This window comes from Nicotiana sylvestris, chromosome 12, assembly GCF_000393655.2.
Source record: "Nicotiana sylvestris chromosome 12, ASM39365v2, whole genome shotgun sequence".
NCBI classification, from domain to species: Eukaryota; Viridiplantae; Streptophyta; class Magnoliopsida; order Solanales; family Solanaceae; genus Nicotiana; species Nicotiana sylvestris.
Window position 1 is genome coordinate 54,689,644 of NC_091068.1, and position 129,653 is coordinate 54,819,296.

The 129,653-nt window shown below is 39.3% G+C and overlaps 3 protein-coding genes across 5 annotated transcripts; 1 reads left to right on the plus strand and 2 right to left on the minus strand.

The window, feature by feature from the left end:
• Positions 1–5,537: 5,537 nt before the first annotated feature.
• On the minus strand, positions 5,538–8,891 carry LOC104248445 (putative pentatricopeptide repeat-containing protein At5g13230, mitochondrial). Its single transcript, XM_009804694.2, has 2 exons — positions 6,185–8,891; positions 5,538–5,959 (listed from the first exon to the last, which is right to left on the minus strand). The coding sequence occupies exon 1, from the start codon at positions 8,810–8,812 to the stop codon at positions 6,329–6,331; it is 2,484 nt and encodes an 827-aa protein (XP_009802996.1). The 5' UTR covers positions 8,813–8,891; the 3' UTR covers positions 5,538–5,959; positions 6,185–6,328.
• A 17,863-nt stretch (positions 8,892–26,754) lies between these two features.
• LOC104248446 (uncharacterized) lies at positions 26,755–30,789 on the plus strand. Its single transcript, XM_009804695.2, has 2 exons — positions 26,755–27,193; positions 29,615–30,789. The coding sequence occupies exons 1-2, from the start codon at positions 26,867–26,869 to the stop codon at positions 30,512–30,514; spliced, it is 1,227 nt and encodes a 408-aa protein (XP_009802997.1). The 5' UTR covers positions 26,755–26,866; the 3' UTR covers positions 30,515–30,789.
• Positions 30,790–52,711: 21,922 nt separating this feature from the next.
• LOC104248447 (dnaJ homolog subfamily C GRV2) lies at positions 52,712–119,200 on the minus strand. 3 transcript variants are annotated; one of them, XM_009804697.2, is made up of 23 exons: positions 119,053–119,200; positions 118,070–118,773; positions 105,280–105,513; positions 104,993–105,080; positions 104,674–104,882; positions 102,618–102,719; positions 102,462–102,524; positions 100,052–102,292; positions 96,696–97,058; positions 95,587–95,727; positions 93,878–94,270; positions 93,306–93,788; positions 82,993–83,216; positions 82,559–82,903; positions 78,143–78,437; positions 76,183–76,620; positions 75,764–76,109; positions 75,345–75,685; positions 74,790–75,257; positions 74,532–74,656; positions 70,385–70,508; positions 54,280–54,348; positions 52,712–53,301 (listed from the first exon to the last, which is right to left on the minus strand). In XM_009804697.2, exons 2-23 carry the CDS (start codon positions 118,550–118,552, stop codon positions 53,095–53,097), a joined length of 7,782 nt encoding a protein of 2,593 aa, XP_009802999.1. In that variant the 5' UTR covers positions 118,553–118,773; positions 119,053–119,200; the 3' UTR covers positions 52,712–53,094. The 3 variants fall into 3 exon arrangements, with proteins under 3 accessions (XP_009802999.1, XP_009803001.1, XP_009803002.1); XM_009804699.2 differs by having other exon boundaries at positions 118,070–118,770; positions 119,053–119,186; XM_009804700.2 differs by lacking the exon at positions 119,053–119,200 and having other exon boundaries at positions 75,345–75,682; positions 118,070–119,039.
• Positions 119,201–129,653: the final 10,453 nt, after the last annotated feature.

The window sequence follows — 129,653 nt, forward strand, 5'->3', positions numbered from 1 at the left end:
CATGTGCCTATGCTCACTATGAATACCATACTCTAAGGGGCAGATTCTTGCCCAAGCGCTAATCGAATATAAAGTCAACAATCAACAAGTAGTCCCATCATGTCTCAATTAATCACATTTCATAGTACTCAGTCCAGTAGTCTTACACATATGAGACATTAACAATATGTTAGAAATCATAGTAAGAATGCACGGAGAAAGAGATATCATACACAGATATAGCATCTTGGCTGAGAATACATCTACATTTAAGGCAAATAGCTCAAAAACAGCAATAATAGCCCCATCATGTCTCAAACAAATAAGCGCATAGCCTGAATATGATTTCTAGCATGAATCATAGTTCAAATAATTATACAAGTAGAGAAAATACGGATATAACGAGGTATGATTAAAAAACAAGTCTTATAGCAGTCTAAAGTTTACCCGCACTATGAATATCTTGGTGTACACATACATGCCTATCACCTAGCACGTGTGTCACCCTAACACATATCAAGTATCGTAGTTCACACGGATAATTACCCTCGAGCCAAGTTTAGATATGTAACTAAACTCAAAGCACGTGAATCAATACTCCAAAAATCCATTCTAGTGCGAATCAACCTCTGAAAGGCTCGAATATATTCAAACAATTTAATAATATCAAATAATGCCATAGGAAACAACCCCAAACAATAAAGTTTTGATCTTTATCAAAATCAAAAAGTCAACCCGGGCCCACCTCTCAAAATCTAGCAAACGTCATAAATTTTGAACACTCATTCAAATACGAGTCCAACCGTACAAGTTTCATCCAATTCTGATTCTAAATCGGGATTCAAATCTTCAAGTTTTATTTAGAAAAGTTCTTACTAAAATACTTAATTTCTTCACTTAGATTAGTTATTAGATTGCTAAAATAAAGATTGGAATCATGAATAATCATAAAATTCAAGTCAAAAATCGAAACAGCTTTTTTGCAGTCGGTCAGCTTTTCATACCAACAAGACAACACACAAAACGTAGTATTTAACCGCGCTATACATATTGACTTTTTATGAAACAAAACAGCTTTTTCGCAGTCGGTCAGCTTTTCAGACCAACAAGACAACACACAAAACGTAGTATTTAACCGCGCTATACATACTGACTTTTTCTGAAACAAAATAGCTTTTTCGTAGTCGGTCAGCTTTTTAGACCAACAAGACAACACACAAAACGTAGTATTTAACCGCGCTATACATATTGATTTTTCTAAAACGAAACAGCTTTTTTGCAGTCGGTCAGCTTTTCAGATCGACAAAACAACAAACAAAATGTAGTATTTAACCGCGTTATACATATTGATTTTTCTGAAACGAAACAGCTTTGTCTTGATTTATCCTTTTATTATCTTTTATTTTCATACATGTTGTTTTAGTTATGGTTGTTATGTTTTTTTTTCTCTTCAAGTATTATGTTATGAAATTTCAATCTTCATATTGGTCTTCTTTACTAACACCAATAAGTTGAATGTTGGAACTATCATATCATCATCCCAATTTAAAAGGTCATGTTAGATAATAAGATGTAATAAGACTGTGGAACATAATTTTATTTGATAGATATTGCAACATAAACAAGTACAGATACTTATTATAAAAAATATTACGAAAATAAAACACTAGGTGTATCCTTGATAGTTGGGTACATTAGACGAACTTGCACCGGGAGCTGGATTACCACCGCCACTCAGACCAGCTGAAGGACATTTACAATGGTTGTGTCCTATTTGTGAGCGTATGCACATTTACACGCATAAACGGTATCACCAACATCCATTTGTTTCCGTATACGTGTTCTTTTTTGCACTTGCAGCTTGCGCAAATAGTCCTTGTGACACAACATTTTAAATGGTTCCGACAGCCAATAATGCTCAGCACCTAATAGCTGCAACTGCCCACTATATGTGTTTACGTATGCAGCAACACTGTATTGCCTATCAATATAGTTGGTTGCCCCTAAACTAACTTGTTGAAAGCACGTCATGGCATGTGCGCACAGCATGTGGTAGATGGTCCATTTCCCACATGAACACAACCTGCTGGATTCATTCACGGTTTGTAGATTATTCCCCATGTGTCCGTGGATAACAGCGCGAACTTCAAAAACACCCCGGGCATGATCATACTGTAAAAATGAATGCCAATGTGCTCGCTTCCTGTATTTCTCAAATCTTCTCATCGGTATTGGCATAAATTGAAGACCATTGTCCATTAATTTCGATGCAGCTCTATGCCTTTCAACAAACCTCTCCGCAATCTGTTTGAATATCATCCGGACCATGGCAGTGACAGGCAATCCACGTGCAGACTTCAACAAGCCGTTGAATGACTCTGACACATTTGTAGTCAGAGCTTCCCATCATCTGTCACCATCAGCATGCAATGTCCACTTGTAAAGCTCATGTCCCATCAGCCAATTATAGGCTCTTTCGTCAAACTACCGGATCGCTTCCATGCGCCTCGTGAATTTGCACTGCTGGTGCTCAGTTGCAACCATCCACATTAAATCATGCAAGACCTTGTCGGGATATTTCTTCTAAAAATTGGCCTTCAGGTGCCTCACACAGTAACGGTGGTATGCATAGGGTTCCTTCCATTCAAGAAAATGTCGTACAGAATTTAAAATACCACCATGCCGATCAGATATTAGACAAATACCTGAACGTTGTTTGACAACGTGCTGCTTCAAGTGGTTCAAAAAAAAAGCGTCTGCATCTCTTCGCTTTCATTGGCACAAATGGAAAAAGCTAGTGGAAATATTTGGTCGTTGGCATCTACTGCAACTACGATCAAAAGCTTAATATCATACTTTCCATATACATGAGTACCGTCTATGGAAATTACCGGACGGCAATGCACAAAACCATCAATTGTTGGTTTAAATGACCAGAATACATAGTTGAAAATATATTCCGGTATTCCCGAACTCCGCCCATGCCTCCATTCAACAACAGTCCCGGGGTTAAAGTGTTTCAGTGCGGCCATGTACCTGGGTAGAGATGAAAATGACTTATCCCAGTCACCATAAATAATTTCAAATGCACGTTTACGCCTGAGATATGCCTTTCTTTTGGTTATAGTACACCCATATTCCTGGTGGACGGATGTAATATACTCTTTGATCTTGTACCTAATGGACACTTCCAAGTGTGGAATCAAGACAAGAGAAATCAAGTCTATATCCAAGTTGAAGTGATTCTGATTGAATGTGTCCATTTCACATCTGTGGGTGCTAATATATTTATCCACTTTCCACAACACTGTTTCCTTCTTGATCGCACGCAATATCCAGTTACAACCCATAAAGTATCTACGACATATGACCTTGTATACCTCCGGAGTTGACTCCCTTACTGTCATCTTACGGCACTCTCTTACGCTGTACATTTTACAAGCCCTGGATAGGCGAGCTTTATCGGAAAAATACATGTCATTTGTCAGCACCGTTGGTCTAGACTCATCCCACATTGCTGACCGAAATTCGTCAGCATCCCTTGTGAGGGCATCCACATCCAGCATACTTGGAAAATTATCAAGGTAGGGAATATTCCGCTTATGAAACGGCACGTGGGACTCGTACACTCTTGGTCTAACGGGAGGTGGAGGAGCATGCTCTCTCGTCAGCTCAGGTTCGACATTCACTTCCTCCTCATCATCACCCTCGTTAGGGAAGAGCGTGTCATCTCCAGACTCATCGGCATTGTTGTCATAATCACTATTATCCTCCTGACTTTGTGCATCTGCCAAATCACGAGTAAATATGTCGTCTACGGGCAATTGAGGTAGGTCATGACCATCAAGTTGCTCGTTTTCACTGCATAAAAAGAACAAAATGATAAGCTACTCAAATTGATAAATATTTTACATATAGCTATATCACTTCACTTACAAGTCGTACTGCGTTGACATTCCATGATGGACATTTTTCTGTTGGTGATGACTCCCGGATAGACCATTGTGATCCAATACGCCAAAACTACGCATATTCCAACTGGACGTGGGGTCATAACTTGTCAAATTCATATTCGGATGGTACCCCCTGTGGAAAATATGAGTGTTAATACAAATTCAATTCAACAAAAAATAAATATCGTAACAGAAAGGAAAATTAAAGTTTACTAGTCATCTTGTGGATTATGTAAAGTAGGAGAGAAATTATTTCCTCGCTCTTCGTTCGCCCGCGGAGATAAGTTAAGATCCGGCCAAACTCTTTCAGCCGGAACCTGTTAGGCTAAAATTGCTCCAGAATAACCAATCGATGACTAGGGGTTATCCCTGCTTTGCGCAATCTCATTATTGCGAACGTCTTCAGCCTTAACGTACATTTCCAACAATTTTATCACAATAAATTACCTGTATTCATCCGGAATCCGCAAAAAATCTTTAAGAGTTTCATCATATTCAACATTAAACTCAGAATAACAAGCAAACCCCTGTGGAGTCACAGAATACGGAAATCTACTGGTTACTTTAAGGTTCACCGAACGTTTCCTCACACTCATTTTTTTACGTAACAACGATATCAATTTATCGTACTCCATTGTAAGCGGCAATTTAACATGACACTGTGAAAATGAACTATACCTCACAGAGTTATTCTCCACTACAACCTCCCCCCTCCCCCATCCAATATAATGAAACCCTTATTTTTGGCTCTTCAGACATTATAATAAATGCTTGATAACAAGAAGAAAAGTTTGAACGGAAGTTAGAATATTTTTTGAATGGATTCTCATAAAATCCTAACGCCTTTAAATAAGGCAATGCCTAGCTCGAGGGGCTGAATTTTTTGATGTATAGCGTGGTATTACACCGCGCTATACCCATTTGAATTATTGTTATGTTAGTTAACCGCATGAGACTTATTGATGGGCCCACAAAGAGGTATATCGCGGTGTAATACCATGCTATATATATTTGAATTACAGTTATATCAGTTAAATGCATGAGACTAATTGGTGGGCCCACAAACAGCTGCTATACCTTAACGGCAGAAACACCGTTTAAGTATAGCGCGGTATAATACCGTGTTAGATATAGAAAAGTATCTTTTTTTAGGCAGTAGAAACGTATTTTGAGTCCAAAAAGTTGGCATTTAGGTTTCGGACTATATAACTTTGCATCTGTACGAAAGGTTATTTGATTTATCCAGAGTAGATCCTTTTTTATTTATAGCCATGGTGTCCGGGCCAACTTGCATGCACCTTAACTAATTTCACGGGATACCTGCTACCTCCCACCAGCAACAGGTACTAGGTAACTCTGTCCACCAAAGCTTTGACACATGGGAAGAAATTGCCTAGTGTTTTTGTCATTTCAACCTAAAATCTCATAGTTCTTAACCCACTGCTGACCATTAGACTATACCCCAAAAAGAAATCACCCAGAGCAGGTCCTTTTAAAGCTGATGATTTAAAGAGCTCAAACCAGGACAAAGATTGTCATCTAAAAGTAACTTCATTCGAAATGCTGCTGACTTGATCTGTGTTGATAGACAATAAATATGTCAAATTCCAACACATGCACTTCTCATAGTTGTTCAAAATGGCCTTTAAAGAATAACCAACAGACCGACAATTTATTTTTATTTTTTTGTACAAGAGAAGATTTACGTGCCATTTACATTGAAATAAGCTCTTAGTTCGTTATATTTACAAATACAAAGAACAAATTAAAAAATAAAATTTGTAGCAACGTCTCCAGGAGCCATCAGTCTCAATATCTTTAGTCATCCTTGGAAATCACTGTATCCTCCTGGCTGATATGCCATTAGTAATCTTGTCATTTTTGTTCTTGTCTTACCGCAATAGCTTTTGCCTCTCTATCCTCGCAAGGTAGGGGTAAGGTCTGTGTACACACTACCCTCCCCAGACCCCACGGTGTGAGATAATACTGGGTATGTTGTTGTTGTTCTTACCGCAATCCATAGACTTCTGCCAATTCGCAACAATGTCTCTAAGAGCGTCAGATAGGCAATTTCAAGAGTAATTTATCAGAATTTTGAGTATGAAGCCTCGTCTGATAGTGTAAATTATATTTAGATTCCATGATGTAGTGTAGAAGTAGCAGAAAAGGTTTGCATAATTAATATTTATGTCAGCGGAAGCTACTGCCAAGGAACATCTCCATTATAAAGGATTGGACTACTTTCATGTTACCTGTACAGATTTCACGTCCAGTGCAAGGAAATGGGAAGCTCCAGAGGGCCAATGATGGAGCAAATTCCATATTACTCACCGAGAGGGCAAAACAGACAAATTCTATTTAGATGGATACATAGACAGCCTAGGAGCAGGGGCATATCACCAGTAATCACCACATGAACAAGCTCCATTTTGGAAGTGGTGAAACCTATTTATATCTCTTACAACAATTTCTCGCTGCACTATTGTTGATATAAACTTGATTGCTGCATGACAGTCCAAACATATTCGTAGATTTTTTATAATCCGGATTGGGCTTCCAGGTAGCGTTCTAAGTAAAGCAAAGGCTAAAGCTAATCTCTCACTATGTAACCACAGGAGGCGTGTCTTTTCATCATCGTCTACGTCAAGTAGAACAACATCACAATTAGGAACATAACCTCCCCTCTTACTTTTCAAGTTAAACAATTCCAACATTCCATGTATAAGTTTGATATCAGGATGTGAAGCATCACCAACAGAGAAATAATGAACACTGCCCTGGTGTTCAACCCAACTAAGTCCTGGTTCCTTCTTTAGTCGTTTCTTCTTCATGCTTCTCCGAACAAAAGCTACATTATTCCACCTTTTTGAAGTGGCATACATATTTGATAACAACACATAAGTCGCTTCATCTTGTGGTTCCAATTCAAGCACATGCTGAGCAGCTGTTTTCCCAAGCTCAACTTCATTATGAAGAACACAGGCACCAAGCAAAGCACGCCATACCATGACACTTGGCTCAAATGGGATGTCTTCAATCAACTTAACAGCCTTATCAAGGTGACCTAAGCGCCCCAAAAGTGATACCATGCATGTGTAATGCTCAACGCACGGTTCAATACCATAATCATCTAGCATTAAAAAGAGATAGGCATATCCTTGATTCAAAGATCCTGAATTGCTACAAGCTGAAAGAACACCAAGAAATGTTAATTGATTAGGCTTGACTTCCGTTTTGCGCATTCTCTCAAAGATATTGAGAGCCTCATTCCCAAGACCATGCATGGAATATGCTGAAACCATAGCATTCCATGAAACAACATCTCGCTCATTCATTGTTTCAAATGCTAAACGAGCATATTTAATACTCCCACATTTTGCGTACATATCCACTAAAGCATTTCCAACAGCAAGATCTTGATTGTAAGTGGTTTTTATAGTCAAAGAATGAATTTGAAGACCTGGCTCCAATGCAGCTAGGGTTGCACAAGCACGCAGCAGAGAAGAATATGTCACCGATGAAGCCCGTACTTGAGCTTCAAGCATATCCGTAAATAGATTTAGCGCCTTCTCTCCATCTCCACATTGTACATGGCCAACAATAATAGTGTTCCATGATACCTCATTTCTGTTTTCGGTCTCCAAAAACATGCTTACTGCATTTTCCACCTTTCCGCACTTAGCATACACATCCATGAGGGCATTTGTAACAAACACATCAGAATTAAGACCAGACTTTGTCACGTAGGAATGGATTTGCCTACCAAGGTTTAAAGCCTCCACTGATGCACATGCATGCAGCACACTAGCAAAAGTAAACTGGTTTGGAGCAACTAATGCTCTCCTCATTTGGGAGAAAAATTCCAGTGCCTCGTCACAGCGGTCACTTTGTGAATACCGAGCTATAATAAAACTCCAATGAACTACATCACGTTCAGGAATCTCTTGAAAGACACGTGCAGCATCATTCAGATCTCCAGATTTACAGTATAGGTCGAGCAACGAAATACCAACTGAAGGATCCATCTCATACCTAGTTTTCAATACGCATCCATGAAAACTCTTGCCCACATTTATAGCCTCTAGACCAAGGCAAGCCTTCATGACACTCGCAAATGTATAGTTGTTTGGAATCCAACCTGCCATCCTCATTTGAGAGAAGCATCCCAGTGTTTCTTCAAACTTATCATTTTCTGCATAGCAAGTAATCATCCCTGTCCAAGAAACCATGTCCTTATCAATAATGCCATCAAAAACGTCCCTTGCAAAATCAACAAGTCCAGAAACAGAGTAAGAATCGATGAGGGCAGTGCTGACAAAAGGATTAGAGTCATGTCCAAGCTTATAAATACACGCATGAATGCTCGAACCCATCTCTGCCTCATCCATACTCACAAGCACTTTCAAGATTGTTGTGAATACAAATGGGTTCAGCTCATGACCTTCTCTATGCAATCTAACAAACAATTCAACAGCTGCAATGTATTGCTCTGCCCGCAAAAAACACTGAAGTAAAGTAACAAATGAAACCACGTTTCTCATAGGCATTTCGTCGAACAGCCGAACTGCATCATGTAATAACTCAGACTTGACGTACAAGTTGAGCAAAATATTCTGCCCAAATAGGTCTAAACATTCACCTCTTTTCAAAATGTCGCAATGGAGTGCCTTTGCGGCTCTGAAATCCCTGTTCATTATGCAATTCTGAAGCACATTGGCGTATGCAGATGAATCGAATGATGGAATTTCCAAATTCTTGTTTTGTTGTTTGGTCAAATGGAGGACTTGGGATGAGATATGGCAGTGCCGAAACAGAACCCAAACGTGGGATGTTGCAAAATCGGTCCATGACTGCCTTCTGCCCAGTGCGTATCTCAGCATGCGTGTTTCGGCAAGACAACGCTGGTTTCCCTTAATGAGCAGCCAACGTAAGCCTAGATTAACGGGCTTCGCTTAGACATTTTCTCATATGTCCTGTGAAATTAAGAGGGAAGTGCACACTTAGTCAATAATAACACTTGTATTTATTTTTAAGCAACTGTTTAAAATGTCTATAGTCTTTAGCCACTACTTTAATAAACTTTTATCTGCCCGGACGAAAATACCCTTCTGCTCATAAAGTTCAGGACCTAGTGTCCTTAACTTATGGGTTTGTTACTGTAAGTTCAGGACTAGTTGTCCTTAATTTATGAGCTTGTAAGTCTAAGTTTAGTATTACATATCCTTAACTTTTGAACTTGAACTTTAAGTTCAGGGCTACATGTCCTTAACTTTTGAACATGGAACTTGAAGTCAAGACTACCGGTCCTTAATTTCTGTGCTTGTAACTCTAAGTTAAGGACTACATGTCCTTAATTTTTGAACTTCCAACTCTAAGTTCAGGACCAAGTGTCATTAACTTATGAGCTTGTTACTGTAAGTTCAGGACTAGCTGTCCTTAATTTATGAGCTTGTAAGTCTAAGTTAAAGACTATATGTCCTTAGTTTTTGAGCTTGTAACTCTAAGTTTAAGACTACATGTCCTTAACTTTTGAACTTGTAACTTTAAGTTGAGGACTATATGTCCTTATTTTTTGAACTTGAAACTCTAAGTTCAGGATTACTTGTCTTTAATTTCTGTACTTGTAACTCTAAGTTAAGGATTACCTATCGTATGCTAGGCATTGAAATATTTTGTACTAAATCACTTTCCCATATCCTCATGCTCTGCAAAGATAGAGAAGGATGTAAATGAAATTGATGAGTGAAAGAATGTTGGTTACTGTGACATGTTCAAATGTGATACACAGATTGCCCTGAACATTGTGAACATGTTAATGAAAATGTCATGATGTTGCAGTAGACAGTGTACTAACATATGTAGCGGAGTTTGTACGAACATGCTAGCAAACTCTTTTTTTAAATAAGGAGCATTCCTGCAGAACGGGAGAAAGGGTTTTGAAATATAGAGGGTTTGGGAAGGAAAAGAGATAGAAGAAAGGGTAACGCCGTCTTTTCATATTAATTTTAATAGATTAGTGACTACTTTTGCTCAGCATTAAAAATACTGGATAAAAAGTAAATACCACTTTAAAAAGTGACTACCCCACACAATTTTTACAAATTAAGAAGGGTAAGAAAGGTAGAACACTTTGGTGCCACTATTGATTTTTTAACCATGCTTGTCGTATGGACAAACTTTTAAGTTTAACAAATATTGTCTCTCACTTGTTCCATTGGGTGTAATTTTATGGGTAAGAAATTGAAAGAAATTCTATTTTTTCATACGAAAATAAAATTTGGATAAAAATATCCTTAGTTAAAATTCGAAAAGATTCCAGCATAATATCCTGAAATTCGAGTTTCTAACCTATGAAATCCTAGCATAATATGTTGCAATTCATAATGTGTTGAAATTCCAAAATAATATGTTGGAGATTTACATACAGGAGTTCCATAATCTAGCATATTTTACTTAATTTTTTTAGTGTTTTAGCTAAGAATATTTTTGTCCAAATTTTATCTATGTGTTTATAAGTATTACAAATATTGGATATTTTTCAATTACAATTTCAAAATTTGGTCAGCCATGCTATTTTGGTTAAGAAATACTCCTAATAGGCTGGACTTCTTAAATAAAAATTGGACAGAAAGACCCGACAGGTCGTTTTCAGTTCTAGCTTCTCATTTCGTGATTTAAGACCTTATATAGCTTTATTTGGTGATTTATGACTTGCTATGACGATTCAATAGGTCGTTTTAAGTAATAGCCTTTATTTACGTATTTTGAGACCTCTTATAGCTTCCTTTGATGTTTATTAATTTGCGTGCGTGGTCTATGCTATTTTTTGAAAAGCTTTTACACAAAATTTAGAAGAAAATGTGATTTTTGGCCGAAAATATGACTTGAGTTGACCGCAGTCAATATTCTTGATAAACGACCTCAGATCGATATTTTAACGATTTCTGGTATGTTCGTATGATGTTTTTGGACTTGTACGCATGTTTGGTTGGCGTCCGGGGTGGCCTGAGCGCATATTGGCGTGTTATGTGAAAAATTATGAAAATGAATTTTAAAGTTAAAATTCTTGAGTTTTGATGACTGATACATGTTATTTGATGTTATTTTGATGGTTTGAGATAGAGAGAAAGTTTGTATGATGTTATTACACTTGAGTACATATTCGGTTTGGAGCCCGAGGGGCTTGGGTGAGTTTCGGATTGGTTTCGGACCATTTTGGGACTTGTTGAACTGCTGGTTTCTCTTCTGGTGCTCAGTGCTTCACGATCGCGAAGGGGGAATTTATGGCTGGGGCGGGTGGTTTTACGCGAACGTAGGCTCGCGAACGTGAGGGACTGACATCCGCGAACGCGGCTAGTCACTCGCGAAAGCATAATGTTGGGGATAGTCCGGGAGGGTTGATGGCTCTTCATCGCAAACGCGATCCATGGCTCGCGAACGCATAGGCTTGGCTGGGAAATATCTCCGCGAATAGGGTAGGTGCTTCGCGAATGCGAAGATCATCTGACGCCCAGTTAAATGAAAGCTGAAAGTCAGGAATTGGTCATTCTTCACTATTTTTGAAACCTAAAGCTTGGAGTAGAGAGGATTTTGAAGAGATTTTCATCCCTACTTCATTGGTTAATACTTTTTAACTAGTTTTGATGTATTATCATAATCACCCATTGATTTTAACCTTAAATATATGGATTTCATGGTAGAAATTAGGGGTTTTAGGTAGAATTTAGGGATTTTATAAAATTAAAATTTATACCTCAAATTGAGGTCAGATTTCGAAATAAATTACATAACCGAGCTCGAGATGAGTGGGTAATCGAGTTTTGGTCCGAATCGCGAATTTTGACCAAGTACGCCCGGGGTTGACTTTTTTCAATTTCATTAAATATTGAATATTTTTCATTCGTGGGTAGTTTCTAAATCTTATTTTGAATTGTTTGAATGATATTTGGCTATATTTGGTTGGTTTGGAGGCCTGTCTGAAAGGAAAAATCGTGTTTGATTGTTGGTTTGGTTGCGGAAGAGGTAAATGTATGGTCTAAATTTGATTTGAGAAAATTAAGACTTGTTGGTCTATTTGTTACATAAATTATTTGTGGAAACGACGTATATGCGAGGTGACAAGTGTAAATGCGATGTCATGGGTTGAAGCATGCGGGTTGGGCTATTTACCTTCACGTCGTTATTTATTCCATGTTATATTTCGTTACATGATTTAGTTGCTACATGTCCTTACTGATTATCCATGCCTTATTTGTTATCTGTTATTTAATTATTACTCGTTTCTATTTATTCATTCCTCGCTTAATACTAGCTTACCTTCTGTATGTTCCTACCTGTATTAATTGTATATCTTCATTGCCTCATGTTTTTACACATTTTTATTGTCTTCACATTACTTGTTGTACTTCATTATGTTATTCCGATATCATACTATACTTCTGCACATCTTGTGCAGATCCCAGTGTTGGTCCCAGCAGTATGTAGAGGAGTTCGCTCGGATCCGACTTGCCCAGGAGACTTGAGGTAGAGCTGCTTGGCGTCCGCAGTCCCTGAAGTCCCCTTATATCATGTTTTTATTGTTCATCTAGTTTCAGACAATTTTATTTTATATTAGACCGTATTTGTAGTATTTAGTCGTTCATGTACTTCTAACTCCGGATTTCTAGGATATATTTAGATTGCGTTACTTTTGTATTAATCACATGTATTTCAAATTATTTCAGTTTTGAATTATTAATGATCTGGATTTAAATTATTAAAACTTGTTAATGCTTTAGCTAACGTTGGCTTGCCTACAAGTGGATGTTAGGCGCCATCATAACCCGGTTGTTGGGATTTCAGGTCGTGACAAGTTGGTATCAGGGCACTAGGTTGCCTAGGTCTCACAAGTCATAAGCAAGCTTAGTAGAGTCTGGAGGATAGGTATGGAGATGTCTATACTTATCTTCTAGAGGTTATAGGACCTTAGGAAATGTCACTTCTTTCTTTCTCTATCGTTCCACTTTATTATATCACTAAAGTTTGAATCATTATATTCTTGTTCTCTCACAGATGGTGAGGACACGTCAACATCCACAGTCGAGCAAGAGTCGGAGACTTAGGTTGCAGCCACTACCAAGGGTTGGGGCCGTGGCCGAGGTTGAGCCAGAGGCAGAGACAAAGATCACCCTAAAGCCCGTATAACATCACATATGCGAAGTCTCAAATCGAGCAGGAGGAGGAGATACCAGCTCCAACTGAGCCAGTTGGACCAACTCAGGTTCTAGAGGGGTTCATTGCCACCCACGTACTTCAGGATGCACTAGTCAGCTTAGTGGGCCTAATGGAGAGTGTGGCACAGGCTAGTGCATTTCTAATAGCACTAGCTCTCTCAAGATAGGGGAGGAGCCTATACTCCCGCCACCCACACTTCATAGCAGGTGACTCATGGATGTCAGACTCTGGCATATCCGATAGTTGGAGCAGTTCAGTATGTCATTGCTACACAGCCCATAGAGGGACCCGCTATGTCGTTCGAGGGGCTGAAGAGGTTGGATAAGTTCACCAAGCTCATTCCTATTCATTTTGGTGGTACACCTTCTGAGGACCCACAAGATTTCTTAGACCGTTGCCATGAGGTGTTGCACAACAAGGGTATTGTGGAGTCCAATGGAGTCAACTTTGCAGTGTTTCAAATGCACGGTCCCACCAAGAGGTGGTGGCAGGACTATGTTAGAGACCAGCAGGTTCACCTCTACTCACTTGGGATCAGTTGTCACAGCTATTCTTGGAGAAGTTCATCCATTTTACTCTGACAGAGGATTACGGCATCTAGTTTGAGCGTCTACAGCAGGGTAGCATAATTGTTACCTAGTACGAGACCTGAATTGTGGACCTATCTCGCTATGTTGTTGTCTTGATCCCTATTGAAAGGGAGAGGGAGAGGGTGAGGTGATTTATAGATGGCCTTACTTATGGTATCAGGTTGTAGATGTCTAGAGAGACTGAGGATGATATTTCTTTCACTCGGGTTGTAGAGATTGCTAGACAGATCGAGAGGATTTGTGGTCAGGGCAGAAAGGCAAAATCTGAGAATATGCCTCATTATTTTGGCGGTTTCAGCGGTGCCTCGTTTGGAGGCAAGGGTTCATTTGTTATAGGCCATCCTCCCAGGATGATTTAGTCAGTGCTTCAGGTAGCACACAGTGCTTCGAGCAGTCATGGTTCTTATGGGTCTCATCTTGAGAAACTATTATTCAGCACACCTTCAACTCATATTAGTGCACCACCGTTGCAGAGTTACTACGGTGATCATTAGGGATCATCTCAGACTCAGCAATTATGCCAGCCACTGGGTTATTTTGAGTGCGACGATGCTGGTCATATCAGGAGTTACTATCCTAGATTAAGGAGCAGTAGACCACAACAGGGTACTCGTGCCATGATTCCGGTACCGATTACGCCACCACCCGTTCAACCAGATAGAGGCGGGGTTCAGGATGCCAGAGGCGGTAGTCAGGCCATTAGAGGTGGCAGCCAGCCAGTTAGAGGTCGTCTGATAGGCGAAGGTTAGATTTGTGGGGCTCAGAATTGTTGTTATGCTTTCCCAGCTAGACCCAAGGTAGAGCCGTTTGATGCGGTTATCACAAGTATTGTTCTAGTTTGGCATAAAGTGCATCAATTTTATTTGATCTGGGTTCCACTTATTATATATGTCATCCTATTTTGCTTCATGTCTGGATATGTCTCGTGATTCTTTGAGTGCTCCTATCTATGTATCTACGTCTGTTAGGGATTTTATTGTGGTAGATCATGTTTATTGCTCATGTTTGGTCTCTATCAAGGGTTATAAGACTAGGGCAGACCTTCTATTACTCAGTATGATGGACTTTGACGTGATATTGGACATGGATTGGTTGTTGCCATATCATGCTATCTTAGATTGTCACGCTAAGATTGTGACATTAGCCATGCCGGGGTTGCCTCAATTGGAGTGGATAGGGGCTCCTGGTCATTCCACTAGTAAGGTTATTTCATATGTGAAGGCTCGGCGTACGGTAGAGAAGGGGTGTCTGGTGCATTTGGCCTATATGTGTGATTCTAGTGCGGATGTTCCTTCCATGGATTTGATTCCGATTATGCGTGAATTCCTAAAGGTGTTTCTTACAGACTTGCCAGGCATGCCACCCGGCAAAGATATCGACTTTTGCATAGACTTGATTCCGGGAACTCAGCCCATTTCGATTTAACAATACCTTATGGCCCCAGTTGAGTTAAAAGAATTGAAGAATCAATTGTAGGATTTTCTTGACAAGGAATTCATTATACCTAGTGTCTCGCCTTAGGGTGCACCCATGTTGTTTGTGAAGAAGAAAGACGGCTCTATAAAGATGTGTATCGACTACAGTAAGCGGAACAAAGTCATTGTCAAGAACAAGTATTTGTTGCCGAGGATTGATGACTTATTTAACCAACTTCAGGGTGCTAAGATATTTTCGAAGTTGTATTTGAGGTTTGACTACCATCAGTTGAAGATTAGGGCATCAGATATCCCAAAGATAGCTTTTCAGACTCTATATAGCTACTGCAAATTCTTAGTGATGTCATTTGGCTTGGCTAATGCCCCAGCAACCTTTATGGATTTGATGAACCGAGTGTTCAAGCCCTATCTGGATTCCTTTGTGATTGTCTTCATTGACGACATCTTTGTTTACTTTCATAGTCAAGAGGAGCATAAGCAACATCTGCGAATCGTACTTCAGACTCTAAGGGATCGTCAGTTATATGCCAAGTTTTTAAAGTGTGAGTTTTGGTTTGGACTCGATTGCCTTTTCAGGGCCATGTTGTATATTTCGAGGGCATTAAGGTGGATCCTAAGAAGATTAAGGCAGTTCAGATTTGGCCTAAACCTACTTCAGCTACAGAGATGAAGAGTTTCTTGGATTTGGAGGGTTATTATCACTGGTTCGTGGAGGGTTTTCATATATCTCAGCCCCATTAACTAAGTTAGGGGGCTCTTTTTAGATGGTTCAACGAGTGTGAGTTGAGCTTTCAGAAGTTCAAGACTGCATTGACTACAACCCTAGTGTTGGTGTTACCTATAGGTTGGGGATCATACACCATGTATTGTGATGTATTATGTATTGGGATTGGCGATGTGTTGTTATACGATAGTAGGGTGATTGCCTGCATGTATCGATAGTTGAAGGTTCATGAGAATAATTTCCTTGTGCGCGACTTAGAGTTGGCAACCATTGTTCACGCGATGAATATTTGGAGGCACTATCTATATAATGTTCTGTATGAGGTCTATACCGACTATCGGAGTCTCTAGCACATGTTCAAGCTAAAGGACCTTAATTTGCGATAGCAAAGATGGTTGGAGTTATTGAAAGACTATGATATCACAATACTATATCATACAGGGAAGTCCAATGTAGTGGCCGATGCGTTGAATAGAAAGGCAGACAGCATGGCACATTTATCGGCAGTTGAGAGGGCATTAGCCATGGATGTTAAGGCTTTGGCTAATCAATTTGTGAGATTGGATATTTAGATCCTAGCCGAATTCTTGCTTGTGTTGTGGCACAGACATCGTTGTTGGAATGTACCAAGGCTCGCAAGTTGGATGATTCTCAATTGTTGGTGTTAAAGGACACAATGCAGTGGGGTGGTGCTAAGAAGGTTGTGATTGTTTTTTGATGGTGTTATGTGGCCTCAGGGCCGGATTTGTATTCCAAATGTTGATGGGTTGAGAGAGTTAATTCTTAAGGAGGGACACAGTTTGCGATATTCCATTCACCCGGGTGTCACGAAGATGTACTATGACTTGTAACAACACTATTGGTGGCGGAGAATGAAGAAAGATATTAATGGTTATGGCTCTCGGTGTTTGAATTGTCAATAGGTGAAGTACGAGCATAAAAAATTGGGTGGATTAACTCAGAGATGGGCGATACAGAAGTGGAAGTGGGAGTGCATCACTGTGGATTTTGTAGTATGCTTACCATGGACCTTGAGGAAACTCATTAGCACTTGTTCTACATCCTATTTGATAAATTACTCTCATGCTTCAGTTGACCTTGTTTTCTCTTTTATTGTTACATGTTATTTCTTTCTTTGTTGATTATTATTTATTTGAAGTTATCATTCATGTTATCTCTTTCATTTTTTATTTCCATTATTTGAAGTTATTGCTACACCTTATCTCTTCCATTAAGAGTTATTCTTATTTAATATTGTTGTTATACATTATCTATCTCTCATTATTGAGTTATTAGTGTTGAAGTTGTGAAAGTCGTTATCACGTTGAGGCAGAATTGTTTATTATTGAGGCATCTTTCTTGTTGAGAATTCTTACATTCATTGTTATTGTTGATATTCTTGTACCCATTGTGGTGGAGCCATAGGCTATTATTGTGAAAACATTGACATTGTTGATTATTGGCAAGTTGTAACATATGAGCACTTGTGGTGCGGGTTGCTATTGTGATGTGATATTGACACGCATAAGGCGGTATAAGGCTAGGTTTTAATGTTCATGCAGCGGTATAAGGTGGTCCTTATGTGCTTGTTGCTTGTAAGGGAATTACGTGAAGTCACGCGGCGTCATAACGCAGGCTAAAGTGCGTGTAGCTATTTTGGGAAAACTATTTTAAAGATAATATAAATGTAAGGTTCACACAATGCTATAAGAAAAGATTGTGATTGAGATTGTGAATTGTAAATACAAGGCGATACCTCGGTTTTGATTCTTGATATATACGAGGCGGTACCTCGGTTGTGATTCTTTTGTACATAAGGCGCTACCTCATTGTGATTCTTGTTGTTTATCTCGTGTTGTAAAGAGTTATTTGGTGGGAACACTTCTTCTTGTTTTGTTCTTCATTGTTTTATCAGTTATTGTCCGCATATGAACATTTTGGTTCTTTTCAATTGCTTTCCTTATGTTATCGCTATGCTTACACTCCTTTCGTTAGTCTTGGTTATTAACTTGCTTCATATTACTCATTGCTCAATTTTCCATTACTTCTTGATATTATGTTTTCATTATGTTTACTATATCCTAGTAGGTGTCTTAACCTGGCCTCGTCACTACTCTATAGAGGTTAGGCTTGATACTTATTGGGTACCATTGTAGTATACTCATACTACGCTTCTGCACATCTATTGTTCAGATCTAGGTACGTCTGTACGTGGCAGACGCTAGAGTTGATTTGAGTTGCTATTTTTGGAGACTTCAATGTATACCTGCTCCACATCTGCAGGACTTGGAGTCACCTTCCTTTATCTTTACTTCCTATTATATTTTCATCTAGACAGTGATGTAGTAGATATTTTAGTTACTCTGTAGAGCTTATGACTCAGCTCCACCGGTTTTGGGAAGTGTGTTGTTGATATTCAATTTCAGAAGATTATTTCAGTTTATCTGACTCGCTTTAGTATTTTGTTAATTATTTATGCTAGGTTATTATTAAATGTTAGGCTTACCTAGTCGTAGAGACTAGGTGCCATCACGACATCCTACGGAGGAAAATTGGGGTTGTGACACTAGTCCAAGACTAGGTAAGTCTATCACGCGACAACATCAAATAATATATCACAACAACATTAAATAAGCTGAGAAAATGGTCCGAAGCATAGCCAATATGGTAATACAACAATCATAAATCCTAAAACCCGGTAATACGAAATCATAAGCTCTACAAGAAGTACATAATAAGTCTCAAAGTGTACATCAATGTTTGGAATACATAAACAATAATAAAGAACAATAGAAGGTGACTCCGAGGCCTGCGAGCAGAACAACAAGTATACCTTGAAGTCTCAACATCAAGTCAGAATCGGCTGACTAACGACCAACACGCTCAGAGATACATGGATCTGCACAAAAATGTGCAGAAGTGTAGTATGAATATACCACAATCGGTACCCCGTAAGTATTAAGACTAACCTCGGTGGAGTAGTGACGAAGTTCAAGCCGAAACACCCACCAGAAAAATAACATGTGCATGATATCAATATAAAACTAACAACGGAAAGCATGACCAAATAAATAGCAATAAAGGATAGGCATGTGATAAAACGACAAATTAACCAAAATACGTAAAACACAAAGTGAAATCATTTAGGAAAATAAAGACATGTTCAAATCATCAACCCTCCAACACAAGAATAACATCAAGTATCATGCTAAAATACCGCTGTAACATAATCATAAATCACCATTATGACGTCGCGTGAGATTCACAATGAAATCTTTCCCTTTACATAGCTACACGCACATAAGTCCCCTTATCTCGCTGCGTGTGGATCACAATAAAGTATTTTCCCGTACTTGCAATACGTGCATAAGACCCTTTATCTCGCTACATGCGCATCAGTACACACCACAATTATGTCGCTGTATTCACATCTCATTCACAACACAACAATCTACCCGCACCATGCGTGCGCATATGCCACAACATCGCCCAAACAAAATTACCAAAGCCACAACAGTACATAATCCACGGCTCAACAACAAAGTGTACAAGAATCACAATAATAGCACAAGAGTGCGGGGAGTGAATCAGCAATTAACCATGATTCATATAACAAACAACTCCAAATCAAGGTATATTAATAGCCTATGGTCTAATCTGGTCAATTAACACACATACGCTCATGTACACATTTGTCGCCTTATGTACATGCCAGTTCTCCATATTACAAATAATGTAATTAGATCAAATTCTAAGGGGTAATTTTCTCACAGAAAGTTAGGCAAGATACTTACCTCAATTAGACCAATTTAATACTCTAGAAATGTTTTTCTCTTAAAATTCGCCTCAAATCGGCTTAAATCTAACCAAAAATGACTTAATAGTATCAAACAATGCAGGAGAAACCAATTTCGATTAATAAATTTGAGATTTTTACACAATTTTCTAAAAGTCAACAAAAGTCAATTCCAGGCTTGCCGGGTCAAAGTCCGAGTCGAAGGGTAGATCTCGACCACCCACAATCCCAAGAGTCCATATATGTGTTTGGTATTCAAATTCGAGTTTATTTCAACTCTCAAATCTCAAATTTTTATTTTTCAAAATATAGTAAAAAATTCCCAAAATTTCTCTTCAAATCCCATAATTTAGATGTTAAAATTTATAAATAATAATGTTTCAAATTGAGTCAAAATCGCTTACCAAATAGCTTTGTATGAAAATCTTCTACTAAAATCGCTTCCCACTGAGTCTAGGGCTCCAAAATGTGATAAAATGAGACTAACTCCCGAAATTCCACTATTTTGATCAGCTGAGGATGTCACAAATGCGCATGGAATTCGCAAATGTGAACCCTTGCAAATACGAAAAAGGCATCGCAAAAGCGATGCCTGAGCGGCCTTCACAAATGCGAAGACAGACCCTCCGCAAAAGCGACGCCTGAGTTGCCTTCACAAATGCGAAGACAGACTCTCTGCAAAAGCGACATCCTGATTGCAATTGCGGTCACCCCTTGACCATATGTCGATCGCAAATGCAATCCTAAAGTTTGCAAAAGCGAACATTCCAGCCCTTAGACCACCTTGCAAATGCGAATAAGATCTCGTATTTGCGAGACCTGCAACATCAACCCAGCACCAACAATCTGAAACTCACTCAAAACACTTTGAAGCGCATCCAAAACTCAGCCGAGCCTCCGGGGCTCCACACCAAATATCCATACAGGTCTAAAAATATCATACAAACTCGCTCGCGAGCTCAAAATACCAAGATAACGTCTGGAACTACGAATCGAACACCAAAATGCATGAAATCTACAATGAAAATTAAGAATCACTAAAATCATAACCAAGCGTCCGGTTCTTACCAAACCAACTCAGAATGACACCAAACTTTGCGTAGAAGTTCCAAATGAGAAAACAGACCTAATTCAAGTCCTGAAACCAAAATCCGAAGCCGAACCCGATAGCCATGAAGTCAAACCATGGTCAAACTTAGGAAATTTTAAATCTTCAAATTGCCAACTTTAGGCAAAATAGAGCCAATTCAATCTAGGAACCTCCAAATCCAATTTCGAGTATACGCATAAGTGCAAAATTACCTTACAAACCTACTAAAACCATCAAAATATTATTCTGGGATCATTTTTACAAAAGTCAATCATTGGTCAATATTTCCAACCTAAGCTTCCAAGTTGAGAACGAATTATTCCAAATCAACCATAAACCTCCCCAAAACAAAACCAACCATCTCCGCAAGTCATGAATTCATAAATGCACCCGTGGGAAGCTTCAAAAGGGAAAATGGGGCACAAATACACAAAACAATCGATCGAATCGTTACAAATAGAGGCTCGCTTCTGGTGTCTTATATGATTAGAATGTGCCACCACGACTTAAAAAAGAATTCTATAGAGCGGTGGTCAAACCGACTATGTTGTATGGGGCTGAGTGTTTGCTAGTCATGAACTAGAAGATGAAGGTGACTGAGATAAGGATGTTAAGATGAATGTGCGGGCATACCAGATTAGACAGAATTAGAAATGAAGTTATCCGGGACAAGATGGGTGTTGCTTCTATGGAGGACAAGATACGGGAGGCAAGACTAAGATCGTTCGGGCATGTGAAGACATAGATGTACCAGTGAGGAGGTGTGAGAGGCTAGCCTTGGAAGGCCAACAGAGAGGTAGAGGAAGCCGAATAAGTATTGGGGAGAGGTGATTAGGTAAGATATAGTGTTGCTCCTGCTTATTGAGAACATAACCATGCATAGGAAGGTGTGTAGGCTGAGAATTAGGGTACAAGGTTAGGTAGTAGAGCTTTGTCTTTGTTTGTTACAATAGCTTTAGTACACCACTTAGTCTCTTTCGTGTATTTTCGTCTTTCTAGACGTCATTATTACTTATTATTGCTTTTGCCTCGATTTTTAATTGCACTACCTAGTGTTAGTTTTGTATGTTCGCTTGATTTTCTGATTGGTTTGCTGGTCATTGGTCCTTCCCTTATCTTTCTTGAGTCAAGGGTCTACAAGAAATAATCTCTCTACCTTTTCAAAGGTAGAGGTAAGTTATGCGTACACATTACCTCCCATACCCCACACGTGGGCATACACTGGGTTTTCTGCTGATACTAGTTTTAGTGTACGTGCGTTGCACGTGTATATCGCGTCAATTAGTATAAAATGTGTAAAAAATTTTATTGAAAAATAACAATTGATGATAAACCAAATGCGATATTTGTCAAATGATCAAAATAAATATTATTACATTAATACAATAGTTGAATACAATATCTTCAAAATATATAAAGATGATGAATTTAGTTGAATTAGTTATATAGTATTTGGAGTTTTGAGATTTTATTATCATTATTATATAAGTATATGGTAAGTTGTTATAATCTCACGCAACATCTCTTTTATTAATGTTATAATCATAATATCATAATACAAGAAAATAATAAATTAGTTACTACTTAATTAGTTGTTACTTTTGGACAAACAAGTTTTTTCAACGCAACTAAGCACACAGTCTTTCAGTTGGTACAAATGAAGCATAAAAACTTTATGTTAATCATCTTGTAAGGAATAAATTAGTTTTCTATTTTATTGGGCGATACAAAAATAAAATCTAATTTTAATTTATCAAGATTCTAAAATATATATTTTATGCAGAAAAATGAGGTTAAGCTACTTTATAACAAAAGATATTAAAAGTTTAAAAACGTGTTATACTCTTTTCTTTTTTTCTTTTTGTCTTTTTTGGGTTTAGTCTAACATTAATTTTTCTTTATTTAAATATTTATATGTCTGTTTTTAGCATGTGAAATTTATTCTTTGTAACTTAAGTACGTAGAATTCTTATTTGTTCTGGTGGCACTCATAACACCACTTCAGCCTCTTCATGTTTCCCTAATAATTCTGACTCTTTAAAATTAAAAGAAAAAAAATTAACATGCATTGGTCATGTATTTTAGGTAATCAATTATTGAAAGTATTTGTAAAAATAATACTAACAATTATATACATCAGAGGCTAAGAATACACATTAAACTCCAAAAGCATATTTAAAGTCTACAAGGATATAATGTTGGTATAAGGAAAGAATTGAAGTTAAGTAAATTTAATTGAATTTGAAATCCTAAATATTAGGATATTCTATGTAGTTTAAATAAGACAAAAAAAATTTTAAAAAAATATTTAGTTGATTTTGAACTCCTAAATATTAGAAAAATAATTAACTAACTGTTTTATCTAGTATGAAATCTATTTTTAAAAGGTAAAAAAAGAACGAACAACATTTCGCTAAGGACCTTCGTGCTTTAATATAGTATAGATAGATAGATTACGCGCATTACGCATGTTTCTCTCTGATTGAATATTTAAAATTTTAACATTAATATTATTTAAAATATGTTTGAATTGTAAAATAATTTTTTAAAATTATAAGTTTCTAAAATAATGAATGCTTGATAAAGAAACCTTATATAACAATTTTCTTTTCTTTCCTACAATCAAATAGTAGAATACAAGTCCATTTAGGCTTCAAAAATTAGAAGTGTAGAAGGGCTTATATTCTACAATCAAACGGTAGAATACAAGTCCATTTAGGCTCCTAAAATTAGAAGCCTAGAAGGACTTATATTCTACCGTTTGATTGTGGGAAAGAAGAGGAAAATGTTCAAAGTTTCCTTTCTTTTTTTTTCTTCCTTTTTCTGTTTAATAAGCAACAAAGTTTTTGAAATATTCTTACATAAAATAGACAGTTTCCTTCATACGCAGTTTTGAAAGAATTGTAGTTAAAAAATTATAACTCTAAAATATTAGTTTAGTCCTAAATATTAGAGTGTGGTTTTTTTATTTAGGTGCAAAGATCTAGAAAAGTCAAAGTAGTGTATTTATAATAAACACCTAAATTTGCGTCACATAATAAAGTTAAAAAACAAATAAAAGAGAATAATAAATTTTTTAAATATTAATTGTTATTAAGAATCCAACATAAGTGCGGTTACGAAAGGTTAAAAGTTGATTAGCTATGTTAATTTGAATACCTTCGGCTTCCAGTATTGAATATGAAATTCACGCGTCACCGAGTTTGAAAACTTACAAGTAGTTGTAGCTAATGTTTATCTTTCTTTCTAATATTTAGTATAACTACTTTTAGTTATGTAAAATAAGAGATAAAGAAAAAATCGGACTCCTAAACCTAAAAGAAAGGGAAAGTGCTCGATCAATAAGAATTGTTTATGAAAAATATGTGATTTTCGTGTACTATTAATATTGGAGTATATTTTTTTTATTATATTACATAGTTCTAAAAAAGAGAAAAATTTAATACAAGATTCAGTTGATTTCGAAATCCTAAATATTAGGAAAATAAAATGACTATTTTGTCTGATGTGAGGTTAATACTTACAGGGTAAAAAAAGACGAACAACATCTCGCTAATGACCTTCGTGCTTTTAAAAAAATAATAAGTTCCTAAAATGATGATTGTTTTTCTTATTTATCTAAGCCAAGGAAGAAACTCGGTTCGCAGAAATTTTCAATCATTTCAATCAATATGTTCGACTTAAATTTTATAATCTGATTACTTCAAGTTTACAAATTACCATACTTCTTTTTTAGTTTCAACTAGAATGCTCCTTTTGATTTTTTCCGGTAATTTAATGTTTTAAGTTTAATTGCAAAAAATACAAACAAGATGTACTAACTGACACACGGTCTATTTTTTGCTGTCAAGCAAAATACAAATTACTCTATTTATTGATCAATGACAAATATTATGGGAATTGTTTTATTGCAAAAGTAGAAATGGCTAAATTTTGATTAATTTAAGTTTTTATTTTTTATTTTTTATTTTTGAGAGGCTTTCATGCTCTATACAAGGACATAATTATGCATTCACAAGTTTTCTTTTTTATAGAAGAGTTCATGCATGTTAAAAACAGATTTAGAATTCAATCCTAGAATATGAGTGAAAATATGGGTTCATGCATGTGAATATCAGATTTAGAATTTAATTTTTATCAATTATCACAAATGTAGTGTTTTAATTTTTGTGTGTCTATAGTCAGTTCACATTTAATTTTGAATTGAAACTTTTTAAAAGCAACTTCGATTTAATTCCAAAAAATATTAAATTGTCTAACGTTAAGGTGTATACAAATTAAAAGGAAAGGTATATATTATAGCTAATTTTACATATTATCCTAAATATTAGGAGTTTGTACATAATTCAAATTTGAAAAATATTTAATAACCTAACTTTTAGTTGATTTCAAATTAGTCCTAACTATTAGTAGTAAATTAATTAAATTGCATGCTTACAACTTTGTCCAATCTAACAGCTATTTTTGAAGGGCAAAAAGATGAGCTAAAGTATAGATATAGATTACGCGCGTTGCGCATATACCCTATGTCGATGAGTAATAAGTTCTTAAAAATCATAAAGATTATTAAAAATTATCTATTGAGTTATACAATAAAAGTTTAAAAAGTAGTTTAAGTTTCTTGAAATGATGAATGTTGGTTATATTTAGCAAACTCATAACCAATATTTTTGTTTTGTTCCACAAAAGTCATCATAGCCCCAACTCAAATTATTTACTCATTTATTATATGGTGGAATAATTTATTTATTCAAGAGAACGACTTGAAATCAGAATTAGAAATATATATCAATGATTCAGCTCTGCATTGTCTTTGTTTAAGTGGGATTTATATTTAAAAAATTCTATTAGTATTAGTTAACTTCATACCCTAAATATTTTTTCCTACAAATTTTGGATTTTGAATTTGTAACTATGTCTAATATTAGTAGATTCTATCGTTCAATATGCTTGAAAACCGTGGTAGATATTTATGAAAAACTAAATCAAAACGTACAGTAGCTAATTTTGCAAAGAAATCTCTATTTGTTTTCTTATAAATATGGTTTTGGCAAAGAAATATTAACTTGAACATATGATATGTACAAACATGTAATTAAAATCTTAACAACATAAATAGAAACAATATAAATTAAAAACAAACTTCGGAAAAAACTTGCTTTAAAATCTCATCCTATCGGCACTAAGTCTCAATCACAGGCTCCACGTGAGTCTTCCTTCAACTGCCAAAGAATATTGAATAATCGACCAATAATTACTCATATAAATTTGTTAAATACATATTGTTATAAAAAGCTGAGAAATCTAATAACTTGAAAAAAACAAAACAGATACCGATAAGAAAAAAGGTAGAAAACGAACATCAATATCTATAGAACATTAGATATCTCGAAGAGTTAGCTTGTTTTACATCTTAAACTCATGTTGATAGAGAACTAAAAATCGGATGAAATATTCCAAAGCAGTCAAACCTAAAAGAAAGCCACACACGTTGGTAAAGAATTCTAATCCTAAACAAAAAATGCCTAAAGAATCCTAAACGTAAAATAAAGCAAAGTCATAGCCAATAGAAACTGTAATACACGATAGTTTTGGTGTTATACCAAAATAAGAAGAAAAAAAATAGTACTGAACAATTACAATTATATCCAACGTAAAATACACTTATGAAGGATAAAAAAGACGAACAACATTTCGATAGGGGTTTCATGCTTTTAATATAGTATAGATTATCTAAAAAAAATAGTGGTGATTGCCCTATGTTCTCTAGCAATAGTATTAATTTTTTTCCAAAAATGAAGAAAAAACAGAGGCCTAAGCATCGAATCGAAGTGAGCCACGTTTGATCTTATACTACAGTTGAAGACATTACCCCTGTATAACAAATTTAGGGATCCATTTAGCAATAAACCAAACTCCTTGGTTATTATCCGCTAACGAGTACTACGAGACGTACCGTCTAATCCAAAGCGGTGCTCCACAAATATCATCATCATCTTCTTATAAAAGTATAACCTAAAGTAAAAGCAAGACCACAACAGTTAAAAGACAACACATTTTCAGCACGACGTACAACTCAAAAGCCATGGACGATGACAGCTTCAGAGCCCGTGTACACAAAGTTTTCGGCGCTCTCTCTTCATCAGCACCGTCGTCGGCGTGGTCTCTCACCGACGATGAAGTGGAGAAGAAAGAGTGGAACCGAAGCGCACTGAAGCAAGGGAAAGAGGATGATGACCAAACCCTTTGTTCTTCGTCATATGATGGATTATTCAAACAAAATGGCAGGAGGAACTTGACCACTCAAGGGCTCCAAAATGATCCAAATGATGAGGAAAGTCGTTTTGAGGACCCTAATGATGTTTGGGAAATCAGATCCTCCATTGGCTTGGATCCCACGCTTGATAATGAGGTACTTTATATGGATTTTAATTTTTTATATATTGACATCGAAGGTACTTCTACACAAATTACTAATCTTTGTCCTAGTAGTAGTAGTGTAAGAAGTTAATTCATTTTATATTGCACTCCCATTACCATCAAAATTTGAAATGCACTCCCTTTTTTTGTGATACATTGAACTTTGTATTCCTTAATTTTGATTTGAACTAAACTATGGGCGTTTTGTATGGAGGAGAAGAATAATTTCTTCATTAAAATCTGGTGTTTGTTTCGTTAGGTATAATTTAGGTAAGATGACACCTTCAAATAAATTACACAAGTTATTTTCTCCCTTTTGGTATTGATTTTCTAGCTTCAAGAGCGCAGACATATTACCTCAATAGGGGCTAATTCAGGCATGGACGGGCCTCTATCCTATAGCTATTTGATATGCTGTAACAAAATACATTATTGCAAGTGGATCAGAGACGTCATTGTTTTATTAAACTTTTCTTGTAAAGCTACTGCTTGATACTGAAATTCTAAACAAGGATTAATTTACTGTGTCTTTTATTGGAGAAAGGTTATGTACTTGTTATTCTATGATTTTTTAATTGCAATGTTTGGCTATACTGCTATTATGTTTGTATGGTCTGTGCACTTGTGTTTGACAGTGAATATGCTTTGAGAAGTATCACTTTGGTGCATATATATTCTGTTCTACTTAATTCAATGTCCCGGAACTTCAAAGAGAACTAGACACAATCTGTATATTTTGGTGTTCGAAGACCATCCATTCTTTCCTTACTATTTAGTATGGAAGGGGGGGATTGCCATAGGAAGCTACCATTACTTCTTTAATTTCAGTTATTCATGTGCTCTAAGCTTATCTCGTTTCACTTAGCAAAAATGGTAACCATTTTTTATTTTCTTTTTCTTGAAATTTAGAACTTAGTATAAGGAAATTTCTCATAATCGATTCCTCATTATTTTGGGCAATTTTACATATCATACTTGTTCCCATTCAATAGCTAATAATACTTCCTTTCTCCTCCTCCTTATTCTTGGGAGCACAACTTGGTTCCTTGTTTCACCGATTGGATAGCTGGTATTGTTTGACCTATGTACCCACTTTCTTGGTCTGTGCGATACGAGGGAGAAATTTTATTTTGGGTGTGAGAACTTTTACTAGTTGTGTGAGGGGTATATTTAATTGAGTAAAATGTGTGACCATAACGTCCATATCATCCCATCTCCTCCTCCTCAATTCTTGCTCGCTGTTCTTCTTCTTTTCCTTTTTATTCCTCTTCTCCGACGCCATGCTCGTTACTTTTTTTTTTCCTTCTGTTTTTCATCAACTCTTAAACCATGTATTGGTGGGTGAATGGGTGGAAAATCTATGTCTGCTAATATTTGGCTACTAGAGTACTAGAGTTTACTTGTCTCTCCTGAATTTCACATCAAAATCCAACTACATCAAATAAATGAAAGAAAAGACAGTCTAGTTCCATCCAATTTAGACCAAATTTTTTCAAGATTACTTCAGTTTCACTACCTACTTCTCAACTTCTCCAAAACAATTCAAATTTCCACAATAACCACCTCAAAATTTCCTTCAAATAATTGGAATGGAGAAAGAATAAATATGCTAGGCATTGCCGGAGTCCCATTTCTGATTTCAAATTGCATACTGGTGTTGAGTTTGAATTTGGCTAGGGATTATACGGGTTAGAAAATACTTTAACCTAATTTGTCTTTGTCATCTGATATTTGAGGAATGCTCTCAGAGGAGATGGTCCGCATTGCTGCTTCGGCATCAGTTTTCTGGCACCTACTTTAAACCCTAAAATAAGCATACTACATGCAAAACAAAAAGTTCTGCAAAAAATAGTGGAATAAGCATTTGAAAATTGTTTGCTATAAAAAAGCTGAAGGAGAAGATGGGAATTTTAAAAAAAAGAGTTGTGGAGTGTGAACTAGTCAGAAAGGAAGATGCGCAGATAAAGAAGGGGCGAGTAATGAGAAAATGGGACCCATAAATTCCAAATGTTAAGCATTGAATACCCTCACACTTGAGAAGTACTAAGGGGTCATTTGGTTTAAAGATAGGTTATGCTAAGATTAGTTATGCTGGGATTCACTCTTCTGGTATTATTTCTTGTTGACCGGTTGATATGTTGTATTAATCATGGCATTGTCAATTTTACTGCTTTATTGGAATTATTATTCCATCCTCTGGCAGGTATAAGTTATCTCGGTACTATTTTTAATCCCGAGATAAATTAGTAACCAAACAAGGGATAAGGTGGTATTTAATTTTTATCTCAGGATTAGTTTTGCTTATCCATCACACTAAACGACCCCTAAGTGTCTTTGCCCCTAAAAGAGACTGTTCTTTTTTTTTTTTTTGGTTTTGTTTGAGACTTATGATCCTTCTTGATTGCTTCTCCAGGACGAGGAAGATGAATATGATAGAGTGGCGGAAGGCAGAGTGGGTGCTGCTGATCGCTTGTACATGAACGCTATTGATCAGGAAACATCTTATGATCCTTCAGGACGTAACATCTGTAGAGACGCACGTGCAAATCATATGGCTGCACAAGTTAGGCTGAAGGAAGATGCTGATGCAGCTGTGAAATGTGAAACTCATTTTGATGGTATCACTCTATGTGGTGAGCAGCAGTCTACTGAACCACTTCAGGTTCATAGTAAGGTGAAGCCAATTTTGAAAAGAACAAGGAAATCTGAGAATGGTGTGCTCAAGTCCATGAAACGAGTCAGGTTTAATCCTAGTTGTAAAGATAAATGTGAAGGGGCTTCAGAGCTAGAAGTTTCTTGGGCAGCTCCTGCAGCAGCAAATTCTAGTTCTCAAAAAAATGAATCTATTCTTGACAACAGTAGGCCGAATGTTCCTGATCATATTCTCAACCCTTCAAAGTATACTCACTATAGTTTGGATTCTCCTAGCAAGCTTGATGATGAATCAAATATTCAAGCTTGCGTATACCTTCTCGAGGAGGTTAAGAAGTTGAAGCATGATCAATTGGCACGAGAAACTAGGGACGTGTCAGCTACTAATACTAAATCAGTAGCCTTTGTGCCTAGGCAGAAGAACTCATATGCTATAGCAGCAAAGGATGCAACTCCGTCAAAGGAAATGATTAAAGAAGCTTGTAATGTATCCTTGCACCCAAAAGGCTTTCCTGTTGCCATTGCCGCTGTAGAGGCTCAAGAAAGTGGAGATCCAATGGAAGAAGATATGGAAGCACATGTAGGTGACAATAACATCGTCTCCCATAAACCAGTTCGCCATTATCGAAGCAAGGCAGAGATGAACGACTCTGTTACTTGATCTTATGTTGTTACTTGAGGCTAGTATGTATGTATGTTATATAATTCCATTAGCAGAAATGCTTGATAACTGCATCTGTTTGCAAGTTCTTGTCTTAGCTGGATCTCCACCCCTAACCCCTCCAGAAAAAAAAGGAACAGAAAAGGAAGAAACGTACAATATATAACTATAGGGGGAGTCCCCTTGCACGACATAAGCATGGAGTGTTCTGACTTTTTGCATGAACTATCTGTTTTTAAGGGCGTTGAGTGATTCTTGATGGATTATTCTTATTATGTTTTGCGTCCTTAAATTAGGTAGTTTTGCGTCCTTAAATAAGTTTCTCCTATTCAAAAGAATAAATAAATGTTTGGCAAGTGCATTATAGGTCACATGTTCTTGGGTATTGAAATTACATTCAAATTTACTAACACTTCTATTGCAAATTATGCGACCATATGCAAGATTGTTCATGTATGTGAAAGTTGAAAAATATATGTGGATGCTTCTCATGTGGGAAGACTCAACCAAGCCATTGGGATGGCTTACTCTTGCAACACCTTTATTCAGCTTACAATTGTTTGAGTTATCACTATGTCGAGGGCTATATATGGAGTGGAAAGAACAACTACACTAAGGTATAGAGGTTCAAGGCCGAGACAAAAGAGATATACGAGCCGGAGGGTTCAGGCAGTGAATCGGGCTCTGACGAAGACTAGGCGGAAATGCTTTAGTTTATTTTTTATTTTCTTTTGTACATTTTTTTTAATTTTGGGGCCGAATTACAGTGCCTCTGTAAATATTTTTGATATATATAAAAAAATTTCCTTCGGCTATACTGTGTCCTTTACTTTTCAGCATCCGCTTACAACTCTTTGTTTGAAATATGTCATTAATGCCTTAGCATAGAGATTGACATAATTTAGAGTGTTTGTTCCCCCCAGAATGAGGCCTGGTTTAAGTAACAACTCCGAGTTGCTTTGGCTTCGGATTATCTGATAAAAAATGAAGTCTTTAAAATACTTGAATGTTTCAACCAGACACAATGATATTTTGCCGAAGGTGGCCTTTTTTATAGCCAGGTAGCATTCTTTCATAGGTTTTAACCATGTGTAGGGATCTTACTTTCTACGTACAGACTCGGGCGTCTCCAAGCCACTTCAAGTTGGCTGTAGCCTTTCATGTTTGGGCCCTGCCTAGTAGAATCGGTACCCCCAAGCTTCGATAGCTAGAGTTGTCCGATCTTATTATCGGATAGCAGTCCCCGACTCTGGGAGGCCCGTGGGCTCTAGGTTTTGAACCCATTATTTATTCTAAGTAACTTAACGATAATACCGCTGGGACAAATGTGAACTGATGAAATATAGAAGGCAAATTTCTTTTATTACTTTGAATATAGAGTACAGGATCGAAGGCACAAAAGATTTCTGCCATGGCAAGAATAAGCTACACGGGCACGGTTCGTTTGACCGTTTGACTCTTACAATTAATTCTAATATTCAAGCCCTGCTTTTAATATCAAATCTGACTTATGGCGTAATGGCTCCCCGAGTATTTGAGACTGAGCTCGTGAGGGCTCGAATACTGTCGATCAAATACGAGTGATCAACAATCCCAGCCTCAGTCCCAAACTAGGGTATCACGTTTACTGGTGCCTCGTTAAAAACCTTGCCGTAAAAGCCACTTCGGGAAAGATCGGTTCAAGGAAAAAAGAGTGCAACACATGCTTTCAGACCTATTCGTCAGATTTAACCTCTACCGAATACCTGCATGGTTTAGTTCAAAGCATAACAAACTTCAAAGGAAATTGTTTGTACCTTAGCAATAGTACCGCTTTAAGTGTGCCACATTCCAGTTGTTCGGTAGCTGTACATTGTTGTTCCCTGACTCGAGCTTATATGACCCTTCCTAATTATACCGGTAACTATGTACGCACCTTCCCAGTTCGGGCCTAGTTTCCCATCGTTTGGGTTCTTGGTATACAATATAACTTTCCTTAATACCAAATCCCCAGCTTGGAAGTGTCAAACGTTAGCCCTTCAGTTGTAGTCTCTCCCCGTTCACTACTTTTGGGCCGCTAACCGGACCAGGGCGGCTTCTCGCCTTTTGTCCGATATGTCTAAGCTTGTGGCCATGGCCTCGTCATTTGACATCTCGGTAGCGTATTGGAACCTTAGGATCGGTTCTCCTACTTCGACCGAGATTAGAGCTTCTGCATCGTAGACTACAGAAAACAGGGTCGCACTGGTGCTTGACTTCGAAGTCGTTCGGTATGCCCGCAAGACCTCGGGCAAAATTTCATTCCACTTTCCCTTTGAATCGGTCAATCTCTTTTTCAAGTTTTGGAGTATAGTTTTGTTTTTTGACTCCGCTTGATCGTTCCCACTAGGGTGATAAGATGTTGACAAGATCTTTTTAATTTTGTGGTCTTCAAGAAACTTTCTTTTTAATTTTGTGGTTGTACCCGGAATAGGTATTGAGAAAACTCAGTATCTTGTGTCTGGTCGTCGCATCGATCATTCGATCGATGTTAATCAAAGGGAATCAATGAGTTTTTTCTTGAGCTCGGGAGTCAACCCCGTGCCAGGTATATCTTTTTATCCGGTAGGTGCTCGATCAACATAACCTGCTCTAATTCCTCGATTGTTGATTAGTGGCATTGGTATCATCGGATGCTATAAAGGACCTTGGGACACCGTAATCATCCCCTTCGTTTGTTGTATGCTCCTCTTGTCTTTTTGGCTCGTTCGAGGTCGGGATCGTTGATTGCTATTTGGTTTCCTTTTCTTCACCCAGTTCCCTATTTTTTTATGCCGGGATTGCAGGCACCGGGATCACTTCATCGATAGCAAACATCTCCTTTGCGGTCGGCTTTTCCCCGCAAACCATTTTGATTCCCCTCGAAGTGGGAAATTTCAATGGCTGATGTACCGCCCTCATGTTTTGAACCCATGGCCTTCCAAACAAGGTGTTGTACGTCATATCCCCCTCGATCACGTAGAATTTCATTTCTTAGGTTTCGACAGTGTTTACTGGTTGGATTATTTCTCCCTTCATCGTCTCGCACGCCATGTTGAACCCGTTCAACACTCGGATTGCCGGTACGATTTGGTCAAATAATCCCAACTATTCTACCACCCTCCATCAGATGATGTTGGCCGAGCTACCTCGATTAATTAACACACATTTAACTCGAGATTTATTGATAAGTACGGATATTACCAGCGCATTATTGTGAGGCTAGATAATGTCCTCGGCATCCTCATCACTGAACGAGATGGCCCCCTTCGGGACGTAATCCCAGGTGTGTTTTCCCCTTGTGATAGAAACTTTGGTGCATTTTATCATTGTCCCTTGGGGGATATCCACTCCCCCAATGATCATGTTGATCACATGTTGGGGCTCTTTGTTCAATTTGTTTGTTGGCATCCTTGTTCTTGAAATAATTTTTGGCCCGTTCACGTAGGAATTCCCGAAGATGTCCATTATTGAATAGTCGAGCCACCTCTTCCCTCAGGTGTCGACAATCTTCAATCCTGTGACTATGAGTACCATGGTACTTACATACCAAGTTGTGATCCCTCTGTGCGGGATCGGACTGAAGTGGCCGAGGCCACTTGGTCTCTTTGATGCGACCAATAGCTAACACTATACTCGTAGCATCTACATTAAAGTTGTACTCTGATAATCTCGGTGCTTCTCTGCCTCCCGAGCGATCTGTCAAAACCGCTCTTACTCATCAAAACCCAGTTGCTTGGTCCTTGATCACTTCTCCTATTGTTCCTGGTTGGGTGGCGACCGAATCCGTTTCCCCTTCTATTCGAGCTGTACGGCTGATACCGATCTCGGACCAGCCTTGGCTCTTAGTCCATAATCCTTTTAGATCTGTCATTCGCTCTGTTTGGGTAAATAGACCCCAAGGGAACCATCAGCTGGTCATCCTCTACTCTGATCTTTGACTGATACCTATTATGGATGTTGGTCCAAGTAACTGTTGGGTACTCCACCAAGTTTTGCTTTAATTGCCGAGAAGCAATGAAACTTTGGGGGTTGATCCCTTGAGTGAACGCCCGAGCGTCCCAATCATTCGCGACCGGGGGAAAGTTGATCGAGGCCAACCATGCAATACTATTGAGTAGTGAGAGAGGGTCGAAGCAGCTTTTACCCGATTAAGGTCGGGATCGATTTCCACAGGGAGTTAAAAGTTGGAGTTGGGTGTCTATCTAATCGAGAGTTGCGTATGTGTTCCAAATTGCACTTCTAAACATTTTTGGATTTTGATTTACTTCTAATTATATAAACTACAATGCGCAATTAAACTAGAATAAGCTAAGAGTAAACTATTGCGAGTTGTTCAAATAGTTAAAAGGCACTAGGGTAGTGATTTTCGCCTAGGTGGTCAATTGACGGGTACTTGAGTCTAAGGCATGATTGACATATTTGGGGAGTATGATATAATCGTTGCACGATTTTACCCACTCTACACCTCTCGGCGGTTTGAGCGATTTTCCCTGAATTGACTTTCTCAAGACCAATTGGGTATGCAAATTTGCACAAGCAATCAAGGTTCAAGTCGGGTATTACTATCTCTAGGTTTAACCCTTTAATTGGGGTTATCAATCTCTTGAGTATGCCCTAATTCCTTGTTGGATCAATTTCAGAGACTTAGGCTCTCTTTCTCAAGAAGAGCCAAAGTCAACTAAACACTAACTAGTGGTTGCAACCACTAATTCAGCAATTAAACATGAAATTAGTCCAAATATCAAACACCCATAGACAATCGAGCATCAAAATACAAGACTCATCAATTACCCACACTAGGGTTGAGCCACAACTCTAGCTTATAGGTCTAGGTACTCATAATTAGAGAAGAAAACAAAGAAATAGATGAAGAAAAACTCATATTAATTAATTGCTAAGATAAACTAAAAGATTCAATGTAGAAATGAAGCTAAAATTGCTCAAAAAGCTAAAACTATTGAAGTCACGAGCGCAACTCAGTACAAAATATATCTGATGACCTAAAAAATGGGAAAAGAAGCTATTTATACTAAGCTAAAAAATTTGGACAAAAATACCCCTGCAGGGCTAGTGCAGACCGCACAAAATCGCGTGCGGCCGCACTAGAGCTCTGAACTTGAAAATCCAACTCTCTGAACTCGGGCAATGCGGACCGCACAGAATTGAGTGCGGCCGCGGTGACTTCTAGTGCGGTCTGCATGAAATGGAGTGCGGACCGCATTGGCTTCAATCTCCAAACTGGCACTTCTCTGATCCTTGGTTCTGCGGACCGCACTAAATCGAGTGCGGCCGCAGTGACTCCAATGCAAACCGCATTAAATCTCATGCGGCCGCATTGCCTGTTGGCCTGGAAATCCACCTCTTTGAACCTCACTTGTGTGGACTGCACAGAATGGTGTGCGGACCACACAGAATAGTGTGCGGCCGCATTGGTCTTGCTTTGCTTGAGCTTGTCTTATCTTGGTACTTGTGCAAGTTTCACTCCTTTTTTGAGCTGATCTTTGACATCTTGTCACTTTGTTGATCAAACCTGCAATCAAGCATAACTTGTGAGCCTTTTGGGACTATTTTGTACAAATTTCTAATCAAAACATAAGCAAGAAGGAGTATAAAATGTATCAAAATCCCTAGTTATCAACTCTCCCAAATTTAAGCTTTTGCTTGTCCTCAAGCAAACAAAATAAGACCCACCCTTTAAGGAAAATTCCAAGAAAATTCAGCTGTCCTAAATTGCCCTCATCTAGCATCAATTGGGACTAACAATTGCTCTCAATACAAATGAATCATTAACAACATTTACTCTTTGAAACACCATGGATTAAGTGCGACGCACGAGTATCAAGAGTCGACTCAACACATCAAAGAACTCTTTCTATTACTTTGGTCATTGTGGAACCCAAACTCATACATCCTCAACTCTCCCTAAGCAAACCTCACCTTTAGAATAGCGGCACTCAGAACGAGGTTAATGGAAAATCACTCATCTCTCTCAAGAAATCACAAGTCCGGCTCTAAGTACCATATGCTTGTCCCTTATGTGAGTCACCACTAATGTAAGTTTCATTCAACTCAAGATCATATAGGGATTTTGTGGAGACATAGTGAAGGCTTTTGGTTTATGGTAGGTAATGTTTGGTCTAAGTAGGTTCCATCTTCCCTTAATCACTTCTTTTGTTACATTTTGGCTCAAATTCATTTGACTTTTTGAGTCTTTTCACTTCTTTCTAAGGGGTTAGAGAGACATACTGTCACTCTTTCTTATACATTTCAAATCTTTTCTCCTTTCTCAACTGTCCACACCTTTTATTCTTTCCTTTTCTTGAATCCCTTTTTATTCAATTCTACTTTGAGCATTCTTTTTGTCTTTGTGCTTTTCTTTCTTTTTCATTGCCTTTCCTTTTCTCTCTCCCCAAACTTACACTTTTGCCATGTGCTAAATGAAAGATCGGGTGCCAAGAGAGGGTAACCTTTAGAACAGGTAAAGGCTTGTATCATGGTTCTTTGAAGGAAAAAGGTTTAAGGCTCAAAAGAGTTGACTAGGGATCTTATCATTGGTAGGTTATGGAAGTGTTCAACCTATAATCATGTCTCAAGCCAAATTTCACTTAGGATTTTGCCTCAACAAACATTCAGGGCAAGTTCTATACCAATGGCTCGGGACTTGGACTTGCAATGCAATTTCTCACCACACAAGCTATGAGATTGATAAAGACACAGAGTCGGGGCCCACAATGACCTTAGATAAGATTTGAGCGCACAATGGTCCCAAAAAACCACTTGATGATTATCGGTCAACACAAGAGTCTCAAGGTCATACCTTTTACCATCCTAAACTCAACAATTTGTTTTTGACCATGAGATCAAAGGAAAATGTGCTAGGCCCAAGTAAAGCTTTGCTTGAGGCACCCTTAATCACTAACTACTAACAACGAAAAGAGAGACAAACTCAAAGGCTTTTGGAAAGAACCGTCCATCATTGGGAAAGCCACCTGGTTCACACAAACTCCACTTTTGGAAAGAACCGTGGCATTAAAAAAACCAAAGGCTTATTGCAAACATTCAAAACAAGAAGCTATGAACATAAATAAAGAGCTACGGAAAGGAAAAATGCAGAAAGTAAAATGAATATTTACAATAGGGGATTTAATCGAATATACAATAGATGGGATGAAAATGTACAATGTAACATAACTTTATATACAAACCCAAAGTAAAATAAAAGTACGAGAAATGTAACGAAATGTTAAAATTATATACAAACCAAAGATGAAAAATAAAGAAAGCATATAAACTGTCAAATATATATAATAATCCAAATCCATAAAAGTAGGGCCTACCCTCTTAAATGAAAGCTGGCATTGTCCCCAATGCCAACTAAACCAAATAAGCACCAAAAAGAAAAGGGGAAAAGGATATAGAGACTCCCTATGGCTCGTCTGTCTGCATGGGCTCTTGAGTGGTCCATCGGTCCTCAATATGCTTGGGAACCTCAGACTAGTTCCTTATGGCCTGCTGCTCTACTGCTGGGACCTGGGCCTGGACCTGGGCAAGCTCTTGAGGTGCATCCTGTGGCTGACTGGAGAAGGTCTCCGGTGGGTCTGCCAACTGGATGACTGCATTGTCTGCTCGGGGAATCATCCTCTTCCTCGCCTATGGGACTGCTCTGGCTGGGAATGAGCTACTAGCACCGGGTGCTATAGCAATAAGTCCAAAGGCAGATGATCTGCCTTCATCCTGTCAACCTCAACTCTCAGCTCCTTTACGGACTCCTTAGAAGCCCACGTCTTTCTCATTTTCTTGGCCTCCTTCGCAAGCTCCTTGAGAGCTCCCCCATGAGACTCCACAACGTCCGCAAGAACCTTTTGTGTGTCAAGGATTTTCTTCTGGTTGTCCAGAATATCCTTGAGGGCGTCCTCAATAGACTGTAGGACCTGCGGAGGCGGAGGTGCCAACTGAGCTTCCACTGTAGTAGTGAGGATAGACAACTTGGATGAAGCTGTCTGCATCTAGTTGTTGATGCTAAGAAGAGCTTGGCTCAGTCAGTGTGCAGTCACTGGGTAGGCTCGGGAAGAGGGTCTCTCGGGATTTGCTGAAGTGGATGGACCAAGAGGAATGTTTGCGGAGGTGGACGCAGGCTGAGTAGGAGCCACTATCACAATTGGCTCTTCAGACTGGCCAGTTGGAGCAGTAGCTGTTCCTTTGAAGTTCTTGCTCTTTGGGTTGTCATCACCTTGCATACTGTACCATAAGAACGGGACCTTCGCTTTTACCTTTATATCAAATATCCTCTTTTCAACTTTGAGGTCCCTGAAGTACATGGTCAAGAAGCTGGGGAAGGGGTAGTTTCTGTCACCCTCACTGACTACCTGCGTAATTACCCGAGATATTACCTTTCCGAGATTAATCGGGTACCCCGCCATGATCGATGCCACCAAAACTCTCCGATGAAGAGGGAGGGAGTTGTCATGAGTAGTGGGGTCCAATCTACTGCACACAAATGTTTCCCACCCCTTGGCTTCGAAACTCAGACTTCTTCTCAAAATTTTCACTCTCGCATTTAGCCAATCGGTAGTGGTACCTGGGATTTCCAGATACTGTGCCAACCAGGGACAGACCTCCTCGCCCAATTCCATATTTGCCATATACAGTTCCTCATCCTCCTCATCAAAGCTGAGGTAATCATTTATTATTTTTCCGTCAAAAAACACCTTCAGATTTTGCACCTTGGTCACTTTTGTGCCCTTTTTATGTGGGCAACATTGGTATAGAATTCCTTGACCAGGTGCTCGTTTGCATCCTCACAGTTGTTTAAGAAATACTCCCAGTCCACTCTCTCTCTAAACTGCCTTCTCACATTGGGGTTGTGAGGTAATAAGTCTCTATCAACAAAGCTCCTCTCCGGGATCAACTTCCTCACTGGCCACCATTCCCTAAATTTGTGATAAGCTACTTCGCTCACAAACCGGTCTTGCCACACCTCCGGGTTTCTAGTTCATTCTACCCCACCAACCTGGGGCTCACCCCTTCTCCTACTACCTCTTCTTCTCCTACTGCACCCTCTCCGGATAATGAAGCTGTGGGAAAGATGGAGTATTCATCCCCACTACCTTCAGCTGATCCCTCAGACGACCCAGAAGATACATTTACTGACGCTTGGGCAGCAGGGGAAGGTGGAGGAGTGTCTCTTAGCCTGTTCCTCTCCGGCCAATCAGGGATGTATTCTGGCACAGAGTCTGAAGATATCTCCCGGGAGGGCTCGTACTCACTCCCAGACATGTCAATAGCCATATCAGCAGCTTTAATCATCTTCCTTATGTTTTTAATGTTTTGTCGGGCTTGAGGAGTCAGTCTTATCATTTTCTGTTTCCCTCCCCCGGGAGGATTCACCTCGACCAGCTTGGTTAGAACCCTTACCTTTTGTTTCACCATTGCTGCAAACAACATCCATTAGGCTTGTTAGTATCAGTAAAAACAATTAAGATCAGAGTTGTAGAAAAGAAAAAGTTGCAGGCAGTTGCAGAGGTGACACAGTGGAACCGTACAAAATGAAGTGAGGCCGCATAGAGGTTAATGCGAACCACACAAAATGGAAATGCAGTCCGTATAGAGGTGGGGTTCAGACTACCCACTCTCTGTATCTAGGCAATACGGACCACACAAAATGTAGTGCGGCCTCACAGGGACCAATGCGGATCGCACAAAATGTAGTGCGGCCGCAATCCCCAAAGATCAAATTACAGACACTCATCAATGCGGTCCACACAAAATGCCATTGCGGACTGCACTAAGGCACCAGGGACCGCACAAAATCGACCGCAGTCCCCACTGAGTGCCAAAAGCAACACTAACTTAGGGTTCAATGTATTTTGATTTTAAGTCCAATTTTACACCTAAGAAAGGTTCCTATGTGTTTGCCCAGTGTTAATAACTATCAAATTCTACTTTAATCAAGAAATTAACTAACCTAATTTTACCAACTCAAAAGAAGTACGGGAAGAACAGAAGGGAAGCAAGAATTAAGAGAAATTTACAAAATAAAACAATTAAAAAGAAGTTAACGATACCAGATGTGAGATGAACTGAAGGTAAACGAGTCCAAGCAGTTAATTACAAGAAAAAGGAAAAATGAACAATGCTTTTATGAGTTCTAAGAGTAAAGGGTCGAAAAGTGTGAAAGGAGGAGCTCAGGTCCTATTTATAGAAAAAAGACCTGGGGCCCAGCTTACCAACCCAATGCGGACCGCACAAAATGGACTGCGGTCCGCAACACACAACATTTTTTTAAGTTTGAGAAGGCAACCCACTGCAGTTCGCACAAAATGCCGTGCGGACGCAGTGGTCCACCGCGGATTGCAAAAAATGTAGTGGGGCCGCGGTGGTAAACTTCAGAGAGCTGGACTTTTCATCCTTCATCAGTGCGGTCCGCACTAAATGTAGTGCGTCCACAGTGGAAATTTTAGAGACCTGGACACTTTTTCCACTATGTCCTGCATTGCATCAACACAATCCTGTAGCATCTCACAACCAGTTAGTCCAAAAATAAATCCTATACTACAATGAAAATCAAATAAAAACAAGAAGTAAAACACATGGGTTGCCTCCCAAGAAGCGCCTGATTTAACGTCGCGGCACGATGCAGGTTACCATCAAATCATTTGAGATAAAGAAGTGCCACCACGTGGCTGTCATCAATTTTCCCAAGTAGTGCTTGACCCTATGCCCATTCACTCTGAAAACTTTCCCATTTTTGTTCTTTAAATCAAGTGCACCAAATGGGGTCACACACACCACTTCAAAAGGTCCACTTCATTTAGACTTAAGCTTTCCTGGAAACAGACGTAACCGAGAGTTGAACAAGAGAACCAAATCACCTACTTTGAACTCCTTGCTATGAGCATATTTATCATGAAGGTACTTCATCTTGTCCTTGTACAAGGACGAACTGGAGTAGGCATAGAATATGAATTCATCAAGTTCATTGAGCTACTCCACACGAAAATTGGCTGCACCATCCCATTCAAGATTTAACTTTCTCAAAGCCCACATGGCCTTGTGCTCTAACTCGACCGGTAGATGGCAAGCTTTCCCAAACACCAATCGATACGGAGACATACTAATCGAAGTCTTGTAAGCAGTCCTATAAGCCCATAGAGCGTCATCCAACTTCTTTGACCAGTCGGTCCTATTTGTATTGACCGTCTTTGACAATATGCTTTTGATTTCCCTATTAGAAACTTTAACTTGACCACTTGCTTGAGGATGATAGGGAGTAGAAACTTTGTGATTGACACCATACTTTGCAAGCAAAGTGTCAAAAGCTCTATTGCAAAAATGAGACTCCCCCATCACTTATGATTGCATGAGGAGTACCAAACCTTGTAAAAATGCTCTTCTTGAGAAATGCAACAACACTCCGAGCCTCATTGTCGGGCAAAGCCACGACTTCAACCCACTTTGAAACATAGTCCACCGCCACAAGAATGTATGTGTACCCACATGAGCTAACAAACGGGCCCATAAAATCAATGCCCCACACATCAAAAATATCAACCTCAAGAATGGTATTGAGAGGCACCTCATCTTTCTTCGAAATTCCACCCGCTCTTTGACATTCATCACACCTCTTCACAAGTTCACTTGCATCTTTGTACAAAGTTGGCCAATAAAAACCACAACTAAGAACTTTGGAAGCTGTCCTCGCCCCGCCATGATGGACACCATAGGGAGAGGAATGACAAACCTCCAAGATACTCAATTGCTCTTCCTTTGGGACACACCTTCGGATCACACCATCCGTGAAAATCTTGAACAAGTACGGCTCATCCCAATAGAAATCCAAACTATCCCGCTTGAGCTTCTTACTTTGGTTAGAAGAGAGCTCACATGAGATTATACCAGTCACAAGGAGATTAGCAACATCGGCAAACCATGGCATATCATTCATCAACACCGAAATGAGTTATTCGTCGGGAAATGAATCATTGATCTCTAGGCCGTCACGAGGCCTCCCTTCCTCCTCCAAGTGGGACAAGTGGTCTGCCCTTGGTTCTCACTACCCTTCCGGTCCACAATCTCCAAATCAAACTCTTGAAGTAACAAGACCCATCACATCAGTCTAGCTTTGGAATCCTTCTTCGTCATCAAGTACCGGAGTGCGGCATGGTCGGTATGAATAATAACCTTAGCACCCATAAGATACGACCAAAATTTTTCCATTGCGAACACAATAACTAAAAGTTCTTTCTCGGTCACCGTGTAGTTCACTTGAGCATCATTCATTGTCTTGCTCGCATAGTACACCAGATGAAACATTTTGTTCACTCTTTGACCCAAAACCGCCCCAACTGCAACATTGTTCGCATCACACATGAGCTCAAAGGGTAAGCTCCAATTAGGTGCGGTAATGATAGGAGTAGTGGTCAACTTATACTTGAGAAGTTCAAAGGCTTGCATACATTTTTCATCAAACACAAACTTAGCATCTTTTTCCAACAACTTGTACAAGGGATTCACTACCTTCGAAAAGTCTTTGATAAACTTTTGTAGAATCCAGCATGCCCAAGAAAACTTCGAACTCCCTTGACAAATGTAGGGGGAGGGAGCCTTGAAATCACATCAATTTTTGCTTTGTCTACCTCAATACCATGCTTTGAAATTTTATGCCCAAGAATTATCCCCTCTTCCACCATAAAGTGGCATTTCTCCCAATAGAGAACAAGATTGGTTTCTTCACAACGGGCTAAGACCCTATCAAGATTTTTCAAGCACTCATCAAATGAATCCCCCACAATACTAAAGTCGTCCATGAACACCTCCAAAATGTCTTCCACCATATCAGTGAAAATGGCCATCATACACCGCTGAAATGTAGCCAGTGCATTACACAATCCAAAAGGTATCCTAGAGAAAGCAAAGGTGCCATATGGACAAGTCAATGTGGTCTACTCCTGATCTTCCAGAGCAATCAAGATTTGGTTGTACCCAGAATACCCATCCAAGAAACAGTAGAAGGCATGCCCAGTAAGTTGATCTAACATCTAATCAAGAAAAGACAAAGGAAAGTGATCCTTGCGGGTCACTTTATTCAACTTGTGGTAGTCCATGCATACCCTCCAACTAATGACAGTTCTTGTAGGAATCAACTCATTTTGGGAATTTGTAACCATGGTCATGCTACCCTTCTTCGGTACACATTGCACCGGTGAAGTCCAAGAGCTATCAGAGATGGGGTACACAACCCCGGAATCCAACCACTTGATCACCTCCTTTTTCACCACTTCTTGCATTACCTCGTTCAACCTCCGTTAATGCTCCAAGGAAGGCTTTGCATCATCTTCCAGAATAATCTTGTGCATATAGAATGCAGGGCTTATCCTTTGAATATCAGCTAAAGTCCATCCAATTACCTTTTTCCGCTTTTGAAGCACCGCCGATGTGGCATCAACCTGCATGTTAGTAAGGCATGAAGAAAGAATAACTGGCAAAGTAGAATTTGAGCCTAAGAATTCATACTTGAGGTGTGGAGGCAGTAGTTTCAACTCCAACACCGGAGGCTCCTCAATTGAAGGTTTTGTTGGTGGAGTCTTCCTATTTTCAAGGTCCAAAGATAATTTCCTAGGCTCATACGAGTAAGAGCCCATTCCATGTAAAGTGTTCACGCATTCTACTCGGCCCTCATCATCATTGACATCAAGATTCAGCAATATGGCCTTCAATAGATCCTCCACATTGTTCATTGCACTGGTGTCATCAACTATCACTGCTGTGACGAGGTCCACAAAAGAGCACACCTCAGTACTGTTGGGCTGCTTCATTGATTTGCAAACATGAAATACCACTTTTTCATCACCCACCCGGAAGGTGAGTTCCCCTACTTCCACATCAACTAAGGCCTTCCCCGTAGCAAGGAAAGGTCTCCCCAAAATGATAGGAACTTCATAATCCACCTCACAATCCAAGATCACCAAGTCAGCTGGCAAGATAAATTTTTCCACCCGGACAAGCACATCATCAATAATACCTAATGGTCTCTTCATCGTTCTATCTACCATTTGTAATCTCATGGAAGTCGGCCTCGGCTGCCCAATACCCAAAGTCTTGAAAATGGAATAGGGCATCAAATTGATACTAGCCCCCAAATCACATAGAGCTTTAGTAAAATCCGCACTCCCAATGGTGCAAGGAATGGTGAAAGCACCAGGATCTTCAAGCTTCGGGGCCATTGAATGCACTATTGTACTAACTTGGTGAGTCATATTTATAGTTTCATAATCCATAGACCGCTTCTTTGTTACCAAGTCCTTCATGAATTTAGCATAGCCCGACATTTGTTCAAGAGCCTCCACCAAAGGCACATTGACGGATAAGCTCTTCATCATGTCAATGAACTATTTAAATTGATTTTCATTTTTCTACTTCGCGAGCCTTTGAGAATAAGGCAGAGGTGGCCTTGGCAAAGGAGCCTTGGCTTTAGGCACAACCGACTCCGACATGTCTATTATGTGTTTCCTAGACGGGTTCACATCATTTTGAGTTTCCACCTCGACATCTTTAATATCAATCCTCACTTCTTCATTCACATTTTCATTAATCACATTTTCGACTACCAAAGGAACTTCATCTTCTTGCATCTCAACATCATCATCCACAATTTGCTTTTGTTTGGAGGCATGCACATCACCGCCTCTCCCACTTCTTGTTGTTACCACCATAACATGATTGTTCCTACCCTCCGGGTTCACTACCGTATCACTTGGTAGAGCACCCTTAGGGCGTGCATTCAAGGATTGAGAGATTTGGCCTAACTGAACCTCCAGATTTCTGATTGAGGTATTGTGGGAATCCAACTGTGCATCAGAATCCGCATTCTTCTTCATCATCTGTTCAAACATCATTTCAATTATACCCATATCATTTCTAGAAGAACTAGGACCTTGAGATAGAAATGGGGGTGGATTGTTCGATTGTTGGTACATTAGGGGCCTTTGAAAGCCTTGCTCCCGGTTTCCTTGGTTTCCATTGTTCCATCCACCTTAATTGTTATTACCACCCTAATTATTGTTATTACCATTCCAATTTCCTTGGTTGTTTTGATTGTTGTTCTGATTGCCCCAGTTGTTGTTTTGGTTGTTGTTCCCCCAATTATCATTGCCTTGTTGTTGATTACCCCAATTGCCTTGGGGTCACCATTGTTGTTGATTAGAAGAGTTGCCCCTTTGGCCTTGATAATTATTCATATATTGTACCTCTTCGTTTTGTTCATCATAACCATCACTTTGAAATCCACCACAATCATTATCAAATTGCTCAGAATTCCTTTGGTTTTGTTGCCCTCTTTGTCTTGTTTTGTTGACAATCATGTTAACACCCTCCATGGCATTCACTTGGCGAGGATTTTGAACTTGTTGCAATTGTTCCTTCGCTAGTTGGTTCATCGTGGTTGTCAACTCAGCTATAGCCTGCCCATGATCATGTAATTCATTGTGCAAATGAATAACCGTGGGGTCACCCTGGGGCATATTGGCTCTACTTTGCCAAGCAGAAGAAGTGTCAGCCATCTCGTCAAGAATGTCACAAGCCTCATCATAAGACAGCTTCATGAAGTTGCCCCCAACAAGTTGGTTCACTATGCATTGGTTTGTGGTGTTAATACCCCGGTAGAAAGTCTGTTGGATCATCGCCTCGGTCATATCATTGTTGGGGAATTCCTTCACCATTGTTCTATAACGCTCCCAAATCCCATGCAAAGGTTCCGTGGGCTCTTGCTTGAACGCCAAGATCTCATCTCTCAATGTAGCCATATGCCCCGGTGAGAAAATTTTTGCAATGAACTTATCCGCCAACTCATCCCAAGTAGTGGTGGAATGGTTGGGAAGTCGCTCAAGCCAATCAAGTGCTTTCCCTCTAAGTGAAAATGGGAAGAGTCTCAACCGGAGAGCATCCTCGGACATGTTAGTTTGCTTACTCCCCCAACATGTATCCACGAACCCCTTGAGATGTTTGTAAGCATTTTGATTTGCAGCGCCCGTGAAATACCCACGTCGCTCTAGTAAGGTCAACATCACATTGGTTATTTGAAAATTTCCCGCCCAGATTCGGGGTGGGACAATAGCACTTGCATAGCCTTGGTACGGAAGCACTCTAGGAGCCACTCTTGGAGGTGGCGGAAGAGGGTCTAGAATATTGTCATCTGCATTAGCATTGGCCTGGCGGCCTCTGTGTTGTCCTTGAGGTACAAGAGGCACCTCATCATCTCCGACGTCGTCTATCTCCTCTCCCGCAATCACATTTCCAAGAGGGTCATTGGCATTGTTTGCTGCTATGTGGTACCTGAAGTTGTGACACACACAAATTAGTAACAAAGAAGGAAAGAAGAACAATACACAAAACTAGTTAGATAGATAGCCAAAACCTTTAGCTCCCCGCAGCGGCGCCAAAAAGTTTATCGAGGCCAACCCTACACTACTATTGAGTAGTGAGAGAGGGTCGAAGCAGCTTTTACCCGATTAAGGTCGGGATCGATTTCCATAGGGAGCTAGTAGTTGGAGTCGGGTGTCTATCTAATCGAGAGTTGTGTATGTGTTCCAAATTTCACTTCTAACATTTTTGGGTTTTGATTTACTTCTAATTATATAAACTACAATGCGCAATTAAACTAGAATAAGCTAAGAGTAAACTATTGCGAGTTGTTCAAATGATTAAAAGGCACTAGGGCAGTGACTTTCGCCTAGGTGGTCAATTGACAGGTACTTGAGTCTAAGGCATGATTGACATATTTGTGGAGTATGATATAACCATTGTACGATTTTACCCACTCTACACCTCTCGGTGGTTCGAGTGATTTTGCCCGAATTGACTTTCCCAAGACCAGTTGGGTATGCAAATTTGCACAAGCAATCAAGGTTCAAGTCAGGTATTACTATCTCTAGGTTTAACCCTTTAATTGGGGCTATCAATCTCTTGAGTACGCCTCAATTCCTTGTTGGACTAATTTCAGAGACTTAGGCTCTCTTTCTCAAAAAGAGCCAAAGTCAACTAAACACAAACTAGTGTTTGCAACCACTAATTCAGCAATTAAACATGAAATTAGTCCAAATATCAAACACCCATAGATCAAGCATCAAAACACAAGACCCATCAATTACCCACACTAGGGTTGAGCCATAACCCTAGTTTATGGGTCTAGCTACTCATAATTAGAGAAGAAAACAAAGAAATAGATGAAGAAAAACTCATATTAATTAACTACTAAGATAAACTATAAGATTCAATGTAGAAATGAAGCTAAAATTGCTCAAAATAGCTAAAACTATCGAAGTCACGAGCGCAGCTCAGTACAAAATCTATCTGATGACCTAAAAAATGGGAAAAGAAGCAATTTATACTAAGCTAAAAAATCTGGACAAAAATACCCCTGCGGGACTAGTGCGGATCGCACAAAATCACGTGCGGCCGCACTAGGGCTCTGAACTTGAAAATCCAACTCTCTGGACTAGGGCAATGCGGACCGCACAGAATCGAGTGCGGCCGCGGTGGCTTCTAGTGCGGTCCGCATTAAATGGAGCGCGGACCGCATTGGCTTCAATTTCCAAATTGGCACTTCTCTGATCCTTGGTTCTGCGGACCGCACTAAATCAAGTACGGCCGCAGTGACTCTGATGCGAACCGCATTAAATCTCATGCGTCCGCATTGCCTGTTGGCCTGGAAATCCACCTCTTTGAACCTCACTTGTGCGGACCGCACAGAATGGTGTGCGGTCGCAATGGGCCTGCTTTTTCCTGAGCTTGTCTTGTCTTGGTACTTGTGCAAGTTTCACTCCTTTTTTGAGCTGATCTTTGACATCTTGTCACTTTGTTGATCAAACCTGCAATCAAGCACAACTTGTGAGCCTTTTGGGACTATTTTGTACAAATTTCTAATCAAAACATAAGCAAGAAGGAGTATAAAATGTATCAAAATCCCTAGTTATCACAAGTCCATTTGCTCCATTTGGAACCTTGACATGAACTCCCTAAGCATCTCGTTATCGCTTTGCTTGACTTTAAAAAGGTACGATTTCCTCGTCTCAACCTTGATGGATCCCGCATGGCCTTTTATGAAAGCATCTGCAAGCATAGCAAATGAACCAATAGAACTCGGAGGTAAGTTATGGTACCATATTATCGCTCTTTTGGACAATGTTTCCCCAAATTTCTTCAGTAACACTGATTCAATCTTGTCATCTTCTAGGTCATTGCCTTTGATTGCAAGCGTATAGGAGGTTACATGCTCGCTTAGATCTGTGGTCCCATTATATTTGGAAATGTCGGGCATTTAAAATCTCTTCGGGATTGGCTTCAATGTTGTACTCGGGGGGAAGCTCCTGATTTTTTTTGGAATCCAGCCTTTTCAACATTGGAGGAGCTCTCGGGATCTGATCGACCCTTGAATTATAAGTTTCCACCTCTTTGTAGTTTGCCTCTATCTTTTTCTCACCAGAATCAACCCGATTTGTTAGTGCTTCGAGCATTTTCATCACCTCAAAAGTTTCTTCGGGCCCAAATTCATCTGTTTCCACGGTAATTTGTTCATCCATTCGATCATTTTCTCTGACCCGCTTGGGCTCGATCCTATTAGGGGCATGACTTTGGCATTGCAACTACGCTATTTCTGCTTGTTGAACTTGTTATATTTCGAAGATCAACCAAGAGCTAACTCCATCACCTTCCCCTTCGGGTTCTTCTCGAGTCGATGGTCGGGGTGCCCTGCGAATGCTATTTTCGAGGTCAGTTGGCAAGTTGATGTTGATGGCAACCGTGAGTTAGCGTCGACCCGGTCAGCGATTGGGACACCATTGGGATCAATAGGGGTTACGTCATTGTTGGGTACCACATTTTTATACTCATCATGGTGGCTTGACTCGGTGTCAACGTTCAAGTAAGAGGACTGAGACTTTGACATTCTTAGATTAACCTGAAATCAAACTTCGAAGAGCAAGTTTAAAATAGGGTGTGTTATGGAGATTCGTATTAAATCACCATTATTATCCTTAGCCAATGTTGGGCACCAAAATGTTTACCATTAAAATGAGTAATATTTAAATTTGTACGGGTTAAAGGATACAAGATTTAATTTAACATGAATGATCTATGAACAGAAATTAAATAAAGTAAAGGGAAGCAAAATAATTAAAATAAACGTGATAAACAATCAAGACTAGTCTTTTAGAAGAACACTAAAAATTGACCTCGGTTTCTCGAGACTGGCTCGGTTGTAACCGAATAATTAAGTAGCTGAAGAATACAATGAACAATATCGAGAGAATGATACCGATTCACTTCGCATAGAATTCCGCCAGGACCCACTGCTTCTTCGATCTACATTGTAAGGCTGATACCGATCCCTGTTTGACCTCGGTTCACGGTTAATATCTCTCTTGCCTCCATCGATGGTTCTGACAGGATAAACGGACCCCGAAAGGGCCTAAGTTGATCATCTTCGACTCTAATTTTTTATTGATACTGGTTATGCACGTTGGCCCAAGTAACAGCCGGATATTCTATCAAATTTTGTTTTAACTACTGTGAAGACACCGAGCTTCGAACATTAAGTCCCCGGGTGAAAGCTTGAACGGCCCAATCTTCAACGACCGGTGGCATGTCTATCCGTTCCATTTGAAACCAGGACACAAACTCTCTGAGCATCTCATTATCCTTCTATCTTACTTTGAAAAGGTCTAACTTCCTGGTTTCGACCTTGATAGCCCCGGTGTGTGCTTTCACGAAAGAGTCTGTAAGCATAACAAATGAGTCAATAGAATTAGAAGGTAAGTTGTGATACCATATCATAGCTCCCTTTTACAAGGTCTTTCTGAATTTCTTCAACAAGGCAGACTTGATCTCATCATCCTCCACGTCGTTCCCTTTGATGGCGCACGTGTAGGAGGTAACATGCTCGTTTGGATTGGTCGTTCCGTTGTACTTCAGAATCTCGAGCATGCAGAATTTTTTAGAGATCGGCTTTGGAACCGCACTCGGAGGGAAAGGTTTTTGCACGAACTTCTTGGAATCCAGGCCTTTCAGTATCAACAGCGCTCCTGGGATTTGGTCGACCCTGGAATTGTAGGTTTCTACCTTTTTGTCATTTGCTTCGATTTTCTTCTCCCCTGATTCTATCCGTTTTGTCAGCTCCTAGAGCATTTTTATGATCTCGGGGTTAGTCCCCGACTCGTTTCCATTCAATCTCTCTGTGAATGGTTCGTTCCTGCGGATGACTTCCCGGGACAGATCGGGTTCAATTTCGCTCGGTGCACGACTTTGGTTCTGTAACTTAGCTATCGCCAAATGTTGGAGCCTGTAACATTTTGAAGATCATCCGTAAATTGATCCCGTCTTCTCTATTATTTTATGTATTTTGCGTTGCTGATCAGGCTCCACCACGGATGCTATTCTCGGGATCGGTAGGCAGATCGGTGTCGATAGCCACATGCGAGTTAGCGTCCAACGGGTCAGCGGGTGGAATCCCAATGGGATCAACGGGCGATACCTCGTTACCAGGCATTATGTTGTTATTTTCACCGTGATGACCGGACTCATTGTCAACATGTAGGGGTGTTCATTGAAAGTTTGACATTTTTTAGTTTTAACCTAAAATTAGAGACACTTCAAAGAACAAGTATAAAGTAGTGTGTGTGATGGAGATATGTATCAAATAACCACTATTATCCTAAGCCCCATGGTGGGCGCCAAACTCTTTACCCTCAAAATCGGATAACAATTGAATTTGTTAGTGGTTTTAAGAATATGTGGATTAACTTGACACAAAGCGATAAATTAAGTTGCAATTGAAATAAAAAATGATAAAGTAAATTCAAACCACACATCTTGAACAGTTACAGTCTTGGAAAGTCAGTCACACTTGAACTGGATGCAATTCGATCGATATCAAGATACAAAAGAACAAGAGCTTAAAGAAAGAAAATAAAAATATACTACTTTAGAATGCGTGTTTTCCTAAATGAATTATCAGACCCCCCTTATATAGTAGATAAGTCCTACTTTCGGTACAATTCTATAAAAGGTAAAAATCTCTTGATTTATTAATTGCTGGTCCTTCATTGATACGTGTCGAGATTCTCACCGTAATATCCGACCAGTCACGGATATTTCAGTCTTCTGTTGGTTACGCTAACAATGTTTCTTCGAGCTCATTTGGGGTCAGGGTCGATTCCGGGAACGCGGACTCAATGTTCTTGAAGACAGACATTCTGACTTCGGGCTCTTGTATGGTGGGATTTGGGGTTAATCTTCAATCTCTCATGTTCCGAGCCCGATCTAACATGTCATAGACAAGACCGGTTTCGACCGTATACAATAATATTAGAGAGTTTGAGAACTAATAGCCTATCCATGAGCTTCTATTATAGCAGCAGGCGGCTTTGGGATATCTCAAGTAAAACTCAGACTCTGACCATTAGCAGATTGTTAAACTTTTGTTTTCCTTTTTTTTTTTCTTAAAAAAAAACAGAGCTATTCAAACTTCTAAGATCATTAATTCTGAAAGTTCATCAATAGCAATATTGTTAAACTTAGATAGACTGATCAGTCATAACTTCAGATCATTAGTATACAGTTACGCGGCTGATGTTCAGATCAAACATTGCCAGTGGAAACAAATTGACACAGATAAAGTGTGCAACAATCTCCAAGTTACGCTTTGGAAAATTCCGAGGCGTACTACAAATGGGAAAGGATAACAATCGCACAAAATTTTATGAAATATGCTTGGCGAAATGTCCCAAAAAAGACTGGAATCCTAACTTGTATGATGTTGTCTTGGGTTTTTGGATTCCCAAGAATTTATCACCACCAGGGACTGATCTGCAATCCACGAAGCAGTTCATCAAGTCTTCTTACACTACTGTTCAAAGATCTAAATGCCACCCATCCTTGCATGTACAGAAAATTTTATTGCTATTTAATGTATCTGCATTCAAAGACTCCATTAGATTTGACAAAAATTGATCTTTACACAAAGTAATGCACCACAACCACAATTATCTCACTAAAAGTAAAACCTCAAATAAAGAACTAATTATGAAGTTGATAAGTTTATTTACACTGATGACATCTCAGCGGAAGGAGTAAATAAACAAAAAATAACGCAACTAAAAAGCTTGACAAGTCAGCTCAGGAGTGAAGCAATTGAGACTCCAAAACTCAACAAAATCAACTCTACTAATTTTACAAGAATAATTTCAAAATGAACATAATTTACAGGCTGTTTTGGTTGTCTTTACATATTGGATAACCATGTCCCGCTGCTTCTAATTTGGCTTCTTCGGCAAAGACAACAAAATAAGAGCAAGCTAAAGGGTGGGGAGAAACTGTACACAAGATGCAGAACAAATGGGGGTATCGCATCGCATGATGAAACTCGTTTTTTCTTATATTTAATTCTTCCACTTATTGGAGGACCGTGCATGCCTTTCATGTGATGCTAGACCATGCATGCCTTTCAAGTGCCAACAAGAGAAGAGCAGCGTATTTTATTGCCAAAACATTTCATAAGACGTTTGTATAGTCATGGCTAACTTTTCATTTTATGGACCTTGATCCTGCTTGCCATTTGAATCAGATGTGGTCGAGACTGGAGGTTTTGCTTGACCAGTTTGCATGGGAGGAGCTGTCAGAACATAAGTCAGCCTGGAGGAGGAATTCTCAATTAATCCAGCAACTCCAGCAGCTGCAGATTGGGCGTTTGAAGGGAGGAACAGATCATGTCTCTGATCCTTATAAGCACTCCAAACCTGCAAGTTAAGGATTGTTCGCAAACATGATCAACATATCTTGGTTTCATTAGAAGGTCCAACTTAGAACAAAGTTAACACTTTTTTGAGGTAAGAGTTGGTCCAGACTACAACTCAGTCCCACGGCCCAACAAGGAGAGGGATGATATCTAAGCAATTCTAGACCTGCATTTATTATTTTCATTTAGCATTATTGTCATCTAGAATACGGCAAGAATAAAAGAACAAACAACTAGATGGTCACAAACTAGGTTTTATAGAAAACAACAAAAAAAGAGCATGTGTCTTTGATTGTTTCAAGATCTTAACAACTCAAACTGTAAACTCTTCTTCTTTAGAAAATCCAATTCTAGAAACTGAATTCTCAAGAACAGTTCCCATGATGAAGCAGAAAGTATTCAAATTCTGCCACAACTATTTTGTCAGTTGATTTGAATCTGTAAAACTGTAAACTTATTATTTTGATAAAGAAAAAAACTGTAAACTTATTATGTTCTAACAGACAAGCAAATTCAGTTGGATGTCTAGATGACTTCAGAATTAGTCAGTCCCTGAATAGATTTTCATCAAAGATATAGCAATATTCCAATGTCTCTTATGCCTCCCATTCCCACTCTAGGAACTTTTTCTGATTTAGCATATTATTGTGAAGGCAACCACGGGGGAATCTGCCCCACTCCATACTGGACACGCTGAAATACTTAAAGATTGCAATTGTGATTCAAAGTTTTATTAGGTTTGCCAAGCATGTTATAAACGTTTCTAAATTCATCTTATTCCAACAAGTTAATTTCTGTTCCCTTCCTCGTATTCTAGATAAAGATCTTTCTCAACAAGTCCATAGGAACATCTTAACATCCAGAATTGAAGAATTGATTTCGTACATGGGTGGTTGAAAGCCTCAGAATTTGAAAAAGTTTTGAAACAGTCACAAACTGGACAACACAAGTATACCATTGTTTACGGGTTTGGACTTACATCGGAAGCATTTAGTATCTCGCGAACTTTAGTACAATGGGCCCCTTCTGCCGCAAAAGCATGCAAAACCTGGATAAATATGTAACACTAATTAGTAATGGATATCCAGAAATATATAACTGGTGAAAGCATGCAAAGAGTGGGAGAGGGGTTAAACATGTCTCTACTGAGTAACTTAAATTCAATCTCATACATTTTCCTTCGATTCTTTCTTTAGCCATTCCTTTTTCTGAGTTCTATCTTTTTCTATCACTTATTTGTTTCTTCCCCGGTTCATTGCTTCTTGTTAACAGAATACTTTTCACTGAGTAACTTAAGCCTACTCTACAGCGACGAGAAAAGTGAAGGTGGAAGTTAACAAGTTAGAATGGGAAGAGTGTTTTTTCACTTCAGGGACCAAATCTTTTGATGTTTCGGAACTCAGTGACTACTGGTATGAAATCTTGGGAAGGAGGAAAAATCAAATGAACAGAGTTACTTTTGATAGACACAACATCTGGGGTTATGCAAATGTATGGAATCAGCAACAGAAGGACAATGTAACATTTGCAGAAGCTGGAATTATCAACGTCAATCGTATTCATATCGGATATTCCAGAACTTTAAAGGGATGAGAAGATTTGTCGGAGTTGTGGCAATTATAAATCCATGATCATAATCCCTGAGATTAGTGTGAATAATCCACGATCAGGATGGTGCGATTTTGCAGTTTAAGTTAAAAATTATGTTTTGGAGAAGGAGGAGCCGAGGTATGAGCCAAGAAAGCCCAACAGCGAATGGAATTATGCCCAGATAGCACAGGTAGAAGAGTGGCCAAAGGAGGAGAATAAAGTTGTGAAGGATGATTCTTTAGGTCCGAATCAGCTTCGAATCGAAACAACTTCTTTAAGGAGTATGGTGGAACTTCATCGCAGATGTTTGTTGGGTTCTTTTAGATATTATACTCATAAGCCTCCAAGTTACACGGAAATTCAAGAATGGGTCAATAAAAATGGAGGATCCCGGCAGGGGTAAGAGTTAAAGTGGTGAATGATGAATATTTTCTGTTGGAATTTCCTTTGAGATTGGAATCAGAGAGATTCAAAATGGAAAAATGGAAGTTCAACAATATGGAATTCTTCCTGGAATGGTGGTCCCCTGTTTCGATTTGCAGTGGTAAAAATTCCAAGTCTGAGAAAGTGTGGCTCAAATTAATGGGTCTTCTATCTCATTTATGGTCAGAAAACATTTTTAAACTGGTTGGTGATCGTCTTGGAGGGTATAGTTGAAGAGACAAGAGATAGGTGTCATTTGAGATGGGCAAGAATCTGTGTGAGAAACTCCAACGTATCTTTTCCGGAAACTGTGGAGCTAATAGTGGATGATTTGATTTTTAAAGTGCCTCTATGGGTTGAATCGGCCAGTGTTGTCAAAGCGCGCTTAAGCCCTGAAGCGAGGCTCAAAACATGTTGAGCGCTTTGCCTCGCTTTGTGGGCGCTTTAGTATCGCATCAAGGCTCTAAGGCATGCTATTCCTTGCCAATGAGTGTAATCATGAAAAGGCGATATTAAGGGTGTGTTTGGTACGATGGAAAATATGAAAAATGAGTGGTTTTATCACTTATTTTCCCTTGTTTGGTTGGTGAGTGGAAAACTTTTTCCAGAAAATATTTTCTAGTGTTTGGTTAGAGAGTAGAAACTATTTTTTTATGTTACTCTCCTCACCCCCTTTCCCCAAGTCTCGATGTTTCCTTGCTCCCCCCCCCCCTACCCAACGTTTTCAGGACTATTTTCTTCAACAATTTAATTATTCTTCTAAAAATTCACACAAACCCAAAAGAACTAATGTGATACTTTACTTTTTTACGCAAAACGACATTGAAATTTATGCTCCATAACTATAAAGAAAATACACTTTTTTAGTTGAAAAAGTACTCTTTATAATATGAAAATAAAGTAATTATTTATTGAAATAAAAGAAAATACTTTTTCTACATCATGAAAAGAAAATACTCATTTTGTTGAAATGAAAATAAAAAACTTTTTCTACATTATGACAACAAAATATTGATTTTGTTGAAATGAAAACATGAAAAGAAAGTATTTGTTTGTTGCAATGAAAGAAAATACTTTTTCTACATCACGAAAAGAAAATACTCATTTTGTTGAAATGAAAGAAAATATTTTTTCTATATCATGAAAAGAAAGTATTTTTCTGTTAAATTGAAAATAAATACTTTTTTATATCATGAAAAGAAAATACTCATTTGTTGAAAAAAATCTATCTATAATATGAAAAGAAAGTACTATAAATAATATTTTTATTTAGGTGGGGTAGGGGGCGAGGGTGATAATATGCTGGGGGTGGGTGGGGTGGGGGTGGGTATGGGGAATAGGGTGGAGAAGATTTGAAAAAGAGTTTTGAAAATCCAATTGGAGGAAAATGAGTTCATGAGAAAAATATTTTCCACAACATTTAAGCCAACGAAACATGGGAAAATGGAAAATATTTTCCGGAAAATGTTTTCCTTCGTACCAAACACACCCTAAGCAATTGGATATTTCACTTTATCGTAACTCTTTTCCAATTTTTTTGTCCATATATTTGTTATTCATGCTTATAATTATTAGTCTTGGACTACATATGCATATTTTTACTTTTTCTTCAATTGCGTCTTTTTTCATTAAAGCCCACGCTTTATTTGCGCTTAAAGCCCCAATGGACCTTAGACCTTTTTTGCGTTTTTCGCCCTGACTGCCCAACCTGAGAGCGGACAGCTAATGCGTTCCACTTATTGAACAGGGTTCTATGGTCGGTCCATGACCCCTGGATGCCGAAGGCGTCCTTGGGGTGATCTCGTAGTTCCTACGCCTGGAATCAGCAACATGGGGGGAGCAAAGTGACCGGAAAAATAACTGTGATGATGATCGAAGAAAAAGAAACGGCACACTGTGAACTACCACAAAATTCGAAGCGATGCATTAATGTGAAAGACTCGGCGCCTTCGAGTTCCGAGAAGAATGAGAAGCAGGGTTTGGATGCATGTGGTACGCGCAATAACCTATAATCTAATTTTGGGGATAAGCACATGTCAATTAAAGAGAAGGGTAAAATGCCTCTTAACATACTAATCTTAATATTTCAGGGAATGACATTGGGCCTATGGTTTTCAAGAACCCAATTCGAAAGGCAGGACCAAAAGGTGATTTTAAAGGAAAGGGCAACACATCAAAGAAGGGACAAAATTTTATTTATAGACCAAGAATGGCTGACCCATGTATTAGCCCAGCAGTCTCATTCCAGCAGAGATCTCAGGGACAATTTTATTTATGGACCAAGAATGGCTGACCCATGTATTAGCCCAGCAGTCTCATTCCAGCAGAGATCTAGAGATCTCTAATTTCTTCGATACACTGAGTCTTGAGATAGAGGCGAAATCACCGCAAGCAAAATCCATGGGGAAAGAGAGACGGAAGAGGACCAACTACAAGATGAAACATGCTACATAGATTGAAGAAGAGAGAGGTCTGGAGAATCTTCAGAATGATGAAGATATTCTTAGTGCAAAGGGGGATGATATGGAGCATCTGCCAAGCAATAATTCTCATAATGAAAGAGCGGAAAACCATTCTATGATGAATTTTGAAGAGCAATTTGATGTTGCCATACCACTTTTAATGCTCCCTTGGTATGAAGGATAGGTGCTGCATATGCAACAAAGATTGAACCAATTGGAAGCTTCGACATAGGTGAAAAGGAATGGCAAAAATTAGCAAACAACTGGGAATAAAATCGGATGAAATTGGGGACAGGCTATTGGAGCTACTGCGGCGTATTGAAAGTTCAAGACCCAAGAAACCTTCTACATCTTCTTCAGTGAGCTCCACCTCACCAAGTGAGAAATGTGAGAGGGAACCGAAGCTACTTGAGTTTGGGATGGGATTCCAAAGAGGTGCACATAATGGGGGCAGAGACAAGGGTAGGAGGGCTTTGATAACTGAACAATGATGAAAATCATATGCCGGGATATGAGGGAAATCAACAAGGCAGATAAAAGAGAAGGTAAAATTGCTTCTACAAAAATAGAATGCATATATTGTGTGTTTAACAGAAACAACAATAAAGGGGATGGATCCAGCTTGCATAAAACAAATTGGAGGGTCTAGGTGGACTGACTGGGTTGAGGTGGAGGCAAAAGGAAATAGTGGGGGAATTATCATTTTTTGGGATAAGAGGAGGTGGAAGTGCTTGGAAAAATTTATGGGGATGCATCATATACTGTTTTATTGGAAGAAGAAAATCTGTGCTGGTCTGAGAGTCACCGCCCTCTCTCACAACCAGTTTCTATTTGAGTTTCCTTCAAGACAAGAAGCGGCGAGAACTCATGCTGGTGAATGGTTTTGGAACGGTCGTCGCCTGTCTCTTGAGTGGTGGTCACCGGTGGCAGGAACTGATTTGGGCTGCCAGAGATCAGAATACAAATGGGTCAAGGCTTTTGGTATTCCCATCCACGCGTGGTCACTTGAAACCTTTAAGACTATTGGTGATCTTTGTGGTGGTTTCGTCGGAATTGATGAAGACACAAAGCATCGCAGTCACTATTCCTGGGCGAGAATTTGTGTTAATACTAGCAGGAACAAATGCCCAGACAAAATTGAGCTTGATATGGAGGATTGGAGGTTTGAGATCTCGATCCTAAAGGAGGTTGCTGCTACCCCTAAGCCAATTCCAATTCGAGCCCAGATACAGGGGAGAAGTGCCGGAGTTGCAAGGGAGAAGAAACAGGGGAAAATCTCGGGGATTGTAGCAGAAGAGAAAGTACCATCGTACCACGTGGGGAGTCTAGGTGGCAGAGGAGAACTTTAATTCAAATTTATCTGGCCGCACTCCAAGTTATTTGGACAATAGGGCAGGAAAAAAATATCTCCTGACCCGGCCCAGTCAAGCAAGCTGCTCAAGAGTTAAAAGTCCATCATTTTTGGGCCCTATAGAAACTCAGTCCTATTATTTTAGAGCCCCAAGTCTGAAGGCCCAAATAAAGGGCAAATCAAAGAAGGCCCATTCTGTATGGAGAGTAAAAGACCCTTGCCCCCAAATTCATATCAACAACTCTCCAAATACCACCGAAGCTCTGCCACCAGAAAACTCACAGAAGACTCACATCCATGGAGCTAGGGCAGAGTCTTCTTCGCATGCAACCATCAACGAAACTGAAGCTGACAACGAAGCTGATGATGAAGCAGAAACTTGGGTAAACAATCTCATGAGTCTTTCAAATCGTCTAAATTGGTCAGATGCTGCCTCTACAGCTCTTGTTTGCTCAGACACTGATTCATGCAGTGAGCCACTCTTCCTACCTTGGCATGACGAAAATCTCATGCAATCACAAGTAATTCATCATCCCAACACAATAGATACTTCTAGATGGGCAAAATTGGTTATGGGTAAAGCATGCAAAGCGGGATCAATACAGTCGGGTTCGAACATGAACTCCTGGATTTAATCTTGAGGATGGATCAGAATCGACAAACTCTAATTCAGAAGAGAGGGTCACCTTCCACAGCAAATAAAAAGGGGAAGAAGAAAGGGGAAATAGAGGTACAAATGTTAATTAGTGGGATTAAATATGATGGGTGCAGTAGTAAAAGGGGCCGGCATTGCAAGATTGTATCAAGATGAAAGTTAAAATCCTAAGTTGGAACATACAGGGTCTCAATAAAAGGAAAAAGAGAAGCACTTTAGCATCACTAGTTCGAAAATGGAGGGCATATTTACTGTATCTACAGGAAACCAAAATGGAAAACATTCCAACTAGTCTCATTCATCATATTTGGGGGAACAGGTGGGCTGAATGGGTAGAGTTAAAAGCTTGTGGTACCAGAGGTGGCATTATCATCCTATGGGATAAACGTTTGTGGAAATGCATCGACTCTCATCAAGGCATCTACACGATCACTTGTATGTTTGAAAGCCTGCAGGAAGATTTTAGGTTGTCTTTCACCGGAGTATATGGCCCACATACCAACCCTAAGAGAGAAGATTTATGGCAGGAATTGGGTGCAATAAGGGGTATCTGGGAGGACAAATGGGTGATTGGAGGGGACTTTAATGTATGTAGATATGAGATTGAAAGACTCAATTGTTCCAGAAGATCCACAGCTATGAGGAACTTCACAGAAACTATTTTGGACCTCCAATTAATTGATCTACCTCTTCATGGGGCACAATACACCTGGTCAAGGGGAGAAGACATTCTACAGGATTTCTTGTTTCTGCAGAGTGGGAAGAGAGCTTCAAAGCAATCAAGCAACTGGCTCTCCCAAGACCAATTTCAGACCATAGACCATTGTTGTTGGAGTGTGGAGAATGGGATTCTACACATTCCTATTTCAAGTTTGAAAACATGTGGTTACAACAAGAAGGGTTCATAGATATGTTGAAAGGTTGGTGGCAGAGTTACATGATAGGGCGTAGTCCGGATTTCATTCTCTCTCAGAAAATGAGGAATCTGAAAAAGGACATCTCCAATTGGAACAAGGAAACCTTTGGCAAGCTGGAAGTCAGGAGAAACAGAGCATTGGAAGAACTAGCTGCATTAGAACACATCACAGAAAATAGAATCACAATACAATCTGAAAAGCAGAAGATCTGGAGTTTAAAAGTGGGAGCTGGAGGAACTAGCCAAAGCTGAAGAAACATCTTGGAGACAAAAATCAAGGTGTCAATGGTTAAAAGAGGGTGACAGGAACACAAAGTACTTCCAATCAATTGCCAACTCTCACAGAAGATTCAACAATATCGACAAGCTCCAGGAGGATGAGGAATTAATAGAAGACAAGGCAAAAATCAAAGAAGAGATTCTGAGCTTCTATCAGAACCTGTACACAGAGAATGAGGGATGGAGACCTACAGCTAATTTTGAAGAAGTTGCTACACTTTCAGGGGAAGACAGGGAGATGCTAGAGAAAGCCTTTGACGAAGAAGAAGTGCATGTTATTCTTTCATGTGCCCCAGATAAAGCTCCAGGTCCAGATGGCTTCACATTGGCTTTTTTCCAAAAATCCTGGGAGTTTATCAAACCAGAGGTCATGGGGGCTCTCAACAATTTCCATCAGCAATGTTACATGGTGAGATCATGCAATGCTTCTTTCATTGCCTTGATCCCTAAAAAGAAAGGGGCAATTGAGCTCAATGACTACAGACCAATAAGCTTTATTGGAAGTGTTTATAAGATTGTGGCCAAGTTGCTAGCAGAAAGGCTGAAGAAGGTTATTGGTAAACTTGTGTCCAGTCACCAGAATGCCTTCATCAAACATAGACAGATCACAGATGCAGCACTTATAGCTAATGAAATTTTAGATTGGAGGATTAAAACTGGGGATCCTGGTATTATGTGCAAGCTGGACCAGTGTGGTAAATAGCGCTCGCCTCAGCGCTAATAGCGTGAGGCGATGCGATGCGAGCCTCCAGCGCTATTTGCCTCTGTTGCATGGCGATTTCAAAAAGGCGAGCGCCTCTGCCTGTGTAGCGAGAGGCGCCTATAGCGTCGCTTTTTGAAAAAAGAAAAGAAAAGAAAAAGGCAGCAGACCGGCGATTAAAAGAAAAAATTCAGGGCTTAGCGATTTCTTCTTCTTTCTCCTTCAAGTCAACCAGTCACATCAGCGATTCTTCTTTCTTCTTCAAGCTTCTTCATCAGGTATGCTTCTCTTTCTTCTCCTTTCTTCTTCTTCGAGTTTCTGCCATTTTTTTTCTTTCTTCTTCTTTCTTCTTTCTTTTTTCTCCTCTCCTTCTTTCTTCCTTTTTCTTCTTCTTCTCTTCTTTTTTGCTTTGTTGTTTTTGATCGAGCAGCAGCAGAGAGTTTTTTCTTTCTTTCTTTCTTTCTTCTTTCCTTTTTCTTCTTCTCTTTTTTTTTGGCTCTGTTTTTCAATTCCTTCACGGGCAGAGGTAGAGAGCTTCTTCAAACCTGAGTTTTTAATTGATATATTTTTGAATTGACATATATATATATATATATATATATGCAAATTTAATATTTTATTTTTTTATATAAATTGTCGCTTCACATCAAAAAGGCGAGCGCTTCGCTTCTCGCGTCAACGAAGCAGGCCCTCATTGCTATTTGTCGCCTCACGCTATTCAAAACACTGAGCTCGACATAGAGAAGGCTTTTGACAAACTGAACTGGTCCTATCTAATCTCTATACTAAGGAAGATGGGATTTGGAGACAAATGGATAAGGTGGATCAGATTCAGCATCTCAACAGTGAAGTACTCAGTTTTAGTCAATAGGGAACCAGTGGGCTTCTTCTCCCCTCAAAGAGGGATCAGGCAGGGAGACCCACTCTCTTCTTTCCTGTTCATTCTAGCCATGGAGAGACTAAGCAAGATGCTAGAAAAAGTCAGAGAAATGCAGTGGATTCAGGTATTCAAAGTAGGCTCCAATATTGGGAACTCAGTCACTGTTTCTCACCTGTTATATGCTGATGATACTTTGATCTTCTGTGAGGCAGATAAGTCGCAAGTTATGTACCTGAACCTCACTCTTCTCCTCTTTGAAGCTCTGTCAGGGTTACATGTAAATGTGCTGAAAAGCAAAATTTACCCTATCAATCAGGTGCCTAATGTAGAGGAGCTGGCAGGCATTATGGGTTGCAGCATTGGGACTCTACCTACAACATACCTGGGCCTACCATTGGGTGCTAAGTTCAAAAACTGTGAGGTATGGAATGGGATCATTCAAAAATTTGAGAAGAGACTAACCTCCTGGCAGATTCAATATATATCCATTGGTCGCATATTAACTCTCATCAACAGTGTGCTTGACAGCATACCAACATACTTCATGTCATTGTTTCCCATTCCAAAGAAAGTTCTAAAGCAATTGGATAGAATCAGGAGAAACTTCCTATGGGAGGGAAATAGCAACACCCACAAATTTCATCTGATAAAGTGGGACAAAGTCACTCAGCCGAAATGCAATGGAGGATTGGGAGTTAGAGATCTAGCAGCCCACAATAAATGCCTACTAATGAAGTGGCTTTGGAGATTTGGCACAGGAGAATCAAGCCTATGGAAGGAAGTGATCACTGCCAAGCATGGGAAAAGAGATAACTGGAGCACTAAAAGTTCTAATGCACCTTATGGTGTGGGTCCTTGAAAGTACATCAGTAAATTGGGGAGTGAATTTTTCCAGTGCATCCACTTCAAACCAGGCAATGGGGCTCACATAATATTCTGGAAAGATAAATGGCTAAACAGCTCTTCACTCATGGATGAGTTTCCTAGCCTATATCAGATTGCTCTACACCAGAATTCCTCTATAGCTCAAAACAGAAATGGTAGCAACTGGGATGTTCACTTTAGAAGAGCAATTGATAGCCTATATGATTTGCTAGCAAAAGTGGAGGGGTACAATATTGATGTGAGCCAACCAGATACCATATGCTGGGGAAGCAAGGGCACCTTCACAATAAGAGATTGCTACAGGCAAACTGATTCCCAGAACCAGGTGTTAGATGCATGGCCCTGGAAGTTAATATGGAAGACCAAACTGCCTATCAAAGTCATTAGCCACGACTGGATTGCCCTCAATGAGGCCTGCTTAACTCAAAACAACCTCAACAGAAGAGGTTTCCAGTTGGTCAACAGGTGTTATCTATGTCTGAGAGATGCAGAAACTGTCAACCACCTGTTTTTGCATTGCCCTGTGGCTTTTGACCTTTGTAATATGTTCCTTTGCATTTTTGGCTTGATTTGGGTCATGCCACAGAATATGAAAGAGTCACACTTGAGCTGGAGTTTATGGAGAGTTGACAAGACCATCAAAAAAATCTGGTTGATGATCCCTGGTGCTATTTTTTGGTGTTTATGGAATGAAGGGAATAGAAGTTGTTTTGATGGAATCTCAACTCCAATTCAAACTCTCAAAGCTAATTGCCTACTCAATCTTTTTTGTTGGACTAAATTAGCTTCTGTAATTAGCACTGACCAATTTTTGGACTTTGTTAGCTCCCTGGTCTTAGATTAACACTGTAAAGTGAGCTATATTTCTTATATTTTTCTTTTTTCTGCATTTCATTACTTTTGTAACTTGCATCTCCTTGATGCCTTTTGCTAATGAAACACCTTATTTCATCAAAAAAAAGAAAACTCAGAAATTCAATATGCATTAACTGGGGTATATGGCCCTTGTGATAGGAAAGCTAGGAGAGGCTTGTGGAAACAACTTGCAGCAATCAGTGGTCTGTTTCAACAATGGACAGTGGGAGGAGACTTCAATATAATCAGGCTTGAAGAGGAGAAGAGAGGAAGAGCTAGAAACACAAGGGCAATGAGAGAGTTCTATAAGTTAATAAATGAACTCTCTTTAATTGACCTGCCACTTCATGGAGTTCTTTTACATGGTTCAGAGGCAAAAACAGTCAGAGTGCATCCAGGATAGACAAATTTTTAATATGAAGGTAGGGATGAACATTTAAAAAATATGAAGCAGGGAGTCCTTCCACGAACTACTTCATATCACTGTTCAATTCTCTTAGAATGTGGAGATTGGAGAAAAGGAAAAGACTACTTCAAGTTTGAAAATATATGAAGGCTTTACAGATCTTGTTGATAAATGGTGGAAATCTTATGACATACAGGGTGAACCAGATATTATTCTTGCAAAGAAGACTATGTTTTTGAACAGTGACCTAGAAAAATGGAACAGGGAGGTGTTTGGGCAGTTGGAGGTGTTAGATAGTTATGTGTAAATAGTCCTAATCCCATATGTAGTAGGAGTAGAATACGTCCTAGTCCCATATGTAGCAGGAGTAAAATATGTACATAGGGCTCAGTATATCATTGTTAATAATTAGATTTTTCTCCCGTGCATTCTCACATGGTATCAGAGTTTCAGTGAGAAAGTTATCATTGTGCGTCACTCCAGCGACATCCGGGAAGAAAAATCTCATCGCCGTGCAATTTTCCGGCAACTTCGTCTTGTTCCCGGGGTTCATCACTCCTACAGTGGTACTGTGCATATATCAGTACCACCATCGGATCCGAAACCCTTGTGCGACCAAACCCCAGAAACTCCAATCCCATCGGAACAGAAAAATCAGTCAACGTCTTTCCGGTTGACGACTCAAGATTGATTTGCTTTATCTCCTCATCGGTAAGTGTTGTGTGAAAACCAACTCTACCATATTGTTCGGAAACAGTCAAATTGCTCCGGCAGAAAGTCCCTCACGCGCCTCCACGCGCCGTCAGAACTAGGGTTACGACGAGCTACAATAACTTTTTCGGCGCGTGTGAGCTATTCCAGCCACTTTTTGACAAAACTTGTTCGGGATAACTTACTCGTCCGGTGATTCCGAGCCTACTCGTATAAATTAAATCAAATTCTGACAACTTTTTTTCCCGGCGTGAACAGTGGCCTTTTTCCGGCATGAACGATGATTTCCGGCATGAATAGTAATTTCCAGAAAGTTTCCGTGTTTCCAGTGGTGTTTTAGAACTTATTTTATAGTATGAAATTCGGCTTAATCTCACTATTTTCAAATTTTTCCAGCGACCTTTCAACCAACTTTATTTATCAGCAACCACCTGGTTTTGTTGCTCGGGAAGTTTATGTTCTTCTATGTCGAATGATCAGCTTGCAGATATTTTTACCAAACCCCTCACTGGTCCTCGTATTAGTTACATATATAACAAGCTCGGTACATATGATTTGTATGCACCGATTTGAGGAGGAGTGTTAGATAGTTATGTGTAGAATATGTCCTAGTCCCATATGTAATAGGAGTAGAATATGTCCTAGTTCCCGTGCATTCTTACATGAGGATAATAAAAACAAGACTTTGGCTAGATTGGAAGAATTAGACCATCGAATGGTGGTGGCTTAGGAAGAACAGAGAGAAGCAGAAAGAAATTTAATTCAAAGGGAGTTAGAGGAAGTGTTAAAAGCTGAGGAGACTTCGTGGAGGTAAAAGTACGGATGCTTATGGTTAGAGCAAGGAAATAGAAATACTAAGTTTTTCAATAAGAGATTTAATTGTATTACCAAATTAGAAATGGATGGAGAACTGGTAGAAGATGAGAAATTGATAAAGGAACACATACAAGTGTATTATGAAAAAAAATTCAGAGAGACCGGAGAATGGAGACCAAGATGGGAGGAGGAGAATCTCAGAAAGCTCTCTCATGATGATAAAGAATGCCTGCAGAGATCATTTTCTTTGGAAGAAGTGGAAGCTGTGATTAAATCATTTAGAGGTGATAAAGCTCCAGGCTCTGATGGTTCCAACCTTCACTTTTTCCCGAAATGTTGGAGTACAGTTAAGGATGGCATGTGGAAAACAGTTGAAATTTTTCATCAAAAAGGAATCTTTGTCAATAGTTTAAATTCTAATTTTATAGCATTGATACCTAAGAAAGGGAGCAGTGGAGGTGAAAGATTTTAGGCCCATCAGTTTGTTGGGGTGTGTCTACAAGATTATTGCAAAATTACTGGCTGAAAGACTTAAATAGGTTATTGACAAATTAGTTTCATAGAGCTAGAATACGTTCATTAAAGGCAGACAAATAATAGATGATATGGTGGCTAATGAAAGTGCTGAGTATCTGATGAAGATGAAGAAAAGGGGTATTGCTTGTAAACTGGATCTTGAAAAGGCATATGACCATGTTAGTTGGCCTTGTCTGCTAAACATTTTTATAAAGATGAATTTTGGAGACAAATGGATTGAATGGATCAACTTTTGTATCTCCACTGTCAGGTTTTCTATATTAATAAATGGAAGCCCCCAAGGTTATTTTAGATCTCAAAGGGGATTGAGGCAAGGGGATCCATTATCCCCCTATTTGTTTACTCTGGTAATGGAAGTTCTTAGTAATGAAGGCGGAAAATTTGGGGTGGATTAAAGGCATGAGCTTTGGAAGAACTGTTGAAAATAAGGTTACAATTTTTCACCTTTTATATGCTGATGACACTCTACTTTTTTGTGAGGCAGAGAAAGAACATATGTTGTAGCTCAAAGGTGTTCTTTTGATCTTTGAAGCAGTTACAAGATTAAGAATAATTTGGCTAAAAGCAGTTTCAGCATAAATGCTGATGATAATATTGATGAGATGGCTGAAATTCTGGGTTGTAGGGTGGAAAAGTTTCCAACAGTTTACTTAGGGCTCCCTTTGCGGGCAAAGAAAATGATAAAAACATTTGGCAGGGGGTCCTGGATAGGTGTGCTAGTAAGCTAATCCCTTGGAAGAAATAGTACCTTTCTTTAGGGGGTAGGCTCAAACTAATTAATAGTATGTTAGATGGTATGCCAACATATTTGATGTCTCTATTTTCAGTGCCTGCAGCAGTAGGAAAAAAGCTGAATTCCATGAGGAGTCAGTTCTTTTGGGATGGAAATGCTCCAAAAAGGAAAATGCATTTGGTCAAATGGCAGGTGGTGCTGAATGATAAAAAAAGGAGGTTTCAGTATAAGGAATTTGAAAATGCATAATAAAAGCCTACTCTTCAAGTGGCTATGGAGATACATGCTGGAAGATAATGAAGTTTGGAAGAGCTTGATCCATGTTATATATGGTAAAAAGGAAGGGTAGAGACCTCCCTCTTTACACTAAAATGTAAGAGGGGGTATTTGGAAATACATAAGTAGACTATGGGGAGAGTTTTTAGAATATACAAAGTTGGAAGTTGGGAATGGTCAGAAAATTAAATTCTGGACAGATCTATGGACAGGGCATGAAAGCCTGAAATGAAGTCCCTAATTTGTTCAACTATTCTGTCAATAAGGCTGGATCCATTGCTGATTTCTACTCAGATACAGGTTGGCAAATAGTTTTTAGAAGAAATTTGGATGACTGGGAAGTTGAGGGTTTCTGTCACCTGCTCCAACAAATTGAATCTATTTCAATTGATCAGAGCAAGGTGGATACACTATCGTGGATTGTCAGCAAGGATAAAAAAATTCAGCGAAAAGTTGTTACAGCATGAGGTAGAGAAGACAAATCACAGAGATGCTAATTGGCCTTGGAAGATGATTTGGAAAACCAAAGCTCCAGTTAAGGTAGCATGCTTTGGATGGATACCTATTTGGGAGGCCTGTTTGACTCAAGATAACTTGCAGAAAAGAGGTTTCAGGTTGTGCAATAGATGTTACTTCTGTAAAGAAGAATAGGAATCAGTAAATACCTTCTCCTCCATTGCAGAGTATCTAGGCAATGCTGGGATCTATTTTTCAGCATTTGTGGCATTTCTCGGGTGATGCCTCAAACAGTAAGGGGTCTTATAGAAGCTTGGCAATCTCAAAGAGTATCTAGAAGGCTGAAACAGATATGGAGAACCATTCCATTGTGCATTATGTGGACCTTATGGTTGGAAAGGAACAAGGCTTGCTTTGAAGGGAACAGGAATCGCATTATTAGAATTAAGAAAACATGTCTTCATGATCTGTAACTTTGGTGTAATTGTAGTAGTTTAGTAAATCAGAATCAGTGTATTGACTTTCTGAAGATGTTATCTGGGCTGTCTGTTGTACTATTTTGTACCATCTTGGTACTTATTACTTTTAACCAAAAAAAAAAATGTCTCTACAGCAATAAGATTCTTCAGAGAATCAACATTAAAATTGCTTGTACACAATCCACACAGAATAAAGCTCTCCATCAAGCAGTCAACAAGTCAGCGAAAGATCAAAATCCTAAGGCAGGCTTTCAGAAAGGGCATATTTTTTCGATTAAAAATTTAATTGTGTACAAAACTGCTCTAACTGGGCTCTGACGGTTCAAGCTTGGCTCAAGACTCGTTTAATGAACAAGCTCGGGTTGAAGCTCCACCCAATTATGTTTCTATGAGGTCAAGCTTGAGCTCATTGTGAATTTAACTTATACGAGCTAGGCTTGATTTGGCTCGTATCTAGATGAGTCAATATTTTCTTAATTTTTATGAATACAAACAACACTCACATTACAAGCCAAATATCGAAAATGCATACCAAGTAAAAGTGATGCATAAAAACTAAATCAAAAAACTTCTTTCTCAAGTAATTAGCCAAATTTTGACGTACTATAAACGAGTTATGCCAAGTTTTCTGCAGCTAAGCTCGTTATGGATAATCGATCTTGAAAGTTGGATCGAGCGCAGTGCTCATTAAACAAATAAGCCGCACATGAGCTTTAAACAAACAGAGTAAATAAAAGCGAAAAGAACTGCTGAAGTCTATTGGAGCTTTAAGTGCAAAGCGAATTCAAATGGGGACTTTACCGAAGAAAAGTGCCAATGAAGAAAATAGAAAATAGAAAAATACAATGTAACAAAATGCTATCATAAACACAAACAATAACTCACGTGGGGTCTTTACTGAAGAAAAGCACCAATGAAGAGAATATACGAAACAGAAATGCAATGTAAGAAAATGTTATTATAAACACAAACAATAATTATTTGGATAAAAGAATGGAATTAAGTTCAGAGTTCATCTTAAATATTTTATTTAGTTGAAAAAATGTAGTTTTAGGTTTTTAGTGATTAGTTTCTCATACTAAATTTCTAATTTCTTAGTCTTAATCACTAAAAGTAGCCAGGTGTTGTCTTAAAAACTAATACATCACTTTGTCAAGTATATTCATTGGATAGTGGTGTGCTCTTAAAGACAGAGCCCACTGACGAAGATATGCACGCCTTAGCACCTTGACGCCTGCACTAAAGCGTCAAATAAGCGAGGCGAAGCACACAACCTAGGCTTCTGAGCTTCAGGGCTTAAAAGCACTTTAAATAAGCCTTTAACACTGCACACAAATCAAATCACACTTTATTTGTGAACAGTCAGTTCATTTAGAGCTCCAAATCCATATAAAGTCAGTTCATTTAGAGCTCCAAATCCATAAAAATTTGCCAACATTTGCACATCATTCTCATAAGAACAAACCAAATGAGGTTGTATTGGATTCCACAATGATCATATCTCCAATTAAGTTTTACAGGTTTACAAATCCTAACCGGAAGGGTAACAATGTTCAAAAATTGGGAATTGTCTGTTATAATGAGATGACTCAGGAAGTATTTCCAAATACTTAAAAACGAAAAAGTAGACTACAAAATCATGCAAATACAGTAAGAATATCAAGACATACTGACCTCAACTGCAAGCACCCTGCCAATGGATGCTTCAGACTCATTCCACTTCATCTGAGAGCGAAGTCCATTTCTTCCTCCAGCTCTCCAATCAAGAAGGCCTAGGAGTACTTCAACAAGACCAACCCTATATTATAGAAAGCTCTTCGAGTGTAAGTAAAGAGAAGGGGGGGGGGGAGGGACTAAGAATATCCTTCTCAGACTCAATAAAATCGTTAATTTTGTTGGACATCACAAACAAAAGACAAAACATAAAACCCAAAAATTTGTCGAAGAAAACTGAATACTTTCTAAGTGCCAAGCAAACCATGAAAGTACCGAGGGCAGTTCACATTCATCATAGTATTAATGACCCATATTGAAGAGGTCAACGTTCAAGCAGTCTTAAGCAAAATCAGTAATCTAGATTCCTTGGGAGTATCTTTATCCCATTCTCATGTCCAATTTTACCTCAATCTATAGAAGGTGGGAAAAGAATTCTGATTTCCAATAATCATGTTTTAGGACAAGGTAAAATCATTTGAAGCGTTATGTTATGATTTGCACCATATTCCCTTTAAGCGGCTGGCTTTGATGGGTACGAGGAGAGGTAAAAGGCGGCCTAAGAAGTATTGGGGAGAGGTAATCAGGCAGGACATGACGTGGCTTCAGATTACCGAGGACATGGCCCTAGATAGGAAGTTGTGGAGGTCGAGAATTAAGGTTATAAGTTAGGAGGTAGTTATGCTTTTTTCTACGGCGCACGAGAGTGAGAGTGAGGCTAGTCTGTTAGGATTTTGTCTTAGACTGCTAGTGGTTAATGTTGAGTTCACACTACTATTTCGTTCCTCTTAGTGTCGGGCTTTATCTAGTGGTTATTGTTTTGCTTTTCATCTATTTTCTGGTTCTTGTGATGCTGTTATTTTTTTCTATGATTTTTATTGATGGTACTGATATATTGTCTCTTTTCGTCTTCTTGAGCCGAGGGTCTATCAGAAATAGTCTCTCTACCCTTTCAGGATAGAGGTAAGGTCTGCGTACACATTACCCTCCCCAAACCCCACTAGTAGAATTTCACAAGGTCGTTGTTGTTGTTGTTGTTCCTTTAAGCAAATCAGGTTCCGTCGTTGGTTTAGCTCCCATTTTTTTTTGGCAAACAAGTAGTAAACCACATAATACAAACCGTGATCACTCTAGATTAGAATGATTGATCCATGATTAAGGAATCAGATTAAGGGCTTTAGAACTAGATCCTACTACTATTTTATAATGATGGTGTTCAGGGCAGCTTGTGCACACTTCGCCTATTCCGCCTGCTACCCTCCACCAATGCAGGTAACACCGTATAGGATAACTCTGCATTGGCTTAGGGAGAAGCGAAGAAATCACCGAATGTAATTGGTCTGTGCGGGAATAGCCACCTGGTACATCCAAATATCTCTAAATTACAAAAGATGGTCCCAAGTCTCTCGAGTTTGACTTCGAGTTAATACTACCTTAGGAAACACACTTCTACCTCTTTCCCTAAATGAGTCCACCACAGAATCACATCTATGTTTGAAATAGTCCAATCAGATATAAGGGGTCCAATATTTAAGGCTTTCACAATTTAGTTAACTTTGTTGATGACTATTCTTGCTATATTTGGCTTCTTCTTATGGAAAATAGAACCGACTAATTTCCTACCTTTAAAGCCTTTTATGTTAAAAGATGTAAATAGTTCAGTATTTCTATTAAAAAATCAATCAGTAATATTGCACAAGAATATTTCTCTATACTCATCTCTTCCTTTATGTCTTCCAAAGGCACTTTGCATGTGCATATACTCCTCTAAAAATAGAGTTCCTCTAGGCAAAACTAGATATTTAACTGAAGCTACCCGTACATTACTGAGTCTTGCTCATGGTTTTATTCACCTTTAGGGAGATGATATTTTGACTGCCTGTTACTTGATCAATCACAAGCCTTCTTTTGTTTTGTAGCAGAAGAGTCCTTATTTCATTCTTTATCCCAGTGAACCTTCATTTCTACTCTCGCCACGGGTGTTTGGCCCAACTAGATTACTCTCGGGCATGACAAACTTCAACCAAGATCCTTAAAATACATTTATAGAGTATTCCCATCTCCAGAAATGTTACTAATGATAAGATCATACAATATAAGTAATTTGTCTACGCAAGATGTAATCTACTTGGAGACATCCCCGAACTTCTCACCAAATTCACTAAATTACAGCCATATCCACCATTCTTCTCATGATAAAAGTCCCACAAACTACGCCTAATGACTCATTGCCTATCATGTAAGGCAATATTACTACTGCTCTTCGAAAAGTTACTTGGGCCACTTGCAGTGTATGTCATTTGTAATTTCTTAAGTTATCAGCGTTTGTCACCTACATCTCATACCTTTATTACTGTCTTTCCCTGTCCAAATACTGAAGATTGTGAAAGACGCGGGCTCATCCAGGTTAAGCTATGCTTAAGGAAATAATTGTGTTTTATGATAGGGGTACTTGGGAAATAGTACTTTTACCATAAGAAAAAACAAAATTGGTGTTTACTCTCTATGCAACAGCTGACAGATAGGTTGGTTGTCTGAACGCTAGATTAGTGCCCAAGGAATATCCTCAAAAAAAGGTCTTGATTATGGTAGCTTTTGGCTGATAGACATGATCTTATATGTCTATCTCCTCCTTTCTATGGCAACCACGTTTTATTGGACTTTCAACCAGTTGGCTATCAAAAATGTTATCTTTCATAGTGATCTTGCTTAAGAGGTCAAAATGGAGTAACCACTATGATTTGTTGCTCTGGGGAGTCTGGGTTATATATATATATTGCATCGGTCTCTTATGGTCTCAAGTAAAAACCAAGAGCATGGTTTGTGCATTGTAGCATTGTAGTCCAACAGTTTTGCAGCTCTGAAGCACAGCTAGTTGTTCTAAGTATATCAAAGGTTCACCAAGACAAGGTCTATCGTATAAGGGAACATGCAAGTATCATGGGATATTCTAAGCAAGTATTATGGAATATTCTTATGCAGGCTGGGTTACATCTCTTTTAGACAGATAGTCCACTTCAAGGCACTATGCTCTAATCAGAGGGAATTATATCTTGCAGAAGCAAAAAGCAATATGTAATAGCTAACTCAAGCACAAAAGCAGAACACCCAGCAATGGCTTTTGCAGTTTGCTACATATGAGCTTATCTGTAATGAAACTTCTTTGAAAATTGAGTTGTGGAGGGGTAAACCAGTGAAATTGCATCGTGACAATCATGTTGCAAGACTCATTGTCTCAAATCTGGCATTTCACGAAAGAATGAAGCATAGAGAAGTACACAAATTGATTTGGGGTGCAGTGGTGACACGTTTTGTCAGCTCGAATAATCAGCTAGTAGATGTTCTTGTAGAATCACCTGCCGGATCACTTCGTGGCTCCAGAATTCAGTATGCTCGCAAAAATTAGGAGCATACAACTGTAGAGCTCCAACTTGAGGGGAAATGTTAAAATGTTAGGAATTTGCATATATGGCAAGAATTCATGCCTTGTTATGAATAGACATATTTTCCTTTTTAAATTACCTGTAAATATTATATATATATATCCCTACATGTTTGAGAGAATAATCAAGAAATTCTATTCCCAAAACTTCTCTTTTCTTCTTTCTTCACAGTTAAAAGATACATATGAACACTTTAATCCAGCTTATCCTCTTTCTTCCCCCTCCCCTTTCAACATGTGTGGATGAGTGCAGATCTAAAGTCTTTGACTGAACCTAATTATAGCATTGGTTCAAAACTGCACCTAGTGGACTATGCAGCACCTGCTCCTTTGGGGATCATTGTAACAGAATTGAAAAAATGAGGACAATGTAGCATAAAAGACACTATCACATATAATCCTACTTGATCAAGTCTCGGTCATTTCCAACACATAGCCTAAAGCTTTCTAAGAGAAGCAAGTCCCCAACTTTCAGAATGAAACATAAAATCTGTAAACTAATTATTATTTTATTTTTTGATAGGTGAAATCTGTGATAAGAAATTACCACAAGTATAGTCGGAGAAATAATTTGCGCAACTCCCAAATATAGAAAACTAAGTATTAATCTTTACAAGTCTAGAACACAAAAATCTAACTTTTCACAGAATTAAATTATGTACTCACTTAAGTCCCTGAGCAACCAACGCATCCCTAGCTCGGTTTCCAGCAACGACTACACGTTTTAATGTTTCAAGAGCGAGAATACTTCCACCTTGCCATCCGATAGCTTTCATCAAAAGGGGAACAACCTGAGTGAGCCACCAAAGGCACAGATGATAGTTAAAGTATGATTTTGCAGCAAAGATTTTTATTTTAAACAGCAGAAAATCCCTGGAAACAAAAATCAGCCTACTTATTCTAAGTTATGTATTAATAAAATACCTGGGGTGTCCCAACACTAGTAGCTGCCATAGCTTCGGCGCACGTCGTACTTGCTGCAAGTTGATGCAGAACACGCAAACAACTAAGACGCACACGCTCTTGTAGTGTTGGTGAAGGGGGCTGCATTGAGCTATCATCAGCCTCATAGGCTTCCTTGGAGTGGTCAAAATTTTTCACTTCCCCAATGGCCATTGTTTCTCTTCTCCCTTCATATGCCACTGCAGACACAAGTTTTGGCACATATCCTAAAAATCCAACATGATCTGCAAGAGCAGGGTGCACCCTTAATAAGGACACCAGAGCAGCAGATAGAAGCAGAGGAAGTTCGGGGTCAACAGATTGGACATCATAATGTGTCACAGCAATTGATGAAAGATATTGATCCAGTAGTCCTTCCAAAAATCGCTTCGGATTTCTAAGAGGAAATTTTGGATCTTTTAAAAAAAGTCTAACATAGATTCCTCCAACCTACATCACAATAGCAATTCTCCATCAAAAAAGAAAAAAGTAGAGTTATAAAAAATGGTTCTGCACCTTGCATTTATCAATAAGTACCTGCGGCTCATCCCTCATTTCCTGTTGGCCAGTTGCCTGCTCAGGTACATCCCAATCGACAACACTGCCTTTCATCTGTTCTCGATATAGTTCTGATGCCATGGTTGCAATTTGAGCAGACAAAGAAGCAGCCATTGCTGGAGTCCACACGAGTTCTGGAGTCTCTGTCGTTTGTTCAACAATGCTCACAACAGCTTCACCAGGACCATCCCTGATGACCGATACCAAGCCATCAGGAAGAAACCTAGCCAGAGTTATAGCAACTCTAGGTCCATGCATCGGCTGTCCAACAAGCTTTCCCAACAACGAGGCAGCTGCTGCTCTTTGCTGCAGAGGGACTTCTGCACAGCATCATTCAATATTTTTAAACTACTGTCTAGGATGTTGATCTAGAAGAGAATGCCAGGAAAACAAATTACCTTGCAAAGGCAGGAGAAGTTCAAGAATGTAAACTACTCCACCATGCTTCGCAGCTGCCCATGCAAGCTCTGGTGTGCTAGCTAAAGCATATAGAACATGAAGAGCTCCTTCACGACAGCTAGGAGAGGAGTGAAGCATTTGCAATAGAAGTAGCAGACTGGATCCATCAGAAACAATTGCCTCCAAGCACGGAGCATATGTTGTCAAGCGTGACAGGACACTCAGACACAGTTGGGGAACAATGGTTGTTGAAGCAACAGGAACAGAGAAGCATTCAAAAATTGGTAATAATTTTTCTTTTGCAGAAAAAACTGATGCCAAATCTGGGGTGCTCGTCAGGAGGTTCTGAAGAAAGACTACCAGATGTCAAACATCAAATCAATACATATTCAAGAGGACAAATGATTTCTATATGTACCTGGAGCGCAATTAGAGCAAACTGGAGTTTCTTAACCAATTCATTTTCCTCTTTCTTCATCTGTTTCACATCTGAAGGAGTTGAAGGATCATTAGACAGCTGCTCTTCATTATATGGTCCATTAGTCGTATCATTTTGGAAATCTGATGTCCCGGTGGTTGACGGAATATCTGATCCCGCTGCAACATCACTCCGTACTAGACATGATATAAAATCAACAAGGGAAACACAGAAAACCTCGGGTTCACTAGTTTCATAGTCCGGCTGGTCATTGTATACTCTCAAATATACATTTCCAACAAAAAGTTCCTTAGATAATGCTTCATATGCGAAGGAATGAGAATCATTCAGGTCATATGAACCATTGGGATCCTGGCTAGCACGCTGTTCGTCAACAAACTTTAAGAGTTCTGCTCGGGTTGACGTATTCCAAATTATCTGTATTCAGAAGCAATAGTAAATTGAGAGGGACAAAAGAACTCAGAATAGGCATTGAGTTTTAAAAAGGATAAATAAAAAGGAAAAAGGAGGAAAATAAACAATAAGTTTTATGAATGCAATATGGAGAAGAACATTTTAGCTCTATCTAAAGGATGATTGCCCAATTTTTCACATGCACAGAGATTGTGTCTCAAAGAAAGTCTTTTCTGGGGAAAAAAAACTCTCAAGAGCTCCAAAGGGGGTGCAGAATACTTTTGTACAAGTTAGGACCAACTCCCACGAGTTCCCTATCAGCATAGATTAGCGGGTGCATTTTGTGGAGGACTATGTTGTTGTAGGTTGTCCACTTTCCATGTACCACTTGTATACTGGGGCTTTCTCCCATATTAACAAATAAGCTTTTACATTACAAGAAAAAAGAAAAGAAGAGTAAAGTACAACAAAACAACACCCGGTAAAATCCCACAAGTGAGGTTTGGGGAGGATAGAGTGTACGCAGACCTTACCCCTACCCCCGAGGAGTAGAGAGACTGTTTCCGAAAGACCCTCAGCTCAAGAAGATGAAAATAAATAATATACCAGTGACAACAACATAAGTCAAAAAAATAATATCAGCATCGTAAGAGACAGAAAATAGATGGAAAAGTAATAACAATATCAGTAATAATGCCACAGTACAATGAAAAAACAGAAAAATAGTGCGGACACTACACAAACCACTAGTAGTCCAAGGCAAAATACTATTAAACTAGCCCTGTCCTCGGTATAAAGTAGAAAAACGCTCGACTCCCTCCTAACCTTCAACCCTAATGCTCGACCTCCACACCTTCCTATCAAGAGCTATGTCCTCTAAAATCTAAAGTCGCGCCATGTCCTGCTTGATCACCTCACCCCAATACTTCTTAGGCGACCCTCTACCTCTTCTCATACCTGCCAATGGCAACTGCTCACACCTTCTAATCAGGGCATCTAGACTTCTCCTCTGCACGTGCCCGAACCATCTAAGTCTCACTTCCCGCATCTTGTCGTCCATGGGAGTCATACCCACCTTCTCCCGAATATCTTCATTCCTAATTTTATCCAACCTAGTTTGTCTGCACATCCATTTCAACATCCTCAACCTCATCCTCATCCTCATTTCTGCTACTTTCATCATCTGGATATGAGAATTCTTGACTAGCCAATACTTAGTCTCATACAACATTCGTAAATAGTGTTTAAGAAAAAAGGAAAGAAGAGTAAATAGTGTTTAAGTATTATTCTTTCACGAAACATACTGAAGCTGAGTTAATATCAGAATAGTCAACTTTTTGGGCCTTCTTTTTGTTACTCCCTACAGGAGAAATTGAATCCCCCGGAGCTTTAGACAACTGAGAAATAACAACAAAACAGAGGCATCCCAAACCATTTAAAAGTATTACCCTTTATCATACTGACAAAGCTGTTAAGGAAAAAACTCAGTTTTGCATATGCAACAGAATTATCCACCAAGTGAACTTAAAAGATCTGCAGCAATCACCTCTGGGGTCTCCAAGTTCGAATTTAGTTTGAACAATAGATCTTTCGGAGATTGATCTTTCAGCATACTGGCAAGCTTTGGTGTCAGCAAAGCTCTAAGCGCATCAGCAGCAACCATATTATATGGTGTCTGATTCTCATCAGCACCCAACCCACTAAGTCTTGCCAAAGCCAGCGCTGTCCGTACAGCATGCATATTCTTTGCAACTTGAACACTAACACCAACACCATGAGCTTCTGACTTATCCGTCTCTTCTGCAGTAGAATCATACTGAAACAACAGTGGAAACAGGTACCTAAAGAAGATGACCATAAGAAAATGAATACCATATGTTCCTGAAACCATGACTTAAAAAAGAAAAGTATAAAGAATTCAATATCAATGGACCATCCACACTTTATGTGACAAGTTGGATCAATTTCATGGTTTATTTTAAGGGTGGAAAGGGCCCTTGAACAGTGGGACAGGAAGATTGAACAAAGGAGGCTTTTGATTGATTAGAATCCTTGCACCTTTTGGAGGGTGAAGTCGCAATCTCTGTTGCAACTCCGATCCCCACTTCGTGGTTTTTGCTATGAACTTTTATTTTTGTTTTGATTTTATTATTATAAATATGATTTACTAGGTAAGTATTTAAAATAAATCCAAACATAGCGATAGATAGACTTTTAAATATAGTTTTTAAATTTGTCATGTTTGATATTTTCCACACAATTAATCCAATTAAAATTTAGAAAAGTGGCAAGACGTCACCAGTCAACCTATGCTACATTAAAAGGGATCAAAGGAGTAATCTATTTTAGGTTATAAGAAACTCTTTGGGTATAAAATAGTTGCTAATTTTCTGATACTTGAATGATCCTAAGGCACAAAATTAGCTACGTAAGGTATTAGCAACTTAGCATTAGGTAGCACATAAATAAAGAAAAGTGCTATTTCAGAAACTGGACACATACTACATGAAACAGACAGGACATGAGAATGCATGATTGATAACCTAAGTCATAAACTCAAAAAGCTAAAGATAAAACACTAACTGACAGTTTCAGGTTCTGTAAATGCTTAGAACCATGGCAGTCAAATCACTCATTGTCAAGATATTCTGTCAGCTTGAATACTAGTATTTAACATTCATAAATGAGTGATTCCTAAAACAAGCATTCGAAAGTCCTTTTTTAGTTCAACAGCAAATAACTGATACAATGAAGGTCCAGTCATATCACCTGTTTGGCTCATCGTGAAAGCGGGAACACAAAGCAAAAACAGAGGTATGATTAGGCAAAAAGTAAACAACAGGTTTGACACTATTCAGCAAGTACCATAAATCATCTATTCTTCGTTTAATCTATGCGGTTTATCTGGTGTTAAATAATTAGTAATGTATAGTGTTCCATATCGGGAAGTAGATACTTATTATTATGTAATCACTGTATATAAATAAGGCATTGTACAACACTTTAGATATAATTAATAAAACTTTTATGTGCTATACTTCTCACATGGTATCAGAGCGTTGGTGCCAAACAGTCGCCGTGCATCAATTTCCGGTGACTTCTAGGGTTGTTATTGCATCACCTACGTTTTCCTCAGTGTTGTGCTAAAACCAACACCACCACAGGGTCCTACACCTTCCGGCAACCAAACCCCAGCAAGCCCTGCTGGAAAATAACCTCTCACGCGCCCACACGCGCCAGCCGGAAGAAGCAAAATTCCGGCGAGATCTCCTCACGCACCGGTGCGTGAGCTACCCTCTGGCCATTTTCTGACAAAACTTGTTTTGGGCAGCATACTCGCGAGGCTATTCCGAGTCCATCCAAGTTACATCAAATTCCGAAGACCTTTTTATTTTCCGGCGAGTTTTCCGGCTGACTGTTCAGTTTCCGGCGAGAGGCAATATTTTTTCTTCACTGTTCCGGGGAGTTTTTCATTGTTCTTGATTGTGTGTGCTATTTGGTCCAACAATGTCTTTGGGACTTGATGTTTTTGGTTCTAAAAGCACGGGTTCTGGAAATTCGAGTTTGATGATTACTTCAAAACTCTTAATGGGAAGTTCAAACTACTTAGCTTGGGCTTCTTCTGTTGAGTTGTGGTGCAAGGGTCAACGTATTCAAGATCACCTAGCCAAGAAAACTAGTGACGGAGATGAAAAGGCCAAAGCACTCTGGGAGAAAGTTGATACTCAATTATGTAGTTTGTTATGGCAATCGATTGATGCCAAGATAATGCTTTTGTTTCGTCCATTCCAAACATGTTATTCAGTCTGGGAGAAGGCTCGTACTTTATATACTAATGACATATCTCGTTTTTATGATGTGATATTTCGGATGACAAGCTTAAAGAAATAGGAATTGGGTATGTCTACCTACTTAGGACAGGTACGGGCAGTTATGGAAGAATTTGAGAAATTGATGTCGGTCACGGCTAGTATTGAAAAACAACAAGAGCAACGATAGAAGATGTTTCTAGTTCTTACACTTGCTGGACTGCCTAGTGACTTTGACTAGATGAGAGACCAAATTTTGGCTAGTCCTTCGGTCCCTACCGTTGATGAACTATTCTCTCGATTGCTTCGTCTTGCTGCGCCACCCAGTGGTCTCACCACCAACTATTTATTCCTCAATTCTCGCATCTTAGACAATGGAAAATCGGACATCTCGGGCTATGGAGAATTAACGTGAAGGAGGTTATTTTGGGAGATTCGACCCAAGTGTTCTTATTGTAATAAAGTTGGACACACTCATGAAGTGAGTTATTCTTTACATGGTCGACCACCCAAAAACGCTCATGTTGCTCAAACCGAGACTACAGGTAATCAGGGATTTTCTTTATCTGACGGGGAATATAATGAGTTCCTTCAGTATCGAGCAAGTAACTAGACTTCTCCACAAGTAGCCTCGGTTGCTCAGAGTGATACTCCTGTTGCTGGTAATTCTTTTGCTTGTATTTCTCAGTCTAGTACTCTTGGATCGGGGGTCATGGACTCAGGAGCTTCTGATCATATCTTTAGTAATAAATCACTTTTGTCGAATATTGTGTATCTACAATCTCTTGCTACTGTTACCTTAGCCAATGGGTTCCAAACTAAAGCAAAAGGAGTTGGACAAGCTAATCCCTCATCTTTTGTCACTCTAGATTGTGTTCTTTATGTCTCTGGTTGTCTTTTTAGTCTTGCATCTGTTAGTCGTTTGACTCGTGCCCTCTATTGTGGTTTATATTTTATTGATGATTCTTTTATTATGCAGGACCGCAGTAAAGGGCAGATGATTGGCACAGGGTGTGAATCACAAGGCCTTTACTACCTCAACTCACTTAATCCTTCCACAGCATGTCCATTTATAGATCCTCCAGACCTAATTCACAGACGCTTAGGACATCCGAGTTTATCCAAGCTTCAGAAGATGGTGCCTAGTTTGTCTAGTTTGTCTAGCTCCGGTATTGTGATCTCGCAGCAGAAGTATGCCTAATACATTCTTGAGGAGACAGGAATGACAGGTTGTAGACATGTTGACACTCCTATGGATCCGAATTCTAAACTTCTGCCAGGATAGGGGGAGCCACTTAGTGATCCTGCAAGATATAGGTGGTTGGTTGGTAGATTAAATTACCTCACAGTGACTAGACTTGACATTTCTTTTCTTGTGAGTGTTGTACGTCAGTTTATGGATTTTCCCCGCGATGGTCACTAGGATGCAGTTGGCATTCTTCGGTATATAAAGTCAGCTCCAGGCAAAGGATTACTATTCGAGGATCGAGGCCACGAGCAAAACGTTGGGTACATACATGCTGATTGAGGAGGATCACCTTCTGATAGACGTTCTACGTCTGGATATTGTGTTCTAGTAGGAGGTAATTTGGTCTTCTGGAAGAGCAAGAAACACAATAGTTGCTCGATCTAGTGCCGAAGCAAAATATCAAGCCATATCTATGGCAACGTGTGAGCTAGTTTGGGTCAAGTAGTTGCTCAAAGAGTGAAGTTCGGAGAAAGCAGTAGGATGGAACTGGTGTGTGATAATCAAGTTGCTTTTCATATTGCGTCAAATATGGTGTTCCATTAAAGGACTAAACACATTGAGATCAACTGTCACTTTGTCAGAGAAAAGATACTCTCAAGAGATATTGTTACAAAGTTTGTGAAGTCGAATGATCAGCTTACAGATATTTTCACTACGTCTCTTACTGGTTCTCGTATTAGTTACATCTGTAACAAGCTCGGTACATATAATGATTTATATGCACCGACTTGAGGGGGAGTGTTAAATTGTTAGTAATATATAGTGTCCCACATCGGGAAGTAGATACTTATTATTATGTAATCACTGTATATAAATAATACAACACTTTAGATATAATTAATAAAACTTTTCTATGCTATACTTCTCACATCTGGAAAGGGTGAAAATAAAAATATTCACTTACCACAAAACACCAGCCTTAAGTAACGCATCTTGAAATTCAGATGACACAGAAACATGAGCAATTGTCTGAAGGGCAGCGTCAACAGCAGCTGGTACAAGCTCAAGTTTAGTACAATGTACAATATCATCAACTAGGCCAGAAAATTCAAGCATGTCAGCTCTGGCACTCTCAAACTGACTCAAAACTGAAAAGGTTCTCATCACATTTGTGACAATGACAGTCGATAGTTCACTGGAAGGAGTAGTTGGTTGTACTACACACATGCAACGGGACAGAAGATTTGCAAGAAGTTGTATTCCGGCATCCCTTACAAGTTCTTCACCATTCAGTGAAGAAGATGCACACCTGAGACAAAAAAAAAACATGGAAATAGTTCATATAGCGGAAAGAGAATAGTATAGAGAACAAAATTCTATTCTATTCAGATAACACACGTTAGCCATATCAATTCAGATGCGGCAACAAGAAGAGATGCTCGATCAGAGGAAAGGAAGTTGTTGTCATCTTTGTCCAGGGTGATTGCATTTAACAACATTGGGTAACCAGCATATTTAAACGGCTCCAGTACATCTCCATATCGTCTATACAAAATGCATTGTCCTTTCAATAAAAGCAATAGTCTCCAAAGTTGTGGACCTTGCAGTCCTTGCATTGTAGCCTGACCAAAGTGTTTAAGAAAGAAAAAAGTAAATGGATAGAAGTAAATATACACATGCATTTAAAGGCAGTAAGAATAAAAATATTGTCAAAACACTAGAAAAATAAATAACCAACACATGAAGACAGCAAACGCAGCTACAAGCTATACTTTCCTCCCTCCAAGCTTAGAATATTTGCAAAACTTTTCTTTGGGTTTTCTCAAGAGTGTTCCACCTTTCTTTACAAGAAAAGCTAAATTTCACAGCAATCCTAACCTTATCATCAAAACTTACAGCGCAAAAGAAATGAACAATCAAGATCCTATATTTGGATTATCCTTAATTCTTGTTTCTTTCAACGTTCTCTGTTGCAAGGAAGTTGCCATAAAGCTAACAGGTGGAACAGACTTTCAATAGATTTATCATTTTAAGTAGAATTGTCACTGAAGGACAAAAGACGACCAGACATCTGGTACGGCAACAAAATGATATATTGAATATAGATTAACAGAGGGACTGTTATACGCAAATATTTCACTATGTAGGGATTTGTAATAAAAGGACTATAGTCATAATGTTTATTTAAAGATATTAAGGACCTTATCTCTTCTATATTTAGCATAAGCAGCAATCTTTTGGGGGCAAGATATTAAGGGTCTCACTGTTTCTAATGCTTGTATATTTGTTCACTGTCAGCGCTTCAAGATTGCACATAATGATGTCAGAATATTAGAAGGCAAAAGTCATGCGGCTTAAACTCATAGTCTCTAGCCTTACAAGTGATAAAGCCTATTCATAACTGCATTAGCGCACTGAGCTCATTTACAATGTGTTACCGATCGAAAAAAAGGAAACATACTGAGCTTAGGAAAACAAAAGGAATCAGAGATTGAAACTATAACATATGGTGAAAAGAGATTTCTCTCTCCTGAAAAAATGCTCCCAGGATTTGCTCAGTGACTGTCCAGAAATTAAGTCGAGTTAACATGGGTGAAGATAGGATTTATTATCATGCTGGTTTTAAATCCTTTGACATTACTAAAACTTGTTCAAGGTCTGAAGTCTGGTTTGAATGGGTAGAACGCAGCAAGAACTTGATGAGGACAACAACATTAAGTCTCGAAGTTATGAAGTGGTTGTAGATGTATTTAATGTAGCGTCGAAGGAACACAGCAGATCAGTAAGGAGATGGAGCATATGAGATCGTTACACAGACTTCTTCTGCACTCTTAAATACTGTAGAAAGTTGATATGTACAGTAGTATGTATAGTGCCCTATATTGGTAGAGAAGGGTTTAGTACTATGTAAACACCCTATATAAATAGGGGTAATGTAACACACAAATGAATACAAGAAATTCTTTCTTCCCAATGTCTAACTCTCACAAATACAACGAACACGGAAGGTACATTATTTTCATTGCCGTACAGGGAGAGAACAAGTCAGTCATTATTAAACCTCAAGTTACGTTAAAGGCTGGGTGGGGAGATATAGACCAGAAGATTTTAAGGCTCATAAATGATGAAAATACAAGCTCAAATCATGATGCTAAGGAAGCACAAGTGGAGGCCATGTTTTCTGCAACAATGGAGGCTTATTGGGCTCATGAAGGTGTCAATGGATTTAGGGAATTGGGCCACAAATTTAAAATGCTTACAATAATTAGCCTTAGTCCAATTGAGGCCCAAGAATCTCAAGAAATTGAAGAAGTCCAAGAATCCATTCAAGATTAGGATTTATATTCCTAAAAGATTAGGATTTCTTAATTATTGTTTTAGTAGGAATATATTTATAGTTTTAGGCCAACTAGGACTGTTAGTTGATACTCTATTCCCACTAAAATTCTTTTTCCTATTTTAGTTAGGATATGTTTTCCTTAACCTTATTCTTCAACAACAACAAACCTTATTCTTATTCTATTTTAATTAAGATTAGTTTTCCTTAACCTTATAAATTTTACTCATTGTAAGGCCTATTTAAAGGGCTCAATATGCTGAAAAGAAACACTTGTGATTAGTTTTTCTAAGATCTTGCTTCAAAAACATGATTTCACTTTTGGTTGACTCTTCTTTCTTTATTCAACGGTTCTTGCAATCTTGCGTGATTGAAGAACGGCTGCTGTCCATTATTTTCATGAACATGGAGTCTGTGGAAAGAGTTTTACTGTCACCTTTGGGGCATTAATACCTAAGAAGGTACTAATGCCAAGGAACTTAGGGATTTCAGACCTATCAGTCTGATTTGAAAAAGTATGAGCAAACTTGTGGATGCCCAGCAGTTGGCTTTTATCAATGGTAGATAATGGATGATATACTCATTGCAGATGAATGTGTAGATGCTAGAGTAAAAAGCAAAATTCCAGGGATATTGTGTAAGTGGGAAATAGAAAAGGTTTATGATCATCTAAACTGGGATTTTCTAACGGATTACTCACAGTAAAGTTCTCAGTTTTGATAAATGACTCTCCTGCAGGTTTCTTCTCTTCTCAGAGAGGATTGAGACAGGGTGATCCTATGTCACCTTTTCTCTTTATCATGCAATGGAAGGGTTAAATGATATGTTAAGAATTGCACAAGTAAACAACTGGATTAAGGGTTTCAGGGTTAACTTTAGGGCTAACATTAATCTAGAAATCATCTATCCACAAAATATGCAGATGACCCACTAGTGTTTTGTGATGCTGAAATTGAACAAGTGAAGATGCTGAGGGTGATATTTATCTTATTTGAAGCCACATCTGGACTAAACATTAACTAGAATAAAAGTTACATATATCCAGTTAATGATGTAATTGAGATGCAATGTCAGGCGGGTGTGCTTGGAGGTAGGATGGGAGAATTGCCAGCAATATATTTGGGAATGCCAATGGGGGCAAAGAGTCAACCAAAGGGGATATGGAATGGAGTTTTGGAGAAATATGAAAAAAAAAATAGCAAACTGGAAGAGTCAATACCTGTCTCTAGGAGGTAGACTTATCCTTAGTAACAGTGTCCTTGATGCTATGCCTACTTATATGATGTCCCTATTTCCTATCCCTGCAAGTGCGATGAGAAGAATAGATGCTCTAAGGAGGAATTTTCTTTCGCAAGGCAGCAACAAGAATAAAAGAATCCATCTAGTCAGATGGGATATTCTCACAACAAGCAAGAAAGAAGGGGGTCTGGGGATCAGAAACATAAGAGTTCAAAGCCAAAGCTTGATGATGAAGTAGTTATGGAGGCTTGCTGCTACAAAGCGATCACTGTGGAAGGCTGTAATCAGAGCAAAGTATGGGATGGAAGGGAAGTGGACAACCAACATGGTGTCCATTAGAAATCTATGGCCTAGTTCAGCAATAACTCTAGCTTTAAAGTTGGAATTTGTATGAAGACATCCTTTTGGGATGACAATTGGCTAGGGCAAAGATCTCTGAAGCAGTTATTTCCTGATATCTGCAACCTGAATCAACAAGGAGCATATGTGGGAGAGATATGGTCAAATCAAGGTGGAATCTTACTTACAGAAGAATGCTATATGACTGGGAAATTGATAGGCTGATGGAATTCTACAATTTGTTAGAGAAATTGAAAGGGACATTTACTAGTGAAGACTGTATGCTCTGGCAAGGGAATAGGCAAGGTATTAGGGAAATTAAAAATCTCTGTGAAGTTTGCCTATAAGAAGTTCAATCATTCAAACAATCAGATTGACTCTTGGCTTGGAAGTTAATATGAGAAGTAAAAATTCCATACAAATTTGCCTGTTCTAAATGGCTCTTAGCAAAAGAGACGTCCTGACGCAGGACAACCTTATCAGGAGGGGATATCAACTTAGTTCCAGATATTACTTATGTGGGGCTCATGCAGAGACAATCAATCATCTTTTTTTTTTTTTTTTTTGCATTGCAAATTGATAGATCAATTATGGAAAGCCTTCATCAAGCTGAGAGGGATAAGGTGGGTCATGACAAGGAAAAGTCAGGAAGTCCTAGCAAGCTGGAATAGAGATGGTAGTCAATCTAATAGAGAGATGGATGTCCCAGCTTGCATTTGGCGGACGATTTGGAGCGAGAGGAATCAAAGGTGTTTTGAAGACAATCATAGTTATATCCAGAAGCTGAAGATGAATTGTCTAGTTCTTTTTTATTTTTGGTGTAAACACGAGTATTTAGAAGATTGTGCAGCTATTTTTGATGTTTTAGATTATTTGTGAATAGACCAAGGACCAGGATCTCTTTCCTGTACTCCACTTTGTAATTATGGATAACTACTCAGTCTTTGAGTAGTCTGCCTTATATATACACAATTATTATATAGGAGCACTAATATTTTACTATTTATATACCAAAATATATGGATAAAGTGACACGCCTGTATTAGAAGTTAAAGCAAAAATTGGTTAATTATTTACTTTTGTGCATACATCTATGATCTAAATATCTAATACAAAATTCCTGGTATCTGATGTCATGTCAAAGTAAACTGGGCCCCACGGATATAAAGAAGATTGAACTATGGTGTCTTAAAGGGTCAAATTGTCTGCACAACTAAATGAAATCAAAGCAGCTACTATAAGAGAAAATATTTGGACCAATGGGAATAATGTGCTTAGGTAAAATTATGAAATTGCCCTCTTTAACAAGCAGGCATGTTGATGATACAACCACCTTCTAATATAATTCTTGTTAGAGATAGCTATGTAAATGTTAGAGATAGCTATGTAAATGTCCCACATTGGAATAGGAGTAGTATCCCCTTTGTATAGAGTAGCTATAAATAGCATCTCTTGTATTGCATCACACACAATATCAATATATCATATTTTCTCCCGTGCCTTCTCACATGGTATCAGAGCTATCGTGAGAGATTTATCGTTGTGCATAAATTCCAGTGATTCCGGGAAGTAAAATCAGTCACCGGAAACCTTTTTTTCCGGCGACTTTCAAAGTTGTTTTGCGTCTGCTTTGTCTCGGTCAGTGTTGTGCACAAAATCCAACACTACCACAAGAGTAGTCACTGTCCGGCGACCAAATCCCAGTGAAAATCTCCGGCGGTACTGTAGCTGTCCAAAGAAAATTTTCCGGCGAAGTTCCAACGTTGTGTGGGCCACCTTTCGGCCATTTTTTGGCGACGACTCTTCAGGACAGATTGTTTCCCTTGCAATTCCGAGTCTACCCATCCAGGTTACACCAAATTCTGACCACTTTTGTATTTTTCCGGCGTGAATAGTGATTTCAAAAAGTTGACTTCCGGCCATTTTTTGAAAAAAGTTCCTTCAGAACAGTTGGGTCTTCTGGTAATTCCGATCCTACCCCTACTGTTTTTATTTCATTCCGACCACTTTGAATATTTTCCGGCTGCAACAGTAACTTTCCAACTGCTACAGTAGTTTACTATTCTGGTTCAGTGTTCCTTACTCTATTTTCAGTGGATTACAGTTGATTATTTCTCTTATTTGGTAATAATTTACAAGATGTCTTTGGGAATTGATGTTTTTGGGTCTAAAAGCATGAGTTCTGGAAACTCTAATGTTATGATTACCTCGGAACCTTTAATGGGAGGTTCAAACTACTTAGCTTGGGCTTCATCTGTCGAGTTGTGGTGTAAAGGTCAAGGTGTGCAAGATCATCTGATTAAACAGTCTAGCGAAGGAGATGAAAAGGCGATAGCGCTTTGGGCAAAAATTGATGCTCAATTATGTAGCATCTTGTGGCGTTCTATTGATTCTAAGTTGATGCCTTTGTTTCGGCCATTCCAGACATGTTATTTGGTTTGGGCAAAGGCTCGTACGTTATACACTAATGATATATCTCGCTTCTATGATGTGATATCACGGATGACAAACTTAAAGAAGCAAGAATTAGATATGTCTACTTACTTGGGTTCAGGTACAGGCAGTCATGGAGGAATTTGAGACATTGATGCCAGTTTCTGCTAGTGTGTCAAAACAACAAGAGCAGCGACAGAAAATGTTTCTAGTTCTTACACTCGCTGGACTTCCTCATGATCTTGATTCAGTACGAGACCAGATTTTGGCGAGTCCGACTGTCCCTACAGTTGATGAATTATTCTCTCGATTACTTCGCCTTGCTGCAGCACCAAGTCACCCAGTGATTTCATTACAGATATTTGATTCCTCTGTTTTTGCATCCTAGACAGTGGATGTTCGGGCATCTCAAGCTATGGAGAATAGACAAGGAGGCGGTCGTTTTGGGAGATCTAGACCCAAGTGTTCTTATTGTCACAAACTTGGACACACTCGCGAAATGTGTTATTCCTTAAATGGCCGTCCACCCAAAAATGCCTACGTTGCTCAGAGCGAGACTACAGGTAACCAGGGCTTTTCTGTATCTAAAGAAGAATATAATGAGCTCCTTCAGTATCGAGCAAGTAAGCAAACATCTCCACAAGTAGCCTCAGTTGCCCAGACTGACACTCCTATTGCTGGTAATTCTTTTGCTTGTGTTTCCCAGTCTAGTACTCTTGGACCATGGGTCATGGACTCAGGCGCTTCTGATCATATCTCTGGTAATAAATCACTTTTGTCGAATATTGTATATTCACAGTCTCTTCCTACTGTTACTTTAGCCAATGGATGTCAAACTAAGGCACAAGGAGTTGGACAAGCCAACCCATTGTCTTCTATCACCCTAGATTCCGTTCTTTATGTTCCTGGTTGTCCTTTTAGTCTTGCATCTGTTAGTCGTTTGACTCGTGCCCTCAATTGTGGTATATATTTTATTGATGATTCTTTTATTATGCAGGACCGCAGTACGGGACGGACAATTGGTACAGGTCGTGAATCAGAAGGTCTTTACTACCTTAACTCGCTCAGTCCTTCCACAACATGTCTAGTTACAGATCCTCCAGATCTAATCCACAGACGTTTAGGACATCCGAGTTTATCCAAACTTCAAAAGATGGTGCCTAGTTTATCCAGTTTGTCTAGATTAGATTGTGAGTCGTGTCAGCTTGGGAAACATACCCGAGCTTCCTTTACGCGTAGTGTTGAGAGTCATGCAGAGTCTGTTTTCTCCTTGGTTCATTCTGATATATGGGGTCCTAGTAGAGTCAGTTCAACCTTGGGATTTCGTTATTTTGTTAGCTTTATTGATGATTACTCAAGATGTACTTGGCTTTTCTTAATGAAAGATCGTTCTGAGTTATTCTCTATATTCCAGAGTTTTTGTGCTGAAATCAAAAACCAATTTGGTGTCTCTATCCGCATTTTTCGCAGTGATAATGCCTTAGAATATGTATCTTCTCAGTTTCAGCAGTTTATGTCTTCTCATGGAATTATTCATCAGACATCTTGTCCTTATACCCCTCAGCAAAATGGGGTTGCAGAAAGAAAGAATAGGCACCTTATTGAGACTGCTCGCACACTTCTAATTGAGTCTCGTGTTCCGCTGCGTTTTTGGGGCGATGCAGTTCTCACAGCTTGTTATTTGATTAATAGGATGCCTTCATCTCCCATCAAGGGTCAGATTCCACATTCAATATTGTTTCCCCAGTCAGCCTTATACCCTCTTCCACCTCGGGTTTTTGGGAGCACATGTTTTGTTCATAACTTAGCCCCGGGGAAAGATAAGTTAGCTCCTCGTGCTCTCAAGTGTGTCTTCCTTGGTTATTCTCGTGTTCAGAAGGGATATCGTTGTTATTCACCTGATCTTCATAGGTACCTTATGTCAGCTGACGTCACATTTTTCGAGTCTAAACCTTTCTTCACAACTGATGTCACTTCTGCTGACCACCATGACATATCTGAGGTCTTACCTATACCGACTTTTGAGGAGTTTAGTAATCCTCCTCCACCTTCAACCACAGAGGTTTCACCCATACCAACTTTTGAGGAGTCCAGTGTTATCCCTCCTAGTTCCCCAGCCACAAGAACACCACTTTTGACTTATCATCGTCGTTCGCGCCCTACATCAGGCCCATCTGGTTCTCGTCCTGCACCTGACACGGCTCCTACTGCGGATCCTGCTCCTAGTACACCGATTGCACTTCAAAAAGGTATACGGACCACACTAAACCCTAATCCCCATTATGTTGGTTTGAGTTATCATCGTCTGTCATCTCCCCATTATGCTTTTATATCTTCATTGTCCTCGGTTTCCATCCCTAAGTCTACAGGTGAAGCATTGTCTCATCCAGGATGGCGACAGGCTATGAGTGACGAGATGTCTGCTTTACATACAAGTGGTACATGGGAGCTTGTTCCTCTTCCTTCAGGTAAATCTACCGTTGGTTGTCGTTGGGTTTATGCAGTCAAAGTTGGTCCCGATGGCCAGATTGATCGACTTAAGGCACGTCTTGTTGCCAAAGGATACACTCAAATATTTGGGCTAGATTACAGTGATACCTTCTCTCCAGTGGCTAAAGTGGCATCAGTTCGCCTTTTTCTATCCATGGCTGCAGTTCGTCATTGGCCCCTCTATCAGTTGGACATTAAGAATGCCTTTCTTCATGGTGATCTTGAGGATGAGGTTTATATGGAGCAACCACCTGGTTTTATTGCTCAGGGGGAGTCTCGTGGCCTTGTATGTCGCTTGCGTCGGTCACTTTATGGTCTAAAGCAGTCTCCTCGAGCCTGGTTTGGTAAGTTCAGCACGGTTATCCAGGAGTTTGGCATGACTCGTAGTGAAGCTGATCACTCTGTGTTTTATTGCCACTCTGCTTCAAGTCTATGTATTTATCTGGTAGTCTATGTTGATGATATTGTTATTACGGGCAATGATCAGGATGGTATTACTAATCTGAAGCAGCATCTCTTCCAGCACTTTCAAACTAAGGATCTAGGCAGATTGAAGTACTTTCTAGGTATTGAGGTTGCTCAATCTAGCTCAGGTATTGTTATTTCTCAAAGGAAATATGTGTTAGACATTCTTGAGGAAACAGGGATGACAGGTTGCAGACCTGTTGACACGTCGATGGATCCGAATTCTAAACTTCTGCCTGGACAGGGGGAGCCGCTTAGCGGTCCTGCAAGCTATAGGCGGCTGGTTGGTAAATTAAATTATCTCACAGTGACTAGGCCCGACATTTCTTATCCTGTGAGTGTTGTAAGTCAGTTTATGAATTCTCAATGTGATAGTCATTGGGATGCAGTTGTCCGCATTATCCGGTATATAAAATCGGCTCCAGGTAAAGGATTACTGTTTGAGGATCGAGGTCATGAGCAGATCGTTGGGTACTCGGATACTGATTGGGCAGGATCACCTTCTGATAGACATTCTACGTCTGGATATTGTGTTTTAGTAGGAGGAAATTTGGTGTCCTGGAAAAGTAAGAAACAGAATGTAGTTGCTCGGTCTAGTGCAGAAGCAGAATACCGAGCAATGGCTATGGCAACATGTGAACTAGTCTGGACCAAACAATTGCTCAAGGAGTTGAAATTTGGTGAAATCAGTCGGATGGAACTTGTGTGCGATAATCAAGCTGCACTTCATATTGCATCAAATCCGGTGTTTCATGAGAGAACTAAACACATTGAGATTGATTGTCACTTCGTCAGAGAAAAGATACTCTCAGGAGATATTACTACGAAGTTTGTGAGATCGAATGATCAACTTGCAGATATTTTCACCAAGTCCCTCACTAGTCCTCGCATTGATTATATATGTAACAAGCTCGGTACATATGATTTATATGCTCCGGCTTGAGGGGAGTGTTAGAGATAGCTATGTAAATGTTAGAGATAGCTATGTAATTGTCCCACATTGGAATAGGAGTAGTATCCCCTTTGTATAGAGTAGCTATAAATAGCACCTCTTGTATTGCATCACACACAATATCAATATATCATATTTTCTCCCGTGCCTTCTCACAATTCTAATATAATATAAATATATTAGAAGCGAGAGTTGACCAGCATGTTTCATCAACATGCATGCCCGGCATGTTGTTTAACAAAATTATGCGGCTTTACAAAAAGTTTGGGTGGGCCCATGTTGTTGCCAGGCATGCATGTTGATGAAACATGCTGGTCAACTCTCGCTTCTAATATAAGAGAAATTAGGTAACCTTCTAAAAAGACAACTACAACATATCGAATAAATCGTGGCCTAGGGTCAGACAACCATTCACTCTCCTGCTTTCACAATTTAAACTTAGGATCAAGTAACTACCTGCAGCCGTTCATAAGCTTTCTGCACTGCCAGAAACTTCTCCCTCCCCTCAGGATTTTTGTCTGGATGATACTTCATTGCAAGTTTTCGATATTGTCGCTTGAGCTTTTCTTCATCAATGTTCTCAATCTGCTTAGAAATATTAACTGTCTCCTGTGATTGTCTTTTGGGAGCATCATCTCTTGATACCTCATCCAAGGAAATCTCCAGTATTTTGCAAGCCTCTTCTTCAGAAAGATCCATGGGTCTCCGAGTTAACTCTTCTCGCCACATAACCAGCAGTGATTGCAGGAATTCAATGTGTTCAACTATTGGCCAATTAGGAAAGCGGATTTCATCACATAAATTACGAAGGTAATAACGGTGGCACCACATCTCATCCCTTAGCTCTGGGTATGTCACAGGTGGCATTGGAGCATATTCATACAAAGAATGACAGTGTTGTGACAACTTCTGTGTAAAATCACCTAGATGCTGAAGGACCTGCAGAGATAGAGGTAAAGTTTAGCAGAAACTCATAATCTTGGAAAGATACAAGGAATTTACAGAAAATTCTTGTTAGTCTGAACAACCTGACGAATAAGATTTTCAACTCGCATCTTGTGCGTCCAAATAATCTCAGGAGTGTCAGAATCAGAAACCATTGCTGCTGCAAATGCAGCAGGACCGCTACGTTCCAGAACATATAGCAATGACTCAGGTAAAAGCCCACCCAAAACACTGCGTTTTGCCAAAGGCAAAGAAGAGGAGACAGCGGCTTCTTCCCCTCCATGAAATGTTTGATGAACATGAGTCACAGAGAACAGCTGAGCAATTGAGAGGAGATTGGAACCAGGATAAGCTAGAGCAAAGTAAAAGGCTCCAGTGCTATATAGTTTTATCATTGCCTTTGGGTTCCTAGTAACAATGGCCTTCAACAAAGCAGCAGCACTTTCTACAACACTCGGTTCTCCAGAGAGCATAGCCTATAAATCACCGTTTTAAAGGAGAATCAAATAAGAAAAAATCAGAGAACATCCCCATGTCACTCTTTAAAAGCGTAATCCAAACTTGAAATTTAAGCAAACAATCAGAGATGAATATGAAATAAGATAAATTGCATATGGTACAGTGCTGAGTAGAGCTCGAAGCCCTTATATCTATTATAAAAAGGATAATTTTGACAGTGAATGGTAGTTCAGGTACTATATGGTTTCCTGTAGTGTTCTTCAATTAGTAAATCATGCTGACTTTCATAACTTGGACTACTTATTCTGCAACCGCCTCTTTCATTGCCGATGAACTTAAAGAATCTTGCATTTTCAAAGTATTACTTGATCCAACAAAAAGTCAGGACTTATAGTTCTAGAAGGATCATTTCCTCCACTTTAATCCTGGAAGTGGCAGAACACCTCGAAAGTCTGACACCCACAGCTTGCCCATCTTTCTCTATGCATTTTGATGACATCAAGCTTCTCGGCTGGAATCCAACATTTAAACAACACCTAACCCTCAATTGGATTTATTTCCCCATTCGCATATCAAACGTTATTTCCAGTGAAGTGAGGAGCTTTAAATCTAGCCTTGACTAGTCAATCTTATGTTGTCAATCCTTATTCTGAAAACGTGTCCCAGAAACTAGCATGTGCACTATTATTTCATTGTGGTATTCCAACTCGGATAGAAGAATATGATTAAAATATTACACATCGCTGCACAACTTTTTACATGGATCATAGGAATACTGGAAAGAGGAAGAAGTAACATTTTAATGAAGGAACAGCATGGCGTATCAAGAGAGCATCAAGGAACTCTGGAAGCTAGTGTCCAGCTAGTTGTTACGTAAAAAGTGATAGAGTAAGCTGTTCAAATTGTTTGTTCCGACCTTCACATTGACTATTGAGCATTCCTATGGATACTCAGAATCAGCCACCTATGTTTCTATATTTCAAAAAATACATGTTGGACACGTCCAACTACGAAGACAACATGATTAAACAGATTTTTTGTTTTTTTTTTAGAATGCTAACAAACCTAAACAGAATAACAGAATCAAGAAATTTCAAGAAGTACCAATTCACACATTAAATAATATTGCAGAAAAAAGAGAAGGACAGTATAAATATATGAAGAAGAAAAGCAACAGCTATGCCATCAACGCTTTTTCCAAATATAATCTAGATGCCAGTTGCTCCTAGTCCACACAATAAACTGAAACTTCCTTGTTCATCAAATATAACGACGATGATCACCACGGACTCTTTTACTACAAAAAAGCATACCAAAACAAGCAAACATTAACCTGAGCAATATGCGGAATGCAACGTGGACTTGATAAGATCCGCTTGACCCTAGGTGTTGGCGTAACTATCTCACCAGCATCATCTATATCCGAATGTGCTGCAACCATGCTATGTAATATGCTCAATGCTACTTCTCCTACCTGAAATGACATTACCATTTTGAGTGATCATATAGGTAGTAGTTTAGTACAATTAGAAGCATGTGACAAACTGTTACTGTATTCTCAAACCCCAATGACACATACATAGACAAATATTTGTGCAGAAACAAGCTTCCTGATTGTTTCCTCCTTGATTAGGCAAAACATAAACAAGCGGACAGAAATATGTACCTTAACTTGTTAAGTGAAAGACTAGCAAAAAAATCAAGCCATGAATTAATTCTCCTAGCCCCAAACTGATCCTCCTCCATTTTCAGGCCATTATACGAGCAATCGAAAAGATTCTGGAGCATCTTCGGGATTAGGTATTGTTCCCCCAATGATCGTAGTACCAAGTACTTCCTGGCGAGCTCTAATATGATCCGATTTATAAGTAAGCATCTCTTGTAAAATATGAGCAACCCCAAACCCTTCTAGAGCCCAAACCTCCATTTCTCCTACCCGCTGTCCCCCCTGTTTGGCTCTTCCTCTAAGGGGTTGTTGTGTAACAAGCGCATAATGTCCACTGGAGCGCCCATGGATTTTATCATCAACTTGATGAATTAATTTCAAGATATAAGGCTTTCCTATTATAACGGGTTGTTCGAAAGGATTCCCCGTCCTTCCATCAAATATTCACTTTCTCAGAATGCAATGTTTTCCCCTAATCCCAAAGTGAGATCCATCCTCCATATTCAGGCCATTACAAAATGTCATCCCTGTCTAAGGTAACAGATGCCCTAAAGTATTCACCAGAATTTTAACAAGTAAAAAAGGTTGCTACGAACATTTATACAGCAAAATACCATAATTTTCTCTTAAAGAAGATCCATTATCAACTTCAAAACCACTCAGTTCAAGTGTTACAAAATTTCGAAGTTGTTTTCAACTCTAATAAATGTTAAAACAGGACGCAGGAAATTGGGAAAACGAGTTTTCAACTGTATCAAATGACAGTATCGTGATACCTGGGTTGGAGTGAGAACAGGAACTCGGACAGCCAAAGCCCACCTAAGCTCACGAATATCTCGCAACTTCTTCCAGTCTGGCATCCCAGAAGCCCAACATCTTGTGGTCCAATCTATTTCCTTTTTTGACCAGAGTCTCCTAATAGCGTCCTTCTCCATTGGTCCAGCTTGTGCACCATCCTTGTCAAGAAACATCCACTCCTTTAATGGTTCCGTAAAAGCAGAAGCAGCAATCAAGTTCGACTGCAGAGGTATAGTTGTTCTTTCTGAAGCTTCATGAACTACTGTTAGTAGATCAACAGCCAGTACACAGCCACCAACCAAGACACATGACTCTACATTTGCCAAAACCTTCATCAAGACCTGCGCAGGTGGAAAATATTGAAAAATGGAATAACAATCTCAAAGTTAAGACTCTTGCCAAATAATATTTTGATCAGACATATAAATGTAAAATTAACCAGAGAGACTCTCTCCGTAATAACATGGATTTTCAAGTAACAGTTCCGAAGTCGGTGCATTATAATTCCTGTTGCATGGTAACCTTGCTAAGAAAACATTTCTAACAGGTAAAGATGGCCCCCCCTTCACTACACATATCATATGACAGCAGCTGAGAGAGCTTACATTTGTTTCATGTGGGCATTAGCTGTTATGCATTAAATCCATTTTCAAAATATAAAGCGTGTTTGAGGAACAGTTATTACGCGAGATCAGAGGAGCAGAAATTTTAGTCTTCAGCCTCAGAAACAAGTGTAGAAAGTGAAAGTGTTTTGCTCTTCCACACAGTGTCATTAAAAGGCAGCATTTCGTCGCTTAAAGTGATGAAGCAACGCGAAGGGAGGAGTTTTACCTCTTCATGGTCGAGCCATGCGCTTTAGAGAAGTTCGCACTTTAAACAATGGCGCACAAAGTCATCTCAATGAGAATCAGTCACTTCTTTAATGTCAACTTTGAGGAGTTGGATCAATAATGGCATTACTCTATATTGAATATTGAATTGCAATTCAATTTTTATCGTACTAAATTCATAGATGTTTGATATTTTTTAATTCTCTGCAAATTGTGCACTTCACTTCAAATAAGCGTATGCTTCACTCTCGTTTTTGCTTCAACCCGATAGACCTTGTTGTCTTTTTGCGCTTGTCCCTTTTAAAATGTTGCTTCCACAGAAGTGCTTCCCTTCTATAATATCAAGAGATGATGAGTTTCAAAAGTGTTATTGAGGAATTTGGTATTTATACATCCATACAAAGTGGCATGCTTTACTTGGCTGGTTGCTAAAAAAGCTGCTCTAACATAAGATAAACTGAGAAGTTACTAGTCAGCTGTGGAATTTGTTCATCAATATCAGGAGTATTAGGTGGACAATGCCAGGAAGAACAACTGATCTCTTGTCATGCCCGAATGCAGGGGGGGAATAACACTATCTTATCTCTTGTCATGCCAGAATGCAGGGGGAAATAACACTCTCTCTCACAAAGACAGATGGAGAATTGTCCCTACAACTATTTGGTGGACATAATGGAAACAGAGAAATTCAAGATGTTTTGAGGATACAGTCAGCCCAATCCAAAAGATCAAGATGAACCGTATTCTCCTTCTTTTTTTTTTGGTGTAGAGCAGAATATAGTGATGATCTAAAATAAACTCTACAAGTCTTAGATTCCTTGTAAGAAGATCAAGGGTTGTAATTTTGTTTCCTCTTTGATCTTTTGTAATGATCCCTTTTGGCTCCCAACACAAGCTTGGTGCTGAAGATTTATTAATATACTGATATATGTTACCTTTCAGAAAAAGGTATTTCAATTGGATCACCTCATACATCGACTGGTAAACAATATCTTTTGAGAAATGGGAAGTGTATTAGATTTAAATAAAAGCACCAAGAAGGTGTGCACAAAAAAATAGAAGATCCCTTTCAATTCTTAAAGGAATTCAATAAGATCTAAAACAGCTTCTGCATCAAACTTTTGTTTACACCAAAAAATAAAACAATAGTAAACAGTCCATTTTGATTTCTGAATGGAACAACCTTCTGCATTAAAGGAACTCTTTTGCTTACTTCTTATTTCTGAGGTACAAGCAAGATATTAGCAGGAGAGTTACTAGATATTAAAGTGGCAAAGACTGGTTACACAACCAAAACGCCAGTTTTCAAATAAAGCAGTAAGAGCATGGGAAATGCCAAAGCATATAGGAACTGCAGTCAGAAGACTCCTAACTGAGGCAGATAGGAGGTGAAAGGCATGCATCAACGACAGAGATTAGGTAGGCGTTTTGGCATATATGTTATTTGCAAATCAATGTTGTTTTAAAATTTTGTCCATTATTTAAACTTCAGCTTGAAATAGAGAATTTGAAGTTGAAAGCTATTTTGAGGAGTATTTCATGTGAATAAAAGGTTTTCAATCACAAAACTTCAACTTTTTTCCAAGTGAAATTCATTTCCAAGCTCAATTTCTAACTTCCAAGTACTCTTTTCCTAAGTACCTTGGACACGGATGCGGGTGTCTGACACGGGTGCGGATCTAGAGGTCGGATCCTTCGAGATGTAAATTCTAGGATTCGAGGATACGTATCCTAGTACGGATACGGGTACGGGAATCCGGCTAAAAATAATTCAAAAAGATAAAAATATCTCTAAATTATGAGAAATTTTGTGGAATACTTATGTATAGCTGGTAAAGTGTGGATTTCTTTTTTATTCTCTAGTTGTAGATAAGTAAATGATTAATTTCCTCGATAAGGTATGCTATTTTCTTCAAATTTACCCTAGTTTTGGTTCTGATTTTGGGAATCAAATTGTATCTCATCTCGAATTTTTCTGTACGTCGTAGTCAAAGTACCCAAATTGTTTGACCGGATCCGGTACAGATCTCATACCCACACCCATACTAGTGTCGTGCCGACACGGGTGATGCACCTAAACTGCCATGTCGGAGCAACTTAGCTCTTTTCCAACTCCAACTTCAAATATTTCAACTTCATCATAATATTGTCCAAATGGACACTAGATTTTGTAATAAGGGTGTAAATCTTCATCATTCTAGTGAATTGAGGAACCAATAGAAGCTCTCCCCTTAAATGGGTCTTTTTTATATCTTTTCATACTAGGAACCATTATTATCCAACAAACCTCATTTGCCATCTTTCTTTAGTCCTTATACTTAATAGAAGCAACTTCTTTCTTTTCCAAGGACAGATGGTGTTATTTTACAATCACAAACATCATTCGCTATTTTACTTTTTACTCCTCATACTTGAAGAAGAAATCCTCTTTTCCTTTTTACCAAAAAATGTGGTGTTATTTAAAGACAATCATTAAATACAACAGCAAGGTAAACGAGACGCACCTTTAGAAGAAGAAGAAGACGGTGTCGTAAAGCTCTATCATCAGTCCTGTCCAAGAGAACTGTAATATGTGATGTGCCTTCAAATGAGCCAACTGTGTTGTAGTGTTGTTCATAAACAATTGCCATGGCCCGGGCACAGAGCTCCCTAACTGAGGAGCCTCCCCCTCCTCCAAAACCATCTAATCTTCCTATATCACACCAATTATCAGAAGCACCTAATTCATCAGGAATAGCACCATCGACAGTAAGCCCAGTGTCAGCATCACATAGAAACCGGTGATAGAGGGCTCTGAAAAAAGCAACAGGGTCACGTAGTGGAAAATCTTGTGCCCTCCCACTGGTTCCACTCTCAAGAAGTAAACGCAAATAGTATTGGCCTACGCAAACTTCTTTTGATAAGCTAGGATATCTAACAGAAAACTCGCTGTAGTTCCACGATATTTGAGGCGCACTCTCTTTGTCAGTTATTGAGTCTCTGTTTGCACCGCCAGGAACAATATCCTCAGTGCGTTCTTTTTCAACATCTAGATTATGAACCTCAGCCTGCAACGACTCTCTTAATTCCTGCCTGGTCCGCTCATTCCAAATCAAGTCAGCACGGTTATGGTCAAGACTGAAAGCTCGCCAAAATTCTGGCCAATTCAATAACAACCTTCCACATCCAACAGGTGCATCTTCGACCACTACCTGTGCAGGAGCTGGAAGACCTGTATCCTGGGAAATTGCACTAACATCGGAATCCACAGCATTTGCAACATTTGATTCAGCCAAGTCAGGTATATTTGTCGAAGGACTGTCAAGAGCAGGAATGGTTGACGACTGATCAGTTTGAGGAACAGCAGCAGCAGACAGCTCACCTTGGAAGTATTCACCTGCATTCACAGCTGAAGATTGCATTGTTGGCACCTGTCCAGGAACTGAATCAACAGCAGCTCTCTGATAACCATCAGAAGTTCTGAAAGGGACAGCACTTCCAGGAGCTTGCTCACTAACTTCATAGTTAGTAGGAGAAGGCAAAGAATGCCCTTGAGGTGTGATCCCTTTCCCAGGATGAATCCTCCTTTGGTGAAGCAAGCGTCTACGTCTCCTACTCAGCAATGAATTTTCCTGGTCAGTCACACCTTCAACTGGAACCACATTGGATCTGGTGTGCAGATAAGCAACAAGTCCTGGAGGCAAAACTCTAGATAACAGAACAAGAGCAGGTTGATAAGAGTCAGCCCAAAGAGCCACAAGTTGCCTGCTAACTTCACGTCGCTCACCAGCTAGAAGGTAAAGTGCATGCAACAAATGCCGCAGTAGTGCACCATCTCGTAAAGCAGCGTCACGCATTGATTCTGCTGCAACTGCATCTTCTTCAGCAATTGTTCGCATAATGACAGCTACTGTTTCTCGCACACTTTCAGCAGGATGTCCAAACAATGCAAACAACCGGCGGCGCAAGCCAGCTACTAGACGTAATAACTCCACAAACACTGTATACTGGGTTGTTTCTCCATGTGGTTCACAGACCATTGCCTCAAGAACTTCAACAATAGACATTGACAAAAATGGCGATACTGATACAGGCCTTAGCCGATTTACCAGAACTACAAGATTACTTTGTTGACCAAACAGCACAGACTTGGTATGCATTATTGTTGCATGCCATTCCCCCTTTGTATCTGTTTGCATATTAGTTTCCCCTGGACCACCACCAATAAGTACCGCCACAAGGCCTGCAGTTTCACCAGCTACTCCTTCAGACCCATTTCTAAATAGACCCATTATACGGCCAACAGCAGCAGGAAAAGACATCACATGAGAAGCAGCACTTCTTGATGAAAGCAACCTACGCAAACAAGCAATGAAACCCATCACTGTAGCAGCAGCTTTAGGAGACGGCGGGGGAAGTGGTGGTGACTCTGGTGGGAGATTGGGAGCAGCTGGAAGCATTGTAATCAAAGCCATCAGTGTCACCTCAGGTACTTCAATACCAGAAGGTACTCCACCATATGGAATACATGCATTAAATTCCCGTATCCGCCGCCATAATTTTGCTCTTGATCCAGGAATGGATCCTCCCTCGGCCACAGCATCTTTAGCGGCTACTGCCAAGTGTTTTAAATGCAGAGTCGCAGTTTCCAAATCAGCAACAGGTTGTTGTGAAGCAGGAAATTTTAAGTGAAATCTGCCACATGGCGGATCAATTCGATGACCAGGCATTGTTAGCCTTGGTAGCACCGGGATGGAACACTGGCACTACAAAAAACAAAACCACCATATAAACCAGATTTCTAAAACAATAGAATTTCAAAAAATCCATGCATTCAGTGATGCCTAAACGTGCATGGAGCAGAGAATGCACTCAATCCAACCCCTTGAAAAGGAGAAAAAATTCTTCGTGACCAAGAAGAGCATATCCACTTACTTCTGTTTGCAAGACATCACGAACTGCTGCAAGTAAGTTATCACGAGAAGTGCTAGCATAGACCTGAAGTAAAAGGGACATAAAACTAAAATCCTAACCAAACAAGTAACAAGTAAACAAACAAAATTGACCTCCAGCAAAGTCAGAAAGACACACATGAATTGGGCATCCATCATAAAACTCGATAGCAAACATTTGGGGCTCCTCAGCAAATCGAACAAGAGCACCAACGGCAGATAGAGGACGCACGATAACAGCCTGCAAGCATTCACTAGAAAGTATTAATAGCTTTTTACATTGAATCAAACAAAACAAGCATCATAACAGATTCCTAAAATAGGAGATCAAGAAGGATACAGATTTGTCCCCTCCTCCTAGTGCTAAGGTTGGTGAAACTAGGTGAATGTAACTCAGTGATAATTACAACAACATACACAGTATTATCCCACACCGTGGGGTCTGGGGAGGGTAGTGTGTACACAGACCTTACCCCTACCTTGTGAGGATAGAGAGGTTGTTTCCAGTAGACCCTCGGCGCAGGAAAGCATAAGCACCACATTAATAAAAATATAGACAAGAAGGGACAGTACCAAAAAGCCATATAAAAGCAGAATAAAAACAACAAGACAGTAAGGTGATCAACAATGAAAGAAAACAACGTTTAGGCATAAAAACCTACTACCAACAGAAAGCGAGACTGCGTGCCAATACTACTGCTATGAACACTCTAGACTACCTACTCTACTACCCTAATCCTCGACCTCCATACCTTCCTATCAAATCATGTCCTCGGTCAGCTGAAGTTGTGCCATGTCTTGCCTAATCACCTCTCTCCACCTCTTCTTTAGCCTACCTCTACCTCTCCGTACTCCCTCCAATGTCAACCTCTCACACCTCACCGGGGCGTCTGTGTTCCTCCTCCTCACAATGACCAAACCACCTAAGCCACGCTTCCCGCATCTTGTCCTCAATAGAGGTCACACCCACCTTGTCGCGAATAACCTTATTTCTGATCCTATCTAACCTGGTGTGACCACATATCCATCTCAACATCCTCATCTCTGCTACCTTCATCTTCTGGACATGAGCGAACTTGACTAGCCAACACTCAGCCTCATACAACATCGTAGGTCTGACCACCACTCAGTGATAATTCTGTAGTAATATCTCGAAAGCTATTGCTCATATTGAACCATCATGTCCATAGCCAACACCTCTTAGACATGCCATAAAACTATATAGATAATTTGATAATTAAAATTATGGAATCACTTGAGTGTATATATACTGCTAATGTTGAACTTTTAAGAATTACTATGTTTTTGCTTTTTAGCTTGATTGATTAGGAAGAATAAAAATTCAATCTCAAATTTTTAATGAATATACAGAATGTATTAACCACAGATATATAATAGCTCTTCCATGTCCTGCTATGTAGTATGTCCTATTTAAAATTTTAAAAGAGATAGAGAGAGACACTTGTGCCACCCTTGTCTTTACGTTTGCAACATATACCTTGCTAGACATACTTCATGTTAAACCAGAAAAATCTCTTCTCAGTTTCCGGACATCAAAGCATGTTCATAAAGCAATAACTAATATGAAAACACCAATTGTTTGCAGATGTCCAGGTTTCCATGCCGGATATACAAAAAAGCAGGGATTCCCCATCTAATTTGAAATCTCCAATTCCATATGTTCATTATCCCTTCTTGGAAAAATCCCAGAAAAGTTTGCATGAAAGAAGACCTTACCCAGTAAAAGTTTTTGTGAAGTTCAAATTATAAAAGGACAATAGAACGATGAACCAAAAGACCTGCTACAAAAATAACTGATATTTTAAACCAAATGTAATGCAATTTTCCAACACAGCATGGCCAAAGAGGACAAATTGAAGTAGGGTAATGCATCCAGGATAGCCTCTCAGAATACAGTATTTGGTCCACAAGAGAGAATGACAATAAGTAAAACATCTGTGTGAACAAATGCAACACCGGGCATTAGGAATTCTCTGAAAAGAGCTTGATTAGATAATTTGATATGTTTGTTGCCTTCTTTAAGTAAGCCACTGGACCAAGCAAGATGCAAACTATTCAAATAATAGATAAGATTTTTCCTATTCTGAGGGATTAAGAACAAAGATTTGTATGAGAAAGGAGAAGCGTATCAAAATTAAAACTCCTGATAAATAAAACAACAATATCCAGCTTACTTCATAGTTCTCAGGTCGTCTTTCCACAAGTGAGGCCTTAGTGAGAATGAGTTGACGAGATACCGCATCGCCATGTTCTCCAAGGCCCCCTTTTGGGCCAATAGACATACTTACTCCTGGAGTATTCAGAGTCCCCCGAGCAGCTGAGCGCAATCTTGTTACTAACCAAGCACCACAAGGAGTTTCATCTGCCCCGACAGCCTCTTTTGCTGAATTTTAACATCAATGTAGTCAAACAAATAGGATATGACACTGTGTGATTACAAGAATATCACAAGAAGAAAGTGAGTAAATATATAATTCTTCTCTCAAGAGATACCTCTCCTATTTATGTACTCAGATAAGGTCACTGCTTGAGAATTGTCGACAGTTAATCCCACACCCACCATGCATGTCGCAGTTTTAGTCTGATCAAAAAGATGTGGCAAATTAAACATCATAAGAATACGATTATAGCATGCAAATGACTCATGGTTCAGAAAGTGAAGTCTCACTGGATGAGAGTCATCCTGATTCCAGGGCCAAAAGTTAATGACTTGGAGAGCAATACAAGGACATTTTTATTACTTTTACCATTATCAGAAAGAAAAAGGACAACTTCATTACCAGATTTGATATGATGGCAGAGTTTGTAGTTCCCGAAGCAGCTTGGAAAGCTTTAGATTTTCTTCCATAAAGCGGGCAAAGAACAAAACCTCCGGAATCTGTATTTTTCTTCCCATAAGGGTCAGATAGAAGGATAATGGAAGGAGAGGCCATATCTCTAAAGTCCAAGCACCAACGAAGTTCTCCAGATTTTGATTCAATAAGCTCAACTCCTATATAAGTAATTTTCAACTTCTGCACCCCAAAACAGAAAAGGGAAAATTATCATTGCATGCTTTTGTTTTGGAGCAGGGGGTTTGGAAGGAAAAGAGGGGAAGGGAGAGGAATAAAACAGTACACACTCTATCATACACAGCATTCCAGAGTTGGTGTATACATTACTGGACTTATCAAGTTAAAACGGAAAAGGCAAACATATAAAATAGTAAAGCAAATCATCAAAACCATCATATTGATGATGCCAAAGCATAAGGAGCATTAGGCTGTTAGCATCAGAGATCAGGACTAGAAATATGGTGACAATGAAAGCATATAAGCATCTGCCACTAGTTCCTTGAAACATGGTGAAAGAGAAAGCTAATAATAGTAAATGTATAAGCATAGAGCATAACTGTGCAAAAAGTGAATGAGCAGGATAAGAACAGACAGTTTGGCCAACAACGAAGAAGGAGAAGACCAAGGAGAGTTGTGCAAGAATGGAGATCAAAAGAAGTAAATGTTTAACAGGGTGATATTTCAACAACAAGTGAATTGAATCAACAATATCACCAGTGAAGCAAAGTCAAGAACATGATAGGGAAAACTCACTAGAGATGCAACAAATCAGAAACAGATACAGAGAGGATAGCAGGGGAAAGGGACAAATGAAGCCAACCCACAACGTTCCTAAGAGAGGGAAGGTTGTGATCACTGAACCAACTAGGAGTGTATGGTTTTGAGGCTTTACAAATTGCGGAACATGTAATTGAGAAGACAAAACCACCAGATCATGGTAGAGGATCCTCTTAATCAATGACTTGGGTGATTTGGAACATAAGGGGTATCAATAAGAGATATAAACAAAAAGAGTTGAAGAAGTATTTGAAGTCAATAACATTGCTCTGGCAGGCTTGTTAGAAACTAGAGTTGAGGAAAATAACGCTATTAATAAAGCCAGTAGCATAGCACCTGGCTGAGAAATGGTAAACAATTATAGCAAGGCCCCCGTTAACAGAAGAATCAGGTTTAACTGGAATAACAGTCTGTTTGATGTAGCTGTGGTCAGAAAGGAGGCTCCATACATGCAATGTCAGATTAAAGGAAGATAAAGTGGTATAGATTGGCTGACCATAGTGTATGGCTTCAATACAGTGGAACAAAGGAGAGAGAATTGTGGGTAAATCTGAATATTATGGCATTTCAGATTGTGAGAATGCACGAGAGAAAATATTATTGATTAATATTGACAATGATACAATGAGCCCTATATACATATATAATACATGTCATACTCCTAATACATATGGGATTAGGGTTATTTACTACTATTTAACTATGAAACTAACACTCCCCTCAAACTGGTGCATATAAATCATATGTACCGAGCTTGTTACATATATAACTAATACGAGGACCAGTGAGGGACTTGGTGAAAATATCAGCAAGCTGATCATTTGACTTCACAAATTTCGTAGCAATATCTCCCGAGAGTTTCTTTTCTCTAACAAAGTGACAGTCAATCTCGATGTGTTTAGTTCTCTCATGGAACACTGGATTTGACGCAATATGAAGAGCAGCTTGATTATCACACACAAGTCTCATTTGACTAATCTCACCAAATTTCAACTCCTTGAGCAACTGCTTGATCCAAATTAGCTCACATGTCACCATAGCCATTGCTCGATATTCTGCTTCCGCACTACACCGAGCAACCACATTCTGTTTCTTGCTCTTCCAAGACACCAAATTTCCTCCTACTAAGACACAATATTCAGACGTAGAACATCTATCAGAAGGTGATCCTGCCCAATCAGCATCTGAGTATCCAACGATCTGCTCATGGCCTCGATCCTCAAACAATAAGTCTTTGCCTGGAGCTGATTTTATATACCGAAGAATCGGACAACTGTATCCCAATGACTATCACATGGAGAATCCATAAACTAACTCACAACACTCACAGGAAAGGAAATGTCAGGTCTAGTCACTGTGAGGTAATTTAATTTACCAACCAACCGCCTATATTTTGCAGGATCGCTAAGTGGCTCCCCCTGTCCTGGCAGAAGTTTAGCTTTCGGATCCATCGGAGTGTCAACAAATCTACAACCTGTCATTGCTATCTCCTCAAGAATATCTAAGGCATACTTCCGTTGTGAGATCACAATACCTGAGCTAGACTGAGCGACCTCAACATCCAGAAAATACTTTAATCTGCTTAGATCCTTAGTCTGAAAGTGCTGAAAGAGATGTTGCTTCAACTTACTAATACCATCCTGATCATTGCCGGAAATAATAATATCGTCAATATAAACGACCAGATAAATATAGAGATTTGAAGCAGAATGTCGATAAAATACAAAGTGATCAGCTTCACTACGAGTCATGCCAAACTCCTGAATAACTGTGTTGAACTTACCAAACCAGGCTCGAGGAGACTGCTTTAGACCATAAAGGGACCGGCGCAACCGACATACAAGGCCACTAAACTCCCCCTGAGCAACAAAACCAGGTGGTTGCTCCATATAAACCTCATCCTCAAGGTCACCGTGATGAAAAGCATTCTTAATGTCCAACCGATAGAGAGGCCAATGGCGAACAGCAGCCATGGATAGAAAAAGGCGGATTGATGCAATTTTAGCCACGGGAGAGAAAGTATCACTGTAATAGAGTCCAAATATCTGAGTATACCCTTTGCCAACAAGACGAGCCTTAAGTCGATCAACCTGGCCATCTGGACCAACTTTGACTGCATACACCCAACGACAACCAACAGCCGATTTACCCGAAGGAAGAGGAACAAGCTCCCAAGCACCACTCGTATGTAAAGCAGACATCTCGTCAAGCATAGCATGTCGCCATCCGGGATGAGACAGTGCTTCACCTGTAGACTTAGGGATGGAAATAGAGGACAAAGATGACACAAATGCACAATGGGATGAGGACAGACGATGGTAACTTAAACCGACATAATGAGGATTAGGATTAAGTGTGGACCGTATACCTTTTCGTAGTGCAACCAGTTGATTAAGAGGAGGCAAGTCCGCAGTATTAGCAGGGTCAGGTGCAGGACGTGAATCAGCTGGGCCTGATGTTGGGCGCGGACGACGATGATAAGTCAAGAGTGGTGGAGATGTAGAAGGTTGAACTGGACTAGGTGGTGGCACTGGAGCTATAGTTGGTGGAACTGGACTAGGTGGTGGCACTGGACTCAGTGGTGGCATTGGAGCTATAGGTGGTGGAGTTGCAACTGGAACTGTAGGTGGTGGAGCTACGGAGTAAGATGATGGGAAATAGTGACTGAATCTCCAAAAGAAGGAACTGGTAGCACCTCAGAAATATCCAAGTGATTAACTGGACCTGTGAAGTATGATTGGGTTTCAAAGAAGGTAACATCAGCAGACATAGGAAATCGCTGAAAGTCAGGAGAATAACATTGATATCCCTTTTGCGTTCTCGAGTAACCCAGAAATATGCACTTAAGAGCACGAGGAGCTAACTTATCTTTTCCTGGGGTAAGGTCATGAACAAACACGTACTCCCAAAGATACGGGGTGGAAGAGAGAACAAAGGTAAGTGGGGAAACTGGACAGAGAATGAAACTTGATTCTGGATAGCTGAAGATGGCATACGATTAATAAGATAACAAGATGTAAGAACTGCATCCCCAAAAACGCAGCGGAACATGAGATTGTATGAGTAGGGTACGAGCAGTTTCAATAAGATGTCTATTCTTTCTTTCAGCTACCCCCTTTTGTTGGGATGTGTACGGACAAGATGTTTGATAAATAATCTCATGGGAGTTCATAAACTGCTGAAATGGGGAAGACAAATACTCTAGGGCATTATCACTACGATATGTACGGAGAGAAACCCCAAATTGATTTTGAATTTCTGCATGGAAGGTTTGGAAAATAGAAAACAACTCGGATCGATTTTTCATCAAAAATATCTAAGTGCACCGGGAATAATCATCAATGAAAACATCTGAATGGACTAAGGTAAAATGTGACTCTGCTCGATTATCAAGACGTCGCGGGAAATGGGAGCGGGTATGCTTACCGAGCTGACATGACTCACACTCTAGAGTGGACAAGTGAGATAAGCCAGGTACCATTTTCTGAAGTTTTGACAAACTGGGATGTCCTAACCGTTTATGTAATAAATCTGGTGAATCAGTAACGGACAAGTTACTGGAGGAAGACAAGATGCGAGTCCATGTGATTTTGCAAGGATAAGGTAATAAAGTCCATCTGATTCATGTCCGGTACAAATGATCCGCCCTGTATTGCGTTCTTGAATAAAAACAAGGTCATCAAGAAATAAAACAGCAGATTTAGGTGATTTGGCTAAGCGACTAACGGCTATGAGATTAAGAGGACTACCGGGAACATAAAGAACTGAGTCTAAAGGTAAGGAAGGAAGTGGACTTGCTTGACCTATTGCAGTTGCCATGGTTTGAGACCCATTGGCCATTGTGACTGTTGGAAGAGATTGAGAGTATGAAATACTAGTGAAAAGAGATTTATTTCCCGAAATATGATCAGATGCACCTGAATTAATGACCCAAGACTCAGAAGTTGAAAATTGGGAGACACAAGTCATGCTACTATCTGTTGGAACAACGGAGGCTAATCCTGAAGATGTCTGTTTACGTGCTTTGTACTGAAGGAACTCAATATAATCCAGTAAAGAAACCATCTGGATTGGATTCATTGCATTTAATCCAACGGATTATGAGTAAAAGGCTTCAGGTATGAATGCCATTATAATATTGCACCGGAAAAAGCAGAAATTTTTTGGAAATTACTGTTCACGCCGGAAAAAATCACTGTTCACGCCAGAAAAATATAAAAGTGGTCAGAATTTGATTTAAATTGGTTGGGTAGGCTCGAATTTGTGAGGAGAGGACACTGTCCTAAAGAAGCTTTTTCGAAATCTAACCGGAAACAGCCTCTTGCCAAAAAAACCACTGCTCTTACTGGAAAACACTTTTCCGGTAACTGAGAAACCACAAAATCTTGATGGGTTGAGTCGGAAGAGACAGGCGACCAGCCCAGTAGAAAAATTGAACTTGAAAGATGCCGGAAAACTACCTCACTCTCGTCGGCGCGTGAGGTGACACTCTCGCTGGAACCCTAACTGCCGGAAGCGCGTGATGGCGTGTGTGAAGTGTTCTGCCGAAGGTGTCACTGGGGTTTGGTCGCAGGTGACAGGAGAATCTTGTGGCGGTGTTGGAATTTGCACAAACCCCATTGACGTAAACAACTACTTAAGTCACCAGAAAATTGCATGGTGACGACTGATTTCTTCCTGGATGTCGTTGGAATGACGCACAACGATAATTATCTCACCAATGCTTTGATACCATGTGAGAATGCACGGGAGAAAATATTATTGATTAATATTGACAATGATACAATGAGCCCTATATACATATATAATACATATCCTACTCCTAATACATATGGGATTAGGGTTATTTACTACTATTTAACTATCAAACTAACACAGATTACAAAACCATGGTTAATCGGAATTTCAATGCATTACTATACCCTCGTGTCCCACGCAGAAATTGAAGACTTCTCTGACTGCATTCATGGACTACTGCTCAACCGAACTACCATGGTGAGAAGAGTATTACACACTAAGTTGCTCTGACACGGGTACGGGTATCTGACATGGGTGCGGATCTAGAGGTCGGATCCTTTAAGATAAAAATTTTAAGATTTGGGGATACGAATCCTAAAACCGACACGGGTGCGGGGATCCGGCTAAAAATAATTTAAAAATAAAAATAAATATATCTCTAAATTATGTGGAGTACTTACCTATAAGATATTAGCCTACTATAATCGGTTAAAGTGCCCTAACAGTCTTGATAGTCTTAACGTATATAATATAAAATCTTATAAATATAACTTATTCTTCTTTATTCTTTTTTGTTTTGCGCAAATCAAAAAATTGAAGCTCAAAGCACACTTATATTAATATTTGCTACATAACGTGGCTATAGAGGAGACAGCTATAATTTGATGGGAGAGAGCTAAAGGCCTACTTATATTAATATGGTCAAAAAGCTCGCTTTTTTAAAAGTGCTACAGTACTTCTTTTTGTAATTTGATGGGAGGCAGCTAAAGGCCTGAAACACTCCATTATGTAACCCCATTATCTCATAAACAATTGGAAAAATATGTGTTGTCAATTAAAAAGTATTCACTTCCTAATTTGTCCCTTTCTTCTTCATCCATTCTCTGCTGCCTCTTCTCTTTCCATCTCTGAGACATTTCCCCAGCAAAACATTTTCCATGTGTCTTTTTTTCCGATACAAAACTCAAAACTCATTCGAGCCCTTCCCACGAGCTCTTGATTTTAGAAACATACAACATGAACAAGAAGATTGACCAAGACAAAAAGCTTCAAAGAAGATAAAAGGACTAGTATAAATTACTACATAGCAGTGAAATTAAGGTATTTCGTTTCTCATCTCTTCAGATCTTTACTTAGTGAAATCAACTGGGAAAATTTTTGGGCAACGCACCCGATGTTGCCTGACCAGATCCGACACAGATCCCACACCCTTACCCGTGTCGTGTCGACACAGTTACGACACTCAAATTGTCGTGTCCGAGCAACTTAGATTACACATGTTCCAACAAGCTGGTGGAAATACAGTGTATACTAGGCTGGTAGATCATTGGGGAATGATGAATTATGGTGCAGTATGGTAATGTTATTTCTAAGTATGGGGCCTTTCATATCTGATCACTCACCAATGTTTAAATCCTTTGTTGATGGTCAACAGGGTTTTAAGGTTCCGTTCAAGTTCTTTAATGTATGGGGCCTTTCATATCTGATCACTCACCAATGTTTCAATCTTTTGTTGATGGTCAACATAGTTTTAAGGTTCCGTTCAAGTTCTTTAATGTATGGGCTGACCATCCACAATTCTTGCATATTCTGGAAAGGGAATGGGCTAACAAGCTATCTTATGGCAAGACCAAAACTGTCTAGGTAAAATTGAAGTTATTGAGATCACATCGGAGGAAGTTGAACAATGATGAATTCAAAAGCATAAGTCAGAAGATTGATAATGCTAGAGCTGACTTAAGGAGATTGCAGAATACAAATACAATAGCAATACACTGATGAGCTGGCTATACAGGAGAAATAAGCTTTACTACAACTAGAAAAGTGGTCTATGATAGAGGAAAGTATCTTGAAGAAGAAAGCAAGGGTTAACTGGATAAAGCTAGGAGACTCCAACAATAAATACTTCTCAGCTGTGTTGAAGGAGAAAAAAGTAGCACAAACACATTGTGGAACTCACAGCATTAAATGGAGGTAGATTGACTAATAGCGGAGACAGTAGAGAAGAAATCATCATGTTCTATAAATCATTAATGGGATCTACTGCACATACTTTTCCAGCTGTTCTCATGAAGCAAGGACCAACATTATCACATCATCAGTAGCTTGATTTGTGTAAAGATGTGACAGAATATATGAAGGTCTTTGCTCTATAGGTGATGACAAAGACCCAGGTGTGGATGGGTACAATGCAATTTTCTTCAAGAAGACATGGCATATAATTAAAGCAGAAGCAAGTGTGTGCAGTCCTGGATTTTTTTAGAACTGGGAATCAACGAACCAAGAGATGACTTCTTAAAAGTTCGCAAATGGAGAAGTGTTAATATAGGCACGGACCGCGAACCTAATAGTTGGATCCATGAGGAAACAGGAGAGTCATTCATTAGATGTACAGAGCTATAAATTGTACAGCTATTACTCTAATTTCTAAAACATTTAACCCTACTACACTCAAGGAATAAAGACCTATAGCATGCTATTGCTATGTTGCTCGGACTTGGGTGCAGGCATCCAATCTAGGTGCGAATCTAGAGGTCGGATCTTTCATAATCTAAACATTAAGATTCGGGGGTATAGATCCAAGTACGGATATGGGGGTGGGGATTCAGCTAAAAATAGTTCAAAATTCTAAAAGTAGATCTATAAAAATATCCTAAATTATGAGAAGATATTCTGTGAAAAACTTAATTGTAGGTTGTGGAATGCAACCAATAATTCAATCTTTCATTTTGAGAATTTCTCAAGTTGTAGGCACTAGCACTAGTACAATCTTTCATTTTCATTTTTTATTTTTCCTCAAATTTGTTGTGGATTGTAGTCAAAGTACTCGATCTCAATTGACCAAACCCAGTACGAATCCCACACATTTACTAGTACCAATGTCGTGTCGACACGAGTGCGGTAAGTAAAATGAAGAGTCCGCGCAACGCAGAAAGCATGTTGTACAGTTTTATATAAACTTGTAGCTAAGGTGTTCGCATAAAGGATTCAGAAGACAATTGCATTTGTTGTTAGTGAAACACAAGATGGATTTATCATGGTAGGAAATTAGCTCATAATGTGATATTGGCTCATGAGATGGTAAAAGCACATGCAAGAAAACAAATCTCTCCTAGGTGCATGATTAAAGTGGACATGCAGAAGGCATATGACTCAGTGGAGTGGGCATTTGTTGAACAAGTTCGGGAAGGGCTAGGATATGCATCAAAATTGTCAATTGCTCTATATATCAACAGGGAGCCAGATGAACCATTTGATGCAACTAGAGGGTTAAGTCGAGTGACCCAATGTCCCACTCTTGTTTGAACTTGCAATGGAATACCTGAGTAGAAATCTAAATGAACCTCGCAACAGAGATGGAATTCAAATACCATCTACTGCTTTTTGCAAGAGATGACCTTATGTCTTGTAAAGCTACTACATAAGAAGTTCATACAATTTTCAAGGCTTCAGGTTTATATCCAAAAGTTGTGTGTATTTTAGTGGTGTTAAACCTACCGTAAGGCTTGAGATCCTCCAGCAACTTGGTTACTCTCAAGGGGACTCGCCATTTAGATGTTTGGGATACCATTAGCTACTATAAAGTTGTCTTTGGTTCAATGGCATCCCATCATAGAGAAGATTGTAGCAAGAATGTCATCATGGAGTGCTAAGAAGTTGACATACACAGGGAGGATTCAACTAATGAAGCATGTGATATTTGAAATCCAAGCCTATTGGTCCCAGCTATTTTCATTGCCTGCTAGGGTAACTAAGACCATTGAGGCTTACTTTAGAAGTTACATCTGGTCAGGGTCCAATACTATAACTAAAAAAGCACTGGTAGCTTGAGAGCAAATGTGCTTACCAAAATCTGTGGTGGATTTAATCTAACCAATCTCAAGATACGGAACAAGGCAATTATAGCAAAAGTATGTTGGGATTTAGAATGTAAGCAGGACAAACTCTGGGGTAAGTGGATCCACTCCTACTACATCAAAGGCCACCAGTTAAGTAACATGCCTATTCCTCGCCAAACCAACTAGATGGTTAGGAAAATATTAGAAGCAAGAGATTAACTGAGCCAGATACAAGTCAATGCAACAAGAATCAGAGCACGATCAGATATATATGTATATATATATATATACACACACACACACATACACACACACAACTAATTGGAGTCCATCCAAAGGAACCTAAGTTGTTCGGACTCTTCACTTTCAGTGTCGCACCCACGATGATACGACATGGGTGTGGGTGTGGCTGGTCAACCGATTTTGGGTACTTTGACCAAAATCAACGAGAAAATTTGGGACAAATACAATGAATTCTAAAATCAAATAACAAGTAGGGTGAAATTGAAGAAAATGAAATACCTTGTATATAGAAATTTCTACGTCAGTCCTTTTCCTCTAATCATATTATCTCCTTTTCGGTTTCTCGTTTTAGTCAATATTTTTTCCTTCTCAAAATACCTTGTAAGCTTTCCACATAATTTCTCATAATTTAGAGATAAATTTATAACTTTACTTTTAGAAATTTAAATTATTTTTAGTCGAATCTCCCCATCCGTATTTGTAACTGGATATGTATTCCCGAATTTTAGATTTAGATCATGAAAGATCTTACCCCACTAGATCTGCATCCGTATCGGACACCCACACCTGAGTCCAAGCAACATATAAAGTTACCATGGAGATGTCTGTTATTAAAAAATAATGCTAGACCTAAAACAGTGTTTACAATGTGGACTCAATTACATGAGGGGTTGAACACAATTGATAGACTGGCCAAATGGGGTATCGAACTGGATCCAGTTTGTGTGTTATGTCAGAGTCAACCTGAAACAAGTGCCCATCTACGATGAATGTGTTTTCCCAAAGAGCTTGTGGGTAAGGTTACTTCAATGGGTACAATGGAGACAAGGGGTTATCGCTTCTTGCGAGTAGCAGCAACTATGGGTCCTGCAGAAGGCGGAAGTCTAAGCAAGCACAAGTTATGAAGATGTTGTATGCCGAAAGTGTTCATGCCATTTGGTGTGAGAGAAACTGCATGATTTTTTAATAAGTAACAAGAGTAGTGGACAGCTTAGCTAAGCTAAATGCATCTGTATGCAGTCTAAGAGCAACGGGAGGAGCTAGAGACTTACTATAGAATTGTTGTTTTTGGTTCTGTGTAGTATAGTTCTGTGTTTTATGTGTACGAGGGATTCTGGATTTTCTTTGTTTGGAGACAGGAGCTGTGTGGGCTAAGCTGTGTTTTTTAATTGAATACTTGGTGATTAATAAAATGCTTAATTACCAAAAAAAGGAAAAAGTGAAGGCTAACTGCAAATATTTTGCCACTAATGCTTCAAGCATGGACTTTTGGGAAGATGAGCTAACTCTTGAGACAGGAAACAAGAAGAAATATTAAAAATTATCTTTTCCATCTTTACAATTCGAAAGCAAAAAAGCTCAAGAGCTATAGACAATTCACAAAAGAATTTCTTCTACAAAAAAGGTATAATTTGAAAGCATTCAGTAATTCAATTAATGAACATTTTATGCCATATGCCAATAGCAATTGTAAGCAGAGGACCAAGTCCCCAAACTCATTATAAGATATCAAGGTGTCACAGTTTCAGGGACCGGACACCTGAAAACCCAAGTAGATCCAGAATGACTGCCTAGTATGTATCACCAACTGGGATGGCAAATGGAACATAAATAATTTCACCAGATCTGCCATACTGATGTACTTTCAAGGTTTTGCACCCCTCAAGCACAAAGAGAGAAAAACAAAAGTACCCCGCTAAAGTTTTTCTCAAAACTAGAGAAAGCGTTCTTTAAACTCACGTGAGAAGAATGTAGTTGGAAAGAACCTTACCCACTCGTTCTTCAATCCCGCAAGATTGCAAGAAGCGCTCAATAAAGGAAGAAGAAATAAACAAAATAGAAATCATGTTTTTGAAGCAAGAGCCTAAATAAACTAAACACCCATTTTTATTTTTTGAGCCCTTCAAATAGGCCTTACAATGAGTAAAATTGATGGAGGTTAAAAAAAATTAATCCTAATTAAATTAAAATAAGAATAAGGCTAAGAAAACCTATCCTACCTAATTTAGGAAAAAGAATTTTAACAAAAATGGATTACCAACTAACAATCCTAGTTTGACTAGAGCTATAAATATAATCCTATCAAAACAAGAATCAAATTATTAGGAAACAAAAAATAAGAAATCCGAATATTTATGGAAAAGAAACTCTAATTGAATGGATTCTTGGACTTCTTAAATTTCTTGGATTCTTGATCTTGCATCACATACTGTGTTCCAATGATTTGTGGATCTTTCAATAACCAAAAGAGAAGGAAAGAGTGCACACGCACACACAAAGAAAAATTTCAAAGACTAGCATCAAGATATAAAAAGTGACCACGGCCTACAAATTAATAGGCTTGACCTATAAGCGTAAAGCAAGATATCTACTTTATACACGAAGGACATGTTGGTGCTTGCATCCCAGGATATGTTGGTTGCACCTAAACTTAACCCATATCATCTTATGACAAACAGTTACCCACTCAAATCCCCATTCTCATAGAAGTAATAGTTGTCCCAGTTGATAAATAGTAGTGGATTGAAATAGCCTATATGAAGATAAAGTTACGAATCCTTAAGCCCAACTACTCATCATAATCATTCAATCCAGTTTTGTTCTCAACTAAATCCAAGTACCTTAGTCTGCTTTCTTGGTTCAGCCCAACATATAGGGACAATTAGAGACAGAAACAGTAAAATCCATTAGTTGTTGCAAAATTAAAAACTCTCCAACGACTCAAAACTAAAAGGAATTATTCTTATCGACAGACAAAGATCATAAAGCAAATAAGCTGTCCACATGTACTTTCCAGGGCTTCCCACCTTAATAAAAGACACTTGCAGCCAAATATTACAAAAGATATATTGAAAAAGCATTGAATCATCATGTCCTCACTACCAATCTCACTGTTCCTGTATCAACTCAAACTTGGTGTTTTAACAACATTCTAAACTCCTTTTTGGTGGCAAGTACATTCTGATAGGGAACACTTGGTTTTAACTAATACCATTGTTCCCTGAATGATTCTCGCTGTATAAATCATATTTTCAAAGAAGTTAAAAGAAAAAGCATCCACCACAGAAACAAGTATCTGCAGCTAATATTATAAGAGTGCTGCTAGCTATTAATATCACACAAGGGAAAAAAGCACTTACAAAAGGAACCCACTCAGAAGTCCTCCTCCTTAGATGCAAAACAGGGAACTCTGCAACCACTCCAAGCTTATTCCACCTAATTCTATGCAACTCAGTCAAAATGCTTGCTCTATACTTGGAAGAGAACTTCATAGCCTTGAACTTCCCGCGGCCATCAGTCCTCACACTTATGGTAAACTCATTTGAATTGTCGTCTCTCCCAATAATAGGGGCCGCACCATCATAATCACTCCCAACATCGTATGAGTTAGTGACTGATAATGTACCGGGATCCAGTGTAATCAAAGTGAAATTTGAAATGCAAAGAATCCTTTTGTATCGACCTCGCCAGGAGTGTTTGACAACCATGTAACGGGCCAAGTACTCGGGCTCTTCGGAGCCATGGGCATGAGAGGAGGAGGGTGGAGCAGAAGAGGAGGATGTGGTGGATTCAGAAGTTGGAGGTTGGTGGTGGTCAGTGGCGTGACGGCTGACAAAATCCATTTGAGGAAGGTATTGGAGAGAATAAGGCTGTGGTGGACTAGGGCGCAGGAAATACCATATTCCCGAACCACCGTCCGATGACGGTCTCCCCCGAGACTGATTCGCACCCAGCCTTCAATCTTCTATTTCACTGTTTGTTTTTTTGTCAAACTCCAAACTTTCATCGGTATTTCCCAAATTTTAAAGGATATATATGTATGTGCCTTCAATTCAAGACCCTGCTGAAACAAGTACAAAAACCCCCAAATGTCAATTTCGACTTCAGTTTTCCTTGGAGAGGAGAAGCCAATCACTTGTCAATTTCAAAAAAATCATCACAATAGGCGAATTTCGAAAGATCAGAAATAAAAAATGAATGCGAAATCACAGTAGAAGATCCAGCAAGCTTCAATGAAGAACTTGTGGCAGTATATTTAGATATTAACTTTTTAGCTATGAAATATGAATGAGATACGCACTATATTGGAAAAAATAGAACAGATCATGGAAGAGAGAGAAACCTTGTGATAGAAGCCGGTTGATCACTACTGATACATTGAGTTGTAAAGAAAGAAACATTCGTCATTGACATCCTTGATTATGTTATGCCTAAGCAGTCACTTCTTTTTCAATTTTTGCGCAATGCTCCCTCGTGTTTGAAATATTCCAGTATGCTCCTCTACACCTGGCAAAGACTGGCAAAGTACACCGATGACGGACGAAAATAAAATTTACCAGAATTGTTTTAGTTCTATGCTATGATTTGTTTTTTGTTTTTAAAGGCAGAGCTCCTCGGCTTATGTGTAGCCATGTAGGACGTAGACCTCATTTGTTTTTATTAAATTAAAATGTATGAATCTGCATATCTGAATATCAAGATGTGTATCTTAATACACATTTGAATATATTAAGATGTGTATTAAGATTAGAATAGAAATAATTAAGATTGTTTGATTTTTAATATTTGAATGTATAAAATTTATCTTTATTTGAAAATTAATAAACATAAAATTCAAATGAAATACTAACTAATCTAATATTCTATCAATAAAATATATAGTTTTTTAAAATATGATAGTTGTTATTGGTGATGTCTAACGGATGAATGCTAACTAGAGACGGTGGTAGTTTTGGTTGATGATGGCGGTTCGTGCTAGTAGCTAGTAGTGATTGGTAGTGGTGGCAATTATGATTGAGGATGGTGGTGGTAGGTGGTGATAGTTAATAATGGTGGATGGTGGTAGCAGTTTTGACTGAGGAAGGTAGTGGTGGGTGGTGGTAGGTTATTATTGATGGGCAGTTTCGGTTGTGGTTGTTGATGGTGATGGAGTAGTCAATTGTGGTAGTTGAGGTGGATGAGTGATGATTGTGGATGAGAATGCTATATGGAGGTCGGAGTGGTGGGGATAGTGGGTGTTGATGGTCGATAATGTTCGCGGCTATAATTGAGGATTATGGTGGCATGGTGGCATGGTGGTGGTGGTGGTGGTGGTGGTGGTGCTGGGGTGGGGGTGGTTGAATGGTGGTAGTTGATAATGGCAGGCGGTGGCGTCAGTTAATATGAATATGTGATAGTATCTTAATGAAATTAACTTTCTGTTATAGATCTTAATCATACAAACCCATTAAGTGATTGTGAAGTAAAAAAAACACTTAATGATTAAGATCTCACTAATTAAGATTCAGATTTTAAAAACAAACACACTTAATGTCTGAGATCTGGATGATTAAGATTCAGTCATGCATTAAGTCCAAACAAATGAGGCCTTAGTTTCGTGAGACTTACGCCTCGGTCATCGGGGCTTAGGCCCCGGATACGCCCAACACCCAACATATTGGGCTCGCCTAATAGAATTTTATGCAATTGTATGTAACTAACTTTGTAAATCCTCAAATTTTCTTAATAAATTGTTGACTATTAAGAATTACTTTTTTCTTAATTATAAATCATTAAGTTGAGAGTATTTATGTTATAATATAAATAAAAATTATTGCACGTTATCACTAAGACTACTATGATAGTGGTCGGGGTAGAGGTGCAGCTCGCACAGCAGCTAGGGAGGCACCTGCAGATCCACTAGTTGCCCCAGTTCAAGATCAGGTCCCAGTTGTGGATGCACCAGCAGGGCCAGCTCAGGCACCAGCTGTGGCCATTATTATTCTAGGCCTTCAAGAGGCCTTAGCTCAGATTTTGACCGTGTGCACTAGTCTTGCTCAGGCGGTCTTTGTTCCGGCCACGGCATCCACTTCTCAAGTTGGGGGAGGTGCTCAGACTCCTGCCGCCCACACACCTGAGCAGGTGGTGCAGGGACTCCAGACACCAAGGGAACCACCGGCCCAGCCGGTTGCAACTGCTCAGGACTATGTGGTTCCTGTCATACCTGATGATGAGCAACGTAGATTGGAGAGGTTTGGGAGACTCCAGCCTCCGTCTTTCAATGGTACAGAGGGAGAGGATGCCCAGGGTTTCTTGGACAGATGTTAGAGGATCCTCCATACAGCAGGTATTTTGGAGACTAGTGGGGTCTCGTTCACTACTTTTCAATTCACTGGGGTTACCTTCACTTGGAGGGAGACTTATGAGAGGCGTAGGCCAGTTGGTGCAGCACCACTTACTTGGCAGGAGTTCTCCGTTCTTTTCTTGGAAAAGTATGTGCCGCAGTCTCGTAGAGAGGAGCTGCGCAGACAGTTCGAGTAGTTGCGTCAAGATGATATGACTGTGACGCAGTACGAGATGAGATTCTCTGAGTTAGCCCATCATACTGTTTGGTTGGTCCCCACAGATAGAGAGATGATTAGGAGGTTCATTGATGGCCCCATGTTTTAGCTGCGGGTGCTTATGACTAGAGAGAGGGTGACTGGTGCTACTTTTGACGAGGTGGTTGACATTGCTCAAGAGATAGAGTTTGTCCGCTGCCAGGAGCGGGTTGAGAAAGAGGCCAAGAGGACTCGTGGATCCGGTAGTTTTGGTGTGTTCCTTCTGGAGATCAGTTTCACCACGGCAGGGGTCGTCCCTACAAGCATGCTCAGACGGCTCATCCAATTCACCCTGGTGCATCATCTGGCCATGGTTCTCACAATTCTCAGCAGGGTCACTCATCTCTCAGTGCCTTCCCATCTCAGAGTTCGACTCATGCACCATCAGCTTAGGGTTCATCTATGTCGGGTCCTTCTAGTGGTTATCCCGGTGTTTGGGGCTCCCTTTAGTCCCCACCGCCATTTGCAGGGAGAGGCTGCTTTGAGTGCAGGGATTTGGTTCATATCAAGAGGTACTCTCCCCACTTTACAGGAGGTTCATCTCATCAGAGGAGTCAGCCTTCGACTTCAGCACCAGTTACTTCATCGCCCGCCCAGCCAGCTCGAGGTGGAGCTCATTCAGCTAGGGGTCGCCTTAGAGGGGGAGGTCGATCAAGTGGTAATCAGACCCATTTCTATACACTCCTTGCCAGACCAGATGCTATTGCTTCAGACACAATGATCACAGGTATTGTCTCAGTATGTCACCGAGATGCTTCTGTATTATTTGACCCTGGTTCCACCTATTCATATGTATCATCGTATTTTGCTCCTTATATGGATATGCCTAGTGAATCTTTAGTTTCATCTGTTCATGTATCTACTCTGGTGGGCGATACTATTATTGTAGATTGTGTGTATAGGTCGTTGTAGTGACTATTAAGGGGTTAGAGGCTAGAGTTGATCTGTTGCTGCTTAGTATGGTTGATTTTAATTTGATATTGGGTATGGATTGGATGTCTCCATGTCATAATATTCTGGATTGTCACGCTAAGACTGTGACGTAGGCGATGCCGGGTTTGCCACGGATTGAGTGGCGAGGTTCTTTAGACTATGTTCCCAGCAGAGTGATTTTATACCTGAAGGACCAACGGATGGTTGGGAAAGGTTGTCTTTCTTATTTGGCCTTTGTGAGAGACGTCCGTAAAGAGACCCATACTATTGATTCTGTTCTGGTGGTGCGAGATTTTCTGGATGTGTTTCCTGTAGACCTATCAGGCACGCCACCAGGTAGGGATATTGACTGTGGTATTGATTTGGTATTGGGCAATCAGCCTATTTCTATTCCTACGTATCGTATGGCACTGACGAAGTTGAAGGAGCAGCTTCAGGAACTCCTTGATAAGGGGTTCATTCGGCCTAGCGTGTCACCTTGGGGTGCACTAGTTCTATTTGTGAAGAAAAAGGATGGTACCAAGAGAATGTGCATTGATTACAGGCAGTTGAACAAAGTCACAATTAAGAACAAGTATCCTTTGCCTCGTATTGATGATCTATTTGACCAGCTTTAGGGAGCGAGAGTGTTTTCTAAGATTGATTTGAGGTCTGGGTATCACCAACTAAAGATTTGGGACTCGGACATTCTTAAGACAACTCCTAGGACCTGTTATGGTCATTATGAGTTCCTTGTGATGTCTTTTGGGCTGACCAACGCCCTAGTAGTGTTCATGCATTTGATGAACATCTCAGCCTTATCTTGACCCCGTTCGTTATTGTGTGCATCGATGATATCTTAGTGTACTCTCATAGCCAGGAGGAGTACGCTCAGCATATGAGGGTTGTATTGCAGCGGTTGAGGGATGAGAAGCTTTATTCTAAGTTCTTCAAGTGTGAGTTTTGGATCAATTTAGTGGCATTCTTGGGACACGTGGTGTCCAATGGGGGTATTCAGGTTGATCTATAGAAGATAGAGGCGGTTCAGAGTTGGCCCAGACCGTCCTCGGCTACAAAGATTCAGAGCTTTCTAGGTTTGGCTGGTTATTACCGTCGGGTCATGTAGGGTTTCTCATCTATTACATCTCTCTTGACCAAACTGACCCAAAAGGTGCTCCTTTCAGGTGGTCAGATGAGTGTAAGGCGAGCTTTCAAAAGCTCAAGACTACCTTGGCCACAACTTCAGTTCTAGTTCTACCATCAGTTTATGGTTCTTATATAGTATATTGTGATTCTTCTCGGGTTGGTATTGGGTGTGTTTTGATACAGGAGGGTAGAATGATTGCTTATGTTTTGCGTTAGTTGAAGCCTCATGAGAAGAACTACCTTGTTCATGATTTGGGGTTGGCTGTCATTGTTCATGCGTTGAAGATTTGGAGGCATTATCTCTATGGTGTATCTTGTGAGGTATTTACTGATCATCGTAGCCTCCAGCACTTGTTCAAATAGAAAGATCTCAATTTGAGGTAGTGGAGATGGTTGGAGCTGCTAAAGGACTATTATATTACTATTCTATATCATCTAGGAAAGGCTAATGTGGTGGCCGATGCCTTGAGTAGGAAGGCGGTGAGTATGGGTAGTCTTGCATTCATTCCTGTTAGGGAGAGACCTCTTGCAGTTGACGTTCAGGTTTTGGCCAACCAGCTAGTGAGATTGGATATTTTGGAGCCTAGTTGGGTCCTATCTTGTGATGTTTCTCGTTCTTCCTTGTTCGATCGCATCAGAGAGCACCAGTATGATGATCCTCATTTTCTTATTCGCAAGGACAAGGTTCAGCACGATGATTCCAGGGATGTGACTATTGGAGATGATGGGGTGTTGACGATGCAAGACTGAATATGTGTGCCCAATGTAGATTGGCTACGAGAGTTGATTCTAGTCCATAGGTGCCGCGAAGATGTACCATGATTTGAGACAACACTATTGGTGGAGGAGAATGAAGAAGGATATAGTTGGGTTTGTAGCTCGGTGTCTCAACTATCAGCAGATAAAATACGAGCATCAAAAACCGGGTGAGTTGCTTCAAAAGATAGAGATTCCAGAGTGGAAGTGGGAGCGGATCACCATGGATTCATAGTTGGGCTCCCACGGACTTCGAGGAAGTTTGATACTATTTGGGTGATTGTGGATCGGCTGACCAAGTCCGCGCACTTCATTCCTGTGAGTACTACTTATTCTTCAGACCGGTTGGTTAAAATTTACATCAAAAAGATTGTTCGCCTGTGCAGTGTGCCAATTTCCATCATTTCAGATAGAGGCACGCAGTTTACATCACAGTTTTGGAGAGCCATGCAGCGAGAGTTGGGCACTCAGGTGGAGTTGAGACACTTAGTCTCTTTTGAGTAAGCTTAAGTTGGAAAAGTCAACCGGATGTTGACTTATGTGAAAAAAGTGCTTTAAGTGAAAATCGTAGATGCGGTGCAGAGTTGGGGTTTTAAGTGAAAACTGCAGATGCGGTGCGCTCAACCACAGAAGCAGTAGCGCAAAAGCGGATTTGGGTCGCAAGTACGAAAACCCTGGGCCAGAAAGTATATAAACCCTCCTTCGCGATTTTCGGCCTTTCTTCACCATTTTAAAATCGATTTTGGAGATTTTTGGGGGATTTTGGAGAAGGAATCAGAGGAAACTTCATTGAGATAAGATTTTTGATCATAAAACTCGTTCCTATGGTGTTATTTCATTGATTAGGCTTAACATTTATACAAATTTGTGAGTAAATATTGAAGAACTAGGGCTTGAGATTGGAGACCTTTGAGTAAGGGTTTGAGCGGTCATTTATGGTCGGATTTTGGTACTTTTGATATGGATGAACTCAGGGGAGGATAAGGAGTTTATTGATGTAATTTTTATCAGATTCCGAGACGTGGTCCCGGGGGTCAGGTTTTTGTTAATTTCGGGATTTGTGTTGTAATTTGATTACTTTCGAGTGGGCTTTGTTCCCTTAGCATATTTTGATTGTTATGTACTGATTTTGGTTAGATTTGTAGCGTTCGGAGGCCGATTCGAGAGACAAAGACATCGCGAGCTTGAGTTTGGACCGGATAGAGGTGAGTAATGATTGTAAATGTTGTCCTGAGGGTTTGAAACCCAGGATTTCACTTCGTTGTGCTACTTTGAGGTGACATACACGCTAGATGACTAGCGTGTGGTCGTGTACCGTTGTGGATCGTGACTTAGTCCGTCCTGTATGACTGTTAACTGCGTATTTGATTGAAAACGGTTTGCTATCATCATGTTTTGGGTTGAATGCCATATTTGGGCCTCGTGCTAACTATTTTGGACCCTTAGGGGATTTGTACTACTATTCCTCACTGTTTTGACTTCGTAATTGTACTCAGTCATGCTATATTCTACTATTTTTCACAACTCATCCATCTTTACTTATTTTTTATATTTTAAATGATATTGTGGGTTGAGCTCATGTTTTACTATTGCCCGAGTGGCTTACGAGATTCTAATTGAGTAAGGCCGAGGGCCTGTATTGTAAGGATACCTTTTGGATCGGGCTGCACGTCGCAACAGTGATATACTGATTCATGATCCGAGGGCCTGAGTTGTTACGCCACGAGGTGGCTTATTATAAGGCCGAGTGCATGTTTGATTATGCCACGAGATGGCTTGCTATTGTGCTTGGATCGTAAGGGGTCCCTATCGGAGTCTGTACATCCCCAGTGAGCGCGGGTACCCAGTGTGAGATGTGATATATCCCAAGGGGCTGATATTATTCTATGTTATTGCCTGAGGGGCTGATACGAGTGATTGTGAGAAAGCCCGAAGGGCTGATTCTATTGGTAGTTTGCCCGAGAGGTTTATTTTATGTGTCTAACTTTTCTCACTGCTTTTCATTCACTCGTTTAACTACTAAAAGTTGTTTATAGAGATTTTCACTGAACTAAGGTGTTTGTACAAGCTTTCACTGTTTTATTTCATTGTATTGGTTTTATACTGCCTCATTGTAGCATTTTGCTGTGTTTTACGTGTTTTCTTATCGCTCAACTGCCTTTACTTTTATTACTCACTGAGTTGGCGTACTCACATTACTCCCTGCACCCTGTGTGCAGATTCAGGAGCCTCGGGTCCTGCTGGCGAGGGCTGATTGCTTCCAACAGGCTGTTCGGAGTTCACTAGGTAGCTGCTCGGTGTTCACAGCCTAGTGCTTCTCCCTCTTATCTTACTTTCCTTTGTACTAGTTGTGAGAACCTAATTTTTGATAATATTTAATTTTTTATCACTTCTTCTATGTAAATATTTTAGGGGTTTTAACCTACAATTTTTAGCTTTGTTACACTTTTTATTATAGGGTAAAAATATAAAATTTAAAAGGTGAATTATTAATATTACTATTATGTTATTTTTATTTTTATTTTAAAATAAAAAACAATTCCGAAAAAATATTAATTTTTTTTTAATTTTCAGGAGTGATTTAAAAAATAAGAAAAAGGGAAGTATTGAATAAAAAAATAAAAGTAAAAGTTGGTGGAATTCTCTTTTAAAAAGTAAAAGAAAGTAGAAAATTAAAAAAATAAAAGTAAAGTTTTGTGGAAATTTTAAAAAAATAAAAAGTAAAAGAAAGTTGGAATTAAAAAACAAATATAAAGGTATCTGAAAATTAAAAAAATTTAAAGTAAAAGAAAGTAGCATTTTTAAAAGAAAAGCAAAAGAAAGTGGATTGTTTTTTTAAGAAAAGTTAAATAAGTGGAATTCTCTTTTAAAAAGTAAAAAAAGTGGGATTTTAAATAAGATAAAAGTAATTAAAATTGGAATTTAAAAAATAAAAGTAAAGAAAGGTGGGATTTCTTTTTATAAAAAAAATAAAAGCAATTTGTAAGTGAGATTTTTTTTAATTAAAAAATAAAAAAATAATAAATATTTTTTTAAAAAATCTGAAAAATCTCGAAAATTTTGCTATAAATAGAAGAGAAAATTTGAGAAAAAGGAAAAAAAAAAAAGAGGGGGAGGAGAGAAATTTAGGTTAAAAATTTTCATTAAAGTTTTCTTTCAATATTTCAGGCCTTGAATCTTGGGTTTGAAGAAAAGTTGATAGAGATTTTATTGTTGCTGCTATATTGACTTTACAACTTTCAGTTTTTATTAATTTGAATTCACTCTCTTGTAGGTATGTAATTCAAGCTCTTGAGTTAAAAAAATATCGGAGCATCTTTATTGAAGCAGAAGCAAATTGATTTGGTTCTTTTGATAAAGTTTCTTTCGTATTTAATCTGTTCGCATGAATGATGTTTTTTTTGATTGAGTGAAGTGAGATTTGCAAATGTTAACGTTATTTTAGTATGTTCATGACTCTGTCTCGTTTTTTTTCTTTTTATTTTTTATTTTTCTTGGCTCATGACTTGTAACTAGCAGGTATTATTTTGTTTACATTTAGATTTCAAGCTCATGTAGCACCATGTTCATATTTTGAAATTTAAAGAAGTATGTGAAGTTGAACAATTTGTCAACATTAAGATGTAAAAAAAATAGATTGCGTTAGTGGAAGGATCTTATCTTCAGTTTATGTTATTGGCTGCATATTTTCTTAAATTAACCATGTGAAGATTCAACTTCCTCTGCTTCAAAATGGTACTGTAGAAGTTATAGTGGTGATACTACAACTTTCTCTTTAGCATAGTGTTAAATAAATTAATTACTTTAAGTGTTCTTTGTTATAATCAAGTTTAAAATGCATTTTTGTATGTCCATGTTTGTTTTGTTCCTTCTGGTTTATCCGAATAGTTCTCAACATGGTTTTTGTTTTGTGCTCATATGGTCATTTAAGATTCATTATTTTGTTATAAAATTTTGTTAGTTTCTTTCTAGAATTTGAAAACGAAAGTCGGTCTTTTGAAGATGATATGAAGATGAACCTAAAGCTGGCACCTGTCTTTTGTTATTTTCACATAAATGCTAACTCCACCTTTCTGAATTGTAGTATGCTATAACAAAAGGCTCCAGTGATATACATGTAGCTAACCCATTTCTTTAGGCCTTTTGTACTTATCAATTTATACCACTCCATCCACAATAAAACATCAAAACTCATGGCCCTAATTTAATTAATTTTAAATCCTTAGAATTCGAGGCATGCCATTTAGCGAATTTTCTATGGCCCTCGCAAAGTTGAAAACTGCGTAGTTGCTTTAGGCGCGTAATTTGAAATTATCTTCCTAAACTCGGGTGTGCGTTTCATGTGACCCAAATCCAAATCTCAACAACGTTAAATAAAATGTGTTGTGGACCGCGAGTGCATTTATGTGACGTGGTTCAAGACATATTTTAAATGACATTGCAATCTTCCTAAAAATGAATAAGAGCGGTTAATAAGTTAAAACTGAACCATAGGCTAAAACATGTATTAAAATCAGATAATAGGCCAATTATAGTAGTTGCGCGACCGTGCTAGAACCACGGAACCCGGGAATGCCTAACACCTTCTCCCGGGTTAACAGAATTCCTTATCCAGATTTCTGTGTTCGCGGACTGTAAAACAGAGTCAATCTTTTCCTCGATTCGGGATTTGAACCGGTGACTTGGGACACCATAAATTATCCTAAGTGGCGACTCTGAATTTTTAATAATAAATGAATCCCGTTTCGATTGTCACTTTAAGTTGGAAAAAACTCCCTTATACCCTTTCCGGGGTGTAAGAAAAAAGGAGGTGTGACACTAGTTTTGTAATAGACTACATAGTCTCTTTCATACTCTTAGATAAATGTTTAGATGCATATGACTGGTGACACCCCAATGTCAGGCTGTGGTTGTTTTCGCACTTGTTCTATTTCACTTTATTTTGGAATTTATCACTTATTAATGACTTAATTATAAATTATATACCTGTTAATTGATATTGGGGGTTTGTGTCGGCTGGCCTTGTTTCACGATAGGCGTCATTACGACCAGGTCTGGTTTAGGGTCGTGACATTTTCGCTTCTGCGCTCCCAGGACCGCACTTGCGGTCCCGCACCTACGGAAAATCAATCGCAGGTGAGAAATCCAACTAAATAGGCTGGGACCGCATCTGGGAGCATTGGGTCGCACCTGCAAGTCTCTCCTGCGGTCCCCAGCCGCTCCTACACTTCTGCTTCTACAAACTTTCCACTGCACCTGCGATCCTAGCTGACAAGGTCCAAATCCCCATCTGCGGTTCCCTAGTCACTTTTGCGGCTCCTCACCTGCGGCCCAAAATGCACAGGTGCGGTTCCACTAGATACAACAGCATCAGCCTTTTTCCTAAGTCTCAAACCAATCCGTTAAGTACCCGAAACTCACCCGAGACCTCAACCAAACATACCAACCAATCCTAAAATACCATACTAACTTAGTCGATCCCTCAAATCACATCAAACAACGCGAAAATCACGAATCACCCTCCAATCCAAACTTTAAGAACTTGAAACTT

What these genes read in the sequence shown, in the direction of transcription:
- LOC104248446 (XM_009804695.2), top strand. Translation starts at nt 26,867, where the DNA reads ATGGACGATGACAGCTTCAGAGCCCGTGTACACAAAGTTTTCGGCGCT. An exon ending in ATCCCACGCTTGATAATGAG is followed by an intron (nt 27,194 to 29,614) that starts GTACTTTATATG and finishes TTGCTTCTCCAG; the next exon opens with GACGAGGAAGATGAATATGA.
- LOC104248445 (XM_009804694.2), bottom strand. Translation starts at nt 8,812, where the DNA reads ATGCTGAGATACGCACTGGGCAGAAGGCAGTCATGGACCGATTTTGCA.
- LOC104248447 (XM_009804697.2), bottom strand. Translation starts at nt 118,552, where the DNA reads ATGGATTTTGTCAGCCGTCACGCCACTGACCACCACCAACCTCCAACT. An exon ending in TTGCTCTAATTGCGCTCCAG is followed by an intron (nt 76,110 to 76,182) that starts GTACATATAGAA and finishes GTCTTTCTTCAG; the next exon opens with AACCTCCTGACGAGCACCCC. An exon ending in AAATGAGGGATGAGCCGCAG is followed by an intron (nt 75,258 to 75,344) that starts GTACTTATTGAT and finishes ATTGTGATGTAG; the next exon opens with GTTGGAGGAATCTATGTTAG.